General features: G+C 44.3%; 1 protein-coding gene across 3 annotated transcripts; it reads right to left on the reverse strand.

Annotated features, from left to right (window-relative positions):
- Positions 1-30486: 30486 nt before the first annotated feature.
- On the reverse strand, positions 30487-56259 carry DLEU7 (deleted in lymphocytic leukemia 7). Of its 3 annotated transcripts, XR_011378655.2 has the most exons (3): positions 55461-56259; positions 42338-42474; positions 30487-36837 (listed from the first exon to the last, which is right to left on the reverse strand). XR_011378655.2 is itself a non-coding variant. In XM_002720736.6 (2 exons), the coding sequence occupies exons 1-2, from the start codon at positions 55890-55892 to the stop codon at positions 36631-36633; spliced, it is 639 nt and encodes a 212-aa protein (XP_002720782.3). In that variant the 5' UTR covers positions 55893-56225; the 3' UTR covers positions 35949-36630. The 3 variants fall into 3 exon arrangements, 2 of the variants coding, with proteins under 2 accessions (XP_002720782.3, XP_089160320.1); XM_002720736.6 differs by lacking the exon at positions 42338-42474 and having other exon boundaries at positions 35949-36837; positions 55461-56225; XM_089304194.1 differs by lacking the exon at positions 42338-42474 and having other exon boundaries at positions 36709-36832; positions 55461-56257.
- Between the last annotated feature and the right edge of the window lie 48899 nt (positions 56260-105158).

Consider the following 105158-nt stretch of genomic DNA (forward strand, 5'->3'; position numbering starts at 1 on the left):
AACACAAGGTGTTGGAGATGTGAAATGATACAGGCTAGGATGAGTCATCCGGCATTCACTCCAATGGCAGATATTTTTGTAGATGCCCACTGACCTGTCTCCCGAGGCTGGCCCATTTCACACTGATGGAACATGTATGGAGACGTGGCTGGACCCCCTAGGCTGCTGCTGTGACTGTTCCAGCCAGAACCAGAATGGCAGACTTAACACTTCCTGTTTTTAAGAGGCTCCAACCCCTGCTGTAAAGTCCCCTTGCAAGGCCTTAAGTTCCAGCTTCAGCTTGGAGATCCAGCCGCTGTGTTTAGCCAAACACGTGGACTTCTGTGCCATGTGGCTGCAGAGACTTTCCATACGTGCTTTGGAACTGCCCTGGCTGTGAGACGTTAAGCACACTTCCCCTTGGAATGCTCTGGGGATAGCTCTGATTTATAGTTCATTGATTTGCTCGTGGAGAATGAAGTTATATTTCTGATGCAATCATGAAAGTCATAGGAAAGGATTTTTGCTAGCTCCTTATTTCAGGATATTGGTCCCTAAAGACCACATGCTTTTAAAATTCTACAGGGGCCTGTAAAGTGTGGTAGAAAGATGCAGTCGGGCATCTCACGTGGAAATCAAACCTACCGGAATTCCACTGCGTTGGTACCTTGACTTGGCTTGGTTGTGGGTTCTCCTCTCACCGCCTGACTCTATTCTAGCTTATTTTCATCTGAATGGAGGAGCAATGGGAACCTTCAAGCAGCTTCTTATTCTTCGGGAGAGCAGTGGATGGAGAGTTTCTTCCTTGGAGCATGGCACACACCGGGGACCTGTTCAAGTGCATTTTTCTATTGACACAAATGGCAGCCTGTCTTAGAGACACTCACAGAGAGGTTAAAGGGCCGCCTGGTTGGACAGCCTGGACACCCATCTCCGATTGGCCGTGTCTCCCTGGCAGTGACCTCAGACAAGCTGTTTGAAGTGCCTGGGTGTCTTGCTTCTGATCTGCAGTGGGGTAGTGGATCTCTTTCCTTGCATCTGTATAAACAGCGAAGGACTTTATAGACACAAGCTACTTCTATTTGGTCCAGTTACAGGAGGGAAGGGCTGACCCCTCTGTTATGTCATACACGCTGAAAATATCATTATGCTTTTGTGTCACTAAGACACCATTTAATTCCTTGCAGCCAGAGTTTGCTTGGTGAACATTCCTCCCCAATTGAGGCCCACACTGGGAGTAGCTCACCCAGCCATGGTATCAAATCTAGAGGAAGCTCAGCTTCAGTGGCACCATGGATTTAATGACATCACTCCTCTGCCCCTTAACCTGCAGTGGTCACCTGCTCCCCACACACCTCCAGGGCAAGCCACCATCTCTTCTCCCCAGGCCGTTTCCACTCCATCTGCTGACACACTGGAACTCTCCTTCTATTCACAGAAACACCCAGCTCAGCAGCTTCCTGTGTCATGCCCACTGCCCCCCACCCCCTCTTCACAGACTCACTATAATGGAGCCTTTGCCGGGAAACCTTCTCTAAGCCTCAGGGGAGCACAGAGCCCCCTCTCTGTCTTCACAGCCAATTCATGGCACCCGCAGGACTCCCCACCACCCCATAAGACATGCGTTGGAGGAGCTTGCAGTAGCCTCTCCCAAGGTTTCATTGAACCTTGTATTTCTTAGCTTCTAACCCTGGTGCTGTGCACTAACACCAGCAGTAAATATGCTCTTACTTAACTCTCTAGCCTCTCTCCAACCCTGTGCTTGGGCTGGAGTCTGGCGAGACATTCAGCAAATCTATTTCCCATCTCTAGGGGCTCATGGTTAGACCTTGTTCCTTGGTTCCCCTTGGAATGTGAGTGGGCATGTGTATGCCAATTCCAGGCTAACCCATGACATCACCCCATGCCTGTCCCCAGTCCCTCCTTCAGTGCCTGTGTGTGAAACTACTGGAACATAAACCAAGGCCATGGAAGAAAAAGCTGAAGACTAGAAAGCAATTTCTAGCATTTCACAGAAGGAATCTCAATGTCAAGTGCACTCTTTAAATATTTAGGCTCCATCAACCTGCTTTTTACCTCGTCAACTCTAAAGCCTCAAGAACAGGCGGCCACGTTGTTCTGTGTCTCCCGGAGTGAAATGCAGAGTGAAGCTCTATCATTTTTCAAGCAGCCAAGAATATTTCCTGAGAGGAAAATGACATCAAGGGCGCTAGCCTGGGATTTTCAGATGTGGAAAGGATACACAGGAAACGCCCCCATAAGAGGATGATAAATGTTGTTGACTTCAGACTTCTAATAATGGCCCTAGTGCAAGAGATGGGAGGGAGTGCTGTGCTCCAACTTGCAGGTTAGAGTCCTCCCTGGGGCCTGAAGCACAGGGAAGATGATGACAAAGCCAAAGTTCTGCACACGACAAGGCACCCTTCCAATCTAATGCCCTCCGGGGCTGGAGGCAGGCACACCACCCACTGTGCCCTGTTTTCAACCCTCAACCCAGGAAGGGGGAGCCTGGGTTACATCAAAGGAGAGAGTAGCTACCAAGAAGTCGGTAGCCGAGTGCGGTTTATTTTCCTTGTGTATGTGTGTAAATAAACGGCTTCGATTTTGGAAAACATACATCTGGAGCCTGTGGTATTGCCAAACAGACAGAGCCTCGTCACAGTCTGACAACGGCGTCCAGAAGGTTGTCTGTTGTTCATGGGAAATGTTTCCTAGAGGCTGCGGGTGTCTCCGAGCCCAGGCACTCGGCTCACGCACCTCCCAAGTGCACGCTGATTCTTGGATTGGGAACAGGGAAGGATGTGTGGGCTGCTGGGGTCAGAGGTCAGCCCAGGTTGTGAGAGCTCCTGTCTGGGGTCTATCCCTTGACTTCCCAGCAAGCTTGTTCAGCTTCTCAGGGTCTCAGTGCCATTATGCAGAAAATGAGATTGAGAGCAGTGCAAGCATCCAGTGTTAAAATACCTTTCTGTTTAAGAAAATTGAACTTGACATACTAGATAAGTAAGTTCTATGAAAAACTTCATCATGGGCCTATTGAAAGTAGAAAGTCCCACAGTATATAAAGTAGTTATTGATTGATCTATTACATATATATACATATATGTATTTAATTTACATTTGTAGGAACACAATTGTGTTCCACAGGAAACCATTTTTCTGAGTTATATGTCCTGTTGGTGCTAATTAATCAGTGCTTGTCCACTTGATTGTAATGTGGTTTTCCAGTGCTCGTACTCTAAATGTTAACTAAACGAAACACATGACAATTATGGACTCATAGACTGTTAGCCCAAAAAAGGACCTCAGAAATTATTCGGTCATTTTCCTATTGAAACTGAAAAAACTAAAACACAGGAAAATTAATGCTCATCTCTAATATCTCAAAATATGCAGCCAGCATAGAACTCTTCATAAAGTTAGTTTAAGTGCTGGTCAGGTAAACTGAAACATCTCAGAACTAAGTAGTGAGTATTGCCACAGATCTTTGTTTCCTAAAGTTATCTATTCTCATGACTGACTATATGATATCTAAATATATCAATTGCTATTCATCTCTTGCTTTGTTAAAAAGAAATAACAGCCAAGGAATGGGTGCTTAGCATAGCATTCCCTAGCAGAGTGCTGGGGTAGAGTTCCAGCTCCTCTGCCTTTTTTTTTTTTTTTTTTTTCCCGGACAGGCAGTGTTACAGACAGTGAGAGAGAGAGACAGAGAGAAAGGTCTTCCTTCGGTTGGCTCACTCCCCAAATGGCCGCTACGGCCTGCGCTGTGCTGATCTGAAGCCAGGAGCCAGGTGCCTCTTCCTGGTCTCCTATGCGGGTGCAGGGACCCAAGCACTTGGGCCATCCTCCACTGCACTCCCAGGCCAGCAGAGAGCTGGACTGGAAGAGGGGCAACCGGGACAGAACTGGCGCCCATATGGGATGCCAGCGCTGCAGGCAGAGGATTAACCTAGTGAGCCACAGTGCCGGCCCTTCCTCTGCTTCTGATCCAGCTTCTTACTAATGCAGGTGATTACTCAAGTACTTGGTCCCTGCCACCCACATGGGAGACCTGGGTAGAGTTCCAGGTGCCAGACTTCAGCGTGGCCCAGCTCCAGATGATGTGAGCTTTTGGGAAATAAACCAGCAGATTGAAGATCCCTCTCTGTCTCTCTGCTTTTCTAATAAAATGAAAATACATTTTTTTAAAAAAAAGAAGACAGAATGTGAAGGAGGAAGGAGTAGGAGTTGTGTGTGTGGGAGGGGAGTTTGTTTTTCTCCTTGCAGGCCCTCTCATGTTTTTTTCATGACACAGTGTAGACTAAGAGGGGCCCTCCTGGGCGCGCTGGCATCTCATGGGAACTGTAATAATAACCCCTGCTCAAGGAGACCCCTGTTGCTTTTCCTGTTATCTTTGTGGCATTGGCCACGGACACCAACCTTCATTCTTGTTCAGGGATGGCACAGAAAAATCTTGTTCTCTCTCCTAGTAAAAGGAAGCATATTCAGGGAAAATTTAAGATATTAGGGATCATGAATGGTAAGGTGGCAGTGCTTAGGCCATGGAGTGGGGCAGAGGCTTGCTGGCTGGGGAGAGAAGACTTGCTGTGTCCTGGCAGTTCCACCGCGTGGTGTCCATTCTAGCTGCAACCCTAGTTTTCAGGTGGGGCACTAAAACCAGAGCAGCTTCCCACAGGGACTGCCTGCGGAGGACTCTAGGTTGCCCTGCGTTCTGGAAGCAACAGCCAGGACTGAGCCTTTGGGCTTATGACTAAAGCATTCCCTCCTCGAGGTAAAAGACTGGCTTATCCATTGTTGAGGTGGCATTTGGTGCAGTAGTTATGTTGCTTGAGACCTCTGCACCCTACATTGGAGTGCCTGGGTTTGTGTCCAGGATACATTCTCAATTCCAGCTTCCTGATTGTGCAAGGCAGCAGGTGGTGGTTCACCTGCTGGGTCCCTGCCACAATGTGGGAAGCTCTGATTGAGTTCCTGGCTCTTGACTTCGGTCTTGACCAGCCCTGGCTTTTGTAGACATTTGGGGAGAAAAGCAGTAGATAGCATCTCTCTCTCTTTCTCTCTCTCTCTCTCTCTTTTTCTCTTCCCCCTCCATTTCAGATAAAATAAATAAGTACATAATTTTAAAAAATACACAAAGATATGTTGTTGATAAACTTGAATAAACTTGCTTGGGCTGTGCCCAAGGAGAGCAGGCAGGTGGGAGGGCAGGGATGTAGCTGCCTTCAGCGCAGCTGAATGAATTGACTCTGGGTGTGGGCTTGGGAGTGAAAGATGGAATGGGGGTGAGGGGAGGAGTGGAGGAATGAAGAATTGAGGGAGTTCTGGCTTTTGGGCTTCAGAGCTAAAATTTACTGTCTGTACACTCAACTTCTGGTCCTATAAATCACTCCTATTCCATCAATACACAAGTGACATCAGGATTCCTAAGAAATTGCTGCTGCCTAGGTGTGTGCCCTGAGCCTGGCTTGCTCTCTGAGCACCGTACAAGGCCAGGCAGGGCCAGCACCCAGCAGCACCTACACTGTTTCCCACTCACACCCCCGGCACCTGCTGGTGCTCCCCAGCTCCAAGCCTCCACACAGGAGGTGCCCATTGTAGGGTTCAAGGGATGTAGACCATGAGATTTGGGCCTCTGTGAGTGTTAGGTGAGTAGAGTTAGGACAGGAAAGAACAGGATGTATATGGTCTGGGGACTACATATATGAGGGCCCTTTTAAAAGTTCATGGAAAATCCATATCATGAAAAAACTGCACTTGGATTCAAAAAATTTTGCACAAGAATAAGCTTGTATTTTCATTCCATTTTCCACGCACTTTTTGAAGCGTCCCCACCCTTGCTTCCTCCTCCCACCACCAGTTCCAGAACTCTCAGAGGCCTCCCATTCCTTCATGAGGCAGCTGATGCTGGAACCATCTGAGTCTCCCCAGAGGGCTGGCTGCAAAGGTGGAGCCAAGATTTGTTGGGACTAAAAATTATACACTTGGAGGACTCATTGTAAGAAAAAGTTTATGAGTACAAATTGTGAAAATAAGTACCTAAGATTTATTTATTTTGAGAGGTAGAGTTATATATAGAGAGAGGGAGAGACATAGAGAGAGGTCTTCCATCTGCTGGTTCACTCCCCAAATAGCAACAATGGCTGGAGCTGCACTGATCCAAAGCCAGGAGCCAGGAGCTTCTTCCGAGTCTCCCACGTGGGTGCAAGAGCCCAAGCACTTAGGCTGTCTTCCACTGCTTTCCCAGGCCACAGCAGAGAGCTGGATTGGAAGAGGAGGATCTGGGACATGAACTGGAGCCCATATGGGATGTCAGCACCACAGGTGGAGGCTTAATCTACAATACTACAGCACCGGCCCTGGAAATAAGTATTTAAAATGAGAAAATAAGCCACACCAAATGACGGGTCTACAGATTTAACAGATGGCAAAGACATGACAAAATCCAGGAGGGTTTACTTATTAGTTACCAGCCTTACATCTTCATATGCTTTCCACATTGTCTTGGCTGCTTTTGGTCACCTTTTCCCATGACAATGACGTTGTGATAATGTTTCCTACACAGAGAATAGAAAAATCAGTTCAGTCTTTCCTGAAGCTGAAAACTTACCATTTCACAGCTTATTACAGGCAAAGTTTCACATTCACTCTTGTCAAACTTGGGGAAACTGCTATTCAATTTCTTTTATTTTGAGCTCTATGAGAAGGATATGTTAAGTTTGCTTGTGTAGTGACTCATCCCCAAAATTCTTCAAATTGATGACACGAATTAACCAATGTATCCAATATCCTACTGTAATGGTAATTATGAATATTCTTTTTTCTACATAAATGTCAGTATTTTATGACAAATCATCAGGAACATCTTCTCAATATGCTCATGGGATTTACTCTCCTTCGTTAATCGGGGATTCAAGTCATCCAAGGAGCCATCATTACTTCTGTTAAAAATTTCATCCTGGAAGATGCATCTGCTCAGTTGCTGCACAGAGGAGGACCTGTGAGACAGGTAAATGCACCTCATGGAACTCAAACACAGCGAACCCTCAGTGTGTCTTCCCGTTAGCTACTCCCTGAGATGTCCGTGGCCACTCCCACACCACTCCACACAAGGACAGGGGTGAGGAAGGGGAAGGCATAGTGGAAAGAAACGGAGACTGGAAAGAGGCTTCCCAGAGGGGCTTCTTTTGCTTGGCTCGTGTCTTCCTTTCTCTGCCCCACTTTGCTTCTCATCCACTTCAAAGAAACAAATTCAATCCATTATATTTAAGGAAAATTTGTGAATGGCACTTCCTCTCTACCTAGAGTATCCATATCTCTTAGGTTTGTTTTTTTAGCTGTTTATGAGTATATGAAATTACCTAGTTGATTTGCATGAGGATGATGCAAAGCATTGGTGGTAGATTCGTGCTGGGAAAAGAAGAGCAGACATTCTTTACCTGCTCTTAGGCACCTTCACAACACTCCCTGGGGTGCCCATTATTGAGTAACTTCATTCCATTTACAGAGGCTCGAAATGGTTAACTTGCTGAAGGTCACAGTACGTGCCAAATCCAAGGTTCAGATTGACCCCCAGTGACTCCCGCGCAAGCGCCTTTGAGAATAAGGCTCACATTATTCGGAAGCTGACTGGCTGAGTTGGAAAATTGAGCATGTGGCTGACACACAGGATAAAATTATGGTAACATTTCATGGTTATATAGAAGTCATAGAAATAAATAAAGGTTATGTTTCATTACAGTAAAATTATTTGGTGACGGCCAGGCTGCCAGGTGATATCCATCTAATTAATAATTAAGGATTTTATCACCTCTGGAGCTGGCTTCAAAATCAGCACTTTAAAATGTGAAATCCTTGGCTTGTTTTGGGAACTAACAATACTAACCCCAAACTGGAGGTGTCTGAGCTCATGTCACCAATGGGCCATCTGCAAGAACTTTCTTAGATAAGAGGGCTGACCCTGGAAAAGCAGCAGTTGGCCAAGGTTTCATATTTTTTGAGCCAGACAGATCTTTTTGGCCTCTCCTGTCCTTCTCCTCACCCTGATCCGTGGCTGGGAGACAGGGGATCCTGTGAAAGGAAGAAAGCAGGTTCACCCTGAACTTACATCAATGCCACCACAGTCCCATACCTTGCCTACTTGCTGAGCCAACAAACGCAGCAGGAAAGTGAAAGGGAGTTAGAAATGCAGCCCCGTAGGCTGGCGCCGTGGCTCAGTAGGCTAATCCTCCGCCTAGCAGCGCCGGCACACCGGGTTCTAGTCCCGGTCGGGGCGCCGTATTCTGTCCCAGTTGCCCCTCTTCCAGGCCAACTCTCTGCTGTGGCCTGGGAGTGCAGTGGAGGATGGCCCAAGTGCTTGGGCCCTGCACCCCATGGGAGACCAGGAGAAGCACCTGGCTCCTGCCTTCGGATCAGCGCGGTGTGCCAGCCGCGGTGGCCATTGGAGGGTGAACCAACAGCAAAAAGGAAGACCTTTCTCTCTGTCTCTCTCTCTCACTGTCCACTCTGCCTGTAAAAAAAGAAAGAAATGTAGCCCCTTACTCTTGTTCTCCCCCTGCCAGCCAGTTCTGTTGCTTGGAAGAGAGTGCAGAGTTGCTGCAGACGAGGTGGACTGAGACGAGGAAGCATGTTTTATGCCATGCAGTAGTATGACATTTAGCCTACTTTTGTTCAATATTTCTCAATTAAATGGGACTTCAGATTGTTACAATATTAACATTGCTCCATGTTGACCTATTCAATAATATATGTATATTATGCACATTTGTTTTTCTGTTAAATTCATTAATATAAATAAACTGCTTTATAGTATTTGCATTGATCTGCATTGTAAGAAGTAAATGTTTTAGGTTAATTCATTAAACATTTATTATTATTATTGTAGCATTATTAAAGTAGTTACCAGACTCTCACCAATCCATTAAAATGTGCTACAGACAAATATAAGGCAAAGCCTGTGGCTGAAAATGGAGATCCTTGGCACATTTCAAAGCAGATTGATACATGATCAGGTCTGAGAGCATGTAAGATCTGAACGTGTAGCATATTAGGTGGAATTGGTTATTCTGGAACAAACAGGGCAGGAACAAGTTCAGGGAGTAGGTCTAGAACCTTGATTCAATGCAAGGGCAGGAGTTGGCACAATAAATGGTGCTAGGATTCATACGGCAGGAAACTGAGGCTCTGTGGTAAGAATCCCAGCCTGGAGTTCAGTGCAGGAAGCCCAGTCACTGGGAGCAGTAGAACAGAAGAGAGAAGACTTAGCCAAAGTCAACCTTGAGAGAAATCTAGTCTTTCTCTGGAACATGCTAATATAATAAGGGTTTCCGACACAGGGGCCTTTTATCACACTTTAAAGCTTCAATCACTGAACAGCACTAACAGGAGTGGTTTCTCTTTGCAAGTTCTTACATTTCCAGAAACAATCATTCTTGAAGTAGGAATGGGAAGTAGAAAGAGTAGATCCTAGTTTCTTCTTCATGGTATTAAAAAGCAGTTTTGTGTTTGTTAGGCCTTGAGTTCAATAGTAATTGTTTACTGTCAGGGTGGGAAAATATATGAAAAGCTTAAGAGAGTTTTCCTGCATAGGTCTTTAGACATACGCAGGGTATTCACAGAGTTCATGGAAAATGTGTACTGTGGAACAACTCTGAGGCATAGACATTTGGCACAGGGTTTAAGATGTTGCTTGAGATGTCTGCATTCCATATCAGAGTCCTGAGTTCAAGTCCAACTCCAGCTTCCTGCTAATGTGCACCCTGGGAGGCAGCAAGTGATGGATCAAGAACTTGGGTCCCTGACATATGGGAAACTCAGATAGATTTCCCAGGCTCTCCCTTCAAACTGGCCTGGTCCTGGCCGCTGTGGGCATTTGAGGAGTGAGCCAGTGGATGCAAGATCTCTTCTGTCTGTCTCTGTTTGTCTTTATGCCTTTCAAATAAGAGGAAAAAAAAACTATTCTGTAATTCCATTTTTTCTACTAACTTCTTGAAGTGCCCTTATAAAGAGGGCGCACTGAGTTGGGCAGCAATGGAACATCTTTCTAGATACTATCTAGAAAAGTCTCTTTTCTCCCCTTCCTTGGGACTCTTTAACGCTGGGATTACTGCCCACGTGTATTGCAGCATCCTTTTTCTCCCAGTGGCAGCTGCAGTGTTTTGATGATCTGTCTCCTGCATCGCTAAGTTCTGCAGCTTATCTCTGTGCTGTCCACAGATAGGCGGGTGTGCATTACGAACCGTAACAAACTGTACACGCGCCTTGGGCGTGGGGGTGGAGAAGGGAATGCTTCCTTTTTCTTGAGAAAAAAAAAATGGGTTGGCAAGGGACACTGAAGGCTTCCTACGGGAGGGGACGTTTAAACGAGGTTTGAGGAACGAATGGAATTTCGCCAAGTGGGGAAGAAACCTGTGCTAGGGGCGGCAGATTTTAAGAAACACAGGGGAAGAGGTATGAGCAATAGAAAGGAGGCTGAGCGAAGGCCTAGGGATACAGAGCGTGTGGCACGCAAAGGACAGGGGGCACAAAAGACCAGGAGAGCAGGCTCTATAGCCAGGGCTCAGCCTGGTTGACTGAGTGTACAAAAGAAATGGAAAATCATCAAATATACAGAAAGTGATGTTTAAAAAAAATGACCCAACTCAGAGACCAAGAAAGCACCCTTTTCCCCTTCAGTTTCAAAAATACCCTTTGTTTATCTGAGCTTTGAGGAGGAATCGCACACTGTGAGGACTGAAGAGCCTTCCTCATTAAGTGTAATTTGAAGTTGCTAATTACTGCGTACAGCCCCGCCACCAGACAGAGCTGCCATCGCTCACTAGCACCTAAAAATATAACTGCCATCAAGAAGGGTGCTAAAAGCATAGAAAGTGGGGCTTTCCTGCATTTTCAAACTTTAGTAATAAGACCAAAATAATAGTGCTGAGTAAGCCTGCAAGAGCTTGAGGATTTGTTTTGGACAAATGCTGCACTTAGTTCTTTATACCCTCAAATCCTCAAATTATAAGAGAGAAAACGCGTGGCCCTTCAAGAGGAGAGGAGTGAGCTACCGACGCACTCCTTGGAGTTCTCTGGCTCCTGGTGTTTCGGGAGTTAGTTGTGTGGCTTGCAGCACAAGGCTTTCAGTGTCCCCACTCCGGGCCGGATCTGGAGATGAAAAAGGGAGCCCCCCACCCCCAGAGAGTGACTCACTGAGCAAGCCAGCCAGGGGCCTGAGTCTGAGTTTAGAATCAGTGCTGGAGGAGGCTTTTTCAAACTTAGTAGAAATGGGGACAGTGACCCTGAGAAAGATATGGGCTGTAAGAAGAACCATTTTTTTTAACAACTCACATAGCTGATGAGGAGACCAGCACATGCATGTGGAATCCCACAGCCTCCCAGGAGAGAGGGACTGGAGAAAATAGATTAAAAGTCAGGGCCGCTGATGCTGTGGGTGCTCCACCATCACCCTGCACCTCTCCCACACAGCACTCCTTACTGACACTGCTCCGCACGTTAGCAGCTCCTCCAGGAGGTTGCTCTTCAGCCTCATGGAGATGCTGTTTACACTTTGAAGGGTGTCAGAGGCCCCCTGTTTTTCATTCTTGAGTGTTCTTTTTGTGTCTCTTTTTTCCCTACACCCACCCATCTAACGGGCAACATAATGCATCCAGTTAAGACAAGCGATCAATGACTCAACACTGCCCTCCACTGGTTGGCATAGAAACACGGATCCCTTTCTCTCTCGACCTTGGCCATGGTCGCAGGCTCAGCTGGCAGCCACGCAGCACGTTGCAGGTGGATGCCGCATTGCACTGGGAGTAGAAATTTAAAATGATTACAAACCCATCTTCCAGGGAGGACATGTGTAGAGTCCGGGAAACCCTGCTCCAACGTTGAGTCTGGGACTATGGACCGTGGAGTGCCTTTGTGCTTCCTTGTACTTGTTGAACTCCTTGTGCACAAAACCATAGCTCAGTGTGGCACCATTTTGCCAATCTCATGCTTGGAGGCTCAAGGCTGATTCATGGGAATTTGAGAAATACAAGTCAATCTGTTCCCAATGTACTTTTATTAATGAATACTCTGTTGCCAATTGAATTTTTTTTTTTTTTTTTTTGGACAGGCAGAGTTAGACAGTGAAAGAGAGACAGAGAAAAAGGTCTTCCTTTTTTCCATTGGTTAACCCCCCAAGTGGCTGCTATGGCTGGCGTGCTGCGGCCAGCATGCTGCGCCGATCCGAAGCCAGGAACCAGGTGCTTCCTCCTGGTCTCCTTGGGCCATCCTCCACTGCACTCCTGGGCCACAGCAGAGAGCTGGACTGGAAGAGGAGCAACCGGGACAGAACTGGTGCCCCAACTGGGACTAGAACCCAGTGTGCCGGTGCCACAGGCAGAGGATTAGCCAAGTAAGCCATGGCGCCGGCGATTTTTTATTATCTTTCAAATGCCTCAAACTCCAAGTGGCCATTGTAGTCCCATTCCAACCTGTATCACTCCTTCACCTACAGACTGAACCTGTGCCAGATGCCAGGAGGAAGACAAGTGGGCCATGCTTGGATCGGTGCCACCGGGGCTGGGCAGTGGTTCTTCTGGGAACAGTCAGACTTTGGAACAAGCCAGAGTTTTCTGGAGAGATACAAGGTATGGTCAACAATGGGGCCTCTGCATCCATGCAGCACCAAGCCCATCACCCTTTCTGGAACCTAATTCATTCCAATCCACAGTGGTCCTCCTTAAATTCAACATTTACTGACTTTTAAGCCTGGCGAACGCTTCCCCATGCAGGAGTGTACGTAAGGTTAGGAGAGCGACTGGTGGGGGGAATTTCAACTGCAGTTTGAGACCCAGCTGCTCCACTTCCGATCCAGCTCTCTGCTATGGCCTGGGAAATCAGTGGAGGATGGCCCAAGTCCTTGGGCCCCTGCATGCACAAGGGAGACCCAGAAGAAGCTCCTGGCCCTGGCTCCACATCGGCACAGCTCCAGCCATTGTAGCCAACTGGGGAGTGAACCAGCAGATGAAAGACCTCTCTTTCTCTGCCTCTCCTCTCTCTGTGTAACTCTGACTTTCAAATAAATGAATAAATCTTTAAAAAAATAAATAAAATATTTAAATACTTAATTTTGAGTAGGTAATACACACATTCATGGCACTAAACTTAAAAGGCACTGAGGGACATACAGTAAAAAATAAGTCTATTTCCCTGTCCCAGACACAACCAGTTTGCCTCCTGATAGGCAACCACTAGCACTAGTTACATATGAGTCCTTCCAGATATCTGAGAAGGTTCTTCAGAAGGTTTTTCAGAAGGTTCATAGAAAATGCCTATTACTGAGAAAACTTATGTATGGTTTTCAAAATTTTTATGCCAAAATAAACTTATCCTTTGATTCTATTTCCATGACCTTTCTGAAATACCCTGTATTTGTTATTTCTACATATGTAATATATATGTGTATAATTGTGTGCAGTTAGTACCAGGCTGTTCATACTTATCTGTGCTTTGCCTTTCCCCTCCACACACAACAATACAGCGTAGACAATCTTCTATACCACTCTATAAAATGTTTCCTTATTTATTTATTTATTTATTGAAAGATAGAGTAAGAGAAAGAGAAGGATCATCTTCCGTCTGCTGGTTTTACACCCAAATGCCCACAAGAGCTGGGGCTATACTGGGCTGAAGCCTGGCACCTGGAACTCAATCCAAGTCTCCCCCATGTGGATGGCAGGGACCCAAGTACTTGAGCCATCATCCTCTGCCTTCCATGGTGTGCATTAGCAGGAAGACGGATTAGAAGTAGAAAAGATAGGACTCCAACCAGGGCACTCCCATATGAGATGTAAACATCCCAGCTGCTGCACTAAACGCCTGTCTAAAAATATGACCTCAGTAGTTGTTACTGCATAGCAGTTCATTGCATGGTGTTCTGTAGTTTATTTACCTGTGGGCTACTGATAACATTTACACAGTTTCCAAGGTTTTACATTTGCAAATAGTATCTCAATAATTCATTGGTACATAAATCATTTCAGACATTTGCAAATACAAGGATACTTCAAAAAGATGGAGAGATGGAATTAAAAGATAAAGTTTATTTTGGTAAAAAAAAAAAAGATTTAAAACCTATGTATGCTGTTTTCCTAATATCCATTGTCCATGAATTTTTGAATATTCTTCATATCAGTAGGGAAAATTCCTGGAATGGAAATTGCTAGGCCAAAGGCATGTGCATTGGTCTTTTCTAGATATAACCAACTTTCCCTCCAGGAGGTTGTCTCAATTTATACTCTAATCTTTAATTTATGAGAAAACCAATTCTCTTCCTCGTGGACTCAGCCTGTCATAAAATTTATTCATCTTTTTTGATGTGATATAAAAGTGTATTTTCTTACAGTTTAACTTAAAATTCTTTCATTTTTAGTGATTAATAATGTTTTCTCCTTTTTCATTAGGTTGTTAGCCTTTTTCTTATTGATTGATGAAAACTCTTTATTAGAATATACTACAGTAAGGAAATTAACCCATTAAAATAGGCAAAATATGGTAGCCACCAGTCACATGCAGCCCTTCAGCACTTGAAATGTGGCTAGTACAAACTGTGATATAAAGTAAACATAAAATATGAACCAAATTTCTTAGTATAAAGTGAAAAGAGTGGAAATATCTCATATTACCTTGAGTACTTATTGAAATGAAAATATTTAGTATATGTCAGGTTAAATAAAATATATTATGAAAATTAATTTCATTATTTTTAACTTAACTGCTAGAAAACAAATTTATTTAAAGATTTATTTATTTGAAAGGCAGAGCTACAAAGAGAGAGGGAGAGACAAAGAGAAAGATCTTCTATCCACTTGTTCACTCCCTAAACGGCTGCAATACTCAGAGCTGGGCCAGGCCAAAGCCAGGAGCCAGGAACTTTTTCTGGGTCTGTCCCATGGGTACCAAGAGTCCAGGTACTTCCACTGTCTTCTACTTTGTTCCCAGGCACATTTGCCAGTAGCTGGATCGGAAGTGGAGCAGGCTGGACAGGAACCGGCACCCATGTAGGATACTGAGCTCATAGGTGGTAGCTTTACACACTGCACCACAACGCAGACCCCTGGAAAATTTAGATTTACAAATGTGTCTTGTATTATGTTTCTGTTGGTCAGTGCTAGGTGCTAATATGAGTTTCAGGGTTTTTGTCCTTTTTTTTTTTTTTTTTTTTTTTTTTTGACAGGCAGAGTGGACAGTGAGAGAGAGAGACAGAGAAAAAGGTCTTCCTTTGCCTTTGGTTCACCCTCCAATAGCCGCCGCAGCCGGCGCATCGCGCTGATCCGAAGGCAGGAGCCAGGTGCTTCTCCTGGTCTCCCATGGGGTGCAGGGCCCAAGCACTTGGGCCATCCTCCACTGCCTTCCCAGGCCACAGCAGAGAGTTGGACTGGAAGAGGAGCAACCAGGACAGAATCTGGCGCCCTGACTGGGACTAGAACCTGGTGTGCCGGCGCAGGCACCTCTAGTCGGAGGATTAGCCTGTTGAGCTGTGGCGCCGGCCTGTCCTGTTTATTTTTATTTTGTCAGATCTGTCAGTCTTTAAAATTATGGCTTTGGACTTTTGTGATGTGCTAGAAAAGTTCTCATCTAACACAATACTTTGTAAACTTTCCCATGGAGTATCGTAGTGTTTTAATTTTATTATTTACATAGAAATCATTGATTCATTCGGAAGTTATAATGCTGCAAGGTATGAGATTAGAAGATAGTATTAATTTTTTTTTCTACAAGGCAACCCAGTAGAATACCTGGGTTATAACAAACAACATTTATTAAGTTCAATTTTTTTCCCACTAATTTGAAGTGCCATATGTATTACAGTCTAAATATTTTAATGTTTGGTAGGGCTAGAACCACATAATTCCTATTCTTTTTTCCTGAGTTTTCCTGGTTATTCTTGCTTGTATATTTTTCCATATGAATTTTAAAATCATATATAAACCCTGATGTTCCATTGATTTTTTTTTAAGATTTATTTTATTTATTTGAAAGAGTTACAGAGAAAATTAGAGACAGAGAGAAAGAAGTCTTTCATCCGCTGGTTCACTCCCCAGATAGCCACATCGGCCGGAGCTTCGCTGATCCGAAGCCAGGAGCCAGGAGCTTCTCCTGGGTCTCTCACGTGGGTGTGGGGGCATAAGCACTTGGGCCATCCTCCACTGCTTTCCCAGGCACATTAGCAGGGAGCTGGATTGGAAGTAGAGCAGCCAGGACTCGAACCTGTGCCCCTATGGGATACCAGCACTGCAGGCTGGGACTTTACCCCACTGTGCCACAAGGCTTCTCCACTGATATTCTTACAGAAACTGTGTTAAATGTTTATGTTAAGTAAAGAACTGAAAGCTGCAGGATGTTGAGTTTCCCTCACCAAGAATGAGCACACTTTGCCTTGGTAGAATTTTCTCTTGTGTCGTAAGTAATGTGGTAGAGACGTCTCTGTATACATTTCACATCTGATCCTGTATTTCTAAATTGTTATCAAAATGAAGACTCAGTTTAACATGTGAAAGATAATGACTTTACCAAATCACCTTCGAGAAGCAGTAACATAGATCAGCCCTTGAATAGACCATTGAGGAACACTTCCTTAGTTTTTTTTTTTACTCCATTTGTTCTTTTTTTCTTTTTCTTTCTTTTTCTTTCTCTTTCTCAGAAAAAAAACAAGAAAGAGAACAGGAAAGGGGGGAGAATGTGTGGGAAGGCTGCTCTGGTGGGAAGAATTACTATGTACGGAATGTTGTGTTTATGAGACACATGCAAATTAAAAATAAATAAGAAATGACTTTAGACATTAATTTTGCGCTACAAGGAATCAAACGATGAGTGGTTTAACTTTGAAGATTTATTGGGAGCTTAGAAGATGTGGGAGACGAGATCAATACAAACGGAGCTTTATGTGAGATAAAGAGAAGCATTTGCTCCGAGGCCCAGGGTGACCCCTCCCAGCCGTCAGCCGCTCTCACGCGGTGCCCAAGGCAGAGCACACCCTCCGGATCTGAAAGCAGCAGCTCCCATGCGCCTCACCCGCCACGGTGGAACCGGAGTTCCAGCGCCCTGTGTCAAGTTCAGCAGACCCACTCCCGCCCAGTGGGTATCTGAGGCAGATGAAAATGAACAGGGTCATGCATGTGAGAACATCCATTTTGTGCCATTATTTATTTAAATATATAAAATACCAGAACGTATTGCACCTATGTATATATACACATGTGGATGAGGTTGGTGGGGTCCCTGAAAGGCAAGGATGTTTTTGGAAAAAGAAGTGACTAGAATCGCTGAAAACAGAGCTCCAGGTCTGCTTTGTTCACGATTTGTCCCCAGTGCAGTGTGGCCCCTGGAGGCACCCAGTACCGAGTGGGTGACCCCGTGACTCTGAGATTCCCTGTTCTGCTGTCCAGTAGGGAGGGCGGTGACAAATAGATAAGAATGCCAGGAAGAAGAGTGAGTTTGCTGTGGGTAAGGTCACAGAATGACTGACGTCTGTTCAGGTTGAGGAGTCAGAAGTGAATGGGGCAGTGTTGTGGCACAGCAGGTTCAGCCTGCGCTTGCGACGCCTGCATCTCCTATCAGAGTACCAGTTCTACTCCTGGATGCTCTCCTTCCCACCCAGCTCCCTGCTAATGTGTCTGGAGAGGCAGCGATCATGGCTGGCCCATGCCGCCCCTGTGGGAGACCAGGATGGAGTTCTGGGCTCCTGGCTCTGGCATAGCCCTGACAAGCCCTAGGTGTTGTGGCCATTTGGAGAGTGAACCTACCAATGGAAAATACCTCTCTCTCTCTCTCTCTCTCTCTCTCATTTTGCCTTCATAAATAAATCTTTAAAAAAAAAGTAAAGAAAGAAAACTAATAAAGAAAAACTAATAAAGAAAACTTTAATATTTGTGTCTGAGGTTTTCAAATGAGAGATTGCTGATATGCTTGCAAACAACAGAAATTTTTTTATAAAATCATGAGTTTAAAATCCTTCATTTTGAAATAAAAAAGTAGGAAACTCAATAGGAATAAAAACAGAAATAAAAAAGCACAAAGAGAAACCACGGTGGCATCTTGGGCACATTACAAGTTAGAAGGCACTTAAGCAAGATCAGTTCCGCTTCTCAGTCAATTGCAAGCGTCAGGAAGCTTGTCCGTCTCCCTCCCTGCCTGACCAGGGCATGAAAATGACAGCAACTTACCAGGCAGGCAGAGGCTGGGGACTGCACCAACCCCAGCCCCACAGGACATGGTCATCACTGCGGTTGCTACCTTGTTCCAGATACTTAGAGAGCAAAAACCTAACCAGTTCACTTGCACGTGCTTAGGTTTTGAAAAATGTAGGAGAGGTTTCACTCAATCCATTCGAGAAAATATAGCTACCTTGGGACTGAGCAGCTCTTCCAGCCTTAGCCACAGGCAGTCGCAGCAGGGGCTTCGCATGCATTTGGGGTGATAAAAGTGGAGCTGTGGTCTAATCTATTGCATAATTTTCATTCTAAAATTACTCTAGCCTGGACATAATGACCCCATCACTCAACCTATCATCTGGCTGGTTAAATGAAGTAAGAAAATAATCTCGGCTGGTCTCAGCGGAGTGAGAATTCAGCTGCCTGTGGGCCTGCCATTTCCGGCGAGCTTGTTCTAGATCTCTGCTGGGCCGGCCGGCATTCCATGTCACCTCCAGCCGCCCTGGGAAAGGCCACACAGGCCAAGGAGAAGCCGCGGTAGGGGACGCTTGTAACCCAAGCTGGAAACACTTAACCAGACCAAAACGTTTCTTTCTTCTCTTTTCAGGGGACTTAATACCCAGGGATTGTGCCTCATTAGTCGATCTTACTGAGAAAGCCCCCCCTAAAGGCCAAGAGGCAGCGCTCCCTAAGCAACAAAGATAAACTGGGGCAGAAAGACAGCATTGGCTTAAGAGTTCACAGCTGCGTAAACAATGCTTGCTCACTGCAGAATGCAAACTTAGACTATCCGTTGGGAAAATAAACACCTTGGGGACTCTGTAACCCAGTGTCACACTTCATGATCCTTTGAAGCACAAGAACAGCTCAGCGACACAAGAGGCCGGCTGGCTGAGCCGGTGGGCAGCAGAGGTGTTTTTTTGTTTTTGTTTTTGTTTTTGTTTTTTTTTGCAACTTTATCCATGTTGTCTTTCACATTTCAAGAGGACCTTACATTCAGACCTTCTTGGGGGTGCTGGATCCTGCATCATCCTCATTCTCTATAGTTTCTGGAAGAGAAGCTGCCCTTAAAAACCTAAAGTAAGTGAGCAGGCTCAGGAGCACAGTAGTCAAGCCGCGGTTTGGGATGCCCCCAGCCTGTGTCCGAGTGCCTGACTCCAGTCCTGGATGCCCCACGTCTGTTCCTTGGGCAGCAGCTGGTGATGACTCAAGTCCTTGGGTCGCTGCCACCCACGTGGGAGACCTGGATGGAGTGCTTGGCTCCTGGTTTCTGCCAGGCACAGCCCTTGCTGGTGTGGGCATTTGAGGAGTGAACCAGCTGATGGACAATTCTGTTTTTCTTTCTCTCTCTCTATCCCGCTCTCACTCTGCCTTTCAAATAAAAATAAAGAAATGAAAATTTTAAAAAAGTAAGATAGAAGCTAAATTCCCTAAGAGTGTACAGTGGGTGAGGCATTCACTCCTGATGCTGTTCCCCGCCATGCCTTGAGATTTGCTCTGGATTCCAACAGTGTGTTCCAGACTTCAGATTTCATGGAGAGTTAAAATTGCTTCAGAAACCCACACAGAGCGCCCATCTTTTAATTTTTATAAAGAGACTCCATTTAAATGAAATATTTCTGCCACCTCATAGTGCACTCATATTTGAAAAGAAATGAGCATTTTGATAACAAAGAGAAGAGCAAGGGAAGTGAGGAGACAGAGCCCTCCATGGAATGCCCTGAGCTACAGGGGCCAACAGACTCAGTTTCCCAGTCCTTGGCATTTCACCGCTGGAAGGTGAAGACGGCGTCAGCAAGGAGTCTCAGCCCACTGACTGGCATTGGGAAGTCTCTGCCTTCAGGGAAAGGCGCAGAGAACCTCCTGTGCCAAGGGCAGTGGAAAGGGGGGAGTTGTATTGTGTGCTGCCCACGCACAGCCCTTTCATGGCCATCCATCATTACCCACATCTCAGAAATCCTAAGTGTTTTAAAGGGGCCTTGGGAGGAATTTAACTGTTGTGAAATTTTTAGTTTATTTAAAAGTTTAGCAAAATTTATATTAAAACATCCCCAGAGTCTTAAACCTTTAAAGTCCCATGGAGTTTCAAAGAGCTTAATGATGTTTTCTTTTTAATGACCTTGACCCCAGAAATTCATTTTTAAAAGTGGTGTTACTGTAGAAAGGGTTCTGAACATTTCCAGGATAACTTGTGAGGCCAGTGAGAGCATACCAGCTTCCTGGTTGTGCACATGGCTTCCTGGTAACACGTGTGCCTGGGGATGGCCGTGCATGTGTGCATGTGCGTGTGTGTGTGTGTGCGTGTGACTAGCACTTCTTCAGAAAAGGGAAGTAAAATAGGAGGGATTTGGGCAGAGACTGAAGGTTTCTGATTATGAACCAGCTCCCTGCTAATGTGCCTGGGAAAGTAGTGGGGAAAGGCCCATGTGCATGGGTCCCTGCCACCCATGTGGGAGACCTGGAGGGAGTTCTGGGCTCCTGGCTTCATCAGGCCCAGGCCCCTCTGTTGCAGGCTGATGGGATGTGAGCCAGCAGGTGGAAGATTTCTGTGTGTGTGTGTGTGTGTGTGTGTGTGAGGTAGAGAGAGAGAGAGAGAGAGAGAGAGAGAGGAGAGAGGAGAGAGACTGTGTGTGTGACTCTGCTTCTCAAGTAAAGAAATAAATCTTAAAAAGAAATAGTACCCATCTGGGCCAGACTTGCTGATGTTGAGTCCCGAGGCCTCTGTGGTGTGGGCCATTCTGAGCAGGGTCTCATGAGCTTTCTCCTGTTAAAAAGTTCTCCTGTCTGATAACAGTGCTTATAACTGTCTGGAACCTTCTGTCCCAGAAAGGACTGTGCCAACAGGCATTGCTGGGAGGGAATCTGCTTACCTGCAAACACTTCCTAGCAGGCACCTTTGTGATCTGACCTAGGGAGAAGAAGGGCCCCCATTGGTTTAGCCTCGCAGGCATTGCAGTTCTCGCCTTATGGCCTGGTGCTGCTGAGCCAGGTAGAGGAAGTTATCCCAGTGGCCTGCTGTGTTTTAGTTTTAGGGCACCATGGGGGAGGCTGGGGGCAGGATCTGTCTCCAGCTTCATATTTAAAAATCTGAGAGATGAAGAAAGCAGGTGAAAATCTGCCTTTGGTTTTATTTTTATTTCATTTATCTCCAATATCATCACCTTTTTTTGGGTGACAGAACCCCATTTTCAACAGAAATGCTGTTTGAAAATCCATACAAATACATGGACATGGAGGCATCCTGGCAATACAGAGAACGGAGTGGGGAAGTGGGTGTTGGAGCCCAGACCCCAGGTCTCCTTTGCTGATCCCATCTCCTCTGAGAAGCTCCTCCTAAGACCATAGAAGCTGAGGGTCTACACACGTCATTCCAGATCTCACACCTGCTGGTTCTGGACGAGTTCCCTGGGGAATCCACTGGGTGTGCTCGTGTGGTTGTCAAAGAGGAGTTTGTACATAGAGAAGAAGGGAGAGGCAGAACGGGCCACAGGGTGACCATTTACCAGGAACTAAGCAACTTCCAAGGTCCTGTTTGCACACATCTGTGGCATAGCACAAACTAATGGCAGGGAGGAATAAACTTTAGTCTTAATAAATTTAAAAAAAAAAGAGCCTTTAAGTCAATCACAAGAATTCAGGGCATAGCTTGATATATATGATTAGCTGTATATAGTTTTAGAGGTAGAAATCTAGTTCACAGATAGATAGTTGCATTTTTAAATATTTATTTATTTATATTTGAAAGGCTAAGACAGAGACAGAAAGAGCAAAAACTCCCATCCCCTGGTTCACTTCCCAGATGCCTGCAGTGGCTGAGGCTGGCTCAGGCTGAAGCCAAGAGCAAGAAACTCAATCCAGGTCCCTCACATGAGTGGCAGGGATCCAAGGACTTGAGCCATCACCAGCTGCATTAGCAAGAAGCTGGAATTAGGAGCGGAGCCAGGTCTCAAACCCAGGCACTCTGGTACGGAATTCAGACATCCCAAGCAGCATCGTAACTACTGTGCCAAATGCTCACCTCATGGAGGTGTAGATACTTAGAGTAGTGAAGGAAAATCTTGAAACTAGGAAAGAAACACAAAATGAAAGAGACACAGAACCGTTAAAGTTTGATTGGAGTTCTTTGTTAAAAACCAAATCTTTTGAAAATATAAAAGACAAGTTTTTCTTTGTTCTCTGAGTAATTTATAGATATCAGAACTCTTCAGTGTTTGAGAGCTATGTCACGTGGAATACACATGGAAGTTTAGTAAAAAAAATACTGTATATATCAGGAGGACAGATGGTCAGAGTTCAAATATCTTCCTTTTTTAAAAAAAATTATTTATTTATTTATTTGAGAGGTAGAGTTACAGACAGGAAGAGTCAGAGAGAGTTCTTCCATCCACTGGTTCACTCCCCAGATGGCCATAATGGTCAGAGCTGTGCTGATCTGAAGCCAGGAGCCAGGAGCTTCTTCCAGGTTTCCCATGCAGGTGCAGGGGCCCAAGGACTTGGGCCATCTTCCACTGCTTTCCCAGGCCATAGCAGAGAGCTGGATCAGAAGTGGAACAGCTGAGACTTGAATCGCCGCCCATATGGGATGCCGGCACTGCAGCCACTACGACACAGCGCCGGCTCCATTATCTACTTTAAAATGAAAGAACAAATGCTGTATTTTGATCTTTGAAATAATTGACCAATTTATAGCAAAGAGGCTGAGCTTCCATATTCCATGTCTGAAATAATAAAAGCACACAAAGATGACATTTTCAGCAATATGTACTTTTCAAATTGGGTTGAACTTCCACATGGACATTTTTAAAATTAGTAAAAGATTAGTATTCACAACAGGTAGGAGATCAAAGAAGCAGTGTTTTAAACTCCAGAAAAATGCATTAGAAATGGAAAAGACAGTCAGTCTCTGAATCTACTTGAGCAGTCTTTGCTACCACCGTGATGTTTTAAGAGGACTCCCATGAAGTGAAACGTGGAAGTTTACTTAAAAGGCACACGTGGGATGTAAAGTTCATGACGTTGGTGATGGGGCTTGAGGAGGAAGAGTTCGCAGATGGAAATCATTCTGTCTGTCAAGACAACGCTTTCACTTTAATTATTTGGATGGGTATTTTCGATCTAACCCTTTTTGTCACTTAGGGTGTACAGACTAGACAGAATTATCCAGATGTGAACATTGCCGATGGGTTTTACAAATAGGAAGTGAACTTTGAAAACAGTGAAATAAGTAGAAGTTGATTCCATGAGTCCTTAGCTCTCTCCTACAGCCTAATCCACTCTCAGTCCCGGAGAAATGAGGACCAGACTTGATGGGGTGCTGAGCAACACATACCACACACACATCCATCCGCCCACACATCTATTCACTGAGGTAGTCACTCCTATAGAGCTAATATAGTTCTGCAACTAAGTGTTTTTTTTTTTTTTTTTATTTCCTTGAAAGGCAGAGAAACTGAGGTGGGGGTGAGGGAGAGACACAGACAGAGGGAGCTCTTCCATCTGCGGCCTCATTCCACAAAGGGCCACAATGGCTGTGGCTGGGCCAGCCCGAGGTGAGGAGTCAGAAGCTTTTTCCAGGTGTCCCGCATGGGTGCGGGGGCCCAAGCATTCTGGCCATCTTCATTGCTTTCCCAGGCTCATTAGCAGGGAGCTGGATCGGAAATGGAGCAGCCAAGTCTCAAACCGGTGCCCATATAGGATGCCGGTGTCGCAGGCAGAGGCTTACAACCCTTGAAACTAAGTTTTTAGCTTTTTATGTAAATTATGTTGGTCATTTATTTATTCTTATGGATGAGTATATATTATCCTTATTAATATAAAGTATGGGCCAGCACCGCAGCTCACTTGGCTAATCCTCCGCCTACGGCGCTGGCACCCTGGGTTCTAGTCCTGGTTGGGGCGCCGGTTCTGTCCAGGTTGCTCCTCTTCCAGTCCAGCTCTCTTCTGTGGCCCGGGAAGGCAGTGGAGGATGGCCCAGGTGCTTGGGCCCTGCACCCGCATGGGAGACCAGCAGGAAGCACCTGGCTCCTGGCTTCAGGTCGGCGCAGCGAGCCGGCCGTAGCGGCCATTTGGGTGGTGAACCAGCGAAAAAGGAAGACCTTTCTCTCTGTTTCTGTCTCTCTCTCTCTAACTCTGCCTGTCAAAAAAAAAAATATATATATATATAAAGTATGTTGTTTCTACAACAAATGAATCATAACACAATAATACCCAGCATATGTAAAGAAATCATTTTACAGCGCCCTCTCACATCACTTATCTCAGCTGACCCAAGCTAAGTCTCAGTACGATCTAGAATGGAAGGAGTGTTATCCTTTGTTCAGATAAAAAGATTGGAAAGTCCGAGGTTAAAGGACATATGTGCAGTGAGGCTGTTAGTGAGCTCTTAGGCCAGAGCTAGCACTCAGGCTTCCCGTCTCCTGATGCTGTTTGCGTGAATCTCGGATGCTCACGTCACTGCAGGGAGATGGAAGAGGTCACATCACCTCTCCAGGTGCCTCCTGGGAAGCAGGGAGAAACCCCACCAGTGAGCCAGCCGGGGAAAAACAATGAAACACTAGGAAGTCCGTAAGCACTGGAGCCAGGCGGACAGAGGTTTATGTCTTGCCATCAGCACCACTTACCGTGGGAGTTGGGGTAAATTCCTTCAGCTCTCTGTGCCTGATTCCTTATCCATAAAATGAGAATAATAATAATATTTTAATAGGTTCTTTAATGGCAATTAAGTTAGTGGTTTATAACATCTACACAGTCCTGGAACATGTTGAATAACAACTGAATAATTAGGTGTTTTTATTAATAAAGGAGAAGAATGAATCTGCTTCAAACTAGATAGTAAAAGTCCTGCAAACACTGATGTAATAGGAGCCCAGTTTGCTGGTCTCTGTTTCTTGTCCTGTGAGAATCTCAGCACTGTTGTCAACCAGACCCCTGGGGTGACATTAGCAAGGCCGTACAGCAACCACAGTCTGCCAGTCCAGTCAAGGCCGATGGCATCTAGTGCCTGTAAGTGGCCCCAGAAATGGAGGTTGTCTAGACTGGACTTGCAGCTCCGGGCCAGGTGCATGAATTGGATGCAAGAAGCAGGCTCGGGTTTGACCCGGAGGAAATGGAAAGCTGTGTCGTCTGTGAAGGTGACGGCAGCAGCTGAGCGTGGGAGAATGCGAGCCCATTTAAGGGAGTGTGTGAGGGGATGGGATGGGAAAGGAGGTCATGTGTTTCACCTCCATGTTCCCAGAGAAACTGGGACTCCTGATTGCTATAGAAAATCTCCTTGGGCCGGCGCTGTGGTGCACTAGGTTAATCCTCCGCCTGCAGTGCCGGCATCCCATTTGGGTGCCGGTTCTAGTCCCGGTTGCTCCTCTTCCAGTCCAGCTCTCTGCTGTGGCCCGCCAAGTGCTTGGGCCTGGCGCCCACATGGGAAACTAGGAGAAGCTCCTGGCTCCTGGCTTTGGATGGGCGCAGTTCTGGCCGTTGCAGCCATTTGGGGATGATCCAACAGAAGGAAGACCTTTCTCTCTCTCTCTCTCTACCTGTCAAATAAATAAATAAAATCTTTTAAAAAGAGAGAGAGAGAGAGAGAGAAAGAAAATCTCCTAATGTCCAAATGTGGACAACAAAATTACCATCTCTAGGCTCAAATGCATCCAGCTGGGCTCTGAGACCACCACTGGGAACTCTATTCTGAACTTCCAGGCTGAGGGAAGGAGCTTACTTGGCTTGGAAGGGAAGTGGAATGGCTTTCATTTCCTGTACTGTATCTACTATTTCATATCACATTATATGATGGACAGTTTCTGCAAATAGAACAGAATCTCTAGCTCCTTGCCCTGAGGTGAAGAAATTGGGGAATGCATAATCTTGAACTGTGCCAGGAAACTCTTCATTCTGTTAGCAGTCTTCTTTCCAGAGAATTCTCACTTTTTTTTTTTTTTTTTTTTTTTGACAGGCAGAGTGGATAGTGAGAGAGAGAGAGAGAGAGAGAAAGGTCTTCCTTTTGCCGTTGGTTCACCCTCCAATGGCCGCCACGGCTGGTGCGCTGTGGCCAGCACACCGCGCTGATCCGAAGGCAGGAGCCAGGTGCTTCTCCTGGTCTCCCATGGGGTGCAGGGCCCAAGCACTTGGGCCATCCTCCACTGCCTTCCCGGGCCACAACAGAGAGCTGGCCCGGAAGAGGGGCAACCGGGACAGAATCTGGCGCCCCGACCGGGACTAGAACCCGGTGTGCCGGCGCCGCAGCCTATTGAGCTGCGGCGCCAGCCCTCACTTTTCTTTGGATGAAGTGCTGGCTGGTCACTTTCCACCTCCAGGGGCATCGTCACTCGCTGGCATCTTCAGGCTCCATGAGCTACATGACTGGCCATTTTTCTCTCTTTGTCATGACTACCAGGAAGCTGAAAATCAAATTATCTGACAACTTTGTACGTGTACTTTGTGTGCTTGCCTTTGTCCTACCTTCATATTATTTTCAATACCCAATTTTTATGTTTGCAATTAATGTATTTATTTTGTTACATGTGGCTTAAAATGTTTTTAAAGATTTAAGAGACAAAACACTGTACATAAAAGAAAAAAATGTACCATGTGATGTTTCAGTTTATTATTTTGTTGTGTCAAATTGGGGAAAATATATCTGTCTCATTTATTTATGATGAAAATACTCAAAACCTTATTTTCTCTATTTTTTAATATACAGTACATTAACATTGTTGAGTCACCCTATGCAATGGAAGCTCAGAGCTTCTTACTCCTATCTAACTGTAACTTAATACCCACTAATCAAACCCTCCTATCTAACTGTAGCTTAATACCTACTAATCAAACCTACTCCCCCTGCCTACTCTCTCCAGGCTCTCATAACCACTATTATACCGTCTACTTCTATGAGAGCCATCTTGCTAGATTCCACATATGAGTGAGGTCTTGCAGTACTTGTCTTCCTGTGCTCGACATTTCATTCAACATAGTGACTTCTAGTCCATCCATGTTGTTGTCAATGGAAAGGTTTCATTCTCTTTTGTAATTGAGTAGTAATCCATTGTCTCTATCTACCTCAGTGTCTTTGTCCATTCATCATTGTATCGGCACTTAGGTTCTTTCTTTGTCTTGGCAATTGTGAATAGTGCTGTAGTAAACATGAGAGTGTAGATACCTCTTCCATAGAGTGACTTCACTGCCCAGTAGTGGGATTGCTGGATCATATGATAGTTCTACTTTTAGCTTTTTGAGGTGCTTCCATACTGTTTTCCACAACAGCTGTGCACTTAACCTATTTTTGCTTTACTATACTGTATCTATTTTGATGAGCACTCTCAAATTCCATTTTTGGAATGTGGTATGGAAAAAATAGGTTTAAATATAAATAGATGGAGGATACTGCTTGAGAATTCAAAGGAAAAAATAATCATCCATTCCACCTATTGGATGGATCCCAAGGGTGTTTTGATATTGAGACTGTGGTTGTGTTTATTTAAGCCTTGAAATGATGAAACTATAGAGATGGAGCCAGAAATCCCAGCCTCATTAACTTTAGATAGAGCTCCTGATACTAATAAACAGCAAAGTTACCCACTTTTTAATGAAAGTTTAAATATATGATTTTGAAACAGGAAATATTCCTGAGGTGGCTATCAAAAATATAGAATTTCATAACAGAGTGATACAGGTATCTCAGTAACTATTCAAATTTAATTAAGCAAAAGTGTGAGGGCAATGACATCTACAGGGTTTAGCTCAGTGTCTCTAATTTTGCCCTTCAATCAAAATTGTGACAAACCAGGAAAAGGCATGGAAGAGTTTTATTCATATTCCCTCTGGGTATGACTATTCTTCCAGTGTGACTGCAAACAGTATTTCTGTTACACACAGAGATCTATTCCAAGTTCCACAGGAAAAAAGTGTCCAACAAATACTCTGTAATCTAAGACTAGAAGAGTGGCTGGTGGCTGGTGGTGTGGTGTGGTGGTGGTGCTGGCGGCGGCCCTGGTGTTGTGGCACAGCAGAGTGAGCCACACTTGCAATGCCAGCATCCCATATCAGAGCACCAGTTCCAGTCCCAGCTGTCCCTCTTCTGATCTAGCTCCCTGCTAATGCAGCTGGGAAAGCAGTGGAGGATGACCCAAGTGCTTGGGTCCCTGCCACCCATGTGGGAGACTAGGGTGGAGTTCTATAGTGGATCATGGCTTCATCCTGGTCCAGCCCCAATTATTGCAGCCATCTGAGGAATGAATCAGTTGATGGAAGATCTCTTTGTCTCTCTGTCTGTCCCTCTGTGTCACTCTGCCTTTCAAATAAATAATCTTTAAATAATAATAATAATAATAAACAATAGCAAGGGAATAGATGAAAAACTGAGAAGAAAACCAGAGATCAGCATCTAATAACTCTATGCATAAAGAATACTTAGAAAAATCCATCATGCAATTAGCAGCCTTATGAATGCCTTTGCTTACCATTTTATTGAAGATGGTCCAAGACAGAGAGAGAATAGTGAACACAATTTTGGAGGCTTGAATGAGACATCACTAAAAGGTGTCAAATCAACACTATGAAAACTTCATGTGTGAGGAACACTAGCTTTTTTATTTAAGAAAATTAACAATCCAACCAAACTCATTTGATAAACTCTTTAGGGTGAGTCTATTCATTTTCCAAATTACCTCAGTGCCGTGAAGTCACCTCCAAAGCTACAGTACCAGGTGCAGGAGGAGCAGCAGCATTTGCAAAATCTCCTCTTCTTTGTACCACCTTAAGCCCGCCCTTGTTTTCTGCACTTTCTTCCTGGGGTTGTTGTGAATTTGTTTTCATGCCAGATACTCTTATGCTTCACAGACATTTCCTAATGCTTTTTTCAGGAAAAAGAAAATGAAGCCATGGTTATTATCAAAGTCTTCATCAAGGCAAAGGGGAAAAAATTAGTGGTACTTCTATGCCAGGAAAGATTTCTGCCAACCTTGGAAGTGTCTCCTGACTTACGAGTGTAAGCACAGAGCAGATATGAGCTTGTCTACAAGAAGAGAACTTTATGATCTACAGTTTGGCTTAAACATTACCGTTGAGTCTAGCAGTAAACAAGTCATATCAGGCAAAGGTAAAACTCTCTAGTAACACACACCAGGGCTACCACAGCCCACGCCTCTGGTTCTGACAACATGGCTAAGTGAAACCAGGACCATGGTGATTGTTTTGGCTGTAGAATGGAGTGCTGGGATCCCTGATAAAGATACCCAGATGATACGGAACTTCATTGAAGTTGTGCTGAATTTAATGTGGCTTGAAATTCACAGATCCACAGGATTTATAGTCATCTCAGAAAGATTTACCACACTGGCACCAGAGCATGAAGAGAATTAGAAAATGAAGCCAACTGTTGCAGGGAATTTTAACATGTGAAAAAGACTTGATTCTGGCAGTCCTAGGTTTTGTCTGAAGCAAGTATCTGAGTGGTTTCCTACCCTCCAAAGGCTTTCATTTAAATCAAGGAAAATGATCTTCTTTGGGGAGAAACTGTGTCAGAGGAGTAACAGAGATTTAAATGGGGGAAGAAAATTGATCTTGAAAATGTAAAAGAAAATGGAACATAACCAGAGAAACCTGAAAATGGTTCTTGAATCTGTGCAAGGCAAGCAGTTGAAAGGATCTAGGATCAGGCTGATCTGGGAGCTTGAAGATTGCAGAAAAGGAGAGGGGGCAACAGAAACAGGCATATAAAGAGCAAAGAAGGGATCCAGGTCCCGTCTGTCACTTGCTTATCCAGCTCTGCTTAGATAGCGCCCGGTATGGCCACTACTTTCACTCCATAAGCAGTATGATTCCACCATCCAGAAATCCATTAATATTAATCATCTAAAATAATCCACAGGAATGGAATAGCAAAATAGTCAAGGAAATACAATAGAGAAAATATCAGATGATTCCATTCGGAATTATGAAAAAACTCACAATGTGTCCTCATGCAAGTGTCACACGTTGCTCAAGGTACTATGTGGTTTTGCATTAAGAAAAAGTAAACAGCCTGACCTTGTGGTAAGGGAGAAGAGAACTAGGACCACATGGGAAAATTCAGGTGGCCTAGATGGGCTCAGCCATTGCTAAGATAACAATCAGGATTATGAGCCATTTATTGATTGCTTGCTCATGATTGTTATTAACTACATGTTTGACTAGAATGTACTGATAAACTGAATCCTTTAAATTATATTTTATACTTTTTTCCTTTGGATTAGATATTTACCAAAACACATAAGACTTGAACTTCTGGAGGGCTCACAATTTTTTGTTAAAAAAACAAAACAAAAACTTACATGACTGACCACTTGACTCATACGTCTTCATTTATCAGACATTTATTGAGCTGCTACTGTGAGCCAGGCATTTCTGGCATACATGGGACACAGCCATGAGTAACATCCTTGTGCTTACGTTCTAATGAAGAAAGGCAGGTGAATTCGGTTCTTAGGGCTACTGCTACCAATGACCACAAACTGGGTGATTTAAAACAATGGAAATATTGTTCTGGAGACCAAATGTCCAAAGAGTTCTTGAGGGAAGAAGTTCAAAATCAAGGTGTTCCCAGAAGGGCTCTCCCTCTGGAGAGTGCAGAGGAGAAGCTGCTTTTTGGCCTCTTCGGCTTCCGGTAGCTGTCAGCATTCCTTGCCTGTGGGCACACATTCCAACCTCCATGTCGTGGGTACGCTGTTGCCTCCTCTTCTGCCTGTGTTGTCTCCCTTTGCCCCTCTTATAAGGACACTTGTGACAGCAAGTGTCTATCCAGATCATACCCAGTTTCATCACATCATCCTCATCATAATCACATCTGTTTCCATCTGAGTAATAGTCTCTCCACCCCCGACAGACACACACATACATACAGCAGTGTTCACAGGTTTCCTTGATTAGGACGCGAACATGCCTTTGGAGGCCACCATCTAACCTCTCTGTACAATATGCAGTAAGTACACAAACAGGTGGAGATTACTACCAGAGCCATGAGTAAACAAAGCAGGGAGAAGTGACAAGAGTGACATGGATACTGCTTTCACTAAAGGGGCTAGACAGGGCCTCTGTAAGACTTACTTGAAGTAGATGAAGGAAAAGTCCTGCAGGCAGGGATAAGAGCAAGTGCAAAGACTCTAGAGCTAGTTGTATTTGAAGAGGAGAGAGCAGAGAAGAGAGCAGCGTCGTCAGACCTGTGGGGTGGGGCTGGCATTTAATGCAGCTGTTAAGATGACACTAAGGACACCCACATCCCCTTTCAGTGTTCCTGGATTCAAGTCCTGGCTCTGCTTTGGATTCCAGCTTCCTGCTAATGTGAACCCTGGGAGGAAGCGAGTGATGGCTCAAATACTTGGGTCCCTGCCACCCATGTGGGAGACCTGAATTGAATTCCTAGTTCCAGGCTTTGGCCTGGCCAAATCCCTGCAGTTGATTTGGGGAGTGAACCAGCTGATAGAAGATCTCTGTCTCTGTCATGCTGCCTTTCAAATAAAAATAAATAAATATTAGTGGACACAGGTCAAAGAGGCGGATTTTGGATTTTATTTTGAGTATAAAGGAAGTCATTGATAGGTTTGGAGCAGAGGAGTAATTGATCTGACTTCCATTACTGTGGCTGCTGTGTGAGAACAGATAATAGGGAGAGGGCAGTGAGGTGTGTAGTACAGCCGTTTAGAGAAAGACTACAATATTCCAGGCAGGAGATACTAGTCCTAGAAAAGGGGTGGTAGCTTTGGAAGTAGTGAGAAGTAATTTGGTTTGATACACATTTTGAAGGTTGAGCCAACCGGATTTTCAGATTGAGTGAATATATGGGAGGACTTCAAAAAAAATGTAGAAACATGAAACTTAAAAATAAGCTTATTTTGGTGTAAAGAAATGGAAACTCATGCATAATTTTCTACAAAATTCATTTTCCATGCTCTTTGTAAAGATCCCCGCACAGGTATGAAGAAGAGAGGAATTAGGGAGGATGCTAATGTTATTTTTGACTATGTGAGTTGAAGATCAAGTGTAACAGTCAACAGAGATTTGGAAGATGAGGGACAGCAGGTTTGGGGAATCAAGATTCTATTTTTGAATTGGAAATGCTCTTTGGATGATCAAGTGGAGATGTTCTTTAGTCAGGAGAAACTCAGGAGTCTGGTGTTTATGGTGAAAGATGTCTATCTGGATGTCACTGGTGAATTGCTGGTTTTGAAGTCTCCAAGGAGTAAGTATAATTAGAGAAGAGGACCCAAACTGAGCCCCCGAGCTCTTCAGCATTTAGAAATTAGGAGATGGGGAGGAAGCAGGACAGAGGTCTATGAAGGGAGCCAGCGAAGCAAAACCATCAAAGTCTGCTCCCATGGAAACCAAAATAGCACATAACAAAGTGACTGGAGGAAGGAGTGAGCCACTGTGTCAGAAGCTGCTGACAGATCAAGGAAGACGAGGACTGAGAATTTGCCATTTAACTTATCACTAGGGCAGTTAGTAAAGGTCTTGACAAGAGCGACTCTGATGGTGTTGTGACCACAAAATCCATTTAGAGGGAGTTCAAAAGGGAATTGGGGGAAAAAAGGAATTGTAGGTACCTAATTTGGGCAATTATTGCAGGGAGCTTTGCTGTTAAAAGGGAGTAAAGAAATAGAACAGTACCTAGAGGAAGTTCTTCAAAGATCGGAGCTAGTATGACATAATGCCGTCCTGACAGAGTGATCCTACTGAGAGGCAGAAATTGACAACACAGGCAAGGAGGTGAGTGCAGAAGGAAGTCAGTGAGAGAGGATGGAGTCCAGTGCCTAAGCACCCAAGCAGCCCCGGGGAGGAGCAGGACGGGCCCCCCTTCCGACAGAAGGGAACTCACAGTGCGGGAGAGAGAGGCAGAGTTGGGGCATCTGCTAATGGGATGACGGCCATGAGCTTCTAAGGGCTTTCATTTTCCTGGTGCAATCAGAAGCAAAATGGTCAGCACAGGAGAAGGGTGGTAAAAAGTGCCATTTCAGAGGGAATGGAAAAGCCTTCAGGGAGTGGTATCTTATTTTTTTTAAATATTAGATTTTCGAAGGACAACTTGTATTTTCCATTTTTTTAGCACATCTCAATGTTTAAAAAAAGATGCATCTATTTATTTTGAAAGGCAGTGTCGCTCCCCGTCTTCGTGGAGGAACGACACAGGACCTTGCGCTGTTCTTTTGTCTGCTCAGCCCTCCCCGGGTTTGCTGCTGGTTCTTCCCGGGTTGGCTACCGACCCTTCCACCTCCGTGGAAGGGCGGTTCCCCCTGCCACATTCCCCACTTCCGCGGGGGAGCGGCACACCGCCGGCCGGCTCTCTCGGGGGCTGCACAGGTGTTCCTTCAGATGTTCCTCTTAGATCTTCCTCGTGCATGTTGTCTCTCTCCTCCTTTATAGTCCTCTTCCGCCAATCCCAACTCGGCTGCCCACACGCCGAGTACGCTGCTCTCCTCCAATCAGGAGCAGGATCAGCTCCTGGAGGTCATCACTCAAGTTGGCAAGAGGCAGCTGCGTAGAAGCTGTTTTCTCCTCTCCCAGCGCCATATTGTGGGAGAGCAGATGCATAGAATAAGTCTTAATTCCAGTAACTTAGTCTAGTCCGAGTTGCTCCCAGTTGCTCCCCACAAGGCAGATTTACAGAGACTGGGCAGGGCGAGGGCGGGGGGCGGATCTCCCATCTACTGGCTCACTCCCCAAATGGCTACAATTGCTGGGGCAGGGCTGGGCTGAAAGCAGGAGCCAAGAACTCCATCTGGGTCTCCCACATGGGTGGCAGAGGCCTGAGCACTTGGACCATCCTCTGCTGCTTTCCCAGGTACATTAGCAGAGAGCTGGATAAGAAATGGAGCAGCCGGGACTCAAACTGGTGCTCATATGGGATGCTGGCAGGGCAGGTGGCAGCCTAAATGCACTGTGCCACAGTGCTGACCTAATCGTACATCTCAATTTAGACAAGCCGCATTTCAAGTATTGAGTAGCTAAATGTGCCCACTGGCTACATCCTGGACAGACGGGTTGGGGAAATAAAGGCCGCTGGAGAGCACTGAGGGCTCTTGGAGACTGGGGCCATAGAGTGTGATTGGCACAGCTGGGTGGGTGCTCTTCCCCAGCCATGCTCAGAACTCACGTGCGTTTGGGATATAGCCAGAGGGTTGGCCTGAAAATAGAGGTTTTTTGTTTTGGTTTTTTTTTTTTTTTTTGACAGGCAGATTGGTCAGTGAGAGAGACAGAGACAGAGAGAAAGGTCTTCCTTTGCCGTTGGTTCACCCTCCAATGGCCGCCGCGGCCAGCACACCGTGCTGATCCGAAGGCAGGAGCCAGGTGCTTCTCCTGGTCTCCTATGGGGTGCAGGTGCCATCCTCCACTGCACTCCCGGGCCGCAGCAGAGAGCTGGCCTGGAAGAGGGGCAACCGGGACAGAATCCGGCGCCCCGACCGGAACTAGAACCCGGTGTGTCGGCGCCGCAAGGCGGAGGATTAGCCTAGTGAGCCGCGGTGCCGGCCGAAAATAGAGTTTTACAGGCAGCATTCAAGCAATGAGGAAAAGGTGAAGGGACGATTGGTGACCTTAAAAATCAAAAGATGGTAAAGATTAACCACAGGATACAATCCACAGAATTTAGAATAGGATAAGAGAGGCATAAAATGTGGTGGGAGCAATGGAAATCCCTGTAGGGTCAGAGACTTTTTCGAATCAGTACCTGCTATGAAACACACAGAGAGGTTTGGAATAATTCTGACTCTCACTCAGCAATCTGATCACGATAGCAATAGCCGTGCTATTAAGATGGTGTACAATAGAGGCAGAGAAGGAGCACAGAATGTGTTCCACGCAAGTCAGGAAGAGAAAGTGTTCACCTGCAGCGAGGGTGGCTCAGGTTCATGGGGGAGGTGGCAGGTAAATCGACCTTGAAATCAGTTAATCAGTCAATGGGAAACATGGGACAAAGCGAGGAAAGGCCACACACACAGATAGAAAAGCACAAATGTTCTGTATTCCTTGGGGTAAGAGCCCAAAAAATCTTAATATTCACAGACAGAACTAGCAGTTACAATCCGGTGGGTAACCTATAAATAATGAGAGGGGATATTTTCCCTGGGGGCAGAGAGACCTCTTCACAAAATAAACTCATTCCCCTCAGAATACAGTGTTTCCAGCAGTGGGATTCTTTTCTGGCATAACTTACCTTATACACACACACACACACACACACATACAGAGAGAGAGAGAGAGAGAGAGAGAGAGAGAGAGAGACGCACTGTTAGCGTTCCTGCAGAATTCAGTCTCCTATCCACAATTCTCTTCTGTGGAAATGATCAGTTACATCTACAGAGAAGCGATATATTTACTTTTCATTTTCTAACGCTGAAAGAAAACCTCTGTTGCCAAATAGGATGAGAATAGATGGGATTAAAAATACTTTGATTATTATCAAAAATTTTTAAAACAGTAGATGCACTTTCACTACACAGACCCACTTTACTATTCTTTGAGAAAATAATCTACACATACATACAGTCATCTTTTTTATCTAAATTCGATGCTATCTCTGTTAAAATTTTAAGAGAAAATCAGCATTTCACTTTCCTTTGGTTCCTAGCACAGTCATCACTGAACAATGGAAAATTCAGTTTTTTCCGCCAAGTAAGTGCAGAGAGTTGTTGCAAAGAAAAAAAAATCACCCTTTCTTTTCCCATTTCTGAATGTTTAGAGAAACCTGCCAGTATATCCACGTCCTCCTTTAGTTCACAAGAATTTCCTACTTTAATAGGAATATTAAAAACAGTCAGAAGATACAGATGTTTCCACATGAGACTTTAATAACACTGTACTTTGTATTTACATATCATATATCCTTGGTACTTCATAGCTCATTATCATGTTAAATTTACAAGTCATTTCATGAAAGCACAAGGTTTGGAAGCCACTCTTCCTGCCCAACAGTAAGTTATTAATGCCAGGACTGGAACTCCTAATTACTGACACATGTGGTCCTACAGCTAAAGACTGCTCCCATAACATAAAACGAAGTACTCAGTAAGTAGAACATCTCAGTGGTCAAATATCCCATTCATTCAAGATAAGTTTAAGAACCATGCAGCTTTAATCATATAAATAACCATATTAAACCTTATAGGTCTATGTTAATATGAATATAGAGTAAGGTGTCATTTGATCAAAACTAACAGTATGAATTAATCAATACAAGTATGTCCATATATAATCCAGAGTGGAATAGATTTCAGAAAGTCAGAAAATAGGTCAACATACTTAAAAATGTGACCTACTGCTTTACAAAATGTCCACTCACATGCTGTCGTTCTGAAGACTAGACCAGCAGCGTGTCTGACTGCTACCTGTGCTATCAAGTCTCCTGGTTGGTAATACAAACATCCATTGTCTACTGACTCAGTTAGGAAGGCAAGGTATCCAGTCCTCTTAACAGTGCTAACTGTGGTTTTCATGCCGAAGTCTTTACCACTCACACGTCTGGGAGATTCTGCAAGATCTGTCTCAAGGATGCACAGGCCACCATGTGGGCATCCGAAGGAAGATTGGCAAGGGACTGGATCAGCTTCTTGACTATGGTCTTCAAGCACTGGTGGGCAGCATTCAAGTCTCTGTCAAACTGCTGTCCTTCGATTTGTAGAGCCAGATGACTGCAGATGTTTCTAAACTCAACACTGTCCTGAAACAAACAGCAAACACAAACAAGAAACTAGAGGTGACGGAGGTATTTGTTGTGTTTTGCTTATCCAGCTTCCATTCCCTTCTCTGCCAGTAACAGCACCCACCTACTCCGATTTTGCCCTAGGAGGGCTACCCTCTTCCATTCTCCTGTGTGGTTTGAACACCCACAATTGCAGAGACCAGACCTGCCAGAGGGTATCATCCCACAGCCTCGTGGAATGGTCAGGAGTGGCAGGTGACCCGAGTCAGGTCACTAAGCCATACTGCCGGGACCTCTGCTTAACTGGGACTTTTGGAAAACAGATTTGCACCACAAGGAGAGCATCTAAATGAGAACAAACCCAACACAGATCAAAGTAGAACAAAGAGATGAAAAGAAACAACTCTAATTACATTTTTCTTGAGCGTGTGGACCTAGCTGTGCTTGAATAATAAACCTTGAGACTTTTTGGTTCTATCAGTCAATAAATATCCCCTTTTTACTTCAGTCAGTTGGAGCTGAGTTTCTGTTACCTGTTCCTGAAAGAGGCATGACAAATACACAAATAGCCTCTGTTCCAATTATTCTGTGCTCACTGTGCTTAAGATTCTAATACAGAATTTATGATTGAATGAACATGGTCTCAAGAAATTCCCAACGTAAATTTAGAGGACAGTTCCAAGATAGTTTAAAAGAATGAAGTATGTCAGTAGATTTATAATCTCCAAATATTTCATATTCTCAAATCCACTGCATTTAAATGGCATACTGAAATTATTCTACATTAGAAAAAATGTTGCGTATTGGGTCTCTTTTAAATACTTCCCTTGAACTCATGGGTTTGGAAACAGGGCACACTTAGTTTCCCCAAAACCCTGTTGCTACTGAATTCCTAGATTTCTGAATAAAACAGAACAAACATCCTTTCTGAGTCTGCAAGAAGGAAGGACAAAATCCCCCAAAGGCATCACTAAAGGAGAAACAGATCGTTGTAGCGGCCTACCGACATCACCAGGAAAAGAAAGTCTTTCCCGAGCTGGGTCTGGAGCGGAGGGCAGTGTCTCATGGACAATGTGTGACTGTGGATCTGCATCACGCAGTACTTGAAGTTTGGAGCTGCCCTCTACGCTACAGTCATGCTCTGGGAACACCTACACTAGGAAATTAACTTAAGAATTTGAAGTGGGCTAAAGTATCCATGGACACATGGCCAAAGTGAACAAAACTCCATTCCAGAAGAACATAGCCACAGCCCATAGGCCACAGTTCTATTCCCATAAGCCTTTGTTGAAGATAAACTCAAAATACAAAATTTAAAATACAATCCACCGTGATAAAAAATACATGCAATAAGGGATGGGATTAAATTCCAAGAATTTCAGATTGAGACTGTGAAATATGTTTAAAAGTATTACAGATACAAAATAAGGAATCAAAAAAATAGTCTTTAAAAGGAACCAAATATCACTTACTTCTAGAAGTGGTGACTATCATTGAATTAAAAACTTACAGCACAGCTGTTAAATATATCTAAGTAACGATTAGTTACCAGGATGATAAAATTACCCAGAATATTAAAAAAAATTAAATATATGAGAAATATGGGTGAGAGGTTAAACAACACAGATGACAGAATGAGGAAGTTCAGTAAATGCATTTCCCAGAGAAATGACAGAGAGGCAATGTCCACCAAGGACAAAAGAGGAAAACTGTCCAGAGATGATCCAAAACATGAATCCTTATATTCGGGAAGAAAAATGAGCTCTCATCAGAATAAGTTAATTTAGATCTAAATCTAAACTCACTGAGCAAAATTACTCTGAAGAGCAACTACAGGAAAAGATAAATGAGTTTCAAGGGATGACAAGAGAGATTGCTAACTTCTCACCACAGCAGATGAAAAGAGAAGAGAATGGAGAAATATTCTCAAATAACCGTCTACGTAGAATGATTTTAACCATACTAGGCAATCATTTATAACCCAGGGCAAAATAAATATACTGTCACTTAAAAGGACAGGATATTTGCACTAATGGACTCTCACTGTTAGATCTTTCTAAAGATGTAATTTAGGAAGAAAATTTAACTCAAGGAATGAGAGACAAGCGACAGTGAGTAAGCTTAAAAACGGGTGTACATCTAAAAAAACAGTGTTTAGAACAGAAAGTATGACAACTAATGGGTTTACAGCAGTAAGAAGCTTCCAAAATGCTGCACAGCAACAAAACGTAGGATGGAGTGATGTTCTGGACACCTGATCAATCAAAAGAAAGGTGGTAAACCTGACAAATTTCTGACTTAATTGTGTGTGTGAAAAATGTAAGAGTTATCAGTAAAAGTAGAGAAATAATACATAAAACTTTAAAACAAGCTGGGGAAAAATGTGTTAAAATTTTATGTTTAATAAGAGTGGGAATAAGAGAGGGAAGAGATGTTTAATTTGGGACATGCTCAAGCTGACTTGCCCCAAATGGTAGAGTTAGACACATACCAGGGGATTCCAATTCAATCCCATCAAGGTGGCATGTACCAATGCCATCTCACTATTCCAAGTGATCAATTTCAGTTCACAATTGATCATAATGAAAGGACTAAGAGTCAAAGGGAGCACATAAACAAGTCTAGTACCTGCTAACACTAACCGATAGAATAAATAAAGGGGAGAGTGATCCAACATGGGAAGTGAGATACTCAGCAGACTCATAGAATGGCAGATGTCCTAAATAGCACTCTGGCCTCAGAATCAGCCCTAAAGGCATTCGGATCTGGCTGAAAAGCCCATGAGAGTATTTCAGGCATGGAAAGCCAAGACACTCTGGCAAAAGATCTCTGTGAGTGAGATCCCAGTGGAAAGAACAGGTCTTCAAAGAAGGAGGTACCTTTCTCTGAAGGGAGGAGAGAACCTCCACTTTGACTATGACCTTGTCTAAACAAGATAGGAGTCGGAGAACTCAGAGGGCTTCCATAGCCTTGGAAACTCATGACTGGAGCATAGGGAGATTACTGATGCCATAGACAGGAGTGTCAATTGGTAAAGTCAACAACAGGAGTCACTGTGCACTTACTCCTCATGTAGGATCTCTGTCCTTAATGTGCTATGCATTGAGATTTAATGCTATAACGAGTACTCAAACAATATATTTCACTTTGTGTTTCTATGGGGGTGCAAACTGTTGAAATCTTTACTTAATGTATACTAAACTGATCCTCTGTAAAAAAAAAAAAAAAGAAAAAGAAATTATCAACTCCCAACTTGACTCTCACTGGGATTAAACATGACAATAGGTCTGATCTGATTTCATCATCATTTAAAAAAAATCATCTATTATTTTTCACTTTATGTTTCTGTGTGGGAGCAAACTGTTGAAATCCTTACTTAATGTATACTAAGCTGATCTTCTGTATATTAAGATAATCGAAAATGAATCTTGATGTGAATGGAAGGGGAGAGGGAGTGGGAAAGGGGAAGGTTGTGGGTGGGAGGGACGGTATTGGAGGGAAGCCACTGTAATCCATAAGCCGTACTTTGGAAATTTATATTCATTAAATAAAAGTTAAAAAAAAAATTTTTATGTTTATAGTTATGGAAGGTGAACATGGAGAAGTAAAGGTACAATATAAAGCAAAATAAAGAGAAAGCCCCAAATAAGATAGACAGTAGAAGTGAATCAAAATATGTCAGAAAACACAATAAATGTAAACTGATAAACTCATCTTTTGAAAGATAGTGGTGTACGGTGCTGCGGCTTACTTGGCTAATCCTCCACCTGCAGCACTGGCACCCCGGGGTTCTAGTCCCGGTTGGGGTGCCAGATTCCGTCCCGGTTGCCCCTCTTCCAGTCCAGCTCTCTGCTGCGGCCCGGGAGTGCAGTGGAGGATGGCCCAAGTGCTTGGGCCCTGCACCCGCATGGGAGACCAGGAGGAAGCACCTGGCTCCTGGCTTCGGATCAGCATAGTGCGCTGGCCATGGCGGCCATTTTGGGGGTGAACCAACGGAAGGAAGACCTTTCTCTCAGACCTTTCTCTCTGTCTCTCTCTGTCACTGTCTAACTCTGCCTGTAAAAAAAAAAAAAAAAAAAAAAAAAAAAAAAAAAAAAGATAGTGATTACCAGACTGGATTTTTAAAATCTATCCTTATGCTGTTTATAAATAACAAATCTAAAGCTAAAACCACAGGAATATTAAAAGTAAATATCTACTAAGATATATATCAAGCAAAGAGAAGCCAAAGCAAATCTGGAAAAATCATTATTAGAAAATAACCTACACTCAGCCGGCGCCGTGGCTCAATAGGCTAATCCTCCACCTTTTGGCGCCGGCACACCGGGTTCTAGTCCCGGTCGGGGCGCCGGATTCTGTCCCGGTTGCCCCTCTTCCAGGCCAGCTCTCTGCTATGGCCAGGGAGTGCAGTGGAGGATGGCCCAGGTGCTTGGGCCCTGCACCCCATGGGAGACCAGGAAAAAGCACCTGGATCCTGGCTCCTGCCATCGGATCAGCGCGGTGCGCCGGCTGCAGCGGCGGCCATTGGAGGGTGAACCAACGGCAAAAGGAAGACCTTTCTCTCTGTCTCTCTCTCTCACTGTCCACTCTGCCTGTCAAAAAAAAAAAAAAGAAAAGAAAAGAAAAGAAAATAACCTACACTGCATAAAAAGAATGAGCACCCAAAATATATAATAATATACTTGTGTGTGCCTAATATGATAGCCGTAATATACACTGAATCCACAAACATAATGACTGGTTTTACCCAGATTTCTCTCAAAATGATGGATCAAACAACAAAACAATCAGCCTCAACAGAAAAGACTGAAAAACACGAATCACAAGCTTTCCAGTGTGAATAAGCAAATGTACATTATTCTCAGACACACATGGAATATTTATGAAAGCTGGCTTTAGTATAACATCATAAAGCAAATCTCAGCAAAGGTCAGAAAATCTGCATCACATAAATCACCAAGCAAGTCAATGAGAAATTAGTAACATAGCCGACCTTATCAAAATGTGCATGATGTAAAACTCAAAACACCCATTTCTAAGTAATCCATGAGACAATTTTGAAGTATTTTATACAGAACAATTCTGGACATCTTGCTTCACGGATCTGTGAGATGTAGACACGTGCATAGACCTAAAATGCTTGTCTAAGTAAAGGAAAATCACTGAAAATCCATGCACTAAGAATTCAACTCAATAGCTGAGGAAAAGTGAAACAGATAATCCAAAGGGAAGAACCACAGCTGAATTGAATTTGATGAACAGTGGCATTTTCGTCTTAATTTTGCGTAGAAGGAGAAGCCATTCTTCCTGCAAAGAGAAATCCTGTCTCTTGGGTGGGAGGGACTTGGGTTTTAGGACAAATGCTTATGAGAAAACATCCCCCAAGAAACAACACAAATACCCAGTTATTTCGGTTCAGCCAACAAGGGCAGCGGAGAGACCATGCGAGCAAGGATAGAGCGATAAACATGCCACAGGCCCTATTTCCAGGCATGATAGCCTAGAAATATATTAGTACCTGTTTTTCTTTCTCTTTGAAGCTTTCAAGTTCCCTCGCCTTGTGTGTTGCTCATTTCTGCTCAGTAGGTGCCCAGGGGCTAGTTAGATCATCTGTCCCGTAGTTCATGGAGTACTCTGTGTTGCTGAACCATATTGCTTAGGAAAGGGAAAATAAGGGGGGAAAAAATCACTCTAGACTATTTGCCCAAGATCCACATCAAGGGAAATTGTCCACTTGCTTTATGGAAGTCATTCGACTCTGAGTACAAAGTGGAAGGATCAAAGAAAACATGCAAAAGGAAATCCAAGCTAGAAGGAGCCCCTGAAACGCGTGCTGACGTGCGTGTCCATTAGCCAGTCTGCACAGGCATTCGTCACCCAACGAAGATTAAAACGCCTTTAAAAATAATAGTTGTGGCCTAAAATCTGAAGTCAATTTCACATTTACTGTAAAGAATCAAAGAAGGCATCGTTTGGGGAAATTACACATACAATAAAATTCAACTGTTGGGCTGCACTGGTCCCTGAGGTCCTGGGCAAACTTCAGATCTCTGGCGAGCTTTGCAAAGCCTCTTTATTTTACTATTCCAGTACAGTATTTCCTTTTAATCCTTTCTCAAATATATTAACAGTCAAAGAAAACAAATTAATAGGAATAGGCTTTCCATGGGACTCTTAAGCCAGGGGAGGGAAAACTAAAACAGGTGATTGCTTCTCTCCCTTTCTAAAAGGCTTGAAGGCCAGCTCTGAACCCAATAATTATTGCTCCAACCAAACCTCTGCTGATTCTGCTGCAGATGGTGGGGGTCACCAGTCACAGCGTTAAGGCTAACAGCGTAGGGGACAGCTCGCGGCTTTCAGTATAAACTCACATGATCAATATTAGCAATGATTTCACTTGTGGTGCTTTCCATTCAATGACAGCGTATATCCTCCCAGAGGCTTTCATTTTGCAAGTCCCAGATGCTCTTAGAAATGACGTAATATCCCACATAGTGCCTTGAGCACTTCGCCAGAATTAGAACTATATGGCTGAGCAATCTAAAAGCAAGTGTTGGAGCTTATAGACCTTGTGTAATTTCAGACTCTGGGTAAAAAAATGCATTGTTTGCTAGAGTGGCCCAATTGATGGCTAGCAGTTGTTTCCAAGTGAGTTGAGGGATGGGCCTTTGGCATAGCAAGGTTAAGGCACTGCTAGGGATGCCCAAAACCATACCAGAGTGCCAGCTCCCGTCTTGAGTTCTGCTGCCTGGTAGGGCAGACTCTCAGAGGCAGCAGTGATGGCTCAAGTCCTAGGGTTGCTACCACCTATAGACAGGACTGTCTCTTCTAGTCTCAGCCTGGCCCAGCCCAAGCTGTTGCATGCATTCGGGGAATGAGCCAGCAGATAGAGGATCTGTCTCTCTCTGCTCTTCACAAAAATAAAAACTTAATAAATAGAAAGTTCTTTATAATTGAGTTAAGATGCTCCCTCTTGACTCAACTAAAGGACAATGGCCTTGACCTGTTGAACTCATCCAACGAATGACTCAAGGTTTATTTCACACATGTATCAAGCCTCCACTGCTTAACTAACAACACTGGGTAAAAGACAACAAAGCATTCAGCTGATCTCTAAAGCGCTTATAACCTAGTAGGGGAATGAAACACATACAGCATGCACCTGGTTGCCCACTGAGCTAGCAGAGCTATGGAAAAGCACAGAAATCCAATCGTATGGAGGAGCAGACACTTGGAGATTCATAACCCAAGCACACAAAATTGGTTTTGATGTGTCAATCATTTCTAGCATGTGCCAGATATTGTCTGAATGTACTAAGGGAACCCATGTGCTCAAGAGAAAAAGAGACAGTTCCAGTTTTTAGAACATTTCTTTCTAATCTTTAACTGAAATCTACCTTGTGAAAGGCAGAATAACAGCCCCCTAAAGATGTCTACATCCTAATTCCCAGAACCAGTGAGTATGTTACCCTACAAGGCAAAAGGGACTTTTGCAGGTGTTAGGAAAGGTAGCCATCCAAACAGCCACAAAATCCCTAGGGATGCAGGCAGCACTCAGTCCTTCAAGAACTATGCAGTAGGCCGGCGCCACGGCTCACTAGGCTAATCCTCCGCCTTGCGGCGCCGGCACACCGGGTTCTAGTCCCAGTTGGGGTGCCGGATTCTGTCCCGGTTGCCCCTCTTCCAGTCCAGCTCTCTGCTGTGGCCCGGGAGTGCAGTGGAGGATGGCCCAAGTGCTTGGGCCCTGCACCTGCAAGGGAGACCAGGAGGAAGCACCTGGCTCCTGCCATCCGATCAGCACTGTGCGCCGGCCGTAGTGGCCACTTGGGGAGGTGAACCAATGGAAAAAGGAAGACTTTTCTCTCTGTCTCTCTCTCTCTCACTAACTCTGCCTGTCAAAAAAAAAAAAAAAAAAAAAAAAAAAAAAAAAAAAGAGGTATGCAGTTGCCATCAGAGATCGGGTTCTGCCCCCTTTGATGAGTCATCGTTGGAGGAGCCACATTGTCTGTGTGACACTCAGTTTGCTCGTCTGTAAAATGGAAGCAATATGGCTGTCACATGGAGGGGGTGTAAAGGCTAAATTAGCTCATGGATATGGAAGCTCTGTGCATCTGTAAAGCACTCCCTCAGTTTTAGGTTATGGAGCAAGTTCTAGGCAGCAAGAAGGAAGAGGAGACAAGAAAAAGAGTCCTCTGTAGAAACTCAAAGTCCCACTAATGAGATACAATCTATTTGAGACTGCTTAGTACAGGAGTCACACACAGTGCAAAAACAAAAAAAGATCGAGGCCATCAGTGTGCCCCTAACAACCTTCGCACTAAGAAGGGGAGCCTGGATGAGACATTGGAGAGGTGGTAGGGGAGGGACGGTCTAACAGGACAGGTGATGCCAAGGAGAGCAATGTTTGACTCACAGGGGAAAAGGATTGCCCTTGTGATGAGAATTAGAATGAAAACCAGAAGCAGAAGCCTGCAGTCAAGAAAAGGGCTGGGGACCTGGACTGCAGGAGATGGGATCCAGACTGAGAAGAACAGGATCTTGGGTTGCAGACCTGGTGTAAGAGAGTGTGGAAAGCCTCCAATGCCAGACTAAAGTCCCTGAAGCCTGCCAATCACAGGGGTCACGTGGCAAAGTGTCGTTTTCAGAACGCTGCTCTGGCCAACAAGCCTGAGCACCCGCCAGGAGTCTGAGCGCAAGCAGCACCCCTGACACGCCTGGTCTCGTGAAGCGCATACAGCAGCAATCCAGAAGACAGTCAAAGCACGTGACCTGGGGACAGTCCGCAACATCCTTAGGTCACACAGCCATGGAGCGGCAGAGGTGGACTTAATCTCTCTCTTCCAGAACGCAAATATTCACAAAGATCTGCCCCAACTCAGAAACTGGGCAGCTACTGCCGTGAATCACAGAGCAGAGCTTGCCATCCAGTGTGAGAGCCAGGGCGGGAGGCAGGCGTTACGAGGCTGTGGATGCCCAGGGAGGGTGAGCAGGGCCTCCATGGACCCAGGCGGGAGAAGCACTAAGCTATTTTGAGGATGGAACAAAGTTGTCTACAAGTGAATCGGTTAGTGGTTCTTCCTTGGCTATCTTCATTGTTTTTCTTAAGGTTCACTGAGTGTTAGGAGCGTTACAAAGCTCAAGTTGGGAATGACTGCATCCAAACTGAACACTGGCCTGTTGGCCCAACCCTGTTCCCTACAGCAGAACGGAGAGGGCTGGGTTATTTGAAAGATATTCAAAGCACGGAACCTTGTGTGCCCTGAATGAGGCGGCCCTCTAGCTAATCAGAGACCTCCCAATTAGAGCCCTTCCTCCCTCCGCTCTCTCCTCTCTGATCGGGGTGAGGGGATTCTCCAGAAAAACCTGTGCTCTGTGTCTACTAGGAGTGCACATGGCTAGAATCCCTGAACAACTGACAAGGCACCCGCACAGCCCAAAAAAAGGAAAGCAAAGTTCAACCTCTTTCTAGCTTCTTACTGAAAATAAGCACTTCCATCAGCACTGAAGGCTTGAAAACAGAATCTGGCAACAGGAGTCAGTTTCAAAAGCTGTTTTCTGAAGCCAACAGCAAGTCAGAAATATGATCCGACCTGACTTTATCTAAAGTGGAGATAACGATGAAACTATCCATAAGGGTTTTGGTTTGCATTTTTTCCCTACCCTATCACTTTCAAAATCACTTGTAGATACACATATACTATCAGCAGGTCATATGTCGCTCCCCCTCTTCGTGGAGGAACGACACAGGACCCTGCGCTGTTCTTTCATCTGCTCGGCCCTCCCCGGGTTTGCTGCTGGTTCTTCCCGGGTTGGCTACTATCCCTTCCACCTCCGTGGAAGGGCAGTTCCCCCTGGCCGCATTCCCCACTTCCGCAGGGGAGCGGCACACCGCCGGCCGGTTCTCTCGGGGGCTGCACGGGTTCCCTTAGATGTTCCCCATAGATGTTCCTGGTGCATGCCGTCTCTCTCCTCCTTTATAGTCCTCCTCCGCCAATCCTAACTCGGCTGCCCACACGCCGAGTACGCTGCTCTCCTCCAATCAGGAGCAAGTCCTACAGTTTATTAGTTGAACTGGAGGCAGCTGTGCGGAAGCTGTTTACTTCTCTCCCAGCGCCATATTGTGGGAGAGCAGATGCATAGAATAAGTCCTAATTCGAGTAACTTAGTCTAGTCCGGATTGCTCCCCACAGATCCCCCTTTCTTTTTATTTTTTAGCGTTGATACGCGCCTGTCTTCGGTGTCCCGCGGCACACACTCTGCTCTACTTGCTAGAGTTGCCACAGGCTCTTACAAGTCCTATCAGGCAAACCGAATCCGGGTCCTCTCTTCGCCATGTTGTGAGGAGGTTTTTAGGCGCTGATGCGTGCCTGTGTTCGGTGCCCTGCAGCGCATGCTCTGCTCTGCCTGCAGGGGCTTACAAAACCTATCAGGCAAACCGAATCCAAGCCTTCTCATTGCCTTATTGTGGGGGAGACTTATTAGTGTTGGTTCGTGCCTATCTTCGGTGACCTGCAGCTCATACTCTGGTCGAGCTTTGCTGGCGCTTACCGCCTTAAATCAGGCAGACCGAATCCAAGCCTCCTAATTGTTGCATTGTGGGGAAGCTTTACTGATGTTAATTCGTGCCTGTCTTCGGTGACCTGCGGCTAGCCGCCCAGGTGCTCATCGCCTCACTAATCGGGCAGACCGAATCCAAGCCTTCTAATTGGCATGTTGAGGGGAGGCCTTATTTTTCTCTATTTCTCTATCTCCGGGCATTCCTACCTCTCCCATTTCACTTCTATCTTCCAGCATTCCCATTTCTCTTTTACTTCACTTCCAAACTTCTGTTTCTCTTATCCCCGCAGCTTCCCGGCACCTCGCCGCTTCAGCCCGCGCGCCTCTCTCATCTGCGCAGCTTCCCGGCTTTGCGCGGCTCGGCTTCGCGCGCTCCGCGGTCTCCACGCTTAACCCTTTCGCGTCTGAACCACGGCCTACGCCAGCGTTCCCTATCTATTCACGCCCCGTGCTCTCTCTGCACGCGGCGGCTTCCGCGAGTAACACAGCATAGCTTGCGTCTCCACCACTAGCATTCAATCCAAGTTCCCCGGGCTAGCCTGGCGAATTCAACCCAGCGTACGTCTCCGCCCCACGATTTGGCTTCCCGTCCTTTGCTCCCCGGGCTAATCAGACGGATCCCAATCTGGCTTACGTCTCAGCTTCTTGTTTCAACTTTTCGCCCCCTATTCCCGGGCTAACTTGAGAATCCCAAAGTGGCTTCCGTTTCCGCCTTGGCCTGCCCCCCGCGGCTTCAATTTCCCTAACACTTTTCTCTACCCGGTATGTTTCCCCAAACTTTCCTCCAACGATACTCCTCCCTCATTTCTCCTGGCCTCTCCCCACAGTCCGCGACCGAGTCTGTTTGTTCTAGCTTTCACTTTCGCTTTCGACCTTAGAGATTTCTCCCAGCTTCCCCCCGTAGTCCGTATCCGAGTCTATGCCTAGGCTTTCAATAGCTTCTTCCGGCACCTCTTTCGTCCGGCTTTTCCCTAGGCTGTTTGCTAGTCTCTCTCTCCGATATTTTCCCAATTCTTCCCGTTTCTTCCCGTTTCTTCCCTCCTAAGTTTTCTATCCGCCCTAGGTTTCCTATCCGAGTCACGGCACCATTATGTCGCTCCCCCTCTTCGTGGAGGAACGACACAGGACCCTGCGCTGTTCTTTCATCTGCTCGGCCCTCCCCGGGTTTGCTGCTGGTTCTTCCCGGGTTGGCTACTATCCCTTCCACCTCCGTGGAAGGGCAGTTCCCCCTGGCCGCATTCCCCACTTCCGCAGGGGAGCGGCACACCGCCGGCCGGTTCTCTCGGGGGCTGCACGGGTTCCCTTAGATGTTCCCCATAGATGTTCCTGGTGCATGCCGTCTCTCTCCTCCTTTATAGTCCTCCTCCGCCAATCCTAACTCGGCTGCCCACACGCCGAGTACGCTGCTCTCCTCCAATCAGGAGCAAGTCCTACAGTTTATTAGTTGAACTGGAGGCAGCTGTGCGGAAGCTGTTTACTTCTCTCCCAGCGCCATATTGTGGGAGAGCAGATGCATAGAATAAGTCCTAATTCGAGTAACTTAGTCTAGTCCGGATTGCTCCCCACAGTCATACTTGTTTGAAATACGTTAAAATAAGTTGGCTCTTTTCAAAGCAGTCACATCGAGAGAGACAGAGAGCGAGTGAGCAAGCGAGTGAGCGAGAGTGCCTTAATAAACTTCTGCCTGGCCAGCTCAGCGCTGGGTTGCATGAAGGAACAAGAATCCCTTCCCCAGCCCCATTAGGCGCCTCCACACCGGATATGTACATAAACGGAGATGATGCAGCTCTGTTTTAGCAGGATGTCATGAGAAAGATATTTCTGTGAGCTAGACATTGTCCCAGCTTGATCTGGCTCATCAGCACCTGGCTTTGAGCTACAGTCGACAGGGTGCAGGGCAGTCACCAGGTACCCAAACCCAGTCTCAAATCGATAGGTAACTATGTGTTAATAAAACACCCAATGAAGGACCACAGTGTTTGCCAGTCACCATAAAAAGTCTCTCATCCACAGGAACACAGGAAATGAAACATTTTTACTTGTGGTGCACCCAGTGTAAACGCTCACCCAGAACTGCAGCTCCTTAAGCATTTGCTTGGGGTGTGGCACCGCGTGCAGGTGGAAAGGTCAGTGAAAAGCACTTTGGTGATGGAGATGAGTCTATCACTCGATTCAGGGGTGCACAAGGCAAACCCATAAAACCGTAAAATAAAACAGTGCAATGCTGCCACACCGAGATGTCAAACCTGAGTGGTTTTGTGTTAGGGTCTTGCTGTGATCTCTTTCCCACAATTTACATTTCAGAGAGCTTTTGTGGGCTGCTTCTCAGGTCACTTGTATCGCTAACGAATTACAAAGCCATTAAGTTAGGGATTTGTAGAGCAGTGGGGAAGGGATAGGCACTCTGAGATTAGTCACTGGGTCTTTTTTTTTTTTCCAAACATAAAAGCACAATTCTGTCCCAAATAGAGAACAACTCCCGCCACGGCTATTGACAGTAAGACGGTGAACATTTTTTATTAGTATGTAAACAGTTTCTGAAGACACAATGCCCACATTTTGCAGACACTGACTCTTCTCGCTAGGGTGAATGGGGAAGAGCACTCAGCCTCAGTGCCTTCCTCTGGACAAGCCAGTCGTCACACTTGCAGTTTGCATGTAGCATTGGCAAGGACCGGGAAGCCAAAGCCCACAGTTTTATGACTGCTGCTCTTGCTCTGTAGAATGAGAAAAGCAGCAAGGACTACAGAACGTGACCAAATAATTGGTAGCAGAATGAGCTCATGGAAACGGGTAGGCTCCCAGGCACGTTTAATCTGCAATGGCAAGGACGCTCTTCTGCCTTTTAAAGTAGCTTCAGCCAGGGTCTCCGTGAAGCTGCTTCAGAATAGAAGTCTTGGAAACTGTGCCTGCATTTAGTCTCAGAGCAAGACAGACAAAACTCAATCAGAGTAACTTCCTAACTGGTTCTCATGGGAACTGGTGGTCACTTTAAGGAGTTTTTTAAAAATCTTAAAACTGGCTTCCTTCGATGTCCCGCATGCTGCCTATGGCAAATGCTTAATGCGCTCTTGCTAATAATACTGGTTTGTTCATGATCGCAATGATGGGCCTTTTTGTCACCAGGGAAGGAGGCACAGAGATTCCCCCCACATCCCAACCCCTCACCCCGCCCTGCCAGATTCCTATGTTGAAACCCCACCCTCTAAAGCAGAGGTGAGGTGCGTAATGTCTGTCCTGCCAAGGCAACCACAGGTGGGGCTCAAAATTCGGTAAGTCTGTGGCAGCCTCATGTTGAGATTGATGGTTTTGTAAGGTCCACAAATGTTATAAACACCCAAAGGGCCCTTGGCAGACAGAGGGTTCCCCGCCACTGCTCTGATCTGAATCTCCTGAGGACCATGGCTTTTAGGGAGGTAAGTAGGGTGAAATGTGGTCCTAAGGGTGCAGCTTTTCATCGCCGGAGGCAGCTAAGCTCATAAAGAGTTTTCTGGGGCTCACAATGTTGAGACAGAAAGTCCAAACAGCACAGTGCACGCTCTGGAAAAGGCCCCCGTGGTCGAAGGCAAGAGTGCGCGCACAGGAAGGTTCACGGGGTGAGCAGGAAGCAGAGTGGGGGGCCCAGCTTTGCTCCTTTTATAACAACCCTCTTGGGGAGAAGGCAAGGCTTGCATGAGAAATACCTTACTCCCTTTCGAGAACACGCTCCCGACACACTAAGGACCTCCCACTCAACCCCACCTGTGAAAGTTCTCAACTTCCCAGCCCGGCTACCCTGAGAACCAAATTGTCAACACGCAGACCTGCCCTTGGGAACCACAGCAGACCCTAACTTAATAGCACTGGTGTTCTTTTAAAGAGACAGCAGAGCGCTCACACGCACTCGCTCCCCCCCCCCCACCCCTGCATGCACAGTACACTTAGAGAACAAGTTACCACCCTTAGTCCATCAACATAAGACCTTAGGGACCAAGTCCCCAGAACATGAGCCTTTGAGGACACCCAAAACATTATCCAAACCAAAACAACACCCTAGCAGCAGCAGCGTGAGTGAGATAAACTCATCTCTTCTTAGCTGCCGTCTGGAGCAAAGTCCTCACTTCCTCGAGCCTCAATTTCCACCCGCAGTGTTCGCCTGGCTCGTTAACTCCACCTTCTGCATCGCACTGAACAAGACTCAGGACTGTTAGGCATTTTGCACCCACCATGAAGATGCCCACTCCATGGCTTGTTGTGTGTCCGTGATAATTTCTGAGTGTTGAAAGGAATATTAAATATCGGTTTTTTTAACTTAAGAGTAAAATACTACCAAAAAAAAAAGCCTGTTAAAGTGCTGAGGGGCGCTCTGTCTGCACGCCCGGAGATTTCGTTTCCTTCCCCTCCCCTTGGGTGGCTTGGTCAGGGCATTCATCGGGAGTCACACAGCTCAGTCACACCACCTATCAGGCGTGTAGGTTTTCTCCACCCATCAGGTGTGTGTGGAGGTTTTCTGGAAGTCTCTTTGAATCATCCTAACTCTGTTTCTGTCAACAGTACCAGAGAAGTAAAAAAGAGTCCATGCATCAGACTCATTAATATCAAGAATGAAACCCACAAGAATCATAGCTAATAAAAGTTCATGAAGTATTAATAGTGACAATAGCAATTGCAATGATAATAGTTCAAATGTATGGCAGTGTATGATGGGGAGCCACTAAGCCTTTATATAAATTATCTCAATAACCTTTGGGTAAGATATCACTGTACCCACTTTAGAGATGAGGAGACTGAGGCACAAGAAGACTGAAAAATTTGCTCAAGGGCCTACAGCAGGAATTGGCAGAATAGGTTGGAAAAGCTCCATGAGACTTGCCCACTGTGCTATGCAGTGCTATCTATACAGTAGGATCCCTAGAGCTAGTCATCTGGGCCATAGGCTTCAAGTCATTGGGACTCCCTCCTACCTTCTGTGGCAAGTAACATCACCAAAGAGACTTAAAAGTTGGAGAGGTTTCCACAGGCTTCTAAGTGATACACAAGTGTTATTTGCATTAGCAGAATTCCTCGTGAAACCATTCTGTTGTATTAAACCAGTCCGTATGTTCCTAATTTAGAAATACAGAAAGCAGGGGCCAGCGCTGTGGTGTAGTGAGCAGGTAAAACCACTGCCTGCAGTGCCAGCATCCCATTTGGGCGCCAGTTCAAGTCCCGGCTGCTCCACTTCCGATCCAGCTGTCTGCCACGGTCTGGGAAAGCAATGGAAGATGGCCCATGTGCTTGGGCCTCTGTGCCTGCATGGGAGACCTGGAAGAAGCTCTAGGCTCCTGGCTTCAGATCGGCACAGCTCGGGCTGTTTCGGCCATTTGGGAAATGAACCAGTGGATGGAAGACCTCTCTCTCTCTCTCTCTCTCTCTCTCTCTCTCTGCCTCTGCCTCTCTGTAACTCTGCCTTTCAAATAAAATAAATAAATCTTAAAAAAAATACAGAAAGCACTCTTCCGAATCATTCAAATGAACAGTAGCATTAACGTAGCCAACGTAACCAGCCACGTGGAAAGACAGAATGCTATGCTGTCTGTCTCCTCCAGTCTAGGTACTGTATAATCATAAACCTGTAAACCAAATGAATACATTACCTCTTCTCCCAAGACCAAACCAAGCAACCTTCCAAGATTCTGGCGAGGGGGCAAAACTGGCCCCTGCCTCTCTCCCTGCTGAAAGCGCTGGCTGTTCTCAGGGGCTCTAACACTCACTGTTCCCCTGCAGGTGAAGAACTCCAAGAGCTAAATACCCGGCAGCTCCCTTCCTGTCACCAGCATGCTGGATATTTGGAGAAAGCGGCAGCAACACTCGGAGAAGTCTGCAGAAGTCGCTGTGATGAAGAAGGTAAGGACCTGTGACTCCGAGGAGTGGGTAAGTGAGGGAAGCTTTGAGAGTGCTTGAGGCCTGGGCAGAATGGGCAGAGATGAGACAGGAGAAAATATTAGACAGAATTGATGGAAAAGGTTTGGGGGCAATGAAAAGATTTGCCTCGGTGCCTAAGAGATACAATTTATACTGAGAGTCGGGGACAGGAGGACAACCCCATTCATTTGAGACCAGAATGAAGATGAGTGGGAAGGTGTTTTCATTAAAGAGGATATCTGTGTCTCATGACCTCAATTTTCCCGAAAAAGGAGCAAGAGGGTTGAGCTCTGGATAATGAAGACTTAGTGATGGAAAGTGTCTAGGATCCAAAGTCAGTTCAGGCCAAAAGGCGGACTAAGTCGCGGCACAGGCTGCCATGAGCCAAATTGGCAGGATTTGTGGGGGGTGCCTCCAGAGCAGAGGCCACCAGGTTTACTACACAGCCACTGAACTGCGCCAGGCCCTCAGACAATTGTCTTATGACCTCACTCTCTAACTGAAACCGCGCCTTCTCCCACTTGTCTGAGTTTCTGGGATTTGTCTGCCTGCACGCTAGGGCCCCTGTGCAATGTACAGGCCTTTCCCCATCTGGCCCCACTTACGACCCCAGCATCGTTTTTTTTCCCTTCCGCCATATTGAATAACTGCAGGTCACACCCTCCCCCTGCTGCTGCCCGAGGGCCCAGAGCTTTGCGATGCTCCTGGCCTTGGATCTCACACAGTTCCCCTGAAAAGAGCAGACACCTTCCAGGATCACTCAGTGTCTCCTTTCACCTGTGAATGTTCCTAACCTCACATAGTGCTTCCTGTTTCACCAACTCCAAGACACACTTTTTATAACATTTACAAAAATCCCAGACGTTAGGATGAAACTTACAATCAATGGTGTATCATACTTCAATTGACAGGATTTTAAAATTTCTTGGTGGTATCAAAGGTTTCAACAACAAAGAGATGTTTCTTTGGGAGGTGCTTCTCACATTGGTGAAATGTAGCTTCATTTTTTAGCTTGTAAGTGTGGAAGGGCTTCTCATCTGGAGGTGAACTTGGGTCTCTGTCCCATCCCCATGCCTATATAGCAAAGTGTGGAGTACCAGTGGGCCAGGGAGGGAGTAGTGCAGTTAGCACCTGCTGGGCAGAGGCTAAGGATGCAGGAAACATCCTACAATGCATAGGAACACCCCAAATGTGTTCAAATCTGTACAAATGTGTACAGAGCGGAGACCGAGAAACCCTGGTATAGTGCACCAGTAGGTATTTGGGTGCGTTTGATTTTAAGCACATCTTTTGCAGTGCATGGTGCAACTTAATCTGCAGCAGCTTTCCCAGACTTTGTAGCGCAAGAATAACAACTCTTGGGAAATGCTCTAAGCCGTCCTGGCCCCTCCCCACTTCCTTCTGCTAGACTCCCAGGGGAATGCACAAAGCAGTGCTCCCAGCCAGAAGGTCTCAAAGAGATTTGTGACCTTAAATGAATTACCCTGAGTGAGCTAATGGCAGGGCCAGCGTTGCAAAGGAGAAGCACCCCTCCCCCCATTTTCACCATTCCCCTCAGTCTACCAGGCAGCTGCTGGCTTCCCTTGCTAACTTGGGGAATGTGGTTAGGCACTAAGAGGAAACCGTGCCCTACACCTGGGCGCTGGGTGACTTAGCAGGAGTTTAGTTTAGTATTCACGCTTCAACACCTAGGACCCACCCGGCTCTCACCCCGCTTAGATGAGAATTTCGGCTGCCTCTGTAAGACCCCGAGCTCTGCGGGGAAATGGATTTATGCAATAATAACTGTGATTCATGAGCATGAAGGAACTTCAGATATACGGGTCAGGGTTCATCACAGAAGGGCAGAGGGGCCTCAAGAGGGGTACTGAGGGCTCTGAAGGGAGGGCTATTCATTTGGAAGGCGGCTGGGGGCGCTTCCTCCCTCCCCAGAAGCTGCACCTGAGCCACGGCTTTTCTGCCCTTTGGCAGGAGTAGGACCTGATTTATGGAGGGCGGAAGCTAGCCCCGGGCAGGTTTTGCCAAGGCCTCCCCCAGGCTCGCTTTCAGGCGGGCCTCAGGTAGGTCTAGAGCTCCCCGCCAGCCAGCATATCCCCGGCCCCAGCGCACCCCCACCCACCCACCCCGGGGCGGAATCCCGGTGCGCAGCTTGGCTGGGGTCGCACAGCCCCGCCAGGTGTTGCAAGGAGGACTGGACTCACCTTCAGGTGGATGGGGAAGGACCGCTCCTGCTGGAGTGGCCCCAGCAGCGTCTGCTCCACACTAACCAGCTCGGAGGTCGAGTCCACCACACGGGCCAGCGCGCTGCGCATCGCCATCCGCGCCAGGGTGCAGGGCCCGCGGTCCCGGGGGAGGGGCAGCAGCTCAGCGCCCCCCTCCACCTCCACCTCCGGGGAGCTCGCCCGCGCCCCGGCCCCCACGGCCCCGCCCTCCATCCCCAGCTCCGGCCCCAGCTGGGCCCTCAGCGGGCCTGAGCGGCGGACAGGAGCGGCCAACACGTGGTCCGGGTCGCGTGAGCCCCCCGGGGCGCCCGGCCCGTCCCCCCAGCCCCATTCCTGCTGCAGCAGCTGCAGGGTCTGCAGAGCCACCATTTGGTGACTAATGGAGGCCACTAAGGGCGCGGGGCTGGCCATTGCTTCCACCAGCGGCTCCGCGCGCTCCGCGTGCAGGTGGAGCGGCAGCGAGGGAGGCGGGGGCGTTTGGGGTCGCCAGGGTCACATTTCCTAACCCGCGGATCCTGGGCCCCGGCTTCTCTCCGCGTGTGTGGCCGGCACCGCCCCCGGCCCGCAGTCCCTGACCCGCGCTGGCCCCTGCATTCGCTTCGACTCCGAATCCGCTTGTTCTGACCCAAGGCTGCTTGATGCGCTGCTCCGTGTGCACCTGAAAATCAGCCAAGTGCTGAGCGGTGTTTCTTTCTCCTCTCCAGGGCTTTGATGGGAAAACGTGCTGCTTTGTGCAGATGCGTCTATCAGAGATACCCCGCCCCCATCTCCTTTGAAGGATGCCTGCCAATGACCACTTACGCCAGAGGGTGGGGGTGTGAAGGACTCACCCAGGAGCTTGGGCAAGAGCTGAGAGCCTTAGCAAAATTCACAAAAGGAACCACGTGCCTGCCTCCCCTCCCTACCCTTCCCAACCCAAGAGGGATTTTCTGGAACTTCTTGAAATAGCCTTTAGGGCTTCCTGGCCCCCACCCCAGCCTAAGAAGGTGGACCTGTGTGTCTCCAAGTTTTGCCCTTCCAGGTCTGGCTCCCTGTGCACAAGTGCAGGGACAGTGGGGCCGCTGCAGTAGCACCGCAGAGCCTCAGTCGTGGCCTGCCCCTGCAGCCCACAGCTGGCACTGCCCAGATGCTGGGCCTAGATGGTTTTGTGTGACATTCCCAAAGGAGTTGGGCAAAGTTGATGCTAAATCCTTTTATGAGCCATGAACCCCGGGACAGCTGTACAAATAGTTGCTGTTTTTAATTAAAACTAACGAGGCTACTTCCTTGACTTGGGAAGAAGAACTGGCAATTTTATGTGTTGGCAGATTGGAAACCATTGGTTTGTGAGCACACTTGAGAAAAACGAAGACATTTGACAGGCGTTGTTGGAGGGCCGGCCCAGGGAAGCCTCCGTCCAGTTCTATGCTCTTCCTGCAAGGAGAGCTACTTGGATAACCTTTGGGTCCAGCATGGCAGTGCAGGGGCTCAGGCCCATGGCAAAGGAGTAGCTCTGGCACACTGGGGCACAATTTTTCACAGAGTGAGATTTGGAAGTGTCCCCGAGGGAAAAAGTCCCCCCCCCCCCCGCCACCGCCAGTGTGTCTCTGTACAGAAACGTGATGGTAAAAGATAGCAGGAGAAACGTGGGTCCTTGAAGGTTTCTTTCATTTGCGATAGTCTGACCCCATGTAATCCTCCCAGCTCTCCAGCAAAGCTTCCCTCGCCTTCCCAGTGTTTTCTTCGCCTATTAAAACAAATCTGAATGCCAAGGTAAAGAAAAAGCCGTTCTTAAACAAAAACCAGTATGTTCACACTAATTACTGCTAACTAGAAATGCATGTCTGTGCATTGACAGAGAGGAAATTACTTTAGAGGGCGGTAAATAGCTTAATGTTGGTTAGGTTCTCTTGCCATGAAGTTACTTAAGTTCATAATGAAAAAATACAGAAATTCTTCTTTATTATTATTTTTTTAATCCCCGAATGTTGACATGCATTAGATTCAGCAGTGACTAACTGGGAATAGCAAATGCTAACCCCTGATTTTCCCAGAGCATGTCAAGTCTCCAGGGCTGCTCCTCTTTCCAGATGCACGGGAACCCGTTACAGGGCCTAACCCTTCCACTATCGAATGGCCGACTGCAGAACTTTCCTGACACACAATATTCCAGCCAGCAGCAGGCTCGCAATCACAGCCTGACTGGAGGCCCCACTGCTCTGTGCACCAGGCTGACTCCAGGAACCATGAGACCGACTGAACTCGAGGAGCTACAAGAGAAGGCAGTCAGAAAACCATGGAGTCTGAGGGATGTTACATGTTGTGTAGGTAGGGGCTGGGTCTTTCTGGAAACCTTAGGAAGTACTGGTTCATCCAGCACCCAGGGCTTTGTCACATTCCCCTTTGCTGTAAAAGTGAAATGGTTCTTGCCCTAAAGCTGGAGTAATGAGATCATAACTAAAGCACATTTTCTTTAGGTTATTGAGATGTTAAGTAACAGAGCAGATCAGCCTATGGTCTAAACCACCTCCAAGGCTATATGCACCAGGCTACCGGACCAAGTAACAAATCATAAGGTACCTGTCGCTCCCCCTCTTCGTGGAGGAGCAACACTAAGCCCTGCCTAGGCTTCATATCCGAGTCACGGCACCATTATGTCGCTCCCCCTCTTCGCAGAGGAACGACACAGGACCCTGCGCTGTTCTTTCGTCTGCTTGGCCCTCCCCGGGTTTGCTGCTGGTTCTTCCCGGGTTGGCTACTATCCCTTCCACCTCCGTGGAAGGGCAGTTCCCCCTGGCCACATTCCCCACTTCCGCAGGGGAGCGGCACACCGCCGGCCGGCTCGTCTCGGGGGCTGCACAGGTGTTCCTTCAGCTAGATGTTCCCCATAGATGTTCCCGGTGCATGCCGTCTCTCTCCTCCTTTATAGTCCTCCTCTATAGTCCTAACTCGGCTGCCCACACGCCGAGTACGCTGCTCTCCTCCAATCAGTAGCAAGTCCTACAGTTTATTGGTTGAACTGGAGGCAGCTGTGCGGAAGCTGTTTACTTCTCTCCCAGCGCCATATTGTGGGAGAGCAGATGCATAGAATAAGTCTTAATTCCAGTAACTCAGTCTAGTCCGGTTTGCTCCCCACAGTGGGAGAGCAGATGCATAGAATAAGTCTTAATTCCAGTAACTCAGTCTAGTCCGGTTTGCTCCCCACAGTACCTACTTACTATAAACTCTTGCCATGAAGTTGCTTAAGTTTATGCTAAAAAGTGCATGAATTCTTCTTGATTTTTTAAATCTTCAAATGCGGAGACTAATCTACTGCATTCATAATTTGAGGCCATTATGTGATAACAGACTCACTCAAAAGAACGAAGTACGGGACATGCAGTAGGCTTGCTCCGCAGCATCCATGCCACTGTTTCATGGAAACATAAAACTTTACCTCCCAGTGATCTTCCTCCTCCTCTGCACTCAGTCCACAAAGTCAGATGGGATGCAGCCATCTAGACTGAGGCCGGTCACACACCACATTTCCACCATGAATGGTCAGGAAGAGGCAAAGGAAGAGTCAATGGATAATGACCGTGTAGGATACTTTTTGCTGAGTGAACAGTGAAGTGAGAACAGTGCAACTGAAAGGTTTAGGCAAGAGATGAAACAGCAAGAGAGAAAATTCCCTTCTAAGAAGAAAACCTAACATCAAGGAGTTTAATCAATAAGAATAATTTATTCAGCCGGTGCTGTGGCACAGTGGTTTAAAGCATGGCCTGCAGCATCAGCATCCCATGGGTGCGCTAGTTCAAGTTCAGGCTGCTCCACTTCTGATCCGGCTCCCTATAATGTGCCTGGGAAAGCAGCAGAGGATGGTCCAAATGCCTGGGCCCCGGCACCCCTGTGAGAGGCGAGGAAGAAGCTCCCAGCTCCTGCCTACTCTGGTCGTTCCAGCCATTTGGGTAGTAAATCAGTGGATGGAAGATCTCTGTCTATCCTTCTCTCTGTAACTCTGCCTTTCCAATAAATAAACGAATCTTTTTAAAAAGAATAATTTATTGTCCCATATCACAAAATGTTCAAAGGTAGAGTGCCTTCGAGACTGGTTCATTCAGCACCTAAATTCCTCCCACCTTTCTGCTGTGCCGTTGGAGTACAACTTTGTCCTTGATCGTCTGACTTAGTACCTCTATGGCAGAGAAAGAGGGAGAGAGAGAAAAACAGTGATCTTTTAGCACCACTTGAGCCCCACATTTAGCTGTACAAGAACACAGCCCCACCTCTGAGCTTTGCAGTTATACAAACCAATGAAGTTTGTTTTTTTTTTTTTTTTTTTTTTTTTTTTTTGCTTGAGCTACTCTGGGTTGAATATACTTCCTTTTGCAACAAAGTAAACAATATGAACCTATATTATAAGAAGGATGGTATGTTAGTGGAGTTCCTTGTGGCCCAACGTGCCTTAGGCAAAAAAAAAAAAAAAACCTGTTCTCTTCAACCAATTACTTACAACAATGCTTTTACCCTTTTCCCAGCCTTTCTTCTATTTCAACAGTTGTGGGGAAAGCTCTTTGAGAAACTCTGATTGTTGCTGAGACTCGATTGGAGCATTTAAAAATGAGCACTGGAGGGGTGAGCAATTGAGTGGTTAAGACAGTACTTGGGACACCCTCATCCATGTAGGGAGTGTGTGGGTTTGAGTACCAGCTCTGCTCCTGACTCCAGTTTCCTGCTAATGCACCTCTCTCTCTCTCTCTCTCTCTCTCTCTCTCTCATACATTTAAAAAAGATGAGCACTGGAAATATTCAGATCCTTGTGTGGTATAGAAGGGAAAAGAGAAATCAGTGAAGTGGGAAGTAATTTTCCATTTGTTAATGGACAAGGTGGAGGATTCTGGCTCTTCTGTTCATCCAAAGGTTCCTTCCCACATGAGCAGAAGCGATGAGTTCCTGTGGGAATGGTTGAGAAGCCGGGCACAGGGAGAACAGAAGGGAGTTGGCAGAAGGTGCAGCTATGTGGAGCCTTCCCCAAAGGGATCGGCGGAGCCCAGACACATTTGAGCCCTGCTTATATTCTTTGGCACTTTTCTCCAAAAGGGATCCAAGAGAATTGCAGAAATGGAGCTGTTAACCTTCAACACACCCTGGTGAAGTTCGTAGGTGGGGGCAAAACAAAGCTAGTCCAGAGAGACCATAAGTTATTATTCTTGAGTGAAAATGATGATTGAGGAGAAACAGACGCCGAAGAGATACACCCAGATAGGAAAATGTTCCATAAAAGAGAAAAACGATGGAACTGGGAAGAGGTATAGGCCCCAAAGAACAAAAAGCAAAGAAGATCAAATTCCCTTTTTTAAAAAATATAATTAGAATGCTTGAATATGCCAAGTCATAAAAATGCACACACAGTTCTCACTTTGGCCCAAACATTTGACTTCAGGGGTAAGGAGAAGATGCAGTCCTGCACAGCCAAAAACAATTATTTACATAGCACACCATGTATGTGCGGCCTTCCCAGACCCGCTCAAGCTGCTGAAGCTAAGTGAAGCTGGTGAGGGAACCCAGGGAAGGGGACAAAGCGAGTGAGAGGAGAAGCTACAAGCGTTGAAAGCCACCTGCCCGTCTAAATGTAATCTGATGTGTGTTGGCCCCCTCAGTGCAAAATGCAATTCTTTCGGATGTGTCAGTCATTTTATTGAGTTTTGTTTTAGTAGTTTATATCTGAGAGGAATTATTAATGTTGACAGAAAAGAAGTCAGAAGTAAATTTTTTAAAGAGCGGGTATATTATTTTCTGATTACTGTAGTTTGGTAGGCAGTTTAGCTTGTGAGAGTGACAGGATGACCCTGGATTTTCAGGCTGCCTGGCATAATTCCAACAGGAGAGCCTTGCTGGAGTCCCCCTTCCATCTCTAAGTATAAATTCAACTCCTAAAAAGCCTCCTTTCACTTGAGGGAAAATTAAATTTCTGTAGGACTGATGATCTGTGCAGATATGACTTATTAAATGGGTAAAGAAGAGAGGAATGGTAATAAAAATGGGGAAAAGGAAAGAAAAAATTTTAATGATTTTGCCTACTAAACAACTCCCAAATCTTCAACCGTAATGAAAAAATCTGGCCATCCTTATCACTTTCCATGATCACCTTGTGTTTTAAGTTCCAGTTGATGGAAACACTTGACTTGGCTTGATATATTTAAACAGATTTTCAAAAGTCTTCTCATATCCTGTCTCGCAGTCATTTCCGTTCCCCGACACACTTTTTCTTCTCTAAGAAATCTTCTGCTTGTGTTCCTCAATGTCTTTATGTCAAGCTTTTTGTTTCTTTGTTTGAAGACTTATTTATGTATTTGAAAGGCAGAGTTACAGAGTGAGAGGGAGAAACAGAGAGAGAGAGAGAGAGAGAGATCTTCCATCTGCTGGTTGACTCCCCAGATGGCCACAATGGCCAGGACTGGGCCAGCCTGAAGCCAGGAGCCAGCAGCTTCTTCCCGGTCTCACACATGGGTACAGGGGCCTAAGGATACAGACCATCTTCCGCTGCTTTTCCCAAGCCATTAGCAGGGAGCTGGAGCATAAGTGGAGCAGCCAGGACTAGAATCTGCATCTCTACAGGCAGTGGCTTCACCTGCTCAGCCACACCTTCTGTCAAGCTTTAAGGATAAACACTGGGGGTTGATGCGTACTCTTAATCTTCTGTTTGTCCTGAGTTCCCTTCCCTGTGGTAACTGTAATGAAAAAAGGAGACAGGGAGAAGGCAGTTTGGGGGCGCATGGTTCTTCTGTTTAGCCTTTGCTACAAGATCACTCTGGGTATTTGTCCATGAAGTCAGAACATACACTGAGAGATTCAATGACATCGCCAACTCTTAAACCCTGAGTGCAGCAAGGGAGAGCGAAACCCGCACTGAGAACTGGACTAGCGCCCTCCACACTGGCTCTCTCCATTAGGAAAACAAGAGACGCCAACAGATCTGCTTGTCTTATTTGTTTGGTCATTTTAATCACTTTTATTTCAAAATATTATTGAGAATGGTCAGAGAGTTGAAATAAGGTAAAAGATGTTTGAAAAATAAAAATGTGTTGAACATGACTGAATCATTTTACCCCCTTTGGAGGAAAATACATAAAATATTATTAAACTTATGTTTATATAAAAATATACTACCTATCTTAGAATGAAGAATGGCTTTTTCAAATCTCATCATCTATTTCTCTCCTGTTCACTCTTTGTTAATTAGCAAGTGCTGTCTTAGAGATGCTGATCTGTCCATAAAATATAAATTTTCCATAGAAGTGATCAAATTTCAAGCTTCTGTTTAAAAAATCATATGTAAATTCTATTTGGTCTGTTCTTCCCATTTGAAAATGGAAACCAATTTTAAAAGGATTTGTAATGTCTCTGCTCAGATATTTTAAGTTTTCTCAGACGCTCAAATTACAGCCTTTGATGGATACTAATAGTAATTTGTTAAAGAAACATGGATGGAATTCTTACTGTCCTACTCATTTTAGTTAAGAATAAAATCTCATACCTTCTCGGAGAATGCTACTTGAATACATGATTCTATTTATTTTGAAGACTTATTTATTTATTTGATAGACAGAGTTACAGAAAGGCAGAGGCAGAAGGACAGAAAGAGAGAGAGAGAGAGATCTTCCATCAGCTAGTTCACTCCCCAAATGGCCACAATGGCCGGAGCTGGGCTGATCCGAAGCCAGGAGCCAGGAGCCAGGAGCTTCCTCCTGGTCTCCCACACAGGTGCAGGGGCCCAAGCACTAGGGCCACATTCTGCTACTTTCCTAGACCATAGCAGAGAGCTGGATTATAAGAGGAGCAGCCAGGACTTGATCTGGCACCCATATAGGACGCCGGCGCTGCAGGCGGCAGCTTTACCTGCTACACCACAGCACTGGTCATACATTCTATTTTACAATGACTTAGTTTTCAATGCAAGGGTAAAATATAAATGATGGATTAAAAGTCTACCTTAAATCTCTTATTTTATTTAATATAATTTAAACTCTCTTTCAAACTAAAGCTTTTCTTTAGTGCCCTTAAATTTCCATGTTTCTGCTTTGAATTCCCAAAGTTGACACTCATATGATAAGCACTAATATAGTAGGTAACAGATTGGGCTATCTTGATAGAAATGTCTACCTGGAGAGTCCAAGAGAATCAACTGAAGAACAATTAGAACAAATGGGAATTTAATTCAGATATATGCCATCAACACACAATTTAGCTTTCCTATATTCCACAGTAACCACTTAGAAATCTTACAGGGAAAAGTATCCAATTAATAATTGTATATAATAATAATTCATAAGAACAAGCATACAAATGAATGGAAATCAATAAGACATTTTCAATACCCGTGATAAAAACTATTTACATAAAAATTACTAAAATCTAAGATAGATTGATCTTCCATCTTCTGCCCCCCCCCCCCCCAAATGACTGCAATGGCCGGAGCTGAGCCTATCCAAAGGCAAGAGGCAGGAACTCCTCTGGGTCTCCCAGATGGGTGCTGGGGCCCAAGGACTTGGGCCATCTTCTACTACTTTCCCAGGCCAAAACAGAGAGCTGGATTGGGAAGTGGAGCAGCCAGGACTCAAACCGGCGCGCATATGAGATGCTGGCGCTGTAGACAGAAGCTTAGCCCACTATGCCACAGCATTGACCCCTGTCTAGAATCTTGATAAATGGGGAGCATGTTGCTGCATTTGCTTCATCTCCCCCTCAGTCTCTTTCTCCAAGTATTTTTTTCAGTCTGGTTGAAGTTGCAGACATCACGATCCTTAACCTCTAAATACTATTTCTGAATCCCCTAGATAGAAGGACAGGTGCTTACAGAAACATGACATAATTCTCAAATCCACCTAGAACACTGGCACGTGTTAGAACAACACTACTCTGACACGAGAGGGCTCCAAGAAGTGCAAGGAAAATTAGCATTAGCTTTTATTTTTATGTTTCCATAAAAGTCTTGAAGTACCCTCATATATTCAGATTTCATGAGTCACCCCAGTGATGGCTCTTGAGCCCTCTTTTTTTTTTTTGTCTGACCCAGAAGCTAATCCTGGGTCACACGTTACATGTAATTGTCATTAGTCTTTAACCTCCTTTAAGCTGGAGTCATTTCTCTGCCTTTTTGTTGTTCGTGACATTAGCAATTTTTAAGAGTATAAGCAAGTTGTTTTTTGTAAGCTTTCCCTTGAGTTGGGCTTGTATAAAATTCCCTTCATGATATTGACTTGTGTTTTGGAGTGTAACCCAACTTAAATGATGTGCCCTTGGTGTACCAGGATAGGAGGTAAGTGCTGTTAATTTGTCTCATTGCCGGTGGAGTAAACTTTTTTTTAAGGAATTATCATATTTTATTTGGAAGGTAGATTACAGAAAGAAAGAGACAGACAGATCTTCCATTTGCTGGTTCACTACCCAGATGACCACAGCAGTTGGAGCTGGGTCAAGCCAAAGCCAAGAGCTGGAACTCCTCCTGCCACATGGGTGGCGGGGGATTAAAGCGCTCGGGCCACCTTCCTCTGCTTTACCAGGGACATTAGCAGGGAGCTGGAGCGGAAGTGGAGCAGCTGGGACTGGAACCAGAGGTCGTAGGGGATGCTGGCCTCACAGGAGGTGGTGTAATCTGCTGTGCCACAACACTGATCCCTGGTGGAAACTTCTGACGGCTATTTAGGATGTTCTCCTCTACTATAGATATATTGAGACTATGTAAATACCTAATTCCCCTAATATAGTTTGACCCAATGGTTACAAGGGGCCTGGATTTTAAGTAGTAGAAATTCACTAGAAGGTAATACTATGTTTCCAGAATTTTTTAAAAAAATTACATATATATCTAGGAGGATGGAAACCAAAAGACTTTTTTTTTTAAAAAAAAGATTTATTTATGAATTTGAAACAGTTGCAGAGAGGCAGAGGCAGAGAGAGAGGTCTTCCATCCACTGGTTCACTCCCCAGATGGCCTCAATGGCCAGAGCTGTGCGATCCAAAGTCAGGAGCCAGGAGCTTCTTCAGGGTCTCCCACGAGAGTGCAGGGGCCCAAAGACTTTGACCATCTTCTATTGCTTTCCTAGGCCATAGCAGAGAGCTGGATGGGAAGTGGAGCAGCCGGGACTCGAACCGGCGCCCATATGGTATGCCAGCACTGAAGGGGGCACCTTCACCTGCTATACCTGCTAGCACCAGCCCCTCAAATGACTTTTATAATGTATAGATATTTTTCAAGAAAAACATCCCCTGAATTTCTTGTGTAATTTCTAAAATCTGTTTTTAAAGCACACAAACAAGGTCTGAGGTCAGACAGACAAGGATTTAATCCCACAATACCTGTTACAAGCTGTATAAATGGAACAATATACTTAAACTCACTGACATTCAAGTTCCTCGTCTGTAAACTAGAAATAATGTTAGCACTGTATGAATTAAATCAGGAAAAAGATATAAAGCACTTAGCACACAGAGCAATCACTGAATCCCTTTTTATTTAAAGCTTTTTCTTATAAGTTTCCATCTGCACTCTTTATACTGGCTTCTGTCCATCAAATATGCTTGTTATTTTTCACGGCTTAAAACTTCCCTCTCCCCTCCATCCAGCTTGCTTCCACCTCCACTTCGGAAGCAAATGTCTTGAAAGACCTGCCTGTTCTGCCTGTGCTAACTTCCTCACTTCTAAACTCACTCTGGCCCTCTGGTGGGCCTTCCTCCACTCCAGCCAGGAGGCCCTCCCTATGACCCAACCCACTGTGTTGTAAACTCAGTGGCCACTTAGCAGTGTCTTAACCATTCTGTCCTTGACAGATTCTCTTCTCATTGTTTCTGCAACCTTTGACCATGGTTTTCCTCCCAATTATCTGAGTAATCCATCCTTGTAAGATCCCCTGCTTCTTTGGTCCTCAAATGTCAGCCTTCCTCTGCTTCAAGTGTGTGTTAAGCAGACAATGTTGAGAATTCTTTCCTGATGTTTTGGAAAAATTGCTACTAAGGATATGATCCAGGAGCAGGCGTTTGGCTTAGTAGTTAAAAGGCTACTTAGGATGCCCACCTGCAATATCAAGTGTCTGCATTCAAGTCCCGGCTCTGCTTCCAACAGCAGCTTCCTGCTAATGCACTCCCTGGGAGGCAGTGGGGATGGCTTAAGTACTTGGGTCCCTGCCACCCATGTGGGAGACTGGGATTGAGTTCCAGGCTCCTGGCCTTTGCCTTCATTGGGAGAATGAACCAGCTGATGAAATATCTCTCTCTCTCTCTCTCTCTCTCTCTCTCCCTCCCACCCTCCCTCCTTCCTTCCCCCCCTCCATCTCTCTGCCTTTCAAATAAATTAAAGATCATCAAGAAAAGAACATTATCCATTATGCATCTCAACATCTGGAACATCTGGAAGTACTATCACACAGCAAATTTCTCATGTAGCTTAGAGATTTGAAAACGTTGCCTCCCAGTGAATTTAATGTCATGTTGCTCATCATCTATCATTTTCTATCTTGGCTTCGGCTGTCAGAAAGAATAATGTTTACTGCTCAGATCAGACACTTTTGTTATCCTAAGATTTCTAAGATAATCATTTTCTCATTATCTCTCTTCATTTTACATTCTTACATCTTTTACATATATTTTCTTTATTTTCATTCTTGTTGTAATGTCTTCCAAGTAGAAGAGCAACATATTCTATTAGGTATTAGCATTGTTGGAAATGTTCTAGAAATAGGGGAAGTAGAAATGTGCCACCTGTAGACTTCAGATGTGGGGTTTTCCCTGTATCATAAACAAATTTCTGTCATATAAGTTTTGATAAATAGGCAAAAATATATTGAGATTAAAGAGATGCTATATGCAGCATTTCTTTGAGTCCTTCTTTTAAAAGTCTAACTCCAGGCTGGCGCCGTGGCTCACTAGGCTAATCCTCCGCCTTGCGGCACCGGCACACCGGGTTCTAGTCCCGGTCGGGGCGCCGGATTCTGTCCCGGTTGCCCCTCTTCCAGGCCAGCTCTCTGCTGTGGCCCGGGAGTGCAGTGGAGGATGGCCCAAGTGCTTGGGCCCTGCACCCCATGGGAGACCAGGATAAGCACCTGGCTCCTGCCATCAGATCAGTGCGGTGTGCCGGCTGCGGCGGCCATTGGAGGGTGAACCAACGGCAAAGGAAGACCTTTCTCTCTGTCTCTCTCTCTCTCACTGTTCACTCTGCCTGTCAAAAAAAAAAAAAAAAAAAAAGTCTAACTCCAAATTACCAAAAAAAAAAAAAAAGCAGATGAAAAAATTATTTGATAGGCAGAGTAACAAAGAGAAGGAGTCACAGAGAGGAGACACGGGTTTACTCCTTGAATGGCTACAATAACCAGGACTGGGCAAGGTGGAGTCCAGGAACCTAGAACTCCAGCAGGATCTCCCACTTGTGTGGCCCGGGTACTTTGGCCATCTTCCACTGCTTTCCCATCCAGCACTCACACTCAGTGAGTTAAGTTAGGTAGAGGCTGAGAGTGACACCTGCCACATGGCGATTCTCCATAAATATTGCCTCTTTATTAGCACATCAACAGGGAGGTGGATCGGAAGCAAGTGGAGCAGCCAGGATTTGACCTCTTGCTCTAATACGGGATGCTGGCATCATAAGCAGCGGCTTTACCCACTGCACCACAAGGCCAATCCTAAGAAGAGCAGTTTCTGAGATGATTTTTAAAGCTGATTATGGAACAAATGTTAGATAATATCACGGACATGTGGATACTTTGTCAAGAGTGATAATGGCATTTCATTTGTTTAAGAAAATGTCCTCAACTTAGAGATACATACTGTATTCTGTAGGGATGAAATGACTTACTGTCTGTGATTTGCTTTTAAATCTTTGGGGAAAAGAAGAAAGAGAGAGAGAAAGAAAGAAATAAAGCCGGCGCCGTGGCTCAATAGGCTAATCCTCCACCTTGCGGCGCCGGCACACCGGGTTCTAGTCCCGGTCGGGGCGCCGGATTCTGTCCCGGTTGCCCCTCTTCCAGGCCAGCTCTCTGCTATGGCCAGGGAGTGCAGTGGAGGATGGCCCAAGTGCTTGGGCCCTGCACCCCATGGGAGACCAGGAAAAGCACCTGGATCCTGGCTCCTGCCATCGGATCAGCGTGGTGCGCCGGCTGCAGCGGCGGCCATTGGAGGGTGAACCAACGGCAAAGGAAGACCTTTCTCTCTCTGTCTCTCTCTCTCACTGTCCACTCTGCCTGTCAAAAAAAAAAAAAAAAAAAAAAGAAAGAAAGAAATAGAAAAAGGAGAGGAAAGGAGAAACAGGAGAACAATATCTTGATATCTTCAGAATCTGGGAAATGAATATATTGTGGATTTCTCATGCTACGGTCTCTTATGTTGGATTCATTTGAAAATAGCAAAAATTTTAAAAATTAGTAAGATATTTAATATGTGGTATTTTTAGAATGAAAAATGTTAAATATTATCTCCAGACTCAAAGTTTGATTCAACTGACAGTCAGTCTCAGGCTGACTGTGAGGAACCGCTGACATGTGTACCTTGGTGGCTGCTGCTCTCCCAAGGGGTCCAGGGGCAAGAGGGACTGTTGGAGGTGTATGGAATCAGAGCCATGTTCACTGGCAGGGTTATCTTAAGCACTCAATGAGTTAAGTTAGGTAGAGGCTGAGAGTGACACCTGCCACATGGCGATTCTCCATAAATATTGGCTCTTTATTAGCACTCCTAAAATACCATTGGATCCAACAGTTCTATTTTCAGCCTCTCATGTTTATATTAACTCCAAGATCATTTCCGCTAGCCCCAACATCTGCATATCTGGCTCCTGCTGCTCACATCAAACGTATTTTCTCTATAAACAGAAGCTCCCTGGAGCATTACACAAGATGGCCTGGAGGGGCAAAATGCTTGGTTCATAGGACTGCTTTGCTCAGTGTTTGATTTCCTTTTAGGCTGATGGATTTGTGTTTTTGCTGCACACATATCTTTATTATTGTTAAGAAAAAGTGGTTTCTGTATACTAACAATGAATGATATGAAAAGGAAATTAAGAAAGTAATTCCATTTATATTAGCATCAAAAAGAATGAAAGGCTTAAGAATAAACTTATAAAAGAAGATGAACAATGCATACACTGAAAGCTATAAAACATTATGAAAGGAATTCAGAAGACATCAATAAACAGGAAGGTATCTTGTGTTCATAGATAGTGTTAGAACATCCATATAACCCGAAGAGATCAACAGAGTCAAGGCAATTTCTATCCAAATTTCAGTGGCATTTTTTCACAGAAATAGAAAAATTCACTCTGAAATTCATACAGGACTCTCAAGGAACCTGAATAACCAGAACAACTTTTAAAAGGACCAAAGGGGCCGGTGTTGTGGTGTAGTGGGCTAAGCCACCATCTGCAGCACTGGCATCCCATGTGGGCACTGGATCGTGTCCTGGATGCCCACTTCCCATCTAGATCCCTGCTAATGTACCTGGGAAAGCAATGGAGGATGGCCCAAGTATTTGGGCCCCTGCACCATGTGGGAGACCTCAATGAGGCTCTTGGCTCCTGGCTTAGGCCTGGTCCAGCCCTGGCTGTTGTGGCTACTTGGGGAGTAAACAGGCAGATGGGAGATCTGCCTGTCTCTCTCTCTCTCTCCCTCTCACTGTCTCTAACTCCACCTTTCAAATAAATAAATAAACCTTAAAAAGTAACAGAAAAAGACCAACGCTGGTGCTGCTATTGTGGCACAGTGAGTTAAGCCACCACTTATAATGCTGGCGCCCCACACTAGAGCACCTGTTTCAGTCCCTGCTGCTCTGCTTCCGGTCCAGCTCCCTGCTAATTCACATGGGAAAGAAGTGGAAGACGGCCCCAGTGCTAGGGTCCCTGCCACCCATGTGGTAGACACAGGTGAGTTTCTTGGATCCTGGCTTCAGTCTGACCCTGGCCCTTGTGGCCATTTGTGAAGTGAACCAGTGGATGGGAGCTCTCTCTCTCTCCTCTCCTGCCCTGCTGCTCTTTCAAATAAACAAATAAATAAGTAAAACTTTCAGCAAAAGGAGAAATCATATAAGAAAAAAAGAATGAAGTTGAAGGATTCACTCTGCGAGATTTCAAAATATTTTACAAAACCACAGTAGTCAAAACACTGTGGTACCAGCCTAAAAAAGGACATATGAGCAGAATGGAGAGCCCACAAATGAGCCCTCACAAATAAGATCCAATGCACCACTACTACTCCATGGGAGGAATGCCGTTTTCTCAGCAAATGGTATGTTAGCTTTTGTTACTATCATGAAATACCTGAAGCAGGGTAACTTCTATAAAGAAAACCTTTTGGTCCATGGTTCCAGAGATACAAGGTCTAGAGGCCTTATCTGGTGATGCCCTCCTTACTGGGAGGGTCCCAGATCAGTGCAGAGTATCCCATGGCAAGAGACAGGGAACAGGCAAGTTTATCTGTATCTTTGTGGTCTCTCTCCCCTTTCTTATATAGCCATCAGGATTCAGTCCTAGGGTCTCCACCCTAATCATCTTATATAATCTAATCATCTTACAAAAGCCTCACCTCTACACTCCACATTTGCATTATATTTCTACCTTCTTGGTTCTATTAATGTATCTTGTATGAGTTTCAGGAAGATAAATGATATTCAAACCATAGCATAAAATTAGCCAATTTTGTGTTACTATAATGAAATACCTGATGCAGCTAATCCATAAAGAGAAAACACTTACTTAGCTCACTGTTTTGGAAGATCAAAGTCCAAAATTGGTCAGACCTATTGATCTAGCCTCTGATGAGAGTGGCAGATGACAGTACATCATGACAGGTGTACTTGTCAGTGCAAGAGTTCACATCACCAAAACAAGAAGACAGAGATAAGGACAATGATCCAAGGACCTCTCACTGGGCCCATCTACTAAAGATCCCACCATGTCCCAACAGCACTACCCTGGGGCCCATCTACTAAAGATCCCACCATCTCCCAACAGCACCACCCTAGGGACCAAGTCTTCAACCATAGACCTTCGGAAGACACTTAAAACAATATCTAAACCATAGCAAATAGCATTAGGAAAATTGCATCTCTACACAAGAAAGAATGAAGTTGTTCTCTTTATGCCATATACAAAAGTTAACCCAAACGGATTAAAAACAAAAATGTAAAGTCCCAAAGTATAAAATTCCTAGAAGACAGAGGAGAAAAGCTTCATGACCCTGCTCTTAGGGATGATTTCTAGGACATTTGACAGCCAAAGCATCGGCAACAAAATAAGAAATGGACAAATGGGACTGATTCAACATTAAAAATGCTTGTGCATCAAAGGATGCAATCAACAGAGTGAAAAGGCAGCCTAAAATGGAAAGAAAATGTTTTCAAATCATATATCTTTTTCTGATGTAATTTTTATTTATTTAAGGTGAACAGATTTCATGTACTGCATATATACAGATTTAAGAGCACTCCCTCCCATCCACCATCCCACCCTCACTCCTCCTTCATGTATCTGTTAAGGAGTTAATATGCAGGATACATTAAAAACAATTCTGTAACTCCACTGCAAAAAATCAAATAACCCAATTAGAAAATGGGTAGCATGTTTGAATAGGAATTTCTTCAAAGATGGCATACAAGCAGCCAAGAAGCACATGAAAAGATACTAAACATCGCTAATCACCAGGGAAATGCAAATCAAAACTGTGATGAGATGTCAGCTCACATCCGCTGGAATGGCTACTGTAACACGCGCTGATGAGGCTGTGGAATACTGTGCAGTATCACTAAGACTGTGAAATGGCACAGCTATTATGAATAACAGTATGGATATTCCTCAAAAAATTAAAATTGAATTGTCTTATGACCCAGAAACACTACTTTTGGGTTTATATACAAGTATTTGCAACCAGGCTATCAAAGAGATATTTGTACAACCACATCTCTGTTAGTTAAAGGTGTCAGAGATAAGGTTGAGGGAGGGGAAAGCAGCTGGAATTTTAAAAGGAAAATCCTGGCAGTGAGAAAACAAGAGAAAAAGTGAAGCACACATCTGCACATAAACTCTGCCCAAATCCCTAACCAATAGCTAAACATCAAAGACTCAGAGGGGACCCCAGGGTCCAACAGATAAGTCAGTGTGCAGAAGGAAAAAGATCTTTTTTAAAAATATTTTAAATAATTTAAAAAATTATTTATAAATAATTTATATTTTTTGTTTTCATTGTATCTGAAAGATACAGAGACAGAGAAACAGAGAGAAAGAGAGATACTCCATCCATTGGTTTACACCCAAGATTAGGCCAGGCCAAAGCCGGGAGTCTGGAACTCAATCCAGGTCTCCCACGCAGGTGGCAAGGATCCAGAGACTTTTCAGTGCTAAAGGAGAAAAAAAGTCAACTAAACTTCTATATCTAGGGGCCAGCGCTGTGGCGTAGCAGGTAAAGCTGCTCCCTGAATGCCACATCCCATGTGGGCACTGGTTCGTGTCCTGGCTGTTCCACTTCCTGATCCAGCTTCTTGCTAATGCTCCTGGGAAAAGCAGCAGAGGATGTCCGAAGTGCTTGGGCCACTGCGCCCACATGGGAGACCCAGAAGAAACTCTAGGCTCCTGGCTTCAGCCTGGCTGAGCCCTGACCTTTGTGGCCATTTGGGGAGTGAACCAGCAGATGCAAGACCCCTCTGTCTCTCACTCTCTCTCTCTAACTCTACTTTTCAAATAAAACAAGTAAGTCTTAAAAAAGAAAAGTTTTATGTTTAGAAACATTGTACTTCAAAAAAAGACAAAACAAAGATCTTTTCAGGTAAGTAACAGCAGAGAATTTGTCGGAAGTAGTAGACCTACACTAGAATAAATGTAAAGAATAATTTTAGCAAACATATAGTCTAAAAGTTAATAACACCAGAAAGCAATTGAAATATATAGGAAAAGCTGAAGAATAACAGAAGGAAAAATGATTTATAACTTTTTATTTAAAAGACATAAAGCTGTTCAAAGCAAAAATAACAATGTGGACAATGTCTACATGAGTTAAACATATAAAGATGTCATCTAAATGCATAGCCCAATGGTTGGAGAGACTGTAAGTGGAAATAAGCTGTTGTAAGGTTCCTATAATTTTGCCTGAAGTAAGTCAATATTTTCTCTAACTAGACAGAGTTATGTTCTTTTTTTAAAAAATATTTATTTATTTATTTGAAAGGCAGAGTTACTGAGAGAGAGAAAGAGAGAGAGAGAGAGAGAGGCATACAGAGAGAGCTTCATCTGCTGGTTCACTCCCCTAAATGGTTGAAACAGCCAAAACTGGGCGAGTCTAAAGCCGGGAACCAGGAGCTTCTTCCATGTCTCCCACGTGGGTGCAGGGGCCCTTGCACTTGGGGTCATCTTCCACTGTTTTCCCAGGTGCATTAGCATAGCAGGGAGCTGGATAGGAACTGGGGCAGCTGAGACTTGAACCAACATCCATATGGGTTGCCGGCGTGCAGGTGGCTGCTTTACCTGCAGCCACAGTGTCAGTCCCTACATTAAATACGTTAATGTACAAACAAAAATAGAAATAAAGCAAAACTTATAGCTATGAAGTTCATAAAAACAGAATGCTACAAAAGATCCGATTTAAATTTTAAAAAGAAAAAAGGAGCAATCTGGAAACAAAAATGTAGATGAGACAAAAACAAGTAGCAAAATGAACACAACCGTGACACCATACTAAGTAGATAATAATACATTTTTGTTAACAAATTTGTGCCAATAATTCTAACCATGGAGGTAAAATAGGTCAATTCCTTAAAAGATAGCAAACTAAGGCCGGCGCCACGGCTCACTAGGCTAATCCTCCGCCTTGTGGCGCCGGCACACCGGGTTCTAGTCCCGGTCGGGGCGCCGGATTCTGTCCCGGTTGCCCCTCTTCCAGGCCAGCTCTCTGCTGTGGCTAGGGAGTACAGTGGAGGATGGCCCAAGTACTTGGGCCCTGCACCCCATGGGAGACCAGAAGAAGCACCTGGCTCCTGGCTTTGGATCAGCGCGGTGCGCCGGCCGCAGCGCACCGGCTGCGGCGGCCATTGGAGGGTGAACCAACGGCAAAGGAAGACCTTTCTCTCTGTCTCTCTCTCTCACTGTCCACTCTGCCTGTCAAAAAAAAAAAAAAAGAGGAAAGAAAGAAAGAAAACTATCAAAATTCACTGAAGATTAGATAACTTACTTAGAGAAAACTACTAAAGAAATTAATCTTTATCTGTCAGAGAAAATTAATTTGTAGTTCGAAATTTTCCCATAAAGAAAACTTCACTCAGATAAATTCACTAGTTTATTCCACCAAACAATTAAAGAACATATAATATCAATGCCACAGAAATTCTCCTGGAAAATCAAAGAAAATAGCACACTGATCAACACATTTTATGAGGCAAGCATTAACCAGGTATCAAAACTGCCAAAAACACTGCCAGAAAACTGTAAACTCTCATAAACATAGCCTCCAAAATCATAATAAAAATGTTAGCAAATTGAATCCAGCAATATATAAAAGTATAATACATGATGATTGATTGAGATTTATTCAGAAATTCAAGACTGGTTTAACATTTCAAAATCATTCATTTGAATATACCATATAAGCAGTGTAAAAATGAAAATCGATGTCATATCAATAAGTATAGAAAGCCATTAGAGTATATTCAACATCTATTCCTGGAAAAAAAAAAAAAAGCTGGCAGCCCACTAAGAATAGAAAGAAATTTGTCAGTCTGGAAAGGTGTCACAGAGAAAACCAGCCTATACCATACTTAGGGTAAGGATTAAATGTTTTCTCCTTCTGACTGGGGCAAGGCAAGAATGCTCACTAACACCCCTTCTATCTTTTTTATTTTCTATTTATTTCTTTTATCTTTCTTTCTTTCTTTTTTATTTTCAAAAGGCAGAGAGACATCCCTTCCATCTGCTGCTTCACTCCCCAAATGCCCACAACTAAGGCTGGGCCAGGCCAAAACTAGGAGCTCAGAGCTCAGCCTGTGTATGCCATGTGGGTGACAAGGACCCAAGTATGTAAAGCATCGTTTGTTGTCTTGCAGAGTGTGACCTAGCAGCAAGCAGAATCAGAAGTGGAATAGCTTGGACTAGAACCAGGCACTCCAATATGGAATGTGGGCAACCCAAGTGAGGACTTACCCACTGCACCAAATGGTACCCCTCACTGTCACTGCTTCCGTTCCAGATTGTTCCAAGAGATTGTAGCCAATGTAATAAGGTAAGGGAAAAAAATTAGAGTATTCAGATTGGAAAGGAAGAACTAAAACTATCTTTAATATTTTAGAGACATTAATGATTCCTGTAAAAAATTCAATAGGAATCTACAAAAAATTCACTAGAATTCATAACAGGTTTGCAGGATAGATATCCATAAATAAAAATTAATTGTGTCTCTCTGTGTATTAGCAGCAATTAAAAATTGAAATTTTAAAAGAAGTTCCATTATAATTAATCAAAAAATAAGAAATAATTAGATAAAATTGATTTTTTAAATATGCAAACATTGAAAATGACAAAATACTGCTGAAAGAAATTAAAGAAGTCTTATACTGTATTGATTGATCAAAAGCATCAAATGAGGGCAGGCATTTGGCACAGCAGTTGAGACATTGCCTGAGATGCCCTCACCCCATGTTGGAGTATTTGTTTGAGCCCCAACTCCCTTCCTGATTACAGCTTCCTGTTAATGCGCCTGGGAGGCAGCATATGATGGTTCACGTATTTGGGTTCCTGTCACCAACATGGGAGACCTCGATGGAGTTCCTGGCTTCTGCCTGACCAAGCCCTGGCTGTTGCAGGCATCTGAAGAGTGAACCAGCAGATAGGAGATCTTTCTACTCGCCTCTGTCTCTCTCTGCCTTTCAAGTAAGTAAGTAAGTAAATCATTTTAAAGCATCAGATATTATTAAAGACAATAATTCTTCCTAAATAGATATATAGATTCAACACAAGGGTCTTCAAAATGTCAGCACTTTTTTTTTTTTAATAACTAAGCTACCTGACAATGAAACTCACGTGGACAGGAAAAGCACTCAGGATATCCAAAATAGCTTCATACCAGAATGGTGCTGCTTTCCAGACTTTCATGTTAGAGGAATCAGGACAGTGTAGTATTAGAGTAAGCAAATGGATGAATGGAACAGAGCAGAGTCTAGAAACAGTTCCACATGTACTTGGTCAATTGGTTTTCGACAAAGTTGTTAAGGCAGTTAAGTGGGAGAAGAGCTTTTCAATAACTGGTGCTGGAATGATCATGAAGGATTTAGAGTAGTCAGAACAATTTTGAAAAAAAAGGAATTAAGGTAGAGAGCAAACATTACATATATTCAGGTGATTTTTGATATATGTAATAAGCCAATTCAAAGGGGAAAACAAATTCTTTTCAATAAATGGTAGGAACATAAGAGTTCTTTTATAATTTGTCTACCAGTTTTTCAGTTTTTACCATAAAATGCACCATGTTAAAAATAACAATAAATGATTCTAAAAACTTGAATATTTTTATGAAAAATAGACTTCAACTCCTATGTCATTCTGTAGAGAAAAATTAAATGGAGATGTAGCATAGCCTTAAATGTAAGCAATCTGTAACCAAATGGTTTCTAGATAGCTAAGTAAAGTATTCTTAGGACTCTAAACACATAATAGCAAAAATATTGATAAATTGGATCTTATAAAAAATTGTTTTTGTTTTGCTACTCAAGAGCTATCATTGAGAAAAGGAATAGGCAAGTTACAGACTGGAGAAAGTATTCACAATACATCTCACAAGTGGCTTGTATCATGACATGTACAAACTCATAAGTTGAAAATTCCAATTTTTTTAAATGGAGAAAACATTTTGGAGATTTCTCAAAAGAAGACATCTTGACAGGTGACAAGCACAACAAAAGTAACTGAACTTCACTAGTCATCTGGGAAATGCAAATTAAAATTGTGTGTGATATAACTTCACACCACCAGATTGACCAAAAACAAATCAAAGTGGACGAAAACAAATGTGGGGAGGATTTAGAGCAGTTTAAGTTCAGACATTGCCCTTGGGAATGTAAAAAAATTATGTAAGCAATTTGGAGAAATGTTTGGCAGTTTCTTATAAAATTAAACATACATGTCCCCCATGGCTCAGCAATTCCATTCCTAGGTCTTTACCAAGAGAAATGTAAACATGTTAACAAAGCAGTCATAAGAGAATATTCATAGCATTCTTATTCACAACAGCCAAGAATTGGAAAAATACACATGTCAGTCCACTAGGAGAGCATAAACAAACTATGATCTATTCACAGAATGGATACCTCTCAAGAAATATCTAAGTACAAAACTGCTGATAATTACAAAAATATGCTTGAATCTTATAGGACTATATCTGATTGCAGCAAATTAACAAAAGAATATTTACCGTAGGTTTAAAAACTTTGGCCCCTTTGACCTTCATCTTGTTGTAGAGCCTGTGGGTATGTTACATGACATCGCAAAAGAGATTTTGCAGGTGAAATTCAGGTTACTAATCAGTTGACTTTAAGATAGGGAAATGATTCATCATCATCATAGTGGACCAAATTAATCATGGGAGCCCTTAAAGCAGAAGCTGCAGGACAAGTCAGAGGACCTCAAAGCTTAGGAAGAACTCAGTTAGCTAGAGATGGAAGGATCCTAGTAGAACGGAAGAGAAGAAAAAGGATTCCATGGAGACCCTGACCCTGGATGAGAAGCTCAGCTCGGCCAGCACCCTGATTTTGTGTAACACTGAGAAGTGGATTTAGCCCTACTCCGCCAGATTTCTCACCTACAGAGATAATCAATGGCTGTTGTTTCTAGCCACTGAACTTCTGGCAATTGGTTAGGCAGCGATAGGCAACTAACAGACCCTATGACCCTATTTATTTCGATTATTAGCATAAGCAAAATCTAGGATGATTAAGGTCAGGAAGTAGTTGCCTGTGCAAGGAGAGGACTAAGAGAGGAACAAGGGAAATTTCCAAGGAACTGGGAGCTGGGATAACATCCGGCCCAAAATCATGTGGTCTGGCCCTGCCAAGGCCACCACAAGTGGGACTTGAAACTCAGTAGATCTACGCAGGCTCATTTTTAGGTTGATAATTTTGTATGGCCAAAGAATGATGTTATAAATATGCAAATGACCCCTGGCAGAAAATAGATCCCCACAATGTGGTAGAATGAGAAGGCCATGCCAAGATGGCTACTGGCAACAAACTACCTGGCAACAGGCTGTGATTGGATGGTTTTGGAAACCACATGACAACAGAGCCTGCCTGGCAACAGGCTGTGATTGGATGGCTTCGGAAACTGTCTGGCAACAGGGTGTGATTGGTTAGGGCATAGACCGCCCCTTGACCGGATTGACTGCCTTGGCTATATAAGCTGCTGTAGCAACTGAAATAAATGAGTCTGAGGGCTGCTCGCCTCAGGCTTGCTTTCACCAGACTCCAGGGGTCTGTGTGGTGACTCCATGCCTCTTGCCCCCACCACGCTCCTCCTCTCAGAACGAATCCACCGCAACATCTGGCGCGCCAACGTGGCTGAGAGAGAGACAGCGTGTTAGACTCTGCGAGGTCCCCTGCCCTTGATATCAGTAAGTAGGCCCCTTGGTGTTTTGTGTGCTGTTCAGTTCTGTGAGGGTGAGCACAGAACCCCCTTCTAGGCCCCCTTCCTTGTCCTCCCTCAAAGTGACCCCAGGTTAGGCACACACTGCCCAGAAGCCTAGCGCCGCTTCTCGGCTCCTCCTTTTACTTTCGGTTCACCAGGCGAATTCACATAAGGGACTAATCATCCCAGAATTTGGAACCAAGTCATCTTCCCTCACTCTATTGAGGTGATGCTCTGGAGACACCATGTGGGCATACGGCCTTGACCTAACGAATCAAGGAAGCCCCCCACTAAGCTGAGGACATACTTAGGATCTGATACACCACTGTTTGTCTAACGTAGGGAACCCCCTGCAGAATGCCATCAGCCCCTGAGGTGCTAGGGATTTTCTTTGTTATGGCAGCAGTGCTGTGTGTGTCTTTCCTTTGGCTAGAGTTGGGGTGGCACGCTGCTCTTAATCACTCAAACATGGGAAAGATGCCCCCTCAGAAACCCACCCAGATTACCAAACGTAATGAATCTGTGAGTGATAAGAGCCTGTCACTCCAGGCCGCTGCCTCACAGGCACCAGTTGATGACTTAGGAAGAGAGAGCTCTGATAGTGAAAATGACAGGACAGCAGAGAAGGCAGCAATGCCTAGTCAGCCACCCCCCAAATATCTGTGGGATGAACTTAGACGACCTCAAAGCAATAACCATGCGAGGTCATCCCATCCGCACTCAGTGAGGATCTCCACATTTGTGGCCATCCCCGGGCACCCCAGGCTCTAAGGGCAGCTGCTAGACCCCATCCCACCCGCATGTTTGCCATTAATGTCTGAGCGGACACAGAATTCAGGCCCTGGATTCCAACACCCGTAGAAAGGCTTCTGCTAAGCAAGGGCCAAGGATATGCTTGTCTTTCCAGAGAATGTGGGGCAGCCCATTTGGGTACCAGCCAGAAACATCAAGCCTGCAACTGACAGTCAATCAGAACCAGCTGAACAAGACTGAGAGTCCGCCTTGTTAGCGGATGCACCTGCTACCGAGTGTCAAGCCCCTGCCCTATCATCCTTCCCTGAGGAACTGCCCATAGCCACATCCGCTACTGCTTTATACTCCACTAGCTCTGGTCAGCCACTCAAACAGCTCACAGCCTGTGTGCGGTCACACCATTCCTGATTACCATTGTTCCTCATTCCTACCCCCATTTGAGCAAGCACCCCTGTGGTCTCCCGTTTTGAGGGCTGGTTGGTCAATGATGGGTAAGATCCCCTGGGGGACAACCTAAGACAGGCACAGCCACTTATGGAGACCACATGAAAACGGGGTCAACAATGGTATGGCCAAGAATCATGCCTCCTGTTGCTCAAACATAAACAAAAGGGGGAAATGTGGTGGAATGAGAAGGTCATGCCAAGATGGCCACTGGCAACAAATTGCCTGGCAACAGGCTGTGATTGGATGGCTTCGGAAACTGTCTGGCAACAGGGTGTGATTGGTTAGGGCATAGATCGCCCCTTGACCTCATTGGCTGCCTTGGCTATATAAGCTGCTGTAGCAACTGAAATAAACAAGTCTGAGGGCTGCTCGCCTCAGGCCTGCTTTCACCAGACTCCCCAGGTCTGTGTGGTGACTCCATGCCTCTTGCCCCCACCACACTCCTCCTCTCAGAAGGAATCCACCGCAATACCCACTCCTGGGTGATTAACTGGTTTTATAAAATTGTCAAAACTCATGCAATTTTATATCTTCAATTAAAAAAATTCAATAAGGCACCACTGCATGCCCACTAAAATAGCTAAAATAGAACAAGACTGATAGTAAACATTGGCATGGATGAGAAGAACTTAGTAACAGTTATGTATTGCTGGTGAGAGTATAACATGGTACCACTTGGTTAAAGAAGTGTTCGGCAGTTCCTTATAATGTTAACTATACCTCTCTCCATAACTCAGAAATTCCACTCAAAAGAATTTATCTAACAAAAATGAAAAGTTACACCAACAAAAAGACAATGTAGCAATGTTCATAGCAGCCATATTCATAAAAGCTTCAAACCAAATATAACAAATATTCACCAATATGAAGTACCCGATTCGAGTCCTGGCTCCTCCAGTTATGATCCAGCCTTCTGCTGATGTGCATTCAGGAGGCAGTAGGTGACAGCTCTTGTACCCAAGTCCCTGTCACCATGTGGAAGACCTGGATAGAGTTCTGGGCTCCTGGTTTCAATCTGGCCCAGCCCTGGGTATTTGAGGAGTGAGCCAGAGGATGGAAAATGCTCTCTGTGTGTGTGTATGTGTGTGTGTGCATATGTGTTTGTTTCTGTCTTTCAAATAAGAAATTAAAATAACTTTTTGAAATCAGTACATAATGTTGATTAAGTTTAGATGAAGTCAATAGAAATCACTGACAATAGAAATCTATGTCAATAGAAATCTATGTCAACAGAAATCAGAGAATGGTTGTCTCTGAGTTTAGGGGAGATAATTCATTGGAAAAGGGCACAAGGGAACTTTCTGAGGTGACAAAAGCTCAAATCTGGTTTGGGTGGTGATGATGTAATATTAAGGAACTATTAAAACTGATTGGACTAAGTACTCAAGTCCTGTGCATTATATTGTCTGTGAATCGTATCTCATTAAAGCTATGAAAATAAAAAGCTCAAGAGAGTAGAGCTAGTATTTATTTAGTTGTCATTCACTCTAGTTGCTACACTTAGTTCTTGAGTGCCTACTACATGCCCAACCCTTATGAGTCCTCAGACTCGAAGACTCTGTTGGTTTGGTATTCTCCATCCTGTTGTCTTAGCAGATGGGCTTCAAACCGATCACATTCCCTTTCTGAGTGATAAACAGATCTTTATTACATTGATAGTAGAAAGTCACGTTTTCTAAATACACAGCATGAAATAGTTGTATTTCCAACAACTGCAGTATGAAACAACTTTCATAGGAAAGGAAAACTGTGTGTCTAAGGAATGATTTGACTTAGAATTCTGAATCCACCCAAGCTTTACAGGTTTGAAAGCTTAGAGTGAAGAAAGATTGGTTTCTTTTTCTTTTTCATTTATTTCTGATCTGACAGCATTTGACCACTGTGGACTACTTACTCATTGCATCTATTCTTGTCAATATTATCATTATTATCAAGATATGCTTTGACTATTGTGGAGATACTAAAGACTTGAAAGTTTTATAGAGAATAAAGGGGGTACTATACTAAAACTTATTTTAAAATTCCATTTTGCCTCTACAGAGCATTTTGCTTCCAAATTAAGAGCAGTTTGTAGCTCACAAAGGGAGGATGCAAATAACCTATAAACAAATCACAAAAGTGAAGGCAGTCTAATAATTAATAAAAAGTAAAGGGGGCCGGCGCCGTGGCTCACTTGGTTAATCCTCCGCCTGCAGTGCTGACATCCCATATGGGCGCCGGGTTCTAGTCCTGGTTGCTCCTCTTCCAGTCCAGCTGTGGCCCGGGAGGGCAGTGGAGGATGGCCCAAGTACTTGGGCCCCTGCGCCCACATGGGAGACCAGGAAGAAGCACCTGGCTCCTGGCTTCAGATCGGCACATCGCGGGCCGTAACAGCCTTTTGGGGAGTGAACCAATGGAAGGAAGACCTTACTCTCTGTCTCTCTCTCTCTCACTGTCTACAACTCTACCTGTCAAAAAAAAAAAAAAAAAAAAAGTAAAGGATTAAATACTGTGCTTTTGCCTCTCAAGTTATCAAAGACTTTTTTTTCCAGATTTATTTTATTTATTTGAAAGGCAGAGTTACAGAGAAGCAGAGGCAGAGAGAGAGAGCAAAAGAGAGAGTGTGTGAGAGAAGGGGGAGGGGGGTCTTCCATCTGCTGGTTCACTCCCCAGATGGCCACAACAGCCAGAGCTGCGCAGATCCGAAGCCAGGAGCCAGGAGCCTCTTCCAGATCTCCCATGTGGGATCAGGGGCCCAAGGACCTGGGCCATCCTCTGCTGCTTTCCCAGGCCATAGAAGAGAGCTGGATCAGAAGTGGAGCAGCTGGGACTCGAACTGGCAGCCATATGAGATGCCAGCACTGCAGGCGGTGGCTTTACCAGCTGTGCCACAGCGCAGGCCCCCCAAAATTTTTAAAAGTGACATCCTGTAGATTCGGCTGGGCTTTGGCTCTGGTTACTAAAGGAAATGTAAACTAGCACAGTTTGTGGCCATCTGCATCAACAGTCTTTAAATGCAGATAGCTGTTTCTTTTTGTGATGCCGTGTTGGATAGAAACTTAGTCACATCAGAACCACAGAAAACAAAGAGTGTCTATATTGCCTTAGATAGAACAATTCCACTTCTAGAAATACATTTTGAGGTACTAAATAGACATGCATAAAAGGTTAACATAATCATATTAATGGGGGCATTATTTATAACTTAAGTAATGGGAAGAGTCCATGTAGCCAACCATAAGGAATTAGTTAGGTAAATTGTGATGTCTCCAAATAATGTAACACTGCACTCTCAAAAAATCCATATTTTCAAACAATAAGTAAAGATATTTGAAAGTGCTTATAACATAATAGTCAATAAAAAAGCAGCGTACCAAAATTATATACAGAATGATCTCAATTTGATGAACATCTGTGTAATCATACTCCTGAGCACGCACACATATGAGAATGCTTTAAATTGCATCACAATGTTAACAAAGCTTTTTCTGAGTGATGAGATTTTTCTTAAAGATTCTGTACTCCGTTGAACAAAATAATAGTCAATGAATATTGAATTATTGTAAAAGCACAGTCAATAAGGCTTTATTCAGAACCATCAAGCTAAAAATAGGGACCATGGCACCAGGGTTTTGAATGGGGTCAAGAGAAGGGAGACTGAGTTCAATTTCAAATACAGCACAGGAGAGGAGGAACTGACAGCCCAGGGTGGCAGCATGGGGGTGGGGTGGGGGAGGAGTCAGTGGATGGAAAATGACTGAGACCAAACTTCAGGGGTAAGGGGATTCTGGTGAAACTGATCAACAGAATTTCTGCTGAAGGTAGGCCAGGGTGATGACACATCAGCGGGGTGATGGTAGAGGAAGAGAAACCCAATCAGACATTGATGGTGACTACATATCAGGAGTAGAGGTTCTTGCTAAACTGACTTAACAAGGTTTTTTGCTAAAACTAGGTTTCAGCAGGTAGGCCTAGAATGTTCAGAAACCTAACAAAAGTTTCACTGAGGGTGGCCATGTGACCTAATGGATAAGGTATCTGATTCCAGATCAGAAGACTGAGGGTTCAAATCCTTACTTAGTTTGTACTTATTTCATAGTTTGTAATAGTACATAGTTTGTACTTCTAGTTGGGATGGACATTTGGTACAGTGGTTAAGTCTCCACTTGGGGGCTGGTGTGGTTGTACAGGGAGTAAGCCTCTGCTTGTGACACCTTGCATCCCGTATCAGAGTGCTGGTTGGAGTTCTGGTTATTCTACTTTAGATCCAGCTTCTTGCCAATGCATCTTGGAAAGGCAACAGAAGATTGCCTAAGTACCTGGGCCCCTGACACCCATGTAGGAGATCAGGATGGAGTTTTTGGCTGCTAGTTTCAACCTGGGCCAGACCTGGCTATTGCAGCCATTTGGGAGTGAACCAGTGGATAGAAGATCTCTCCTTCTGTCTCTCCCTATCTCTTTGTCCCTGTCTTTCAAATTAATTATTAATTATATTTTAAAAAGACTCCATTTGGGATGCCTACATAGTGTATCACAGTGCCTGGTCCAAGTGAGACTCTACTTTTGATTCCAGCTTCCTGCTGATGTGCCTCCTGGAAGGGAGCAGGGGATAGATCAAGCACTTGGGTCTCTGTCACCCTTGTGATACTGGATTGGGTTTCTGGCTCCTGGCCTTGATCTGGCCTAGCCCTGGCTGTTGCAGATATGTGGGAAGTGAACCAATGGATAGCAGATCTCTCTGTGTCTCTTTGTTTCTCTGCCTTTCAAATAAATAAAAGAAGTTAACAATTTTTTTTTAAATTTGAGCAGATAATCTTTGATAACTTTCCCATTCTTCAGTATAAAACTGGATTTTTATATTTTAATTTTTATAAAAAATAAATTAATATATTTTAGGGTACATTTAAAAAATATGGAGCTATGTGGAATAAAAGTTCCCAGCCTTCTTCCCTAGTGAAAATTGCCTGTCTAAACCATTTTCTACATATTTTCATGTGTATAAAAGTATACAACAATTTTTAGATTACTTCATTGAAGTATAACCTACATACAATAAACTGCATGCATTTAAATTGTACAATGTAATGAGTTTGTCAGACTTACAACCTTATTAAACCTCCACTATAATCCAAATACAAAACATTCCCATCATCTCCAAAAGTTTGTTTATGCCCCCTTTGCAATCTGATGGTCCCTCCACTAATCGGATTTTTATTACTGTGGATGAATTTGCTTTTTCTAGAACTTTATACAAATGGAATTATATAGCATATGGTCTTTTATATCATGCTTCTTTTTCTCATTGTTATGGTTTGAAATTCATCCATTTGGTTGTGCATAAAAATAGCTCCCTTCTTTTTATTGCTGAATAGTATTTAACCATATGGATACACCACATTCTGCTTATCCACTTACCTGTTGAAACATTTGCATTATTTCTAGTTTTTTACTATTAAGAACAAATTTGCTGTGACTATTTGTGCACAAGTGTTTGTGTGGACATATGTTTTCATTTTTCTTGGCTAAATACCTACAAAAGTGTAATAGTCCAGGTTCTCCAGAGAAATATAACCAATAGGAGATAAGTATACCTATACATATCTATGGACTCATATTTAGTATGAACAATTGGTTCATGTGATTGTGGAAGCTGAGGGCTCCAAAATATGTAGCTGGAGAAATGGAGACCCAAGAAACCCAATGGAGAAGTTTCACTCTAAGTCTAAGACCACAGATCAGTATCCAGGCTTGAAGACAATCAGGCAAAAAGAGAATTCTTTCTTACCCAGCTCACTGTGGGGAGAGCAATCCTCTGCATCCAAGGTACAGATTCATATGTCAGTCTCACCCAGACACACCCTCACAGACACACCCAAAATAATGTCTCACCAAATATCTGGGTAACCCATGACCCGGTCAAGCTGACACATAACATGAGCCTTCATAGAGTGGAAAGGTGGGGTCATGGGGAACTATTTAAATATTTTCATAAGTAGTTGGCCATTGTATATTCTCACCAGCAGTATATGCGAGGTGTGCTTCCTTCACTTTTTTCCCCAACACCTAATATAATCAGTCTTCTTAAATTTAACCATTCTAGTAAGTGTGGAGTGTTACCTCATGGTGGTTGTAATTTGCATTTTCTTGATGACTAGTGATGCTGAGCATCTTTTCCGTGTTTCTTAATATCTGTATGTTCTTCACTAAAGTATCTGTTCAAACTGTTTTGCCAATTTTTAATTGTGTTGTTTCTTTTCTTAGCAAGTTTTGAGAAGTCTTTATTTTTCTAGTTACAAGTCACTTAGCAAAAGTATGTTTTAGAGGAACCAGCGCTGTGGCTTAGTGGGTAGAGCCATTACCTGCAGTGCCAGCATCCCGTATGGGCACCCGTTCAAGTCCCAGCTGCTCCACTTCCAATCCAGCTCTCTACTATGGCCTGGGAAAGCAGTAGAAGATGGCCCAAGTCCTTGGGCCTCTGCACCTGCATGGGAGACCTGGAAGAAGCTCCAGGCTCCTGTCTTTGGATCGGCACAGCTCCAGCTGTTTCAGCCATTTGGGGAATGAACCAGCGAATGGAAGATCGACCTCTCTCTCTCTCTCTCTCTGCCTCTGCCTCTCTGTAACTCTGCTTTTTGAATAAATAAATCTTTAAAAATATATGTTTTAGAAATATTTTTTCCCAAAGCTTTGGCTTCTTGTTTCATTCTCTTAACAGCATCCCTTGAAGAGCAGTATAATTTGAATGTAGATGATTTGGTTTTTACGGGTTATTATTGTTACATCTCAGAAATCTTTGCTTGGTCCAACACAACAAAGATGTTCTTTTAGGTTTAATCTAGAAGTTTTATAATTTTAGATACATTTATGTATGAAATTCACTTTTAGCTAATTTTTTGAATGATGCAAGGGATAGATCAAAGGTTTTTCTTGCTTTGTTTTGCATACAGACATCCAAATGGTACCGTTGTTGCAAATTCTTTTACCGCTGAGCTACTTAAGCACTATTGAAAGTCAGTTGTCCACATATGTAAGTCTATTGTTAAATGCTCTGTCATCTGAACCTATCGTCTGTGTCAATACCTTTTTCTCTAGCCTTATGCCAACACCAAACTCTCTTTTTTTAGTTTTTGTTTAAGATACACCAATTTCATATATTTGATTATACAAGTTTAGGAATATGGTGATACTTCCCACCCTACCCATCCTCCGGCCCACACTCCCACCCTTCTTTCTCCTCCCTCTCCTATTCCCACTCTTGACTTTTTTTTTTTTTTTTTTTTTTTTTACAGGCAGAGTGGACATTGAGAGAGAGAGACAGAGAGAAAGTTCTTCCTTTGCCATTGGTTCACCCTCCAATGGCCGCCACGGCCAGTGCACTGTGGCCGGCGCACCGCGCTGATCCAATGGCAGGAGCCAGGTACTTCTCCTGGTCTCCCATGGGGTGCAGGGTCCAAGTACTAGGGCCATCCTCCACTGTACTCCCTGGCCACAGCAGAGAGCTGGCCTGGAAGAGGGGCAACCGGGACAGAACCCGGCGCCCCGACCGGGACTAGAATCCGGTGTGCCGGCGCCGTAAGGCGGAGAACCTCTACTCTTGATATGTAGTCACCATCAATGTCTGATTGGGTTTCTCAATTAACCTAGTGAGCTGCGGCGCTGGCCCCCACTCTTGATTTTTACAAAGGCCTATTTTCAGTTTACTTTATACTCACAATATTAATCCTACACTAAGTAAAGAGTTTAACAAATAGTATAAAGGGGGGGTGACTGTTCCTCAACAGGAGAGACAAGGGCTGTGAACAATCATCAAGTCTCAAAATGTCAATTTCACTCCTATTACATTTACATTTTAGGTGTTCTGTTAGTTGATCAGCTTTGAAAATCAGGGAGTTTTAGCCCTCCAACTTGGCAAAATATATTCCTTTAAAATGGCAAGACTTTGCTCTCTCAGTCCTCTCTGGTTGAGAGTACACTGGTCTGTCCTTTGGCTGGATCCAGGCTTTGCTGCAGTCAGCTCATGCCTGGTTTCAGTGTTTCAAGAGTGAGATCAGAACTTTTTCTTCAGTACACGCATCTTGGAATCCTAGAGCCATGACTCAGAAAATTCCCTAAGCTTCACAGCTCAGCCTCCAACTTTGTAAACTGTGGCAATTTTCTTTATGTGTTAGCTATCATCATTGGGGGTTGCTGGGGCCTTTACTTGCTTTACAAATTTACAGCTTTACCTGCACATTTCAGAACCACAGGGTGCCTCTTTCTACTCCCCTGGCCCTGCCTTCTTGGGTGTTCAGTTACAGCTGAAATGTTCTCAGTCAAATGCTAGGGTGTCTGGCAGTGGTGGCTTTTCTCCTGGTTCTGCTGTTGGCCCACTCTTCCGCAGGCTGCTGCCTTCCGCTTGATCAAAGCCCCAGCCTCATAGGAGAAGACTTGTTTCAGCTTCCCTTCCTTGCCCCCAGTTTTTACAGGGGCTGCCTTGCCATCCATGCAATTCAGATGCCCTGGGGAATCCCTCTCACCGCAATCCCTCTCACCGCTCCTGCCTTGCTTCCAGCTTTCCTCTAAGCCACTTTGTTGTATGTCCTCTGCGAAGTCATGGTGTATCTCCGCAAGGTGTTTCTCAGTTCTACACACTCTCAGGGTACTACTCGGTGGAGGCCGGGGGTGCAGACCAGTTCTGTTTTGGGGCCACCTTGTGATTCTATTCTGTTCTGTCAACACACAGACAATCACTCAAAATTTGTTTAAGGAGAGGCTGATTTTTCCCCTTCCCTCCTGTGATCCTTCCAACACATGCCCAGGGGTGAGAGCTTCTAAGTTCAACACTCATATTACATGTGGAGGAGCTTCAATTTTCTTTGATTTCCAAAAAAATCCCCTCTCACATCCTTAGTATTTACATTGGAATTCACATTGTATGATTATCAACAACGTTTACTACACACCCACTGTGTGCTAAGGCCTGCTTCAGGACCTGGACACATGGGAAGCGTCCCCTGGAATTTACATTCTAGTGCATTTCTGGAAAAATGAAAGGGGCATGATTTAGCCATGAGTGCACACATGGTGTGCAAGTTCACCACAGTTTAACATTTGAAACAACCATTTCAGGAGCCAAATTATTAAGGATAATTTATTCCAGATCTCTGCTGAAATAAACAACGCTTCTGAGTTCTGTGCAGATGTGTAGCCAGCCAGGAGCTGCCTGGCTACATCAGTTTCTAGACATCTTTCAGCAAAATCAGAGTTCCACATGGAGAACCAAGTATGTGGGGGCCTCTGTGAATATTCAGGCATGACCTGGGCTCAGGCTAGTGAGGAGATTACACTCTTCTCTGTGTATAATTTTTCATCTGTGACAGATAGAAATGCCCACTTTATAAGCAATCCAGTACAATTTATTTATTTATTTATTTATTTGAAAGGCAGAGCTACAGAGAGGCAGATATATATATATATAGAGAGAGAGAGAGGTCTTACATCCGTTGGTTCACTCCACATATGGCCACAACGGCTGGAGCTGAACTAATCCGAAGCCGGGAGCCAGGAGCTTCTTCTGGGTCTCCCACGTGGGTGCAGGGACCCAAGGACTTGGGCCATCTTTCACTGATTTCTCAGGCCACAGCAGAGAGCTGGATCGGAAGTGAAGCAGCCAGGACTCGAACCAGCGCCTGTATGAGATGCAGGCATTGCAGGAGGCAGCATTACCTGCTACAGCACAGCGCTGTCCTCAATCCAGTAGTTTAATGGAAGATACTAATATAAGTTAAAATGAGTCTTCATCTATGGTTTTAAGAGCACCATGTGTGTGACAGAGGAAAACAGTGAGTAAAGCACTAACCTAAAAGCAATAACATCCTATGTGATGTTACAACATTCATTCCTTTCATTTAACCAACTGAGACAGGGAAAATGGAAAAATACATTTCAAGATAGGCAAAATTTGGGTATAATATTAACAGCTTAAACCTAAGGGTGCTATTCGCCTAACATATCATAAGACATGAAATTGTGTTTACTTACATAGTTTTATCTTACCAACCAAAGCAGGCATCAGGCACTTTCTCTAAAGATCCAAACTGTAAATAGCATAGGCTTGGCAGACTGTGTAGTCTCTATCTGTCATAACTACTTAACTCTGCTATTGTAGCATGATGGCAGCCACAGACAATAGGTAAATAAATGAGCATGGCTGTGTTCCGATAAAACTGTATTTATTAAAACAGGTGGCAGGGCCAGTGCTGTGGTGTAGCAGGTAAAGCCACCACCTGCAAATTGGTATGGTTCGAGTCCTGGCTGCTCCACTTCTGATCCAGCTGTGTACTGTGGCCTAGGAAATCAGTAGATGATGATCCAAGTCCTTGGGCCCCTACACCCACGTAGGAGACCTGGAAGAAGCTCCTGACTCCTGGCTTCAGATTGGATCAGCTCCAGCCATTGAGGCCATCTGTGGAGTGAACCAGTGGATGGAAGTCCTCTCTCTCTGCCTCTGCCTCTCTCTAACTCTGTCTTTCAAATAAATAAGTAAATCTTTTTTTTAAAAAAGGCAGCAAACCAGATTTAATGTGTTAACCATAGTTTGTTAATCCCTGAAAAGGCGGTTGACAGCATTGGAGTTAGATTATCTGGAAGAAATTACAAGTCGTGCATAAAACACGTTGACCCATGGCTGGCCACAGGTAGAATTGATGTCTGCCCATGAGTTATGCACAAATATGACTCCATTATAGAAGTGTTTCTAGACCCATAGGCTGAATAACTGTGCCTGAGGGTGTTTAGGGACAGAGATTCTCAGTAGACTATGATGTAGTAAATTTTATCTGGATGGAGAAGGATTGATTAGATTAAACTCATTTTGTTTTGAAAGGTTTATTTATTTATTTGAAAGATGGAGCTATAGAGAGGAAAAAGCAGAGGCAGAGAGAGAAGTCTTCCATCATTCCCCAAATGCCTGCAACAGTCAGAGGCGAGTCAGGCCAAAGCCAGAAGCCAGGAGTTTCATCCGGGTCTCTCAAGTAGGTGCAGGGGCCCAAGTACTTGGGCCATCTTTCACTGCTTTCCTTGGCACATTGGCAGGGAGCTGGAGTGGAAGTGGTGCAGCCTGGACTCAAACCATCACCCATACAGGATGCCAGCACTGTAGAACAGCAGCTTAACCTACTGTACCATAGCACTGGCCCCTAGATTAAAATAATTTCTAAGTCATAGATACTTTTAGCAGAATTCTCTTATTCAGCCCTCACTGATGTTGTTCACATCATTCTAGGAAAAGAAGATGCGAAGATGACTGGAAGATAATGAATGTCTCCAAGGGCTCATGGCCAAGTGACAGAAAGTGATGAAAAACAAATTATTAGAGCAATTGAATAAATTTCAAAGATAAAAACAAGGCAGTCTGATGGAGGGGAAGGAAGCTCTCAACTTTGTCTGAGATCCGAGGAAGACTTGGTGTCCTGGTTTCAGCTCAACTTCTTGAAGTCCCCTCTTATATGTGAACTTCACATATTTTCTCCTCAATTTTTCTCTTCCTTGAAACTACCCTATGAAGCAACTAATTCTGCTAATTAAAAAAGAAGGATCCCTGCCTTTAGGCGCATACGTAATGGTTACATGAAACTGTGTGTGTATCGCAGATTAGATAGTGATACATTACAAGGCAGAACGAAGAAAGCAGAGTAGGATGATTGAAAATGCAGAGTTGCGATTTGATCTGGATGGTGATTAATTGGATGTAAGGCTTCCATGAGAAAGGACATTTAAGAATCAAGAAAAAAATTCCAAGTACTTCCACTGGAGGAACGAATCAGATCTCGTTTTCAGCGAGGCTTCTGCCAAAGTCTCAGAGAAGCACTAGGTGAAAGGTAGACTAAAGAGGAACACTTGAACCCTTGATCAGTGTAGACATCACTGAAAATGGAACCACCAGACGTCGTGTGCCCCTGAAGAAATGCAATGAGAAGCCCATGGAAGGACCCATGGAGGATTCTGCCTGGAGAAATGCACCTCATCTAAGCCTGTCTCACACTCAAGCAATAGGTTCCTGGACAAGGGAGGGTGTACAAGAAGTTAGGTTAATGGTCTGCATGAGGATGCTATCCCAAAGTCCATCTTGTGGGATGAATCCATGTCTTCAATTAAAATGTGATTGAAAGAGAGGAAAGGGGAACTTTTATACTTTAGGAGGTACATAAAAGACATTTTGTTCCAGTGCAGCCCATGGACTTTATTCTGTGAGTTCAACAGAACTGTAAAATCTTTATATCCAAGAAAATTGGGGAATTTTGAACATGGACTAGGAAATAGATGTAATTATACAATTAATGCTGACTCTGCTAGATATGATCATTTAATTGTGGATTTATGGTTTTAAAAGTCCGTATCTGTTAGATTTACAAACTGCCAAAGGAATTATAGGTTAAAAAATACAGTGGATAATAGATACAACAAGATAAGGCTGGGCCTGTGCCTGGTGGATCCTCAGTCCCCACTTGGTGATCCTGGGTATTCCCTGTCAATTTCCTAAAAATTCCTATTAAAATGTTTATAATCAGTCATTGATTAAAAAAGAGTCAAACATTCTAATTTCACATTATGTATCAATAAAATTCCTTTGGATCAATGATGTGAAACATTTTAAAAATCCAAGATGGGAAAAAAATTTTTTAAAAAATGGTTGCACTTGAATATTGTGTAAATGGAGTTCATTATACTCAGTCTTCTGTGGTTTGAATAGGGTTGGTTTCCCCAAAGGTTCGTGTGTTGGAGGCTCAGTCCCCCTTGTGATGGCATTCCGAAGGGAAGGAACCTTTAACTGGTTCAGCCTACTGGGAAGTGATTAGGTCATTGGAGACATTGCTCTCCTAAGGGATTAATGTGTGTTCCAAAGGAATGGCTTAGGTCTCCTAGAACTGCCTTGGTCATCACGAGAGCAGGTTGCTCTAGGATGAGTTCCGTTTTCTTGGCTTTCCCTTGCTTCCTCTCTTGCGATGTGACCTCTTTCACTTTCTCACACCCTCCTGCCATGCAGTGTCATCCACCACGACAGGAAACAGCACACGTTCCTGGCCAGATATACCCATCCGAGCTTGGAGAACTGTGAGCTAAATAAGCCTCTTTAATTTATTAAGCAACACCAAACAGACCAAGATATAGTCTCTCCACCTTTGGGCACTTGAGAATTCCATAACAGAAATATTTTGGAAGCCTAGGAAACATCAAGAGGTATTACAAAAATAAGAACAATAGCTGAGAAACTGTGATTCCAAGTGTTTTGTGTTTTGTTTTAAGAACATTTATTTAAGTGAAAAATAGAAATATAACTACTGTAGATGTGATGGAGGTGGAGCCTAGTCTTCCTACCTGGCTCCTAGAGGGCCAGAACATATAGTTTGAAATTAGTTCAGTTAATTGACTATTTTGATGGTCTACTAGATCGATAATTCTTAGTCTTTTGAGATTTGTTGGATATTTTCAAATACTAGAATTTGCAGTAGTAGCACAATGGAAAGAATTAAGGGTACACAAAACAAATCACAGTAATTGCGCTACAACAGAATAACAACAATACCTCAAGATATCCACAAAAGATGTTGCCAATTAATATATTACTTGGTTTTCCTAGCACAGGATCTCAGTGTCAACCATTTTGTACTCAAACAATTTGAGAATGACTGATGGCTGCTCTGATTCCACACCTTTCATTTTTATGACAAAGTTCCAGTGCATTCCCAGTGGACACTCCTTTCTTTGTCTCTAGCTTGGTGTTACCTCTTTTTCAAAGACTCCCTTTCACATCACGTCTCATAAGATGATTGGCTATGTTCTACATTGAACAAAAAGTTTCAAGTTGAAGCAAAAATCATACTCACTGGTAAAAAGTTAGTGCCATCAATGTGATGCATTTGCAGTCCACTGAATGGATGTTCCCTAAAGACATATGACCACCTGAAGGCTGAATTTACCTGCATTTCCCATCCTACATACACCTTCTTATCATCCCGGACACACCTGGAAAGAACTACGAGATAGTATGCTCTTACACAGTTTTTTAGAAAATGGAAGAATAAAAATTGCCTGCATTTTTCTCTAGAAATTCCTGTGCAAGACTTTTGTCCATTCAATGACCACTGTAAACTTATTTAAGTACCATAGCACAGTTTACACATGAAAATGTTTCCTTTTACTTATAAATGACATTTCCTTGTTACTTTGACTTTCACATGTGTCAGAGCTAATTTGATGTCACCATAATTAACTTAGGTCTTCTTGCATAAGTAATCATGTTTATTCTCACCTCTTCGGGCTCAATTCCATAGTCCTGGTTATGTGTCTGTTATCGATGTCTTTTTTTTTTTTTTTTGTCTGTCCCTTTCTAGTAGTAGTATCACCTTCTTTTAGATAAATTCTCCTTCTCCCACCCACCCAACTACAAGCTGTTATTTCAGTAAGGCAGGCTGTCTCTTGCCCTCTCCCACCCTCAAGCCGTGGCTATGGTGTTTCCCAAATCCAGAGTCCTTGCCTCACATTGTTTCAAGTTAGAATCAAGGAACCAGGGAAGCAGGTATTTTTTTGACTAATAATAAACCAGGCATCTACAACTTCCAAGGTGTGGGAGGAGATGACATAGAAAGACAAAAATATTAGAGTCTGAGAGAGACATTATCTTGCATCTGGGACCATTTGCCCCTTGCTCATACCACAGTTAGATTACCTGATCAATAATGTTCTTTATGGCTCATTTAGTTTCTGATTGGGTCTCTGTCATTTGCAAGCAAAGGCTCAATACAATACCTCACCCTGAGCTGTCTCAAGCTTTTTGTAGAAGAGGAAGAATAATTATTTAAAACCATTTACTTAATAATTTATATACTTTTCTACTCATAGAACTTGTCTATTTCTACAGTATCTCAAGTGAATATAAATATAGAATCCTTAGAGGAACATCTTGGGGAAGCAATATCTAGGAAATTCAGTGAAATTATTTTACAAAATAATTATGCTTCCATCTTTAACACACCTAGCTGTTTCAGGCTCCCCAGTTTCTCTGGAGATCCAAATAGTGATGTAGTTATTCATTACCATTTAAATATGTCTAGAAGCATTTAGCAGTAAACAGAACTTCTGAGGCTATGTAGATAAACTCATCAATTGACATACCAGAACCCAGAGATGTTAAGTCACCTGCCTAGTATCACACAGCGCTATGTCAAACCCCAAACTAGAATCTAGCTCTCTTGACAACTCATTCAGTGGCTGTTTCTATGCACCATATCCACAGCCCTTTTTAAGTCAGATATTAGGGGAGTGGTGGACTTCACTCTTCTTTGAAAAGCATTGAGGCAGGCCTGCCATTGTGCTGCAGTAGACTAAGCCATTGTTTGCAACACAGACATCTCATATTGAAACACCACTTAAAGAGTCCTGCATACTCCGTGTGCAATCCAGCTCCATGCTAATATGCCTGAGAAAGCAGCAGAAGATGGCCCAAGTGCTTGGGTCCCTATCACCCAGATGGAATTCTGGGTTCCTGACTTCAGCCTGGCCCAGCCTTGGCTATTGTGGCCATTTGGGGAGTGAACCAGCAGATAGAAGATTTCTGGCTCTCTCTGTGTATCTCTGACACTTTGCCTTTCAAATTAATTAATTAATTAATTAATAGGAATGGGGGGAATGCATTGTTTCTTTATAAAAAGAAATTGATCTTGACCGAGCACAGATGGTCCTGTAGTTTGGAATGTCACCATTGGGTCACCTAGCAAGAGACTTGTAGGGGAGAGAAGTAACAATTTTTCCTCATCCATCACAAGGTCTAAGGCTCCTATAACAAAAGACAAATTCACACAAGAAAAGCCAGCAAATGTATGTAATACAAGTTTTTTGTGACATGAAAATCTTGAGAAACGAAGACCTGAAGAAACAGGGAAGCCAGTATTTTTATGAAGAGGCATGCAGAAGTACGCCTGGAAGATAGCAGAGCACATTCTAGGGAAGATAAACCAAGGGGTATGTAGCAAGGCCCGTCTCCAGTTTCTTTGTGTCCCTGTATCCTCAGAGATGGGGACATTTCATTCCTCCAATATAGGGAAGATGTCTCACCTCTCGAATGCGGGTCTAATGACCTACTGCACAGGAAGGTCAGATAATTCTTTTATGGCCTGCTTCAGAAGGGGAGGTTTGGGAAAACTTCCTGCCCCTGCTGCCTCCTCAAGTGCTGTTGTTTGGGGGTAGGGCTACCTTGAACCCCATCAGACCTCAGAACAGGACCCCCAGACTGACAGACGCAGAGGTGTGGGGTGAGACATTCTGGACCTGGGCTTAATAGAGTCCATGGAGTGTCTTAACTGCTTTTATTTTAAGCTTCCTTATTTATAAACTGAGGTTAATAATAATAATACCTATGCTGGTCTACCTGTCTCCAGAACTTAGCAGGTAGGATCAAAGAAGCAGTGTGTGTAAACATGCCCAGGAGGGGGAAAAGAATATTCTGCAATGGTATATACATACACACACACACACACACACACACACACACATATATATATACCTCCTCTTTAGGATTACCAGGCTGTCTCTGTCTAAAATCCTGTTGTGTTTTTTATAAGAACCTGCCATGCTATTCTGAGCCTCACACCTCACTTTTCCTGAAATGCCTTCCCTCCTTCCTTCCTCCTCGTGAGCCCTTCTGCATGCTCCAGGCACAAGGTGCCTGTCTTGTGGGCTTGCCTGTGAGTCCCTTCTGTGGAGTTGGTGGCATACTACTGTATCCTGCTTCCTCTGGCCATTGCTTTGGGTCTCTTTCTGAAACCAGGAGCACCATTTTATATACTCTCTCCTTCCACAGTACCCAATAGCAGTGAGCTGGCAGTAGGTAAAACTTACTGAGCAGCTTAATAATCCCCGAGCCAGCTGCACCTGCTGTTCAGAGCCAACTGTGCACATCAGTTACTAACAGGGGGTTCAGCAGTATCAAGCTGGTAGCTGAAAATTGGCAGAGGTGGAGATATTTTCACCACAGAAGTTGGCCAGTGCTGCAAATGCCCCACCTGCCACCGCCACCCGACAGCCCACTGTTAACAGCACATCAAGACAACTATATTGCAGGTCTACCACAGAGACACGATCACAGTTCTTGAAACGGGAGCCAGAGCTGGTAAAACTCCAAGCCCAAAGGTAGACTGAGTCTCATTAAGGGTGCCCACATTCAAATGAGATCTCCACTAAGTAAAAAAGCAAAAGCTTCCAGATCTCTCTACTTTAATCTCAGTGACTTCATGTTTACATCAAGAGTATTTAAAAGAGTGATCAGTTTAAGTTCATAACTGATCATAAAGATAGGATTAAGCATCAAAAGGATCACATAAATAAGACCAGTGTCTGCTAATAATATTTGATAGAATGAATTAAAAAGGAGAGAACGATCCAACATGGGAAGTGGGATACACAGCAGACTCATAGAATGACAAATGCCCTAAATAGCACGCTGGCCTCAGAATCAGCCCTTAAGGCATTTAGATCTGGCTAAAAAGCCCATGAGAGTATCTCAGGCATGGAAAGCCAAGTTACTGTGGCAAAAAATGACCTAAATGAAAGATCTCTGTGAGTGAGATCCCAGTGGAAAGAAGGGGCCATCAAAGAAGGAGGTACCTTTCTCTGAAGGGAGGAGAGAACTTCCACTTTGATTATGGCCCTGTCTAAATAAGGTCGGAGTTTGTGAACTCAAGAGGCTTCCATAGTCTTGGGAGCTCATGACAAGAGCCTCAGGCGATTACCAACATCATAAATAAGACTGTCAGTTGTTAAATTAACAACAGGAGTCACTGTGCTCTTGTTCCACATGTAGGACCTCTGTCCTTAGTGTGTTGTACTATGAGAATCAATGGTAAAACTAGTCTTCAAACAGTACTTTATACTTTGTGTGTCTGTGTGGGTGCAAACTGTTGAAATCTTTACTTAGTATAAAGTTGATCTTCTCTATATAAAGCTAATTAAAAATGAATCTTAATGAAGAATGGGATGGAAGAAGGAGTAGGAGATGAGTTGGTTTGCATATGGGAGGGTGGGTATGGGGGGAACTGCTATAATTCAAAAGTTGTACTTTGGGAATTTATATTTATTAAATAAAAGTTTTCTATTAAAAAAAGAGAAAAAAATATTTAAAAGGCAATAGAAACAGGGAAAACGGGAGATAAGGGTTTTTGCATCATTACTGTGGGGTTTATAGAAATAAACTCTCAGTTAAAAAATTCTTTGAAAATATACTTGAAAAATACAGAGGCCTTACAACACTTTCAAAGTGACATACTTAGTTGCAGGCGGAAATATGATTGCTGGGCCTTTGTGTTTAAATCTCAGCATTCATGATATTGAACCTTCTTCTCAGCTTTACTATGAAAGAGATTTTGTTTGAATGAAGAGGAAGTGTGCACTTATGGAATGTCTCACATTCTGCAAATGGTAGCTTAAGAAAGTGGGAGATCCTGGACACTGACCAGAGGTGATTAGTTTTTTTAATCCCTTTGCTTATTGCTACATAAAATATTGCAGCATTAGAGATCTCTGTGTTAAGAAATAGGATCCATCTAAACCTTATATCCCATGTATGTGAGTAAGTACACTTGTAAAACAATTATTTTCAAAGCATTTGCCTACAATCTCTTAGCACCTTTGGTGGCTGTCACAGCTGCTGAGAGCGGGTAGTGCAGTCTGGGCTGCAGAACTCGGGGCTGGGAGCAGTGAGGCTTCTTTGTCTCTTGGATCTCACCTTTGATCACCGCCTTTGTCTCCTAGATCTCGCATTTGATCCTTCTATGGAGCCAATGCAATTCCTAATCTGCTTTCAGAGAACTATTGCTATAAAAGAAATGAATGTAAAAGACTGGAAAGGGGGGCCAGGTGTGGCATACCAGGTTAAGCCTCTGCCTAAGTCACCAGCATCCCCTATGCGTGCTGGATCATGTCCCAGCTGTTTCCCTTCCAATCCAGCTCTCTGCTATGGCCTGAGAAAGCAACAGAGGATGGCCCAAGTCCTTGAGCCCTTGCACCCTCATGGGAAACCCAGATGAAGTTCCTGGCTCCTGGCTTTAGCCTGGTCCAGTGCTGGTCCACTGTGGCCATTTGGGGAGTGAATCAGTGGATGGAAGATCTCTCTCTCTCAATTCTGGCTTTCAAAATAAACAAATAAATCTTACCAAAAAAGGGGAGAGGGGAAGGAAGTCAAAGATGGAAGGGGACACAGAAGAGGAGGAAACAGGAAGTAGAAGGGTTGCGCTTTTGAAACACAAAGCCTGGAAAAGAGACTCAAGGAATCAAATTCTAAAAGCTATGAAACAAAGTAATGAGAGAAATAGAATCCTAATCTGGAAAAAAAAATGTGTGACTTACAACAAATATCAAGCTAGTGACTCGAGAACCTTCTAAAACCTCCTTGATTATACCAAAGGGCAACCTGGCCTAAGGCATCTTCATGGTCATTGACATCTGTGAAATAAGGGTGGGAGCTGTCAATGCTGAAATGATGAAGAATAACCTTCCAGGAGGAACCCTAGAGCTAGTCTGACCTAGCATTGACTGGTGCAAGTTAAATGCATTCGTTTCATTAAAGCATGCGATGCTCAATTGACTTTTCAAATTCCATGAGACCATGAGAATTCCGGCTCTGCTAGTGAAGCTCTCACTCTTACAGTACCGGTACCAGAGCCTTGTGAGTGTTTTTTATAAAGAGAAATCCATGATGTTTAAAAGAGCAATCATTCGTAGGAAAAATTCCAAAAGGAGCAGTAACATATAATGACGAAAATGCCAAAGATATGAAAAATAAAGACAAGTATTGCAAGACACAATGGCTCTGGATGTTTGCTTTTATGTGACAGATGTTTTTAACCAAAGCTCAGCACTGGCAGTTTGAGTCCACTTCTGATTTCAATTTGTGTTCTATCCCCTTTTCATATGATGTCTACTCATAACATCTGTGAAGGCTCTGAAACCTGAATTTGACAGGAGAAAGTGAATAGGCTGCTTTTGGAGTGCTTCCATTAAGCCCACGTAATAGACTGTTAACAAAAATCTTAAATGGCTATTCTGATCATCAACAGCAATCTTGCACAAATTAAACTAGACCCAAAGGGCCCAGTTAACCTTAAAATGCCTTACAGACATGTAACATAAATTACCCGCCCCCCAACTTTGGAGTAGAAATAGGGTTGTTTAGTATGAGTCAGATGCACATAAAAAGAAGTTAGCATACATGTTAGATTCATAATGACACAGAGACGGGGTTTCATGTTCTCTACCAGGAAACCACACTTGTGTGCATAGAAATTCAGTTAGGCCACAGCCAACCTCCTTGCTTACATGCTAAGTGGGTGCATTGTGAGATGTAGATTTGCACAGAAGAACCAGCTCTCTGATCTGTTCAAGGAGGTCCTAATTGCTGCGGAGGCACATGAGGAACATGCAGGACCATGTAAGCTGGCATAAATGATAAACTGATGCCGCTGCCGGCAGCCAAGATTAAGCCAGCATTTCTTCAGTTCAAACCCACCTATCAAGAGATGGGTGTAATTTGTGATTTGAAGTATAATTATAGCATGAATCAAGGGGAAAATACTCCTTTAAAAAAATCTGCCTTTCTCTATTTCAGCCAGATCTCCAGAGGTCTGTCCAAATATATTTCCTGAATTTTCGCTCATCTCAAATCCTGACCTGATCTGAACATTTGCTGTAGTCTCTAATTCTCACATGTGTTTGATAGCTTTGCTGAGGCAACTTCCTTCCAGCTGCAGGGAACATGTGATTTCAGCCCAAATCAATAGACGTGAATGAGAAATCCAATTCATGCTAACAAGAAACAATCAGAATTACGAAACTTCACTTTGGTGGGCTTACTCATTTGAGAAACACATGTCCTTTCAACTCTGACACAGCTCTAGTAGATACTCAGACTTGTCAACAACCCAGGACTCTGGTGCCCTCATGGCAAGTTTTTTCATCAGCTAGGAAATGCCTTCTTCTCCCATCAGCTCAGTCACTAGTTCAGAGTCATAGGAAGGGTACATGGCCTGTACTTTACCAAAGTAGCTTTCGCAAAACTGACTTCTTTTCCACATCTCTTGGGGACGTTTGATCCCACTGGACAACCCACCATAGAACCTGATTAGTTCAAGCCAGTGGCAATCCCTATCCACAGAGATTAAACCATGGGTATACACATCATCTGAGGTGGGTTAGGCAGAAGAACTTACATTTCATGCTTCAGCGTAAACCAGGAATCATGTATCCCTCATTGCCACTGACAGCCGCCTTGTGAGCTTGAGATCCAATGAAACTAATGCTGCTTCACCTTTGGGGTCCAGTTATGTAGATAAATGCTCTTGTTGGTTATACCAGCTTCAGTTAGGGATGTTAATTCCTTTCAGTTGAAACTATTCAACTAATTCAAGTAGTCTTACAAGCAATTTGTACTCCCATGTCTCTAAAATTTTTCTAGAGTTCAACCTTCAATCCAAAGAGAGATAGTATACTCAGTATTGTCTCTTTTCCCAGAACTAGAGAATTGTGATGATGCAAGTGTGTGAACTCTACTCAGTCAGAACAGATTATTTTCCCAAGACAATTCTATGGTCATGCAATGAGATTTTCCTAGCCATCTGCCAAACAGACCCTGTTATGCATTAGAATGCTGGGCTGGTCTCAAGATGGAACTCCCGATACATGAATAAATGTACTTATATAGAAGTATTTATGTACTTTTATTTTATTTGAAAGAAGAGAGAGAAAGGAGAGAGAGAGAAAGCGTGCACACAATTCCATCCACTAGTTCACTCCCCAGATGCTAGGGCTGAACCAGGATAATGAAACCAGGAACCCAGGTCCAGATCTCCCGATGGGTGGCAGGGACCCAAGTACTTGAGTCATTATATGTTGCCTTCCACAGTACAGATTGGCAAAAGAAGGGGCGTAGCTGGTACCGGAACCAGGCACTCTGATACAGAAGGCACCCATCTAAGCAGTAACTTTGTCAATGTGCCAACACCCAGCTAACGTGCTTACATATAAAAGTTGAGTTGAATAACTTTTTGTTTTAGTTTATCCAGTTTACTCCTTCTCTTGTTAGGTGAAATCTAAAATGAGGAAGTGACTTTACTAAGGAAACAACTGAGTCAGGACTGAGCCCAAGGTTTGCGCTCTCATGTTTGAGCCCAGGGTATGCTTGACCTGCTGCCCTGGTTCACTGAACTGTCCGCTCCATCCCAATACCCCTCCCCATGACACATGAGCATCACATAAACATTTTGAAATAAAACTTATGAATAGATAGTCAAGATGTCTGGATTTTTCATGTTTACTGTACTAGCTATTGTGACTGCTATTGATGTTTTCTGAGAAATAAATAGCTCTGGTGCTCAGATGCAGTGAAAACCTATGGGGGCTGGCGCTGTGGTGTAGCAGGTAAAGCCACTGCCTGCAGTACCGGCATCCCATATGGGCACCGGTTCAAGTCTCGGCTGCTCCACTTCCAATCCAGCTCTCTGCTATGGCCTGGAAAAGCAGTGGAAGATGGCCCAAGTCCTTGGGCCCCTGCACCCATGTGGGAGACCTGGAAGAAGCTTCTGGCTCCTGGCTTCGGATCGGCACAGCTCTGGCCATTGTGGCCAACTGGAGAGTGAACCAGCAGATGGAAGACCTCTCTCTCTCTCTCTCTCCCCCTCTTGCTCTCTCTCTCTGCCTCTCCTTCTCTCTCTGTGCAACTCTTTCAAGTAAATAAGTCTTTAAAAAAAAGAGAGAACCTACAGAGAAACAAACCTTTGTCATGGGAATTTCTAAAATTTTTTATTTTTACTTTTAAAATTTTTAACTGACTTTTAATTTTTTAAATTTTTTACTTTTAACTTTTAATGTAAAAATTGTATGTAGTTACGTGGTGCCCTGTGATGTTTTGGTACATGTATACGTTGTGTGATGTAAATATCATGGAAAACATACCTTCTCAAGCCTTGAACATTTCTTTACAGTGAAAATGTTCAAAATGAGCTCCAAGTTGAGGTTCAGCATGAGTTGTTTGTTTGACAATGGACATTGCCCATTGCACTTAGGTTTCTTTTCTTATGACTTTTTAAAAAGATTTATTTTATTTGAAAGGCAGAGTTAGAGAGAGGGAGAAGGAGAGAGAGAGCTTCCATCCACTGGTTCACTCCCCAGATGGCCGCAATGGCCAGGCGGAAGCCAGGAGCCAGGAACATCTTCCAAATCTCCCATGTGGAGCAGCTGGGACTCGAACTGGTGCCCATATGAGATGCCTGTGCTGCAAGAGGCGGCTTAACCTGCTGCACACAGCGCCGTTCCCCTTAGATTTCTTTTCTTAAGTGTGTTCTAAAATAATTAAGAGGGATTATTTAACTTAAGAAAACCTATATTTTGGTATAAAAAGCAGAAACAGCATGTTCACCTTTCATTTTAAGCCTAATCTATATGAAGTACTTAACAAGGAAAATTACTGCCAAATAAGCCTTGGAAACATGATTTCCAATATGTCCCTGCCTTACTCACGAGCACACACTGGCTTCTTTGCCCCTTCATCCTCCAGCCTGGAATTCCCTGGCTGATTTTCAAAGCATTCTGTGACCACACATCACCAATTATTCAACTATTTCACTTCATCACCTCCTGCGCTCTCTAAAACATCTGCGCTGAAGCCAGAACCTTCCATTTAGCAACGTGCTCTGGTGCTTGGGGAGGTCGCCCTCGCAGGTTTTAGCGCACATTTAGCCTGCACTGGTGATTGCTCACCTTCAGTGCATCCGGCAGGGCTTGTTAGGAACCCCTCCTTCTTCCCGAGGAGCCCAGCCCCCACTACTCCCCCCTTACCTTCAGTCCTAGGACTGCTGCTGTGGGATCAATCGCTGTGCTTTGTTTTTCTCCTCGTTCCCTGGGTGTAGATCTTTTTGAACTGGATTGCAGAATCCTTAAGAATAAGCAGTGATGCTTCTCTTTCTTGGATTCCTTCTATAAAGTACAGTATGGGATTCCAGAGGCCCCCTACAAATGCTTGATTTTTATGGTTACACAGAAATAATTGGAGCAAGAAAGCAGAGGTTCAAGGGCTGTCCTCCCTTGCAATCCCACCCTTCCCCAGCCTGTGTTGCTGCTGGTCCCCCTCTCCCCCAGAAGAGGCACCTGAGGACTGACAACCGGGCTTTGTTGTTTGTTCTCTGCCTTTCTACGGCTTCTGAGCAGATCAGCTAAGATCTTCAGGGTCCGGCGTTGTGGTGCAGTGGGTTACGCTGCCACTTGCAACACTGACATCTCATATCTGATTGCTGGTTCATGTCTTGGCTGCTCCACTTCCTATCCAGCTCCCTGTTAACACACCTGGGAAGACAGCAGAAGATGACCCAAGTGCTTGGGCCCCTACCACCCACATGGGAGACCCAGATGGAGTTCCAGGCTCCTGGCTTTGGCCTGATCCAGTCCTGGCTACTTTGGTCATTTGGGGAGTGAAGCAGCGGATGGGAGATTCTCTCTCTCTCTTCCACTCCTGGTTGCTCCTCTTCCAGTCCAGCTCTCTGCTGTGGCCCTGGGAGTGCAGTGGAGGATGGCCCAAGTGCTTGGGCCCTGCACCCGCATGGGAGACCAGATGAAGCAGATGGCTCCTGGCTTTGGATCGGCTGGCACACCAGCCGTAGCGGCCATTTTGGGGGTGAACCAATGGAAGGAAGACCTTTCTCTCTGTCTCTCTCTCTCTCTCACTGTCTAACTCTGCCTGTCAAAATAAAAAAAAAGTTTCAAAGAACATAAATGACATTGATATTGCCTTCTAGTTTTAAGTAGGATAGGACCTAAGCTTTTTCGGCAAAGTCCCTGTCCCAAAATTCCCAGGCAGTTGCGAGGGTCTGCAGAGATACAAAGTTATTTCTAAC

This window comes from Oryctolagus cuniculus, chromosome 9 (genome assembly GCF_051225735.1).
Source record: "Oryctolagus cuniculus isolate XC-2025 breed Fujian yellow rabbit chromosome 9, ASM5122573v1, whole genome shotgun sequence".
In the NCBI taxonomy this organism is placed as follows: domain Eukaryota; kingdom Metazoa; phylum Chordata; class Mammalia; order Lagomorpha; family Leporidae; genus Oryctolagus; species Oryctolagus cuniculus.

Bases quoted from the DNA above. Each gene is read 5' to 3' on its own strand.
- DLEU7 (XM_002720736.6), bottom strand. From the start codon at position 55,892: ATGGCCAGCCCCGCGCCCTTAGTGGCCTCCATTAGTCACCAAATGGTG. The intron at 36,838-55,460 runs GTGAGTCCAGTC...TGTTTGTTTCAG, and splicing joins CCTTCCCCATCCACCTGAAG to GACAGTGTTGAGTTTAGAAA.